This window comes from Pelobates fuscus, chromosome 4 (assembly GCF_036172605.1).
Source record: "Pelobates fuscus isolate aPelFus1 chromosome 4, aPelFus1.pri, whole genome shotgun sequence".
Classification (NCBI taxonomy): Eukaryota; Metazoa; Chordata; class Amphibia; order Anura; family Pelobatidae; genus Pelobates; species Pelobates fuscus.
The window spans coordinates 111488029-111632207 of NC_086320.1; the positions used below are offsets into that span (position 1 = coordinate 111488029).

Here is a 144179-nt window from a genome sequence, read left to right on the forward strand (position 1 = left end):
ATTCTTACGTTTGTTAAATTTTTCGTGTAGCACCTTCAGAAAGAGGGAAATGGGAAGGTGGACTAGGGTATTATACTGGATATAAGGAGCGTGGCCTGTGTGTGAGACATGTACTACCTTTTCTTTTCAATTCTGTTAATGTTCTTTGCTGCTATTGTGGACAGTAAAGAAAGGGATATGCAAATACTCGCCTCCGTGTCACTGTATTAAAATCATGACTTTTCGTCATGCAATAGCAAAATCATGTAATTTTTACTTACCTGAAGCTGTCTCTCGAATGCGCCAGAGTACACTATTGAGGTCTATGGAGACCACGGATCCTACATGCAAGCGCACTGGATCCTCCATAGACAAAGCCAAATTCCTGCAGCCCTCGCTGATGACAGCTGTTGGGATTGACACTGTAGCTTCGCCCAGAGAAGAAAGTCAGGCGGAGGAAACAGTCCCTACTTTGTCTCTGCATATCTTTTTACTGGATTGGAATTTTTTGTGAAATTTCAACACAATCAATACAAGTATTTCATAAATAATTTATCATTACAAAATACTCGTTTTTCAGAGGGAAGTGTGTGACAGTAACACATCAAATGATTTGAATACTTAATATAGTAGGGCACCAGGCATTACTCCTAAAATATCCACTACAATGGGCTTTTGTGGTTATGGTGCATGAGATCTCTCTTAATTTCCCATGCACTACATTCTATTAGTGGAAATAAGTACATAAAAAAATTAGATTCTCTATTTATCAATCTAGGTAAATATAGTATTTGCTACTTTAATGTGTCTAACTATAGGCATTATAGAGCCAAATGCACACATCTGACCTTGTTTCTGTTGGGCGCCTATGGTTTCTTTCACTTCCTCAGAACATTAATTTTTTTGTGCTTGGCACTTTATTTAAATTTAATTGAAAATGTGGACCATTCAGAACATTCATTGAGTGTATTAAATTACATTTAATTACATTTGGTGACAAAGTCCTAGAAGCCCAACTTTCATAGCACTGCTAAGATGAATAATTCTTATGGCTAATAAAATTGCATCATATTGTCCTTTTAAATCTAAACATCGTATTTCAAAGCAATCCTCCCTATGTTAATATACAAATAAAACATGATGGTACTTAAAGAACTCGAAATACCAGTGATAGTTGCAGTAAGCTTTATAACTCCTATTGTTAGCCTGGCAATGAATGAGTCAACCTGCTGACAGAGATAGTTGGAATGAGCTGTAGAACTCATATTGGCAGCCTGGTAATGAATAAGTCAATCTGCTGACAGTTATAGTTGGAATGAGCTGTAGAACTCATATTGTTAGCCTGGCAATGAATGAGTCAACCTGCTGACAGTGATAGTTGGAATGAGCTGTAGAACTCCTATTGGCAGCATGGTAATGAATGAGTCAACCTGCTGACAGACAGTGATAGTTGTAGTGAGCAATAGAACTCCTATTGGCAGCCTGGCAATGAACGAGTCAACCTGCTGACAGTTATAGTTGGAATGAGCTGTAGAACTCCTATTGGCAGCATGGTAATGAATGAGTCAACCTGCTGACAGACAGTGATAGTTGTAGTGAGCAATAGAACTCCTATTGGCAGCCAGGCAATGAACGAGTCAACCTGCTGACAGTTATAGTTGGAATGAGCTGTAGAACTCCTATTGGCAGCCTGGCAATGAATGAGTCAACCTGCTGACAGTGATAGTTGTAGTGAGCTATAGAACTCCTATTCGCAGCCTGGTAATGAATGAGTCAACCTGCTGACAGACAGTGATAGTTGTAGTGAGCTATATAACTCCTATTGGCAGCCTGGCAATGAACGAGTCAACCTGCTGACAGTGATAGTTGTAGTGAGCTATATAACTCCTATTCGCAGCCTGGTAATGAATGAGTCAACCTGCTGACAGTGATAGTTGTAGTGAGCTATATAACTCCTATTCGCAGCCTGGTAATGAATGAGTCAACCTGCTGACAGTTATAGTTGGAGTGAGCTATAGAACTCCTATTCGCAGCCTGGTAATGAATGAGTCAACCTGCTGACAGACAGTGATAGTTGTAGTGAGCTATAGAACTCCTATTGGCAGCCTGGTAATGAATGAGTCAACCTGCTGACAGACAGTGATAGTTGTAGTGAGCTGTAGAACTCCTATTGGCAGCCTGGTAATGAATGAGTCAACCTGCTGACAGTGATAGTTGTAGTGAGCTATAGAACTCCTATTCGCAGCCTGGTAATGAATGAGTCAACCTGCTGACAGACAGTGATAGTTGTAGTGAGCTATATAACTCCTATTGGCAGCCTGGCAATGAACGAGTCAACCTGCTGACAGTGATAGTTGTAGTGAGCTATAGAACTCCTATTCGCAGCCTGGCAATGAACGAGTCAACCTGCTGACAGTGATAGTTGTAGTGAGCTGTAGAACTCCTATTGGCAGCCTGGTAATGAATGAGTCAACCTGCTGACAGTGATAGTTGTAGTGAGCTATAGAACTCCTATTCGCAGCCTGGTAATGAATGAGTCAACCTGCTGACAGACAGTGATAGTTGTAGTGAGCTATATAACTCCTATTGGCAGCCTGGCAATGAACGAGTCAACCTGCTGACAGTGTTAGTTGTAGTGAGCTATAGAACTCCTATTCGCAGCCTGGCAATGAACGAGTCAACCTGCTGACAGTGATAGTTGTAGTGAGCTGTAGAACTCCTATTGGCAGCCTGGTAATGAATGAGTCAACCTGCTGACAGTGATAGTTGTAGTGAGCTATAGAACTCCTATTCGCAGCCTGGTAATGAATGAGTCAACCTGCTGACAGACAGTGATAGTTGTAGTGAGCTATATAACTCCTATTGGCAGCCTTGTAATGAATGAGTCAACCTGCTGACAGTTATAGTTGGAGTGAGCTATAGAACTCCTATTCGCAGCCTGGTAATGAATGAGTCAACCTGCTGACAGACAGTGATAGTTGTAGTGAGCTATATAACTCCTATTGGCAGCCTGGTAATGAATGAGTCAACCTGCTGACAGTGATAGTTGTAGTGAGCTATAGAACTCCTATTGGCAGCCTGGTAATGAATGAGTCAACCTGCTGACAGACAGTGATAGATGTAGTGAGCTATAGAACTCCTATTGGCAGCCTGGCAATGAACGAGTCATCCTGCTGACAGCGATAGTTAGAGTGAGCTATAGAACTCGTATTGGCAGCCTGGCAATGAATGAGTCAACCTGCTGGCTCCAGTGCTGCTGCTGCATTGCTTGCCTTCTCCCAGTATCCGCTGATTGAACAGACAAGCTTGTTCTCTGCAGTTACAGGATTTCAAGAAGAAGAAGAAATCAGTTCTCAGGGAGCAACCTGATACATTTCCCTCTTTCCTTCCTATTCTGGGAAGTGCTGGTGCTGCAGCTGAGATGTGCAAGATGTCTTTCAAGGTAATTGTTGTTTGTTGTTTATCAAGATCCCAGCATACTGCATTAAGGATGTAGCTTTCCATCAGTTCAGTGTTTGTCTCCTGACTCACTGCTAGGCCTTGTTAGGGACAACAGAGTAGATAAAGAATCCCTTTAATTCACAAAGGCCTCTCTTTCATGTTACCTTTAGCATTATCCTTTCAATGTAGCAGGAAGCAAACGGCAGCATTTGAAATGAAATAACTAAGTAACTAACTGCTGCTGGAATTACATTAAATGCCATTGTTTTGAGTTACTTCTGCAGAATTATGTTCAATTTTTTTTTTTTTTTTTTTTTTTTTTGTGAATTAAATTTTATTCAGATTTTCAAGAATAAATTTGCAAATAACAATAAAGGTAAACGTCTCAAGTGTGGTTCAGTGAAACACGCAGGTTTCCAACAACTGACAGACACAGGTAATAAGGCACATTGTTAGCGATTCTGAGGTGTCGGTAAAGTAATGCAGAGAAACGCGCAGGTTTCCAGGTCGGAACATGTGTAGTCGAGCATTTGATGGCATACCTGTGGTCTGCTGTATCCTGGTCCGGCTGCGCGGCCCGCAAGTCCACCCGGGAAGGGGGGGGGGGGGGGGGGAAGGGGGGGAGAGGGGGGGGGGGGGGGGGATAAAAAATGGGGGGGGGGGGGGATCCCTCAGCGTTTGAGAAAGCGTCCTCCCTTCCCTTTAGGTTTATGTGGTCCTTCGTCTCTGTCAGGGTCAGAGTTGTCGAGTTAACGTCTGTCAGTGGTAGCTTTATGTATGTCGTGCGCTGTCTTGTCGGTCCTTCCTTGTCACCCCTACCTACCGTCTCGGGTCATGTCCCTTCTGATGTCTACTCAGTCTGTGATAAGCGTCTGGAAGTCAGGTTTCGTCGTGGTCAGTATCCAGTGTGTCCAGGTCGTCATATACGACTGTTCCCTCCCCTCTGCGTGTGAGGTGAGTTCCTCTAGTGCCCTTAGCTCTTCCATGCGCTTAAACCAGGTCGACACAGGTGGTGGGGTCTTTTGTTTCCAGTATAAGGGAATGAGACTCTTGGCTGTATTTAAGATCCTGATCGTTAGGGATTTTTTGTAAGCTGAGCTACGGGTGGAGGTGTGGTGCAGGAGAAAGGCTGCTGGGTCTAAGTGGGGGGGAGTATCAGAAAATTTGGTGATGATCGTGTGGATCGCTGCCCAGTAGGGTCGTATCAGGGGGCACGTCCACCAGATATGGAAGAGAGTGCCTAGGGCTTTCTCACATCTCCAACAGTTGTTGGTGGCGGTTGGGTCGTAGGAATGGGTGGCCAGTGGCGTGCGGTACCAGCGAGACAGTACCTTATAGGCCGTTTCTTGTATGCCGCTTGATGTTGAACAGTGAAGGGACAGGGTACAGATCTTTTCCCATTGGGCTGGCGAGAGTGTAATTCCCAGGTCGGTTTCCCATTTACTCATGAAGCTCGGTGGGGGAAGTCTCTTTGCGTCCATGAGGAGGCTGTAGAGTGTGGACAGTCCCCTGGCCAGTGGGTTTGGGTCATGGCAGAGCCTTTCAAAGTCTGTGAGCGGCCTGTGGGCATGGATGTCTTTGGTGACTATTGTTAGGTAAGCGGATAGTTGTTTGTATCTAAACTGCAGCATGAACGTTGGTCTCCCCACGGGCAGCAGGGACTCAAGAGTCCGTATCGTGCCATTGGTGGTAGCGTGGCAGAGTCTGGGTAGTGAGTTTCCTAACAGTTGTTGGAACGGGCCTGCGTCTAGTCCAGGTGGGAAGGCGTCATTATGCGTCAGGGGTAAGAGTGGTGAAATGGGCGTGGTGAAGGAGGAGGGTGTCCCCACTTTGTGCCAGACCATTAAGGTTGCTCTAATTAGCGGGTGTGGGTTAGCCAGCTGTCTGCCCTGGTGGTGATCTAGCCACGGTAGGAGCCCTATTGGTCTGGATATTTGGTCTGACTCTATTTCCTTCCATAGCTTATGGACCTCCGATTTGGACCATTCCATCACCCTCTGGAGATGGGTTGCCTTGTAATAAACCTGGAAGTCTGGGAGGGCCAGGCCGCCCTTCCGTTTTGGTAATGTGAGAGTGTCGTGTTTGACCCTTGCCTGTAGGTTGTGCCATGTGAATCTGAGTGCCATGGAGCGCAGTGTTGAGAAGTACGCCTCAGGTATGTGGATTGGCAGTGTCTGGAACAGGTAGAGCAGCCTGGGCAGGATGTTCATTTTCAACACTCCAATGCGTCCAAACCAGGAAAGGCGGACTTTAGTCCATTCCTCCAGGTCTCTACGTATTGTGGTTAGGAGGGGTTGGAAATTAGTGGTGTAAATTTGTGACAGGTCTCTTGGTATGGAGGTGCCTAAATATCTTATAGTAGTGTCAGACCATTGGAATGGGAGCGTGTGCTTCAGGGCTGCAACTCTATTGGGCGGGATCGAGACATTCAGAACCGAAGATTTGGCGAGGTTGACTTTGAAATTCGATAATTGGCCGTAGAGCTGGAACTCTGCCATAATTGCTGGCATTGAAGTTTCAGGCTGAGTGACATAGAACAGCAGGTCATCTGCAAAGGCCGCCACTACGTGTCTCGTCTGCCCTATCTGTATCCCTTTTATGGCTTGGTTGTCCCGGACAGAGTTAAGAAAGGGCTCTAGTGCCAGTACAAACAGCAATGGGGACAAGGGGCATCCCTGTCTTGTGCCGTTCCGGATGGGGAACGGGTTCGTGAACAGTCCGTTCACGCATACCCTTGCTGTGGGTTTGGAGTATAGTGCTCGTATCCAGCTCATCATGTGCGGGCCCAGACCTATCTCTTCCAATACCGCCAGCATGTAGCCCCAATCTATGCGGTCGAAGGCCTTCTCCGCGTCTGTGGAGAGCAAGAGGAGGCCCTCCCGACTGTCTTGTGCCTTGTGGATGAGATCTAGTGTCCTGATGGTGTTGTCTCTTGCTTCTCTCTGGGGCGTGAACCCTGCCTGGTCTCTATGTATGAGACCAGGGAGGTAGGTTTGTAGTCTGCGGGCTAGTATTTTTGTGAAGAGTTTAAGGTCACAATTTAGTAGGGAGATAGGTCTGTAGCTCGCACAGAGTTCCGGGTTCTTACCTTCCTTTGGGATTAGGGAGATGTTGGCCTCTAGAGTCTGTGTGGGTAGGCTGGCTCCGTCACGTAAGGTGTTAAGGGCAGTCAAGAGATGTGGGGATAACACGTCAGCAAATTTTTTATAGTATCTAGTGGGGAGACCGTCAGGGCCCGGGCATTTGCCCAATTTCGACTCTTTTATGGCCCAGGCTAACTCGCGAGGCGTGATCGGTTCGTCAAGGGCATTCGTAGCTTCCCTGGGAAGTCGGTTATGTATGTGTGTGCGTAGGTATTGTCTAGTTTCTGGTAAGGCGTCACCTTGGCGTGGTGGCTCCCTGTCGGGGTGTATGGCATAGAGCTCCGCATAATATTCCCGTATTGCCGCCGCCATGTCTCCCGGGAGATGTTTCAGTCGCCCTTCTTTATCACGAATTTTAGGTATGTAGGATTCTGCTCTCTTTTTAGCGATCATACGGGCCAGCAAGGTCCCGCATTTGTTGGCGTGTGTGTGAAAGAAGGCTTTGGTGCGTAGGTGCGCCCTTTGGTGGTAGGCATTCATGATGGATGCCAGTTCCCTGCGTAGTGTCAGTAGCTTGGCCCCATCGCTCTGGAGCCGTGTAAGTTTGTGCCTGGCTTCCACCACCTGTATCTCCGTGATTATGGTCGCCAGTCTGGCAGCCTTTGCTTTTTTCAGGGCTGCGCTTTTGGCTATGAAGTAGCCTCGTATCACGCATTTGTGGGCCTCCCACACACAGAGGGGTGTCACATCTGGGGTAACATTGTCAGTGAAGTATTGAGTAAGTGTGGTTCGGGATTCCGTGGCTACTGTTAGGTCGTTAAGTAGGGCTTCGTTCAGTCGCCAGTTGCAGCACGTCGGCTTATAGAGGGGAGACGTTAGCGTCATGGTGAGTGGTGCGTGGTCAGACCATGTCGCTGTCCCAATCGTCACAGACTTGACATCAGTCAGGTAGTAGTGTTGTAGGAAAAAGTAGTCAAGTCTGGAGTACGTCTTGTTTGGATTGGAGTAGAAGGTGAAGTCTCTGTCATCAGGGTGTGTCGCTCTCCAACAGTCGGTCAGGCGTTGGTCTCTAAGGGTTTTGTTGATAGTGGTCAACACATGTCTGGGTATCGTCGAGGTGCCCGTAGAGGTGTCTAGGCTCGGTTGTAGGGCCACATTCAGGTCTCCTCCCATGATCAGACAGCCCTCCGTGAAGGCCATGATGGCTTTCAGTGATTTAGTCAGAAAACGGTGTTGCGCAGTGTTAGGAGCATACAGGTTGGCTAGCGTGTACGTACGGTCAGCTATCGTTCCCTTAACACATATATACCTTCCCCAGTCATCTTTCATGGTTGCTGTGGGTGTGAAATGTAGGGATTTATGAAGGAGGATGGCCGTGCCTTTGGATTTCCCTAAGGGGTTGTTGCTGAGATAGCATTGGGCGAACCGTTTGTCAGTTATTCTAGGTGTCAGACCTTCCTTGAAATGTGTCTCCTGTATGAATACTATGTGGGCTCTTTGGCTGTGAAAGTGGCGGAGCGCCTGTGATCGTTTCTCAGGTTGGTTAAGGCCCTTGGCATTAATAGAGACAATGTTGATGTCTGCTCTGGTTACCGGTTTCGGGTTCTGCATAACGGAGTACCTATGGGCTATTCTGGGAGGGGTAGTGCGGGCAGATAAATGGTGGGCCTACGGTTTGCAGTACCACTCAGGTGGTGGGTGGGTTCAGGGGAGGAGCGTGTCAGAGGTACAGGGAAAGGGTGTTACCTGGACGGGTGGTCCTTGATGAGGCCCCTTCCCGAGTCCCCACGCGGACACCGCAGCCGGACTTTGAGCGCCTAGGATTAAATACAGAGACGACACAAAAAAGAAAAGAAAAATAAAATGAACACTATGTAAACAATAAGTAAACAATGAACAATAAAACAACACTATACAAAATAATGGCTCGGGTGTAGGCCGAGGTGGAGTCGTCCCGTCCGTACTAGCGGTTCGGTCGAGTCCCCTTGCCTTTTTACCTGACACCCCGACCAGGTGGGAACGTGGCCTACTGGTTACTAAATGCCTCTCGGATATACCCGGTCTCTCTCCGGGGTCCCGGTTCAGAGAGGGGAGAGGAAAGGATAAAAAGGGAGAAAAACAACGAGGTGTTTCCCCGTGGGGTCACCTACAGCGGTGACAACAAAAAGAAAGAAAAACTCCCACGTGGAAGGCCCCTCTGGCTACCCCCTACCCGCCCCGCCCAAAAAATACTCTAGCCCCTAGGTTATCTGTGATCTTGTGAGTGGGGTATCGTAAAGATTATGCATGTCGTGTGGACCAGGCTTCTAGCCTTGTGAGTCGTGTGTGCGAGCATCATGGCGTGTCTAGTTGGATAGCGTGTCGTGTTGTGGTCCTGAGCTCTGGCGTCAGGCGTGTGTGTGGTGGTTGTGTTTCCCTCCTGCCTATCCTTCCCCATGGTATATACCCATCCATTTCAATAGAGGGGGAGGATGGGCCCTCCGACAAAGACCCTATATCACCATTATTAGTAGTCACAAAATGTGCCGGTGGCACCGAGTCTCCCCGTCTCTGCGGCTCGTGGTTGGTGGTGTGGCAATGTCAGTCCCTCTATGGCAACGCAGCCGGTTAAGAGAATGTTCCCTTTCTGAGTGGCGGTCGAGGCACAGCGTGAGCCGCAGAGTCATCAAATCCCCCGTTTCAGCCCCCCACCCAAAAGTGTAACAAGAGAGGGAGACCGGCAGTTCAGTGTGGTTTGTGAGATACCTTATGGGGAGCTCCCCAGCGGGTTGTTGTTCATAGGCAGGTACCTCAAACTGTGGGTCTCAAAGTCTCTTAGGAGCCGTAGAACTCAGCGGGTGTTGCCGACTGGTCGCGCCGTCTCCTGTCTAGATCTAGTTCTTCTTTGTGGCAGTGGGTCGTCTCGTGTCGGCCTCGGTGGGCCTACATAGAAGTCTAATGGGTCCGGCCAAGGCATGTTGAAAGGTGGTAGCTGGAGCTCAATGGTGAGATCTTGCAGGTCCTGTTGGTTGCGTACCGGCATGGGACCATTAGGGGTGTGAGCAATTAGGCCGGTCGGGAAAGTCCATCGGTATCTCACCTTCTGAGCCGTCAGGGCTCGAGTGAGGGGCTTCAGGGCCCTGCGGTAGCCCAATGTGGCCGGGCAGAGATCAGGAAATATCTGGATCGGGTGGTCCTCGTGGGTAATGGATCCCGCATTACGGGCCGCCTGTAGTATGTCTTCCTTGAGGGAGAAGATAGTTAAGCAGCATATAACATCTCTTGGCGGCGCTCCTTCAGGGCCTCTGGGTCTTAATGCCCTGTGTGCACGGACAAAGTCAATCAGGGTGTCCGTAGGACGGCCTAGAAGGTCGTTGAATAGGGAGGTAAGTGTGTCTGTGAGCCGGGTTGAGGGTTCTTCGCCTTCAGGTAGGCCTCGGATCCGCAGGTTGTTTCTGCGGCCCCTGTTGTCGAGGTCTTCTACATGGCGCGCCATGGCTTGTAAGTGGGCAGTGTGGCTGAGAAGCGTGGACTCCGTGGTTGTGTGGGCCACAGTGAGGTTGTCTTGTTCCTCTTCCAGCCGCGCCATGCGGTCCGCCATACCCTGCATGTCCGCTCTCATCAGTTGGAGGTCGGCTCGGATCGAGGCATGGAGGGCCGATGTGGCTTGGGTCAGATCAGCTCTGGTAGGCAGTGCTCTCAGCAGGGCCATCCAATCTGCCGGCGGGTGTTCAGTGGGTTCTCCGCTTGCGTCGCCGACCTGGGAGTTCGGGCTCATGGATGAGGCCTCCGAGTACAGGAAGGCCTCAGCGGAGGCCTGGGAAGATGGGTCCGGCTGTGTGGTCATGTATTGCCTGACCGATGCCTGGATTGCAGGTGGGCGGGTGGCCGCTGGTTTGGGGGTACCCCCAGCCTTAGTGTGTTTCCCCATATTTGCGTTTGGGGCAGCTTTCTAGCGATTTGCAGGGCGAGTACGGAGGAGCTCAGAGATTAGGCAGCCATTCCGCTCCGCTGCTAGGCCACGCCCCCCTCTATGTTCAATTTTAAATGTAAAGAAATGGCCTTTTTTTCCCCCAGACAAGCATTAAATTGCATTGAACATGAGACATCGACCTTTTACTATTTAATACCCAATTATAAAAAGTCAGGCGTGAAATAAGTATTCCATACTGAAAATGTTTTTGTTGTCAGCTATTTTCTTGTGTTAAAGTCTTGCTGCAATGTGTTACAATGTTGTTTATCTGGAATCATGTGATTATTATTATTATTTATAAAGCGCCAACAAATGCCATAGCACTGTACAATATTTGCACTGACAGACAAGTGTTTGCAACAAGCCGAGATGGACATACAGGAACAGAGGGAGTTGCGGTACAGTACAGTACAGATAATAATAAATTGTTGATATAACATTTCTAAAGTTCTTACATGCTTTGTGTGCCGTGGATCTAATGACAAATACCACAGACAGTCAAATGTCGACTGTTGCCAATAATAGCCAAGCTGCGAATGTGAGTTGAATTTTTTTTTTTTAATTTATTAAATTCATGAATATTCTGAATTTAGTGGAAAAACCCTGTCCAGGTGAGGGTTGGCTATATTTGGCTTGGGGGCATTTAGAAACAGCCTATTCTGAGACCAGACCAGCACATTCTCTCAGCATGCTCCACTCCCTTTCCCTAATACTGCAATAACTACAGTACAATATAAGTAAAAGAATACTGTTACAATATATATTAATATAGTGCTGTTAAACAGTAGACATGTGCGCCAATTAACTTTTTGTTTTGTTTGAATTAATTCCTATTAAAAAAAAAAAAATGAATTCGTCCATTCCGAATTTCGTCCGTAAAACATTTGTTTTTCGGATGAAATTCGTTAAAAAATAATTTGCAGTGCTACCAGCTATCTCCTTGTAATAAATTGTGGCAGAACCTACCACTTATTCATATGTTTTCCCCTTTATTTTGTATGTTTTATCCTTTTTCCGTTCCGGAGTACTTCATATGAACAGTATCCTTTCGTCTTCCGAACGAGGACCACCCCTGTACCCCATTAGAACGTTAACACCAGCAACTTAAGTGCGAAACCGCAAGGGAAGTAATTAATGAATGTTTCCCCCAGGTGCCCGCCATTTCGTATAACCGAACACGTGGCAGACAAAAGAATGGCGGCCATCTTGTCTCCCAAACGTGGGCAGCGGTACTTGGTCGTCAAGTGCCTGGAACTCTTTTCGGCTAGGCACTTGCGCTAACGCCGGTAAAACTTAGACTGCTGACGTTCTATTTTTCGACCACCTATACGATCGAACAGGGCCAGCATTCGTATCCCAAAATGATGGGATTCCCTTGCATGGTGTTCGCACAGGATCCTCATGAACGGAGACCAGCCAGGGCCCCTATTTTCCTGGAAATGTTTTGGGCTAGTGCCTCGTGTCTGGCCGGTCAAAACTTTACCTCTAAGGCATTCCTGTTTCACCGAACTAATTTGAGTGATTCTTGGATATGTTATACACTCAGATCAGGGCTATCGGGTAATTTACTTTTTGTGGGGTTCCTGAGTATCGTGGAGACACTTTTGGGGTACTGTATATTTTGTTGAATTTTCTGTACCTGAGAGATAATTAGATTAGAGAGTTTTTCTCACGCAATTATCTCTCAGGCACACAGGATCCCAGGATTAAAACCCCTGTTTTATTGTACTGTAAACCGCATGTAGGGGACTGGGCAAAAAAACGGGTGAGATCTGAATAAACTGATTTGACTCCCAGAACTATGTGTCGTCTGGTTACTGGGGGAATGGATGTCTGTTGGTGTTAATGGTTCCAGAGTGGCTGAAGGAAGGAATTAGCGGAGGTAACCCCCCCCTGCATTTAAACCTATGAAGGTCACTATGACCCCCTTATTAATAAAAGGGGGTAAAAATAAAAAATCCTCCCGCTTGCCCCTACTTTTTTGACATGCGTTTTTCTGGATAATTTTTTTTAATTCTGTCTCTCACTGTGAAAATACACCTACTATTAATATTATTGTCACGGGTGGCGGTCCGGTGTCCGGAACCCAGACACTATCGGGGCGGCGGTGCAGGACCGGGACCCAGTATGCCTGATGTTCAGAGTAGGAAGTAACAGCGTGGAGGTGGATTAGCAGGGTCTGGTGCAGGGTAACTGCACGCCCCCTGGTGTTGAGCACCAGCGTTTGTGCAGCCACATACCAAGACCCTGAATCAGCTTAAGCGGATACTAGGAACTAGGAGCTTGGAAATTAAGCAGACCTCCCAGGAGCTGAATAGGGAGGCTCTGCAGCAAGATTGTATCCAGTACTAGAAACAAGGCAAGACTAGAGATAGGCACCAAACATGAAAACAAGACAGAACTAATAGAACCCAGAACCAGAGAAGGATAGTAAGCTAAACCCAGAACATATACACAAGACATGAGGAAAACATGAACATAACATGGGCATGACTGGACAGGACTGGACATGGACTGGGTATACAAACTAAAACAAGACAAGATAACATAGGCAAAACAAGATGAGAAATAACTAAGTACTACATATGGAAATCATGGGGATTTAGTCACACTATATGATCATACATTGCATAAGCCTGCCAACAACGCCAATGTACCCCATATCTGGCAGGTCCTACACTGCCTAATGTATGCTAAAACAACCAAAAGACATATATAGCACTTACCTGCAAGAAAGGGCAGAAGCCTTGAGCAGCTGCCTGCAGGAACACTGAAACAGAGTGAATGATGGAAAACAAACGGGTGTGGCAACATAAAACAAACATTTAAATGAAACCTGGAGACTGGGAAATCCAGGGACGAACTATAGGAATGAACCCAGAAATCCCAGCATAAAGAAAACCAGACACAGACTAGAAAGCCAAAAAAACAAGAAAAACTAAGCAAGAACAGCAAAAAGAGTACTGGATACCAGAAGCCAAGGCCAGACATCTCCACAAAACAGAGCAGGACGTGACAATTATAGACTGATCATTTTTTTGTCAGTGGGCAAATGTTGAAAATCAGCAGGGGATCAAATACGGTTTTCCCTCACTGTAACTTGTATGTAGGACTTTAGTTTATGTTATAGTAAATGAATACGAAAAAGTCTAAAAATTCAGATGAAATCATATTTTTCCGATAACGAATGCACGTCTATTAGACAGTAGTCCAGAGTCCACAAAGTTATGCTTTCTTGTGGTCACCTCCAAATGTCCACCTAGAGTGGAGGGGTGGGTTGCTCAACCCAAAAGAAAACTGATCTGGATTTCAAACATCAACAGAAAACAATTGATTTGGGGAGTACCCATAACATGCATTTCTTAGTAGTGGTGCTGCAAAGACTAAAATAAATGCAAAATACAGATACAATAAGTGCTGGTTCCCTCTCACAATCCAGAAATATCGATGAATGTCTGTCAGTTATTCTGTGGCCGAACTCTGTGATATTAATTTGGGGAATATCAATGAATGTTTGTCAAGTATCCCGTAGTAATTCACACTTATGAATCCAAATGCTTATCAGGGCCAGGGTTGGCAAAACACAGTTTAGTAGATAAAATACATTAGGTCCAGGCAATCAGGATTGCTGCAGGAAGGCAGGTTTATTGAGACAAAAAGTGCAACGTTTCAGCCTACACAGCGGCTTATTAAGGGCTCTGTGTAGGCCGAAACGTTGCACTTGATGTTCCAATAAACCTGCCTTCCTACAGCAATCCTGAGTGCCCGGACCTAATTTATTTTGTCAAGTATCCTGTGACATTTATGTGGGATGTCAGATTCGAGCAAGCAGTTGTCCAGAACCACCAACATTCTGAGTTATATTGATGACACCATTACAACACATTTAGATAACCCCTGAGGGCATGACCAACTGTGACTGATGACTGAAATGAAAATTATTAAACTGTATCAAGGAATATCATGGTTATTTAAAAAAGTGAGAATTGTTGGGAATTCACAGTGAATTCAAATTGGATTGCAAGTTTAAAGCCGAAGTAGTTAAACTGGAAGCATAACCGGAGAATGTTTCCAGCTTGGCTACTTTGGCTTTAGATATAGATTTTAAAGGGATACTCAAAGGAACATGACCACATCAGTGATTTTAAGAGGTAATGGTGCCTGAAGTATGTATGTGCAGCATTTAGCTTAGTAATATCCATGAACTGAGTTTAAAACCTCTCCTGCCAAAGGTGTATCTCCACGTCAGGCAGCGTCATCAGGTGTCATTAGCCAGTCTAGTCCTTCCATTGCACAGAATAACATTCATTGGCTGAGAGCGATCAGCTGATACTCTTAGTCAATGAATGTTAATGGCGGGGGCTTCTGGGGCTCTGAAGAAGCCAGGAGCACATCACTGGACCACCAGGGAGCATCTGAGCCTGTCGGGGATCCAGGTAAGGAGCAAACTGTTGCTAGATGGTTTGCCCCATTACCGAGGAACCAGTCCTGGATGCTACTGGCACTACACAGCTGTAGTGGTTATGGTGCTTGGAGTAACCCTTTAGGTTTGAAATTCAGTTTGAATTCCCAAGTATTCCTACTTTAGAAATGACCTGTGAAAGCTGATATAGACAATTGCAGTACACAGCCATTTAGTACTGTTCTAACCCAATCAGCCCTACTATGAGCTGCTGCATACATTGATGTGGTACTGTCTTCAGAAAAATGTTATTTGCACTAACAATTTTAAACCAACCTAAATTTCATGTGGGCACCTTGAGCATTTTAGGTCATCATTCAGGTCAAATAATGCAAGTATTATTCACAAAAGTGCAAAATTGTGGCAATTCAAAGTAAACTGTCCAAGAGATTGACAAGGGCCTAGGAGCATACATTTGCTTGGTCCCATGCACCAACCCTATCTGAAGAATAAAGGGTGAGCCCCAAATCAGTAACCTACTTAGGACACTGTGGGATCTTTATCCTTTTTTGAATAGCTCTCTAAGAGCGGCAGAAATGAATTGAGATTGCAAAATTTACTTTTAGATTTATATATCATTTATATTGACTGTAAAGACTCCTTTTACATGCCAATCACAGGCCCCTTTTGTATTAATAAAGATAATCTTCACCTCAGGAACTGTGACACTTGGCAGTTAAATCATAATAGATGATGTCATGCTGTGATGTCATAGATATAACTGCTGCTGTAACTGCTGGAAAATTCTGTTAGCTGACAGTTATGACTGATGCTCTGATAGAGCTTCACTTATATTCATGGTTCTCAGATCATCTCAATGGCATAGAGATCAATGTCTCACTTGGATGTGCCTGAAGACTTGAAACTTGAAGCTTGACTCCCCTCAATCTGATGTCAACAATGGACGTTCTAAATGGGGGGATTTAGATTACATTGTTGCATAGTTACATAGCTGAAAAGAGACATGCGTCCATCAAGTTCAGCCTTCCTCACATATGTTTTTTGCTGTTGATCCAAAAGAAGGCAAAAAAAAAAACCAGATACTCGTATACCTATTATCAACGATGAGTGCTTCTACAGTGAGAATTTGATGCATTGCACGCTGCGTTGGGTAGATTGCAAATAGGGAAGAGTGCTATTTTCTAGTTTACATGTTTTTAAGAAAGAAATCTCTACAAATCAAACAAGAAATCAAAAATGAAAGAAAACCATTATCAATTAAGATTCAAAAGATCGAAGATCAATATGTAGAAATCGATTTCCAAGTCAATAAATTGAAGAATAGAAATTGAAAATATCGAAAATGTCTACACTAGATCTTAAGATTAATGATTTGGGAGATCGTTTAAGAAGGAAAACAATTGAGATTCCAAAACTTTGAAGAATCTACTAATTAAGAAGAATTAAGAATTATCCATGAGGGCCAGGTTGCAACATTTGAAAAAAATGAAAAGGTGAAAGAATGGCTAAGTAATAAGAAACCAGTCTAAAAATTAAAGATGAAAAACAAATAGAGGAGGGTTATAGGAATAAGGAGGATTATTTAAGTATATATTTTTAACCACTTAGTAGAACATTTAATAGTGAGGGGTAAAATTACAAGACAAAAGGGGAAGGGATGGGGAGGGAAAGAGAAAAGGAAAAGAGAGAATTTTACGATGAAATCCAAATTCACAATAAATAGGATAACTCCTCTTTGAGCTCACTATAAGTAATATGACTGATACAATAGGAGGAAATAGGAGGAGGGAGAGGGAAGAGGGAGGCAAAAGAAAAGAGAAGGAAAATTTGTGATTAAAGAAATTTAAAACTTATCACTTTCACTTATTGCATTTATAGAATACGTATTAAAAACAAAGAACTTGTAGGGAAAATAAATAGGAAGAATTTTAATGAGAAACAAGGGACAAATATATTTATTTATTTTTTTGTTTGTTTTTTGCTCTCTTTTCCTTTTTCTTTTTTTTCTTTTTTTAATTCTTTATTTTTGCGAGTTTTTGCAAAGAATACAACTTTTCATGTGAATAGCAGATAAAAAGTATGTACGTCGGAGCTGGACACACGTCACCTAGCTGAACCTACTCAGTTTTATGGTTATGGGCTAAGACACCCAGATTCACCTATAGGCTGCTATGGAGCGTAGAACTTGGGGAGTGCTAGTGATAGGCTTCATGCGCCTTGTGGCTAAATGTCGCAGCGCCCTGAAACACAGGCTCTAGGAAGATGCTTGTGGTGAGTATATGCAGTTAGGTAGCCTTCTGTGGCTGAGGAGCAGAGCTTAGTACACTGGCGCTAAAACAGGAGGCCGTGGCTGTACGCGGGGCAAGCAGAGGTTGGCTGTAATAGTACATGAGTACCGCTTGCGCACTCTGTGAGATGAGGGAGGGGGGGAACAGGGAAACGCTATCTTATAGCTATATCTGAAGCCTACGGAGCCAGAACAACAGAGACATGGTAGGTAATATCAATTAACATCAAATAAAACGGTTTAAAATAAACTGAACATTATTGAACGTTGTGTGCACGTTAGGGCACAGGTAGATGCAGCCAAAGAGTTCAGGGTGGCAGGTCGGCGGCCGTGGGTGCTCACCTTCTGGGCACAAACGGGGGGAATGTCTGCTACATTCCAGGCTGAGTGACCTGGCGGTGGTGACTTCTCCTCTGGTAGGCCTAGGCATTGCAGGAAGGCTGGTGTTTCATTAGGGTGTGATATGGCATATGTCTTGCCCCCTTTGTCGGCAAGTAGTCAGCGGGGGCCCCATTTGTATGTGATCGAGTTCTCCTGGAGGAGCTGGGTAATTGGTTTAAGAGATCTCCGCCATGTGAAAGTATGCCTTGAGATGTCCCGAAAAAAATGCCAGCTGTGCCCCCTCAAAAGAGACTGTGGGGGTGCCCCTGACTGCCCCCATAATAACACCACGGTCAGAGTCCCGCACTAGTTTCAATAAGACATCCCTGGGTACCTCTTGGGTTGCGTTGGTCGCTTTGTTCAGTCTGAAGCAGGAATCCACCACAAGCTGTTTGGTCTGTTTGGGCATGAGGAGATTGGCAAGGAGTCTCCTGCAATAATGAGGGAGCTCTGCTCCTGAGATCGTTTCCGGCACCCTCCTTATCCTCAGGTTGCGTGCCCTGGCCTTGTCCTCCATGTTGGCTATTTAGGCCTGATGGTCAGCACATTGCTTCTGCAGCGTTGCTATGCATGAACACGAGTTGTGAGGGTGGACACTGCTTCACGGACTGTCGCCATGACTGCCTTAAACATGGCCTGTATCTCTTTCATTGAGGCTTTAATGTCTGCCTTAGTGGAGGGGGCTGAATCTTCCAGTCCTGTGTGTGCCTATGGCCCTGTTCGCCGCCTCGGTAAAGGGGAGAGGTCGGCTGTGCTGCTGTCCTCATCCGAGGACAGTGGTGTATAGGCCTCAGCGGGGGCCATCTTAGCGTGATAAAATAGGTTTCATACAAGAAACACATTGGCAGCTAACTACACCTCAGAAAGGGGGAGGAAATAAGTTCCCGACAATTTTACAAGCATCATTGGAAAAAAAAATAAAAAAAGGTGTAGCTATTATCTTTTCAAGTGAATTAAAAGTAGATATAATTTATCAAGGTGCTGATCCAGAAGCTAGGTATTTAATAATCGTATGTAAGATAGACAATAGTATATTCACTCTAGTAAATGTACCGTATATTTATCAAATACCAATCCCATGTCATTATTCTCCAAGATAATGGAAAGAGTTCAGAAAATATCCAAAGGTATATTAATTATAGCTGGTCATTTTAATTACGTATTGGACTATAAAACGGATAAAATATCTCAAATGCTTTCTAAAATTGATAAAAGGGTTATAAAACAATCTAAGAAACTAAATAGTATATGCAGTAGATTTGAATTGTATGATGCATGAAGAACTATAAATCCATTAAGTATATGCAGTAGATTTGAATTGTATGATGCATGAAGAACTATATATCGATTAAGTAGAGATTATACTCATTTATCTAAAGTACATGGATCCTATTCTAGAATAGACATGTGTTTAGTCAAAGCTAATTCTATTCCACTTAAAAATAAAATTCAAATCAAAGATAATCCCTGGTCAGACCACAGTTTTGTTTTAATTGAATTGGTAAAATCCCCAGTGCGTGGTATTAATACATGGAGATTGGATGACTCTTTAATAAAAAACTAAGAAAATAAGGAAGAATTACTAAAATTGTCAAAATTGTTTTATGAGGAAAATGACTCCCCAGATATCACGCAATGTACAATCTGGTTCACGTACAAGGCTGTTATGAGGGGATATTTAATTAAAATGGGGAAAATAGCTTAAAAAAAATGGCAAGGAATTATTGGACCTATATATATATATATATATATATATATATATCTTTTTATAATCTTTCAAATTCAAATAAACTACAACCTACTAATAAAAAAAAAAAAAAAACAGTTGTTGGAACTTCAAAATTAAATAAATTTAAAAACAGAAGAAAAAACTAAAATGTATTTAAATAATAGAGCTAGTAAGAATTTAACAAAAAAAATTACAAAGACAGAGATCAAGGAATAGGATAGACAGACTAATAGATGAGCATGAAACATACACTACCCATGAGAAAATAGGAATATTTTTTTATGATTTGTATAGTAAACCATACAACCTAGGACTAAACCCAAAAGAGAGTGATATACAAAATTATTTAACAAAAACAAACATCCCAAAGCTACCAAAAATATAGATCTGGAATGATTAAATACACATTTTACCCCTATTGAAGTTGAGAGACAATTAAATAGGTTAGATATGAATAAAACTCAAGGTCCTGATGGATTTAGCAACCTATATTATACATTAATGAAATCAGCATTAATTCAGCCTCTGACTTTTTGTTTAATGAGATAGCAAGGAGATTAAACCCATCAAAGGAACTTCTGCAATCAAATCTTTGCTTCTGCAGCGTTGCTATGCATGAACACGAGTTGTGAGGGTGGACACTGCTTCACGGACTGTCGCCATGACTGCCTTAAACATGGCCTGTATCTCTTTCATTGAGGCTTTAATGTCTGCCTTAGTGGAGGGGGCTGAATCTTCCAGTCCTGTGTGTGCCTATGGCCTTGTTCGCCGCCTCGGTACAGGGGAGAGGTCGGCTGTGCTGCTGTCCTCATCCGAGGACAGTGGTGTATAGGCCTCAGCGGGGGCCATCTTAGCGTGATAAAATAGGTTTCATACAAGAAACACATTGGCAGCTAACTACACCTCAGAAAGGGGGAGGAAATAAGTTCCCGACAATTTTACAAGCATCATTGGAAAAAAAAATAAAAAAAGGTGTAGCTATTATCTTTTCAAGTGAATTAAAAGTAGATATAATTTATCAAGGTGCTGATCCAGAAGCTAGGTATTTAATAATCGTATGTAAGATAGACAATAGTATATTCACTCTAGTAAATGTACCTATATTTATCAAATACCAATCCCATGTCATTATTCTCCAAGATAATGGAAAGAGTTCAGAAAATATCCAAAGGTATATTAATTATAGCTGGTCATTTTAATTGCGTATTGGACTATAAAGCGGATAAAATATCTCAAATGCTTTCTAAAATTGATAAAAGGGTTATAAAACAATCTAAGAAACTAAATAGTATATGCAGTAGATTTGAATTGTATGATGCATGAAGAACTATAAATCCATTAAGTATATGCAGTAGATTTGAATTGTATGATGCATGAAGAACTATATATCGATTAAGTAGAGATTATACTCATTTATCTAAAGTACATGGATCCTATTCTAGAATAGACATGTGTTTAGTCAAAGCTAATTCTATTCCACTTAAAAATAAAATTCAAATCAAAGATAATCCCTGGTCAGACCACAGTTTTGTTTTAATTGAATTGGTAAAATCCCCAGTGCGTGGTATTAATACATGGAGATTGGATGACTCTTTAATTAAAAACTAAGAAAATAAGGAAGAATTACTAAAATTGTCAAAATTGTTTTATGAGGAAAATGACTCCCCAGATATCACACAATGTACAATCTGGTTCACGTACAAGGCTGTTATGAGGGGATATTTAATTAAAATGGGGAAAATAGCTTAAAAAAAATGGCAAGGAATTATTGGACCTATATATATATATATATATATATCTTTTTATAATCTTTCAAATTCAAATAAACTACAACCTACTAATAAAAAAAAAAAAAAAAAACAGTTGTTGGAACTTCAAAATTAAATAAATTTAAAAACAGAAGAAAAAACTAAAATGTATTTAAATAATAGAGCTAGTAAGAATTTAACAAAAAAAATTACAAAGACAGAGATCAAGGAATAGGATAGACAGACTAATAGATGAGCATGAAACATACACTACCCATGAGAAAATAGGAATATTTTTTTATGATTTGTATAGTAAACCATACAACCTAGGACTAAACCCAAAAGAGAGTGATATACAAAATTATTTAACAAAAACAAACATCCCAAAGCTACCAAAAATATAGATCTGGAATGATTAAATACACATTTTACCCCTATTGAAGTTGAGAGACAATTAAATAGGTTAGATATGAATAAAACTCAAGGTCCTGATGGATTTAGCAACCTATATTATACATTAATGAAATCAGCATTAATTCAGCCTCTGACTTTTTGTTTAATGAGATAGCAAGGAGATTAAACCCATCAAAGGAACTTCTGCAATCAAATCTTCTGCCAATACTGAAACCCAACATAAACGGAACTGACGTAAGCAACTATAGACCAATTTCCCTTATAAAAGTAATAATGAAAAAAATAATACACCCAGACCAAATAGGTTTCATTCCAGGGAGGTCAGCAAATAATTGTACAAGAAGAATCTTGGATATGTTGGATCAGTCTGGTAGAAGAAGTGAACCCCTCCTGGCCCTGTCTGTGGATGCTGAAAAAGCATTTGACAGGGTCAGTTGGGATTATCTAGAAAACTTATTAAAACATTTTAGTATTGAAGGTTGCATTTGGGATGCCATAATGGCATTATATTCCGTACCCTCAGAAAGAACGGTAGGAGCTAATATATGTGCAGGATGGTTTGACCTTCACAACGGCACAAGACAGGGGTGTCCCCTGTTCCCTCTCCCGTACGTTCTTTCAGTCGAACCCCTGGAAACAAATATTAGAGACAACAAGAACATTAAGGTTTCTATACTAATAGACAAGAGATTAAAGTCTCACTATATGCTGATGATACATTGTTAGCAATAATTTCATGTCCTCTCTTCCGTGTTTGATGCAGGATTTAAACAAATATAGTAAAATATCAAATTACTAATTAAATATTGCAAAATCTACTGCAATAGTCACGATACCGACTCAGGTGGAGAGGACAATGGAAATAAATGTTATGAATCTATTAAAATACACAAATAAGACTTTAAAAGATTGCAAATCAGTTGAGACGTAAGGGTTTGGTAGGATCAATACCATTAATTCGTATATACTGCCAAAATGGTCATATTTCGTTTTGATGTTACCATTTAAAATGCCTAAAAGTTTGCTGGAAATGATTCAATCTAGTTTCCTATCATACATATGGAAGAGTAAAAAACCTAGGATAAGTTTGGCAATTTTAATACCAGATTATGTAACATGTATCCTGATTATACTTCAAATTGATGGAGATGTGGTAATCAAGTTGGATTTTTGTATCCATATAAGGTGGGCATGCCTTCTGGTGAAATCTATATGAAATTGGTGTAAATATTCTAATATTCAGAAATGAATATTCAGAAAAAAAGAGGGAATAAGACAGAACAGGGTGAATAGCTCTGAAATGGGAAAAAGGGATTCACCAAACCTTAAAAACATAAAAGAAACACACTATAAAATACAGTGTGACTATCCAGGAGCTAGGAACCTAATTGGTATAATAAATAAAATGCAAATAGTTAATTGTACATTCAGAAAATCAATAAAACCTTAAAACGTCCAAGAAAAGATATAAATGTCCAGAAATAATATATATAGCATGAGTATCCCTAACCCTGCTTGCGAAGACCTCACAGGGCTGGTGGTACTAATGACAGATAGTATACTCTTTATAAATATAAAAAATGAGTATAATGTCTACATATGACAAAGCAGATATATATCACAGAAGCGCTTGTAAAAAGTGAAAAACAGCTAGAAATATAGATCAAACTAATACATGTATTAACAATCCAGTCTATAGGAGATGGATTGTGCAAGAAAACATTAAGTCCAGACCCTGGTGGGAGTAGATGGATCCTCTGTATCCTGACAGACGGTGTGTCACAGTGCGTTCCACCTCAGACCTTACATCGAGGTGTAAGCTCTGGTCTTGTGGAATGATGTTCCCAGCAGGTCCGGGGTTGGAGGCAGACAGGAGTGCTTGCAGACGAATCCTTACTGATAGTGGCTATGCTTGACTTGATAGTTGACTTGATAGGCTGTATAAACAAATGTATTTCACTCCTAATTGGCAGAGAATTGTGAGACTGCAGGGGCCTGAACTGTAGACGAAAACGGCTTCATTAAGCCAAAGTTGTCTTGGTGCCTATAGTGTACCTTTAAATATAGGGATAAGTAAACACAATATAACTCATATAACTCATTCTGGGAAGTGCCTGTTCCTCTTTAAGATCTTTACATTTAATCATTTCTACTAAAATGTCAATGTGAATACATTTAAAGTAGGTTAATACAACAGGAGTTAATGCATTAACAAATCCACTTGGATGCCAGATAAACATTAGTTTGTGGTTGTGGTAAGATCATTGTATCCATTTGATCTCATTGCAATATAGTTATAATAGATGCTCTTCAAGCAGGGCTCACAATGTAATTTGTAAACTAGAAAACAAGGGAAATCAATGGCGGTTTTCTTGTCAAGGTCCTTTAAATATTGGTATTCAATTTAATTACTACCGCATAATGTATCAAAATATTTCTTAAATAGGATGCCCAACAATTTAAATATTTGTAGAAGTTAAAAATCAGGATTCCTAGAATAACAAAGGTATCTAAAAAAAGAGAAATGTTACCCTCGCATCACTACTTAGAATATCTCATTATTCTTCCTTTTCCTCGAATCAGATATAGTTCATCCTTTGCTTTCTGTATATTAACATGTTATTTTCTCAGGTCACTAATGAGACATTATTCCTCTTTCCTAGCCCACATGTCCCTTTTCTTTCTTCCCTAAACAGCCATCAAGTTGACCTTTTTAGCTCCCTAAATCATCAGACACCATACCCTTATCAATCCCTTATTTGCTAGTCATCAATTCCCCTTCTGCAACTCTTTAACTCACGGTTATCGTTTTGCTTCATTATAAGAGGTCCAAAATACAGATGTGGCCATCACAAATAAAAATTAATAACATGATAGAGGAGTTTAAAAGTGCTTAATTCACAAACAGTGATATTCACTGAAGTCAGAATGACCCCATAGGGCAAAACCATCCAGCTTCATATGGGTCCATTAGGACTATAGAATCCAGACATTGTTTACGTTATTTACCAATGTCCGGATATTGCAACTAAGGCCCCAAATATGCCTGAATGTGGTCAGGATTTTAAAACCGGGCTCAGATTTAAAAGGAAGTCCAAACTATTTGACCTCTGGCAGCGCTAAGAGCCAGCAGGCAAATAGTTAAAAACGCTCGGCGGCATGAAGGTTAATTATGTAGCAACTGGGCAAAGCTTGCAAGCCAGCGGTAAGAAATAGTCTGTTAATTAGAAACCCTATGGGGCCAATAAGACCCCAAATGTTATTATAAAAAAAGGTTACAACCTTCACTCCCACCTGCCATGCCTACTAAACATATCTACTAAACATGTTAAACTAGCGACTAGCCTTTGCAGCCCAGTCACTAGAAAAGGTGCAGATGGAGCCTGTGAAATAATGTGGGGATATATACCATTGTCCAAACCCCAAATACACATAGTTGAATGTCCCCTTTCCTCTCCAGGTGTCCCCAATTCCATAGCCACCTCCAATTATAAATAAATAACCCTACCTTCCCCCACACCCTAATAATAGTGTGAAGGGGCAATACAATTAATACCTATAAAAGAAAATGCTTACCCTCTGAAGTATTCTTTCTTCTAACTCTTTAATACTTTGCACCTAAAACGGCTCAATTAAAATCCATATTAATCGACGCAACTAATGAAGGTAAAAAAACAAATAAAACCGATTTTCATAAAATTAATGAAAAACATAACATATAATTAATCCAACTTATGAGTTAGAACGCTCTGATTGGTTGGCTTGGAAGCACTCTGACAGCCCAATCTCAAGAGACGTCAAACACTGAAAATTTACCAGACATATTAGAATGAATGAATGTAGCTACAGAATGAGATATTTTTGACTCCAGAAGCTCTGGTGAAAGCAGAAGGCTAGTTTACTTGACCCTGGCATTGCAGCATGATTATCAAGCAGATGGAAGAAGGTGAGTGTGCGAAAGAACATCCATCTTAATCATAAATAAGTTTGTGCCTTTGGTTTCAAACAAATTGCAATTCTTTTAATTTGTCGATCAGTGGGTTGGCAATATCTACTTTTAGTCCACATTTAACGCTTTATCCTGTGGGCTTGGTTGCCTGTTACGTAATATCCTAGGTTTGTTCCCCTAACATTTTCCTTATATCTTATAGATTCTATAGAACTCTTAGATTCCTCAAACAGCCAGCCTTCGACTACCTCAGCTCATGCTCTAAGTCAGGGGTCGGCAACCTTCGGCATTTCAGATGTTGTGGACATCTTCCATAAATATCTCACAGCCACAATGAAGATGTAGTCCACAGTACTCGGGACATCCTGGTACCATAAAAACTTAATTAGAATGAATGAGTTTCCCATGAAATTGATCTCTTAACATCTCTAACCATAAGCATCTTTTTTAGGTGTACTAGTGCCCCTCTACCCATTTAAATCACACTCCCATGTTTTATTATCTTAGATCTCACATTGGCTTCCCTTGCCTTGAGTGATCCACCACCCTGAGACTTTGAGATAGTCACATCTCTGGTAATAGCTGCATTACAAAAACTGTCAAAATACTTCATGCCATTGTGCTTCAGAGTGAAACAAACGAATGGACAGGCAGCCAAAGATAGATAGACAGACGCACTGATTACAGGTATTTTTGTTTAATTTTTGGCTATACAGTAAACGGGGTTTGGAGTGCAGCAAGAGCCTAGAAAGCATTATTTTATGCCAAAGGATCTGTGTCTAACGTGCTCTCAACAAGTATGCTGCACAGGAATCTGTTTGGAGATATATTTCTATAATTGCTTTGTCTGGAAACTATAATCTTTCAATTTAGTCTAATGCATTTCTAGCTACAGCAATTCAAGGATTGGGTGCACAGAGAGGCAAAACTGAATAATATAATCCAAAAGGGTTTATTATGGTGCTTCACAGAGAATAACATTTGTTCTGCAGTCTTTGCAGTAAATTGTCAGTGATTCCACATGTAGATGCCATTAGATTTTCAAGGGTGTGGGCACTAAAGGTTTAACTCACAAGAACATAAAGGGGAACCGTCATCTCTATTAAATTAAAGCAGCACTGTCACTATCTGGGGACTTTGTGGAATTTGCAAAGTCCCCTAATGGTGATATCACCACTGGTGGTCCGGCGACCGCAGGGGACTGTTAAAGGTAGATTTTACGGCTAGATAGGAGAACCCAAAACTCTACTCTGCTATAGAGATAATTACCACATATTACCGGGCCTTAGAATGGCCGGGATTAACTTAAAGAGTAGTCAGAGAGAAAGCCAAGGTCAAGCATAGAAGAAAACAGCATAAACGAGAAACAAGCCAAAGTCAGGAACACAAAGAGCGGAAAGACCAATAAACAAGCCAAATTTGGTACCAAGAAATCAAAAACATAAAGCGCACTCTTGGTTAATCAAGAACCACAACAGGGCAACTTGCTACAGAAAGCCCTTGCTTTATATATCCAGGGCACTATCACTATTGGTTAGCACCACTTTGGAGCACCTATAGATCGATTCGGCACTTATAGAGTCGCGCCAACGTCATACAAATGGACGCACAAGCACAGGTGCAGCGTCTGACCCGCCATTGGATCGAGGAGCTCCAGAACGGGTAAGTATGACTGTAGATTACTTACCTGAACCTGTCCCTCATGATTCTGCCATCTTGCTTGCACTGCTCCTCTAACTTGTGGCCCTTCAGTGCCAGGAGCAAACATCCCTGCTGTGTTACTGCATGAGAGTACAGTATTGAGGACTATGGGGATCCCGCGAGACCACAGGATCCTCAATAGACACAGCCTATTTCTTGCACCTGTCAATGGTAACAGCTGTCAGGATTGATACTTATACTCCGCCTTGAGTCTAAGAAAGTCAGGCGGAGGTGAAATACAAAGACAAGGGACCTCCATCTCTACTTGCATTCAGCCTTTCCTCTGGGAATATGCAAGATGCTGGACGTCCTCATGCTCTGCAATTCATGGACTTAAACTCTGTGAAACTGCAGGAAGTGACGCTTTTGGCTGTTTGGTAGACTAGAGGCAGTCTTAAACGTTGCAGTTTCTATATGATGACTAATAGATGCAAAGTACAGCTCGTATAACAATGATTGACAGAGAGCTCAGAATAAAGTGCCCAATTTCATGATAAAGAGATTTTGATTTCTATATTTAATATTTTTCCTCGTTCACAAATACATATTTGATAAATGTAAGGATAAGCAAACATAATATCAGAAATCCCAGGAAGTGAATTATTCCAAACACCCAAAGATGACTAAGTTTCTGATTTCTCCAATGCCGCAAATGATATCCTAGCTAATGCTGCCACCACCAGGGCTTTGTATAGGAGTGACCTTAGGTTTACTTCAAAAAAGAGATTAAACTCCAAAGGAAAGTCTTATAATAATTAATCTCTATTAGTAATTTTACTTATTTAACGCCAACATATACCACAGGACTCTACAGTCATAGAATGAGGGTAACTGACAACTAGTTGACACACAAAATATAATTAAAGGAACACTATCGTGTTAGGAATACAAAGCTGTATTCCTAACACTTTAGTGTCCACTGACCCTGTACCCTTCTCCCCCCCTCCCTCCCCCCGCAGCACTCAAAGAGTTCTTGCTTTCAAATGTCTACATAATGCTGCTCCCACCTATCTTCCCTTATACACAAGTATGTCCCGTCTAGGCCCTTACAATCTGCTGATGACTTACGCCTATCTTCTGTCCGTACTCCCACCTCTGAGGCTCGCCTTTAAGATTTCTCGAGGGCTACACCGTTCCTGTGGAACTCGCTTCCCTCCTCCGTTAGATGCTCACCCAGTCTCCACTCCTTCAAAAAATCGTTAAAAACACACTTCTTCATAAAAGCGTATCAATTAAACTGTTAATAGCTCCTGACTGATTCCTCTTCTGCAACTGTCACTAGTCTAATACTATCCTTACCTTTTTGTGTCATTTTACCCCACTCACTCTAGCATGTAAGCTCATTGAGCAGGGCCTTCAACCCCTCTGTTCCTGTGTGTCCAACTTGTCTGGTTACAACTACATGTCTGTTCGTCCACCCATTGTAAAGCGCTGCGGAATTTGATGGCGCTATATAAATAACATTATAATAATAATAATAATAATAATAATAATAATAATAACCGATTTAAACACTCACCTGATTCCAGCACCAAGGTCCCTCAGCGCTGCCTCCGTCTCCTCCGGCATCAATGCAAGGGAGAACCTAATGTGCATGCGCAGCGAGTGCCATGCGCGCATTAGGCCTTCCTCTTAGGAAAGCATTGAATCAATGCTTTCTTATGGGGATTTAGATGATGCTGGACTTCCTCATGCAAAGCGTGAAGACATCCAGTGTCATTTCACAAAGTTAAACTCTGTGAAACAGCAGGAAGAGCAGTCTTAACACTAGAGGCAGTCTTAACACTGCAATAAAAACATTGCAGCTTCTCTAGAATTGCAATGATTTCCCTTTCAGGGTTAACGGGACAGGTACACCTGACATAGAATACTTCAATGAGATAAAGTGGTCTGTGTACCTATAGCAGGCCTGCACAATAGGCAAACCCCCAGATGTTTTGAACTACAACTCCCATGATTCTCTGGTTATCTGTTTCACTCAAAGAATCATGGGTGTTGTAGTTCGAAACATCTGGGGGGGGGGGGGGAGAGAGAGGGGGGGCATAGGTTGTACAGGCCTGGTCTATAGTGTCCCTTTAACAGAGACAAGAGGTGAAGAAGGTCTGATTCAATCAAGCTTACAATCTATCTATATACTTGAACATCATTAAATTTAGCAAGAATTCTTAAGACAAAGGAAAGGTAGGAGCAGAGTAAGTTGTATTTATTCTGCAAAGATCAGAATATGAAACAAATGGATCAATATGTGTATGTATACTATAAAAAAAATAAAGGGAGGGGGCGTGGCCGACCGCCGAGAGAACAAGACGCGAGTGTGTGGAGCTCCGCACCAGCGCCCGACAAAGTAAGCTACATACCCGGCGAACGGCTCCCATACACGGCCACAATACACCCCTCACACAGAGACACCAATGGGGCGAAAAAATTAAGAAAAATCGCCACCCAGAGACGCCCAAAACGCCCGATATTCGGCTCTCGTTTATGAGGCCTACCCCACAGGCTGCCGCCAAGATGGCGCCCGCAGTTAGCAGTGAGGAGGAGGAGGAATCCCAAGATGACAGGGACAGCCTTACCTCACCTCCAGCAGAGTCTGAACCCCCATGTCCTGACTCAGAATCAGAAGCTGAATCGTCCCCTGTAACGAAAAAGGACATAAGAGACCTTTTAACAAAAAAAGTAAAGGGACACTATAGTCACAGAACAACTATGTTAATGTATTTGTTCTGGTGAGTAGAATCACTTCCAGTAGCTTTTTTATGTAAACACTGCCTTTTTATAGAAAAGGCAGTGTTTATATTGCTGCCTAGCAACATTTTTAGTAGCTGTCAATCAGACGGCCTCTAGAAGTTCTTTCTTGGACAGTGCTGCACAATATACTCTGCATGGAGGCGCTGAACATTCCTCATAAAGATGCATTGATTCAATGCATCTCTATGAGGAGATGCTGATTGGCGTAGCTCAGCGTTTTTCCGCGCTTGTGCAATAGCCTCCCATTGGATTGGCTAAGATTGTCAATTTTAATGATCTCAGCCAAGGAGACAAAGCGGGGTCAACCCGCGTGTTACTGGAATAAAGGTGAGTTTTTTTTACTTTTTTAAATGAGAGTAAGGGGGAGCTGGCCACCTAACATGGAATTGTACACCTAGTACAGATTTCCTTACACTATAGTACTCCTTTTAGGCAAATGTAAACAGTTTTTACAAGAAAAGCGAATAGGCAGAAAAGGTGTCATAATGGTGTGTCTTCGGGGACTGACATTAGAGTGCTAAAACTTCAGATATTGGGCTCTTTAGACCTCTATCTCTCTGGGTGACCGCATACTAGTGCTTTTTCTTTTTATATAATCAAAGCAGAAAAATGTATAATGAAAAAACACTAGTATTTGTGGTTTGATGGGCTACAAAGGGAGCAGTCTCCACAGGTGACAACTTGGAGGAGATTAGGCTGCACCCCGTTTCCACTTGTCCGCTAGTATGTTGGCAGGATTTGGTAAAGGCTTGCTTTGAATGTTTCCTTCTAAGTCTGCAATGAAGTAAGGGTTTACAAAATATATTAACCGCCTCCAGTGCATGACAACACTGGATGTGTGATTCTACTGTTACATAGTGTTTCTCAGTTTTCAAATAGTTGTTTCAATATATTTACTCTTGTCATTGTTACTAACAGGTATTTATCACACTTGTGAAATAAGATAAATTTTTCGATCATAGTGAATGACAGCGTCCTGAACTATCCATACTATACATATTAAACAAAAACACACACATTATACAGCACTTCGGTAACTGCTCAGGTGCTTTTCAATACAAAGCCGGCAAACGTAAATAAAAAAATATTACTTTTATATACATGACAAAGAAAAGTAGCAATGACTTGTCACGTCTCATGTGAAAAAACACTAATACAACTACAAAAAAAAAAAAAAAAAAAAAATGGAATCTTGATTCACTGTCCAGTAAGTATGTGATGCTTTGATTTATGTTGATGAATATTTTACTATTAAGGTAATGTTATAAGTGGACTAAACCCAAATGCTGCCCAGTGTGTGCCAGAATGTTTTCTGGGTTGTTTTTGCAGATCTGTATTACAAAATGTTTTTCTCCCTCTGTAAGTCTGGATACCATGAAACTAATACCATTTATTTATGCGCAGAAGGAAACGCCTCTTGCCAATGCTGCTTTTTGGGCTGCGCGGAAAGGAAACCTGGCACTGCTTCAACTGCTGCTGAACAGCGGACGAGTCGATGTGGACTGCAAAGACAGTGTATGCCCTTGGTTTGTGCATGCCAAGAATTCCTTCTGTCTCTCTGTTTTAGCAGAACCATGCAGAGGCTTGCAAATCTGATCTCTTATGTTATTTATTTATTTATTTATTGTTTGTGTGTTTATTTCTTTTTTACTGCATTAGAGAGGCACCGAGTTACTAAAATTAGTAAAGTTTTGTATGTAAAGATCAATCAAACCTCATTGGAATTGGATTTTTTTTTTTTTAAATTTATTCTTTATTTTTGTAGTGCATATAAGAGAACAACACGCATGGGGTACCCCGACGGCAATCCACATGCTTTTTCAAAACATTTAGAACAATCAGGAATATGTTAGAGCTTGCACATTTTTTATATTTAGTATGCATTCAATCGAGGTTATTCGCAAGTCAACGTTTGTGGGTCGTAAACGCAACTTAGGTAGGTCAGGCAAAATAGGCAAGTCATTGCTAGTAATAAGATCTCTTTAGGTAGTAGTTAAGATTGAGTAACATGATGAACAGGGCCCAACTGCCATTGCTTGTGTTGTGACTGTTTGGTTACATGTTAAGTCTTGCATAGTCGGCCTTGTTTAAGTATTAGTTAGTTGATTACATGCGAGGTAATCAGGATTATTGTATGGACCCCTGGGGTCGAGCCAACTGCATTTAGGGTAGGTAGATAGTGCTTGCAGGAGGCATTTAAAATAAAGAGGTATACCTTCAGGCAGTCGGTGATAAAATGAAAATATAAGTGATTATAAGTAGGCAGGCTTGTCCAGACTTAGATTAGTGTTGATGCCCATTTATAGAACAAATCATCTGTACTAAAGAGGAACATGAGTAAAAGGAGAGTTGCAAGACTGAACAGTCGTTTTTTCCCCCCTAGGAGGCTTCTATTATAGTGCCAGGACAATCTGTTTCATGTATAGGAGTTGAGTAAGCAAGGCTAAGGCTTAGCTAGTAAACGAAATAATGAGCTGAATTACTAAACAAAATAAGAAGAACAGTATGCAAGGTCCGCAACAACAGAGGAGAAACACCAGTAAGGCTTTAAATCTTACACAATAAATTTGAGAGCCAACTGTGGGTGTTTCAGTATGTGTGGTATGTAGGCTAACATTTAAAAAAAAAAGAAATGCTGTTTAGACGACAGAGCCGTGCAGTTGCTAGGTTATCTAAGGTATACTTCGATGTTGGGCATAGAGGCCCCACCTGAGTAGGAGCTTGGTTAAGTGATATACTTGTGCATGGGTATTAAAGGCCAAGTATGGCGGTGCGTTGGTGCCCGGTACGGAAGTTTAAGTCTAGATGGTGAATTTGTGTGGGCTTCAGGGAGACGTTCCGTGAGATATGTGCGGGGCGGTGCCATACAGGTGTGGTGAGGCACTCAGGGGGATTGCTACTAAGGGGGGTGCTCTACCTTGGGCCAGTATGTACAGAATGGGGGTAATGAGGCTCCCTGTGCTAGCAGCTTAGGTGCTGGTCGGGAATGGCCCTTTACTCGATGTTGGGACCAACATCTGTAGCTGGTGCCAGTGTTACTATGTGCAGGGGGAGTAGGGGTGGCTCAGCCTCTCCGGTGGCCTGGGTGTTCCCATTATTGGGGGGGGTTCCTGTGAGGGTAGATGTTGCTAACCGTCACAGTGTGATCCATGACTTATGAGTGCGGGTGTCTCCGCATCTAGGGAGCAAATCATTATCGTTAATAAAACATGTATGCAAAACATAGCAACAAAACTTTTGAACGGCAGTAAAACAGAATTATGTTTAGTAGGTGCTCCCGTTAGGAGCGTTCAGGTAGGGGCTGCTATCCGTGCAGCGCGGTCTGTTCCTCTTGGGATAAAAGTATCTGCGGTGGCCGGGTTCCATTCGTGGGGTGTGGATGGTATGCGGGGTTGTTGTAGCGAGTCTGGAGGGAGGCCCAAAGGGACGAGATGCGTCTTCGCCTCCTGTAAGGTATGTTTTCCCGCCCTGGATCACCTGGAGCTTGTGTGGGGAGCGCCATTGGCATTTAACATTATGTGCGCGGAGCAGAGTGGTAAAAGGCCTCAGAGTTGCGCGCCAGGCAACAGTCCCCCTGAAGAGATCTGCGTAGAGCGAAAGGGCCATGTCTTCGAAGGGGAGGGGTGTGTTACCTCTGGCGGCGGTCATCACGTTGGATTTTCTTTTTTTTTTTTAAAAAGGGAGACATCCTTCATAAAAAACTACGGAAATCCAGCATTTCTTTGTGAACTTACATCAAACCATGCTTTGCTCTACAGGCAAAAATGATACATTATTACTAAGGAGTTTGGGTCCTGCAGAGTTTTTTCTTTTCTTTCATTTTGAAAAACGACACCATCATGCCCCCAACAGATTTATCAAGGATTAATTTGTACCTCATCCTTTAGCTTGCTATAGCTATGGCGGACATATCATGCAAACTAGAGAGACCCTACCCGGTAAAATTCGACTTCTTTAATTTTATATTGGAAGAATCCAAACAACATATCAATCGATATCAACAAATCAATATGGAAATCTAATTAGAGGCATATGAATGTACAGTATTAAAATATACATTCATGTGATTTCATGGATCATATATGGATGCTAAATATAAATATTTCCTAAAAATATCCAAATATAGTGTGCATGTATGAGTTAAGCTCCAAAGTAGTGATAAAACAAATGCCAGAAAATGAATCAAAGAATAATGTATAAAATTGGAAACACTGGGATTAATGAATTCATTTCATGCGTTAGCGTATGAATCCTCCATACCTCCATAAGTACATTAAAGCCATGCCTGACAGTCAGAACACAAAATTAATACGAGACAAATCTGGAAATAAATGCCCACTGGCTCAATCACAAGGTATAAAAGGTAAAATACAAAATGGAAGTCAAAGACATTCCAGTCAGACAAGGCAGCCAGCGAAGGTCTAGGGTCCAGAAATCCCAGTATGCAGAATTCACAATACATGTAACAGATTTACAGGATATAGCTCTGAAACAACTTACCACTATGCAATCTGTGTTACTGGGATTTATGTTTCTAGTACCAGTGAGATAATTGGCCCACGAGTCCAGGCTGAACAATTTAGATCAAAGTATCTTAAGGAATGTGTATATAATTTAAAATAATTGGAACAGTTATTTGAACGTAGTATTGTTCACAAAAAGCAGATAATGCACTACATGGTAGTGTCATCTGAGTTTAAGGTAAATATGGAGGTCTTATACACGCCTATCATCTTGGGCCAAGACAAGAAAATCATTTTAACTTCTGCTATTTTCCTGGGCAGTGAGGAATGAATAAATTCACTGATTAGAACATTCAATGTGTGAAGCTAATAAAACACACAAACATAGTTCCAAATAAGCAAACTCATAAGCTTCAATATGCTTGAGCCATACTCTAGGTACATAAAGGGAGGTCTCCGGCCATAAGGTAATGATCCAGCAGTAGAATGGAGGGCTTTAAATGTATTTGTACATTAATGCCATATTTGTATTACATGCGCACCTCTGTCCTGAATTAATGCTTTGTCTAAAGACATGATTATAGTACTCTTTAATAATAAAGTTCATTTTTGTATGGGCTTTCCCTAATTCTGGCCTGTACATCTAGAGTAATACATTAAGGAGTTACGGTCTCTTGGCCACTGCTCATTGCATCTGCTCAACTAATGGTAATCCCTGTACTGGCAGCTATACTAGTACGGCTACATTTGCCATATACACCACATTTTCCTGCACACATAACTTGTATATGCTGATTGGAAGTATTTAAACGTGTCCTTCTGCATTTGTAGTATCATATTAATATGTTGCAGCTGATACATTAGCTAAACCAATAGAGTTCATTTGCAATTCCCCCTCTGATTGACTGAGTACACTTTACATGTTTTTTATATGTTAATGATGGCGAATCTGTCTACTCTGGGTAGGGCACCTCTCCTGCAGAATAAATTATTCATAATGTGAGATTTTTTTACATTGTGCTAATGATAGACATGGAGAAGCTTAGTATTTCTATAAAGTCATAACATTTTTGAACCCTGGCAGTTTCATAAAAAAAAAACAGGTCTGAACTATTTACAATTTTTGCTTGAGTAGAATGGAGTAAATTATGCCGTATACTTTTCTGGCTCTATAGATCATTCTTTTATCATACTGAGCTTGCATGTCAGCCTCTGAGTTTTCCACGCTCGTTTCAAGATGAGGAATTTTAAGTATTGGAGCATAACTGGGCATGATTTAAGAAACACCTTTTGGAAAGAAAATGGAGAGAGAATTCTGGCATGGGAAATGTATTGTGAGTCAGACTATTTTTTTCCTGCCATGGAAACGTCTCCCAACCCATCCAAACTCACGTTTTTCTTGTTATCATTTTATGTGTGTTTTTATGAGTACTACTGGTCTGACTTTCTAACCACATGTTTATTAAAGGGGCAGTGCAATCAACCTAACCACCTATGAGCAGTACACAGATTACCAGTGCTTGCCTCACTATATTCTGCTGCTTATCACTATTGTTATCGGGGGTGGGTTGACAGGAGCTGGGGTCCTGTGTGGGTCATATGAAGCCCCAGGTCTAATTTTGGAACCATTTCATTCTTAGCCCCTGGTCCCCTTTAACATGTCATTTGTAACACTTTAATTCGCAATTCTGAAGTTAATCATACAGCACAGTGCCGAGGTCATGCTGCGGTAATGAAGGGTTAATACAGCACAGAATATGGGTAAGCTGTTGCCCCAGTTCAATAAAGGAAAAGTGGTATATTAGGGATATGCATTAGTAATGTGTCGATTTAAAAAACACTTATTTTTGCATGGGCCCACAGAATTTGTCTTGGGTGCTGGGGCCCTTATTCCCAAAATGCACAAAAGGCCATTGCATCAAGTAAAGGGGGGAGGACAAAAAATAAAAACGTAGAGAAACATTGAATGCGATCCAATGACCTTTTATGTTTGTGTTTTGTCTTTGCTGCATTTTTTTGGTAGGGTTTTGCCATATAATATATTTTGTACAATAAACCAGCACAGCAAGGAACACTTCGTATTAAGTGGCCTGTTTGTCTCTTGAGTGCAGTGTTTGAATCGTGTTCTTTGATTTAATACTGCGCAGCTTGGGGAAAACACAGCAATGGTGAGGTTTATAAATGGAAGTCCATTTAATACTTGTAATTGTGTCACAATGTGAATTACAGAACACATTCGGGTGAAAGTTTGGACCCAGATCAATGTATAAGGCTAGTTTTAGAAGGGGCTTAAGTTAGTGTACGTGGGAGGGGCCATAAAATGTACCCTTGGGCTGACACTCCTGATCTTTTTGCTACCAAGCAGGGCCCCTGACTGTTATGCAGAAATTGATACTGCCATTTGTTCACCCCTTCATTTAAAATATGCCGCACGGTTATAGTTCTATTTGTCCAGGAAAACATGGTGGATGTAGTCCATTAGCTCATTATTAGCAGCCATCTTTTTAGATTGTTACATTATGAAGAAGCAAGTCATTTATAAAATTAATTTTTCTAATAACAAAAAAAACAACAACATTTTTACATGTAAAACACTCACTGTCCTATGAACAGTGACTGAGACATGATCAATTCTAATCTGTGTTTTGTTTTTTTGTATTTCGTTAAAGGAACACTCCAAAAGTCTAAAACTCTTCAGCTTGCTGCGTGCCCCTCTTGTTCAAGTTAATAAAAGAACCAATTTCAGGAGAACATTGGAGTGTTCCTTTAATTAAGGAACGGTCATTAATACAGTGACAAATATTCAACATACTTACTATGCTCAAACTCCTTGCACCATAACAAATAACCATTAGAAGTTATAATGTTTAAAAAGTCCCCTTATTAATATTATAAAATATCTTGGGCTACAGCTACTGATAAAGTTAAACCAAGTATTAAAAACAACAATTTTTTTGTACGCACGTAGCACTAGTAATTTATTAATGAAATAGTGAAATGTCAGTAAAGTTCATAAGTACTTAAGACTAACACAAAATAGAAGAATTTGAGCATGTTTATTGTTAACATAAAACAGGGCTGTAATATGTTGTTTTTTTCTTGCAAGTAATATTTTTCTGTTCTCTTATTATCCTTCATGTTAGTACAATTATGTTGGCTGTATAGTCAGATCAATCATTATTGTGACTTTTACAATTCATTTTGCATTTTCCATTAGACTGGAGCCTCAGCTCTAATGGTGGCTTCATATGCTGGACACATGGACTGTGTGCGGGAGCTGGTGTTACAGGGGGCAGATATCAATCTCCAGCGGGAGGTAAGTCAATACAATATGCAGATCCTGAAACACCAATTGCTTATTAACACTTGTACATGACCCCACTCCATACACTCTTTCTCTGTCAGTAGAAGATATAAACTAGGTTTGGTCATAGCTCAAATAATTGAAAGACATGAGACAACAGTAATTGAAATGTGAATATGTGTGGTTATGTATAATAATGCTCTGTTTTGAGAATGGGGCTTGGAATATTTACACCCCAGACACACAATTCACTTTGGCTTGCTGAAGTACTTTATGTGTCTGTAATCTGTCATTTAAATTTTATTTTTTTTATAAACTGCCAATTTCAATAGAAATCGTCACTTTTATAACTGGGTGCAGAAACGCATCTCTTGCTGTATTTTCTTCCGCACGTTTGTTAGCTCCTCAGAACTATATGTGGTTGTATATATACTAAAGAGCAAAAAAGTACTAACAATCTCAGTGGACTTTTCCTTTAACCACAGCGCCCCAAAGGGTAAGATATAATTACAACGCCAAGAGGACTTCTAAAATATGTAAAACTAAAAGATAAAAACAATTATAAGTATGCAACCTTTTGTAAACCGTTTGCTACTTTACACACAAGCAACACTGCTACAGAATTCAATAGAAACATTTCTATAAAGAATCGAGGTTGATTATAAAAATAATATAGAAGGACTGAGCTTCATATAAGGCATAGGTATTTATTCAGAAAATGCCAAAGTCTACCAAAGCTTTGGCTTCAATACTTCAATAGCTAATCTTTGACTCTAGCAGATTTGGAGAATTTTTTTCAATTAGCACTTTTTGCCTATATTTTGTAAGTTAGTTTTCAACTCACTACAATTGACTATTTTATAAATAATCCCCTTTAGAAAAACTCTGTAGAGTCTGTTGAGTTTGGAATATAATAGTATGTATCTGTATATTGTGTATCCCATAGCATGTTATATCAATTTCTTACCTTGTTGACAATATGTTAATGTTTCATTTAGCTGTAATGGTCAAATGGACACAGATTTGGGGTGCATTATCGAATACGTAATTCAAGTGTACGAAAAAGGGGATCCCTGTTAGGTGTAAGAGCCCTAGAAGTAGCAGTGGAAGGTATAGCAAGAAAATTAGAACCAGCAATACATGGAGCAGGAACAGAATGCTGTGAGCAGGTGTAAAAAGAGGTTTAGAATGTCTTTACAAATAAAATAAACAAAGATGACGTAACTGTGTTATAGAGTCTGCTTTAATAAGACACCCACATTTGATTCACCATTGTAACCCTTCTCTAATAAATCATTTACCCAATGGATGCTATTATATCAAAGACTGTTGATTTATTATATTTACATCTGTGCTGTAATGAATCTCTATAGAGCTCACTTAGCATCAAGATAATTGTGGCTCTACCTAGAATTCTAATGTATTTTAGGCGTTTGCTAATTTAATTTACCATGTTCGTATTACAGTCTGGATCTACTGCCCTGTTTTTTGCTGCTCAGCAAGGTCACAATGACATAGTTCGATTCCTCTTTGAATTCGGAGCCTCTACTGAATTCACTACTCAAGTAAGACTCCTTTCTAATTACTTTCTTTTCTGATTACTCATTTTAGGTGAAAAGTATTTCTGCTAGTATTTGTGGTTTGACACATTCCTTTACACTAATTCAGTCTTTTGTTGTGGAGTTAATATAATCCTTTAAGCCAAGCATGTCCAACTCAAAGGCTAGCAAGGGCCAAATAAACAAGGTTTAAGTTTATGGGGCCACAAAAAAACAAAAATGTAAATTTTAATAGAAACGTAGGTTTATTTGGAAAAGTACAGTATTAAAAAAAAATAAAAAAATACAGCGACCCCCTCTACTAAACCCCAGCCCCCTCCTCATCTACTAAATCCCAGTCATCCCCTTGTCTACTAAAACTTAGTCCCCCCCTTGTTTACTAAATCCCAGTCCCCCAAGTCTACTAAACCCCTGCCCCTGTTCTCACTCACACTCACTGAGACACACTCACTGACAGACATACACACACACTGACATACACAAAGATTCACTCCAACACACACATGCACTCACTGTTTGTCAGTTAGTGTGTGTCTGTCAGTAAATGCATGACACACATTCACTGACAGACACACACTAACTGACAAACAGGCTCCCTCACATACACACACACACACACACACAGACAGACACACTGACATACACACATAAACTGACAGAGAGACACACACACAGATAGCCACACACACACACACACAGCCATACACACACACACACAGCCATACACACAAACAGGCATATACAAACACACAGAGACAGCCATACACAGAGACAGCCATACACACACACACAGCCACACACAGAGCCATATACACACACACAGCCATACACACACACAGCCATACACACAGACAGCCATATACACACATACACATAGACAGCCATGAGCCATGCACACAGACAGCCATACACATAGACAGCCATACCCATAGACGGCCATATAACACACACAAACAGCCATACACACTGAAAGCCATGCATGCCCACAGACACAGACAGCCATACACCACACACACAGACAGCCAACCATACACACACACACACACACACACACAGACAGCAATACACACACACAGCCATACACACACACACACACAGCCAGCCATACACACAAACACACCTTTCCCCCCCAACACTTTTTATTTTATTTTAATATTTTAATTTAAATCCACCCAGCCTCCCTACCTTTGGGAGAGCTGGGTGGATTTCTTACCTGTGTGAGGATTTCTTACCTGTGTCTAGTGGGGCTGCTGGGCAGGTGTACATTCAGGCAGGCAGGGGGCTGACAGGCAGCAAGAGAGCATTGATTTTGAGCTCTCCCTGCTCAGCTCCCTCGCGCACCTTAGAGTAATGCCGGGAGCCGGAGTGATGTCATATTCTGAGCTGAGCAGGGAGAGCTTACACTCAGCGCTCCCTCACGGCCCGCAAACATATTGGTTGTAGGCCGCATGCGCCCGAGGACTGCGAGTTTGAAATCTATGCTTTAAACTATTATGTTTACCTATAAGGAAAGATGAACATGATACATGAAAGATAAATTATGTGTATAATATAACAAATTCCTGTATTCATGTGAATACTAGAACTAATACATGTGAAGTTGCGATGTTCCTGCATCCCTAGACTGACAATGTTGTACGCTACTAGGGGGGATTTGGATTGGAACTCAACTGCAGCTTGTAAACTCCCTAATTACAATAGTGAAGAAATGGAGAATCCTTAAGTATCAATACTGTAGCTTTAAGAAAAGAGAGAATCACTGGTAACTTGATTCAACCGAAGTTTTAATAAGTGTTAAACTTAAATGAAGTGCATTTAGGCAATAATCCAATAAGAAGAAGTGCAAGTAATCAACAACACAAAGTTAATTATTAAGTATTTCTTCAGAGATGCATTAAGTAACATTCTTTAAGTTCATGAGAATAATCTTCAATAGGAACAATAATCAAGTAGCTAAGAATATTTGCAAAGCAAGAACAGTTCATAGTGAATAAGCATGATGGGAGTTGTCCTTCATGAGATTAGTAACTTGTATCAATGAAGGTTTGAGTAAGCAAGTATTAGTTCATTAATAAATGATATTGTAGACAAATAGCTGAAATATATACTTAAGGTTAATATGTGTAGTCCTCCAATAGTTCAGAGATATGGTCCACTTGTAAAGTAGCAAAGTATCCGTTCTCCAGTAATCCTTTATGGCATGCAGCAGTCCTTGCATTTGTTCAAAGGCTGGAACGGCTTGTCTCAGCTTGTGAAGAGGTAAGTCTGGTGGAAGTAGCTCCCAGTAGCTGAGCCTGTGGAGTCCGCGGTCTCGCGGAGGCAGCTCACACGTTAGCTCACACAATCAATCACCAAGCACCCTCTCTCTGGCCCAGTCTCCCTAAATACCGTCAGAGCTGTGTCAGAGGGGGGCGGGGTCCGGCTCCTCACAGCTGAGTGCCGAACCCGGAAGTGTTACTCCATGACACAATGTTAGGCCCCAGATTAAAATCACAGTGAGCAAACTTTTTTTGCACTTCAGATTTGCCTACCTATATACTAAATTACATTGAAACATAGCACCTATCAGTGACTGAAGGTGAGATGGCAAACAAGTTGTCAAAATCCACTTGACAGTAAATTATTGTGACAGACCTCTCTGTCTTTAAACTACTTTATTTCTCCTTGGTTCGTCTGTTTGTTCGGCTATTTTCTTGTCCGTACAGCCCTTACGTTTATTCCTCATTTTACCGAATGAACTGCCGAACGGCCGGCCACCCAGCAGGGAAGTGTGCTGCTGGTTAACCTCTTGGCCTCATTAGAATGTTGTGGTTAACCACAGACACCTCTTAATTGTCAAATGTAGGCTGGGTGGTCATCGTTTGTATAACAAACACGAGGCGGCGGCCATCTTGGACATACGAATGCCCAGCGGTGTTCGTCGACGATTTCATGAAACTTAAAACGGACACTATTTTGCTTCTTCTATTTCTCTATCATATGAACGCCGGCCTGTTTGGTACTTTTCTTCACGAATGGACTTACCCCCGATAGCCTTCCCATGGAGCCCATTCGTATAACAAAAGACTATGTGAAAGACTTTGGCTCCATGGCGATTGAACTGTATGTATGTGATCTGAGCGCCATTCTGTAATAATGTGCGCTCAGATCTAAGCTATCTGGGGATACGTTAATTGTACCTAGTGCTTTCAGTAGTTTTCATATTGTATATTTTTGTGTGTTTTTATTGCCATGTATAAAATGGAGTTTTGCCTCTATCCTCTGAGATAATTAAGTTACTTCCCAATTATCTCCAAGATAGAGAGGAGGTCCCTTACAGCTAAAGGGGAGTGATTATGTCTGTAACACTGTGATTGGCTACTGTACTGTTTTTGTCACAGTTTTCAACCAGGTCCCCTAGGGGAGTGTCCACCTGGTGGAAGACCTGCATAAATACCGGGCAGGTAGCCCCATTAAATCAGTTCACTGCTTGACCCTCAATACTGAGCCTTGTCTCGTACTTGGAGGGGATTTATATGTATGTTTTTTTCTATTCGGCTGTTTGGAGTATTCGTATGGTTTGGAGTATTCGTATTGTGTGGAGTATTCGTATGGTTCCTGTTCGGCTGATTGGAGTGTTTGTTAGCTGCCTTGGCATTCGGAAAGGGAACATCCTAAATGGCCTTAACCCTTTGTATACCTGGGGGTGCCGTTACAATTATATTCAAACTTGGCTGTTTTAAAATTGTCCAAGTTAGTTGTATACCTATACCTATACACTACATTCCATAAGCACACACATTAGATCCTCTACCATAACACATCCCCTACACACTCCATTTCTTGTGAGCAAACATATAGGTGGACTTATGGGTGGACCTTATGGGCATACTCACCGTCAGGCCCTGGGGCCCAGACCTTGAGCTGTGTAAGAGGTCCCAAAAAATGGAGCTGCTTCCCGTTCTCCCAGAACATTGAATTTTGTGACCACAGTTACAAACAGCCTCCAGAGATCCTGTTCTACACCAGACCAGTGGAGCCAGACTGCAGCCAGAGCCCATCACCATCCTCATCTGGTTGTAAGTAGGCAATCTAGTATATTATTAGTGACACTAATCTCTAATTTACCTCACATTAAGGGGACACTTTAGTCCCCAGAACCACTGCAGCTTAATGAAGTGGTTCTGGTGTCTATAGTTTGTCCCTGCAGGCTTTTTAATGTAAACACACACTGTGTGCAGCACTGGCGTTAGTTCATATGGCAGATCATATGGGTAGGGCATTGTGATGTCACGGGGGGGGGGGGAAGGGGGGCGGAAAATCTTTCTTTTGCCTAGGGCGGCAAAAGTCCTTGCACCGGCCCTGGCTGGTATCGCCTTTCCGCCCAAACACATGTCTAGACTGAATGCTGGGAGTAGATCTGTTTAATTGCAGGCAAGCACTCACAATTTATACACACAGTAAACTCCTCCCCTATGCCTGAGAGATAATTGAGTCAGGAACTGTACAAACTCTATTATCTCCAGGTACAGAAAAATACAAAAATTTTACAACACCCCAAAAGTACCCCCAAAATCCATGGAAACCCCTCAAGAGTCACATCTCGGATAGCCCTGATCTGAGTGCCTATCATATCTAAAAAGCACTCGGATCGGTTTGGTGGTTTGGATTTTCCATGGAAGTAAACTTTTGACCGACCGAATGCATGGCTTCTGCCCAAAATAGTTCCATAAGAAAAGTGGCAGCGGTTGGTCACTTTCGGGTGTCCAAAACTGAATGAAATACCGAACTCATCCTCTGGCTCCTAGGTAGCGATTGTTCGCCTACTTCATGCGAACAATCCTACCGAACGGTGCTCTCCTGACATGTATACAAAAGAAGCAGACATTTGTTAAAGTTCAGTGCTGTTCGCGACGACCAAACACCGTTGGCTGCATTCGTTAAAGTTCAGTGGTGTTCGCGATGACCAAACACCGTTGGCTGCGTTCATGCGAAAAAGATGGCCACCAACTCAGTTGGTATACGAACGGCGGCCACCCAGCCGAACACTTAGAATGTTGAGGTGTCAGGAGAGGTCAATATGTGTTAACGAGCCCAGAGGTGATCTGCAATTCGTGTGGTTGTTCGGTATCCCGAAACAAAAAGGGAATCCACACAAACCAAGTCACTTAATAGTCTGTTACATGGCCCATAGTCCTTGGGCAGGAGGCTAGCCAGCAGGCTCCTCCAGGAGCTCGTGGCAGAGGCATCTTTGCCACGGTCAGGAACACAAAATATGTATTCCTGACCCTATAATGTTAATAACACCTTCCTGGCCTCCCCATGCCCCCCTAAATATAGTAAAATCTTTATTTATTCCAGTCTCCTGCTGACTCTGCCCCTCAGCTGTCTACTTAGCTGACATCAGAAGTGACTTTGAAAGCCAATTCCCATAGGAGCCGTCTATAAGCCATCTGAGGAGTGGCCAATGGAGGTATCCCTAGGATGTAATGTAAACACTGCATTTTCTCTGAAAAGACAGTGTTTACTGCAAAAAGCCTAAAGTAAATTATTCTACTCACCAATACAATAAGCTGCTGTGACTATAGTGTCCCTTCTCTTCAATTAAGTCTGGTCTGTTACAATAGCTGCTGAATTTTCAAGCAATCTGGCTTATGGAAAAAAAAAACATTGAAGATTCTCTGACTAAATACATATAACATGAACAGCTTACCATATAATATACATTATATTGAGTTGCTATTCCTGTTTTAGCAATGTGAAGAAAATACATATCATTTGCTCCAATCATGCCCTGTTATGATACACCAAAACTTATTTTAAAAAATTGCCCTTTTGTAAATGTCATGATTTTGCGAATTAAACAAAATTCCTTAATCGAGGAAAAAGTATGGGTGTATCTTAAATACTTTCTATTCTACCAATTATTTTATAATATTCTTTCAGTTCTTTTAATCCATAAAAAATCTGTAATGTAATTCTTCTATGCAGTTAGCAGAAATAGAATGCCAACTCCTACCATCCTGTCACAGCAGAATTACCACATCCTGCTTCTATTCTCTCATTCTCTTGCTCCATTTATCCTGCACTTCACACTGCCATGGTTCGGCATAGTAAAACTATATCAATCCCTCCTTGATTGCAACTTTCATTACCCCGTAAACACTATGGCCTTCGTTTAATATTTTTGTATAATCTTTTCAAATTATTACAATCTATTGGAAACCACTTTTTAGATGATTTATCTAGAGAAGAATTTTTAGATTGCTATAATTTAATAAGCGTATCCAAAAATATTAAATTGAGGCTGAAATTAGCCAACCGACTAATACTATATGTTAAAAGTAATTACAATTGTACATTTACCGGTACTGACACTCCACAAAAAATACGTTAGCATTTATAAATAAGAATGTGTGTGTGCTCATTTATTGGGGTGATAAGAACAGGGGATCATATTTAGCCCTAATTAGTAATGTAGGACAAACGATTTATAACTCTGAAACATGAAGCTGCGTACTACAGAGATATTGAAAATATCTGACAATATTGCTGCTTGATATGTTATGAGTAGAAGCAAATAGACAAATTAAAAGAACCTTCACATAAAGACAGGTGTGTTAGTGGTGTGCATTCTGTCTGGTAGTGTAGCACGCCTTATGTGATAACATGCACGGTTCTGAATAAGCATATGAAGCATTCCTTATGTATCCTGTAATACTAAAACTGTATAGTAAGTGTCAATTCGAAGGACACATCATTATTTGCAGAAGAGAAAAGAACATATGTCCTTAGGGGAAAATGAAGGCAACAAAATGTAGCTATTAGCTAAGTAGTTTTATTTATTATGAATGAGTAGATGCCAAATGACAGCTGCAATGGTAGCAGAAATGGAACGAGGTAATAAAAAGTATGTTTTGTGTAACCTTTAGTACATCATTGTTAATAGCTGGCAAATTTGAGGCTAAAATAGCTGATTTAAAATAATTATCCAGATCAGCATTATTCAGATTTTTGCCATTCAGATTGAATTTGCTATTTTAGTGAATAACACTATATATTGTAATACCCACCGTCCCTCTCTGCTGCTGTTTATTTTCTCTAAATATTGTTGTATTGATGTCAAACAGTGACAGTTCAGAGTTAATTCTAAATCTTTCTAATGGGTGCGATTATTCCTCAAATCCTTCCTAAATATACATGAATGGATTTAGTTAAAAGAGATTTTAGAAAGTGAGAAATGTCCTTTTTCTTTAGAAGTTAGAAATTCCCTCTTATGGCAGGAAGAAATCCCTGGAGCATATTTGCTAATGGAACATACACAGGATCCCATGGCATTAACATACACAATTTAGTCTACTAAATAATTCTCCAGATAAAGGTCTTCACTTCCAGCCACTTTCTGATTATTTGGCACACTACGATCCTTTAAAGGCAATCACCAAATCCTACTTCAGATCCTGCTGAAATATCGCCCAAGATTTTTTAAATTTATTTATTACTGCCGTTTATAAAGCGCCAACATATTCCGCATCGGGATGCACAAATGCACAGCATATTGTAATGACTGTCAGTTCTGAGATGATTGCAGTTCTGAGATGTCTCTCATGCAGGGTTATTAGCTATGCTCTGAATCTTAGCAACTTAAAAATGAAACTGAGGCGATAAGAGCCAAGTTGTGACTATGACTGAATTGGGGATATATTTCAAATTGGCTATAATTTCCTCAGTTTCTCAATTGGATTTAGTTTGCACAAAATAAACATATCTCCACATGATTAAAGCTCTTAAAGGGACACTGTAGGCACCCAGACCACTTCAGCCCATTAAAGTGGTCTGGGTGCCAAGTCCCATCACCCTTAACCCTGCAAGTGTAACTATTGCAGTTTTTATAATCTACCAGACAGCCACTAGAGGGACTTCCGGGTTCTTAGGTAACTTTTGGTCATGTAAACCAGTGCTCCCCAACCTTTTTATTGCCGCGGACCGGTAAACGTTTGATAATTTTTCCGTGGCCCGCTTGTTTTGATTTAATAAGACAAAAAAAAAAAAACAGTCACATATATTAAAAAAACACGCAGACACATACATAGTCAGAAAATCACAAACACAGTCACATAAAGACATAGACTCAAAATTGTGTGTATGTGTGTGTATGTGTGTGTGAGCGCTGCAGTGTGTATGTGAGGGTGGCAGTGTGTGTGAGAGTTGCAGTGTGTGTGTGTTTGGGGCAGTGTGTATGGGGGGCAGTGTTTGTGGGGCAGTGTGTGTAGTGTGTGTATGGGGCAGTGTTTGTGGGGCAGTGTGTGCAGTGTGTCTATGGGGGCAGTGTTTGCGGGGCAGTGTGTGTAGTGTGTGTATGGGGCAGTGTTTGTGGGGCAGTGTGTGTAGTGTGTGTATGGGGCAGTGTTTGTGGGGCAGTGTGTGTAGTGTGTGTATGGGGCAGTGTTTGTGGGGCAGTGTGTGTAGTGTGTGTATGGGGCAATGTGTGTAGTGTGTGTATGGGGCAGTGTTTGTGGGGCAGTGTGTGTAGTGTGTGTATGGGGCAGTGTTTGTGGGGCAGTGTGTGTAGTGTGTGTATGGGGCAGTGTTTGTGGGGCAGTGTGTGTAGTGTGTGTATGGGGAAATGTGTGTAGTGTGTGTATGGGGCAGTGTTTGTGGGGCAGTGTGTGTAGTGTGTGTATGGGGCAGTGTTTGTGGGGCAGTGTGTGTATGGGGGGTAAGGAGGGTAGGGAGGCTTTTTTTTAATTTATTTAATTGAACTTAATATATTCATGTCCCCCCTCCCTCCTCTCCCCCCTCTTACCTTTACTGGGAGGAGGGGGGACATTTCTTAGTCCCTGGTGGTCCGGTGGGGAATCCCTGGTGGTCCGGTAGTGGTGAGATGAACTCTAGCCCAGTTACAGGGCTAGAGTTCACTCTCGCGAGATTTGGAGCATTGCCGTGGTTACCGTGGCAACGCTCCAAATCTCACGAGAGGAGGACCCGGAGGAGCTGCAGGTAAGAGCTCCCGGGTCCTCTCTCACTCCCTCCCCTGCCGGCTGTCAGCACAGTGCCTGCGGACCGGGGAGGGAGATCTCTGATCTCCCCTCCGGTCCGCAGGCACATTGCAGGGCTGGCACTTGGGCAATGCCAGCCCTGCATTAGCCAGCAGGCTCGCACACACCTGGGCGGCCCGGTACCGTTTGATCCACGGACCGGTACCGGTCCGCGGCCCGGGGGTTGGGGAACACTGATGTAAACGACACTGGACATCCTCACGCTATGCATGAGGACCTCGAGCGTCGCCGGAATCCCCAAAAGAAAGCATTGAATAAGGCTTTCCTATGGGGAGGTCTATTGCGCATGTGGGCAGAGTCTAACCCAGCACAGAGGGACATCAGCGCTGGATTCAAGTATGTGACTGAAGGGGATTATCCCCTTCAGTGACGTGGGATGGGGGGCACTCCAGGTTTCTACAGTGCCAGGAAAAAAGGTTTGTGGGGGTGGAGGATATGGCCATGCCATTATTTGAGGGGGGTTGCATGTCCAGCCCCCTCTTATTTATTTAATAAGAGCCCCCACTAGCTGCCCATGGGAGAAAAAAAGCAAGTGAATAATAATCTGTAAAGATGCATTGTACCGTATGTATTTGCTTCATGTTCAGTTTAAAATCGTGCTTTGTAAATCTTCTGAATCCTATACAATGTGCAAAAAGCACCAACTTTAGTCTGCAACCGAATGCATCTGAATGATTGCTGCGAATTCTCTCTGGCTGGCCGAATTCTGACTGCATTCGGCTTTAGTAAATAGGAAAATTGCCACTGAGGTCAGAATTCCCCCAGACAAAACCCTGTGTTTAGCGAATAACCCTACTTGTTTATCTTTGATAAAGAAACGTAAAAGAAAAAAAATATTCAACATTGATTTCCGGTAACTCAGACTCAGTAAAGTCATATGAGTGCTTTCAACTCCCTTGGTGTGAAGCTTGTGGTTAGGCTGCAACCCATGACTGTCCTGGCCACCCACACTCCTCAAAGTCAAACACTGGAAATGGAGCAGTGACTTTACAAGTTACTACTCCCCAGCAGCATGACATCTTGGCTTCCATCTGGGATCCTCTGCCTGCAGACCTCTCCACCACGGCAGAGCCATGAGCTACCCCAGGGGGCATAGGCTGAAAGGGGACTGTGATGTTTGCTACCATACACACCTCTGTCCAGATACCCACATTTTGCCTGATGAGTTCTAAATTTATGTTCTTATTTTAAGTCTACTACTTTTACTAAGTTTTAGTATTTTTAAATCTTCTACTTCTTAACTACTTCTAATAATATGTGGTTCTGATCTCTATTAGGGGCCTTGCTTTCTAACAACCTACTGTAGGGGCCTTGGGGGGGTGTACTAACACTCTATTCACTTTGTCAGTTAGTATAATCTGATTTCTCTGCTTTTCTACCAATTCTCTACTGACATATTCATCAGCGTGTTAACAAAGCATGTTCTTACTTAAAAGCTGACAAGTATACTTAGCCTGTTTATCTGTTACTACCAAAAAAAAAAAGAGGCTTATCTATGTAGGTGTATATCTCTGTGCCATCTTATGCTGTGTTTTCTTGTTATACTACCTTTATCATATGCTGTACCGGATAAATCACATGCCTCACTAAAAGAAAGAATTATAAAATATATGAGTAAAATAAATGACTGTTTTCTTACTGGTATGTAACCACTGTCTTCTTAAAGGGACACCCGTTCACCTAATGTACTTGCTATCTAGAAGCATGCATTTCTGAGATTTTCACTGGAAATTGCTGAACCAACCCGAATTCAATAATGCAGCTTTGTAATAATCAATAGTTTAGAGAAAAAAAAAATGTTTCCCCGATTGTGTGATTATTCAAGCACATATTGTGTAATAGTTGAAAATATAATGTACAAACAACCTTGGAGGTGTGTGTGTCCTTTTCACACTTTCAGGTTACTTTAGAAACCGATCAGCACTGTGGGAGAGGTATTTCTATATAAAGCCTTGCAAACAAACTCATTTATTGAGCTATCTGGTAACTCATTTATTGAACAACCTTTAGCATATTTACACCGGAGAAGTAAAATGCCACCACCCTTATTCACGGTTATGCTGCACGTTTCCTTACAATAGATTGTAATCCATTTCTCTTAAAAAAAATAATACTAATTTTATTTCCCCTTACCCCATTTTACAATCCAATGGGTGATAGAAAGAAACTCATGTTACAGTATATTGGAGATTGTCATTACACAGTTTAGACTGCTCATAAAGCAAAAACGGCATTACTGCCTATTATCTGCATACTAAATGCATGATTTTGTTGATTAAGAATGCTTTCTTGTATAGTTACCAAGATAATTCAACATTATCATACTTTTTGTCCATTAAAAAAAAATGCAACATAGAGGAACTCTTTAATCACAATAACCATAACACTGTCAACCCCCATGTAAGTCATTTTACCATTTTCTAATGGTTTGGCAGTTTACCCGGGTCTTCTGGGCACTAGTCACATCCTTCATTGAATGCCGGAAGATCCTGTGAATAGCTTCTTGGAGATCCAATGAGCTAAAACCTTCTGTGCAGGGCTAGTTCATTGAGAGCATCAGCTAATCACTCATTTTTAAAGCAAGTTAAACCGTTTTTTTTTCATGCAGGCTGTGTGAGTCACAGCCAGGGGAGGTGGTCTAGGTCTGCATAAATAGAAACAAAAGTAATTTAATTTTTAAATGGCAGTGAATTGAGCAGCAAAACTTCAGAGGCATGATCTATCCACTAAAACTGATTCATTAAGCTAAAGTTGTTTTGGTGACTATAGTGTCCCTTTAAATGTAGTACAAATAAATCAGGTATTTCATTAATTTAATTGTCTGCAGAAGATATGCCGTGCTTGCTAAATCGATATACAGGTAGAACACAAAAATAACCAAAGATTAGAAATACAAAGTTACACACTTTCTTTGATTCTGGAACCAGCTGTAACATTACAGCACGTAGTGCCAGAAACTGTTAATAGCATGTAGATAATGTACACATGAACATGGGTCAGAGAACCCATTGAAGTTTGTTCATGTGGAAACTTCAGACTCATACATAAAGAGAAGATACTGGACATTGCAGTAAACAGTCATTTCAGCTTTATTTCTGCTCTGGAGGATCTCTGTAAATATTAGAGTGTGCTGGAAGTGGACATAAAGGAAATGAAAACCCCAGTTAAAATAATCTGAAGTGCAACAAACGGTCTGAAAGATGGATATTCCAATTAATAAAAATAAACAATGATCAGAGAGAAAGGCCGATAGATAATAACTGCAATCAAAGCCTTCTGTAAGGACTGAGTGGCTGAAACTAAAAAGGTCACTTACTAAAGTCTGAATGTAGCCAGGATTGACTGCTTCCAGTTAAAACCAAATGTGCAATTCTTTTATTTACTAAAGGCCCATTTGGTTGACATTCAGAGCATCTCATATTATACCATCTAGTATGTATTTTAAAATCTGTAATATAGAATTTGCATATTTCAAACACATTCCCTGTGAGCAAATCTGATGGCAGGCAAATTTACAACATACAGTAAGTAGATGACCCTACAAAAATCTGCGATATTTGTCCACTGGCAGATTAAACAGCCAACGGGCAAATCATTAAAATAATATTACATTAAGAAGATCATATGGACTTAATAAGCAATATAAATAATTTAATAATATATGTGGACTAACCTAAATAAATTAATGATAAATATTATATATTGAATCCTTCTACGGAGTTAACATTTTCTACCTTGCAGTTAGCTATCAAACTGGTGTTGAAGATATCTTTTTGTAGTGATAACTTCTGATAGAATTAGCAATTTGAATTAGAATTTGTGGAAATTTGGTTGCCCTGAAATTGCAAGCAGACAGCTGCCTATTCTGATATAATTATATCGTTATTTTTTGGATACAGTTGTATATTTCAGTTGTATTTCCATTGTCCAATGCATCTGCAAGGCTTAATTCCAGTCAGTATTACAAATCCATATACTGATAAGCTATCATCCTCTAAATGCCTCCATATGCTACCTTATTATATTTAATAATCTAGCACTTCTTTGAAGTTTAGGTAGGAAGCTTGGAAAACCAAAACCAGAGTCTCTCCTTTTTGGTCGCAAGTGAGTACTGTGTAGAGGAAAAAGGGAGGGAAGCAGCGCCTTAGGGTTGTCCTTCAGCCCAGATTAGGATGGGAGGATATATAAAAAAAAAAGAGGACAGGATATGGAATATGGTGTAATATATTTGTGGTATTGGTGAGATAAATAAAAGAATTGCACTTACAATTTTTTAGAGCTGATAATTAGCTCCAAATATGTGCACCCAGGCAGTACAATTCCCACCTATGGATTTACTCAATATCTTAATTTAGTGGAAGGGCTCCAGATAGTATAGAACAAGAACAGAAAACAACAATAATATAGTGTAGTAAATTAGGTACACCAAATGGGAGTGACTTCTAAATATGTAAATGTACACTCACAATTTTTTGAGCCTGGTAATGGCTCTCAGTGACAGCCATATATAGGAGCAGTCCAAGCCCTTGGGTACTCAGGAGTTCTCACTCTTTGATGCACAGGAGTATAGCAGCAAATTCTCGCCGAAATGGTACAGGGATAAAATAGAAATAAAAATATACAGTGCTCACTGTTTAAAAAGAATAAAAGTAATAAAAGGAGATGTACTCACTGGTGGAAAGCAAAGTAGTTTTTTTTCTCCAATATGTACGGCAGACAATGTAATATAGCAGCAGGAAATGCTAGCAGAATGCTTGGTGTAACGGAATCATCCGCACATAGAAATGTTTATGATGGTACTTACCGGCCTAACAGGAATAGTTATGCCCATCTGTAACCATGCACCCGGATACCTGATAAACCCAGCATGTCTAGGGACGCCGGCCGCTGCGGATCTATGCCACTTTATTGCCCCATGGCCACCCACGTTGATGACGACGTCAGCATGCGTGTGACGTTTTGGGGTCAAAGGCCGGTTAAAGCCAATCTGATAAACAGGAGGGTTATTTAAACTTACATTCTCTCATTGCCCTGTCATGGTTTCTGCCTGATGGTAATCCGAGAGTGCGTTCCTGATCTTGATATTTTGGTATTTGACTTTGGCTTCGTTCTGACTTCCCTGATTTCTGGTATCCTTGACTTTTGGCTTTTTCTCATTGTTGTGTCTGATTCTGTATTCCTGACCTCGGCAAGTATTCTGACTATTCTTGGATACGTTAAGTCCGGCAATCTTAAGGTCCGGTTAGATGTTATCCTTAGTCCTAGGTGTGATACAATTCTGCGTGCTAGATCAATTAGTAATCCTGACACTTGGCTGTATTCGGAGAGGTATTAGCTGTAGGTATATGGGTGATACCATGGGTGGTATGTGCCCCACTAAGGAAATTGATGTAGCAATCTTCTGGATTAAATTAGAAAGGTCTAGTGTAGATAAACATTGGTTTAATTGAAAATAAAGTATAACAGCAAAAAAGGATAACACACTGACACTTTTCACCTAATTAACAGGCTTTCTCAACATGTTATAGGATGGGGGCCTATCCTGTTTGCATATTGGAGTACACAATTCAAAAATAATGGTCATGTGGTCAATCATGTAATTATCTCAAGAACAAATAAAAACACAGTTTTGAGACAATATATAATAATACAAATAATGAAATAGCTGTGGGCTCTTTGCCCAGTTTATAATATGAAAACAAGCTGTTACATCTACTGCATTACATATACACCTATATATTTAAACTACAGCATTAAATAAAGAATTTTATTTAACAATCAGATGGATGGCTGTGTGCAAGTGCGTCATTTACCTGGGGAAGGGATGGCAGCAGGATGTACTATGGGAAAAAGGTAGGCTGTGTTATGTTCTGGGCAATGTTATTCTGGGAACCTTGGGTCCTGGCATTCATTTGGATGTTACTTTGACATGTACCACCAACCTAGAGATTGTAGCAGACCACGTACACCCCTTCATTGCAATGGTGAACCCTGATGGCAGTGACCTCTTTCAGCATGATTATGAACCCTGCCACACTGCATAAATTGTTCAGGAATGGGTTGAGGAACATGACAAAGAGTTCAAGATGTTCCCCTGTCCCTTTGTTCCTGTGCGTCCAACTCGTCTGGTTACAAATACGTGTCTGTTAGTCCACCAATTGTACAGCATTGCAAAATTTGTTGGCACTTTATAAATAATAATAATGTATATATATATTCAGTTTTAGTCTGCCTCAATGGGGAAACTGTATATGTTTTGTACTTGGATGGTACATAATGTGTCTTATTAGCCCATTTCATGCTGCCTACACTATAATATTATAATGCGCTATGACCATTTATCCCCCCATAAAAGTGCAACAACTATCTGCATCATTGATCTTAAACTAGTTAGTAAAGTATGAGGCATAAATACTTTAGTAGAGGATCAGCATGTTCTAGGCTATGAATGGAGAGGGTGTACATGCAATGTTCTGTATATGTGTTCAGTGAAGGCCTGGCATCCATTCAGACAACAAAAATCTGACTTGGCTTGTTTTCCCTCTTACAGTTTAATGAATCCATTTGTTTCCAGCCAGTAAGGGCAACTGAGGATGCATTACAAGTGCTAACTTGAAGTTATTTACTTCTTTATTTTTTTTTTTTTTTTTTTTTTTTTTTTAATTCTTTATTTTTGCAGTGCATATGAGGGTAACATACAGGCATGTGGTACCCCAAAGGCAATCCACATGCACATTTCAAGACAAAGATTACATAACATGGAGAGCAATGGGGTATGGTAGTAAATGCACTAGTTTTTTATTTAGAACAAGCTTAAGTCAGGCTAGTGAGGCAGGTTATATATTGAGATTCTATCGTCGTTAATTATAATAGGCTAGCATTGGTAAGCAACTCGGTTGCTATAGCATAGATATGACCTGGAGCCTATACATCTGTAATGCAAGTTGTTATAGTTAGTGTTTCTAGCTCTATCAGGCGCCATAGCACTTGACATTCAGAATATCATGCTGGTATTTAGAGACAGTGAGTTGGTAGATGTGTAAAGTCGCAAGCTGGGTAAGTTACAAGTTGCTAAGGCAAGGCTGATCTCTGTGCTGATTGTGGCGTACAGGGTGATACCTGGCCTATCTCTACATTAGTGGAATCAGTGCTTTAAGGTTATCACCCCAGGCCACCAGAGACCAGAGACAAGAGCCCCCTGTGAGTGCATTGCAATGAGTGGTCAAGATTAGTGTTGTGTCGTGTGCCTATGTAGGACCTCGTGTAGGCATTTTAGTGCTAGCGTGTGTCCCCCAGTTATATGCATGTGAGAAGACATGTTTGTTACATGTGAGTATGGCATAGGTTGTCAGAAGCCAGCGATATTAATTCTCAAATGCTCCATAACCCGAACCCAGCACGGGAGACATAAACACTGTAGCGATGAAAGTGCGGATAGTGTCTCTTAGCCAGCCCATGACCGCTGGTGTTGGTAGATATGGCCTCAGGGTCTCGGTCGGGCATGAGGAAGTCCTGAAGATTGGGCCGGTATGCTGCCATAACATGGGTATGCTTCGAGTAGTTGGTATGCAGGTGGTTTGTAGTGCTCTGTTGTTCCATCTTGCAGTGGCAGTTGTTTATGTAAATGGGGCAAGCCTGCCCATCATCCGCTGGAGCTGCATCTCGTTGTGCTTCTCACTATCTTGCTGTTTATTCCACTGTGTGGCATGTGGCTGGTCTTGGGTTGCTGCTGGGCAGGAGGTATTAGTTGGCAGGGTGTTTAAATGGTTGGGGGGAGGGACGTTTTGTCTAAGGCTCAGGCCCCAAGGCTGTGACAAGCAGGTTTGGTAGCTTGGCGCATGGTGCCGGTATTTATAGTGCTTCAATTCGCTATGAATCTCCTCCACCCCCTTCCTCCCGTCTGCCTCTTAAATTAAATGTCTCTTGAGGGAAACTCACTGCTAGGTGCTTGGCATGTCTGTCCGTCGGGGCTCAGCGGTCTGTGTCGGGCTCCGTAAGTTGACGCCTTCCCACGCGGCCGCCGCCATTTTAGATGCAGGCTTCGGGCCTTCTGGGTACAGCGTGGTCATCTCTGAGTGCGGCCTTTGGGTGAGGACCGGGATCACCCCCCCGGCCCACGGGGGGGGGCACCGAGGCCGGGTCCGCGCTAGTGCAGCGTGTCTGTCGGGCATCGGAAAGCGGGATAGCGGAGCGGCGGCCGTCCGCTCCACTCACCGCCAAGAAAGTTCCCGCCAGTTATAGCTGAGATCTCCCCACCGGGGGACTAAAACTCAGGGAGCAAGCCTCTCCCCGGTTCCGAAAGCCTTCTTCCATCGAGGGTCGCAGTGATGGGTAAGTTAAGTGGTTAAAATGTGGTTTGGCAGGCTTATAGGGTCTTTGGTTACGGGAGCTGATCTTCCCTGCGACCGCTCTGCTCGGCGGCCCGGCCCCGCCCCCTACTTCTTTATTTTGATCTGCATTTTTATCTTGGAAAGTGTAATAAATAATAAATTGACGTATTTATCAATTATAGAGAGATTCAGATTAAGATTCAGATTAATTACATCTTGTTTGATGTTTCCTATTCCATTGTTTAACTCTTCCACCATTTGTTCTCCTGTAACTGGCTGCCTGGGGTGAAGTGCTGAGAAGATATGTTATATGTTGTATGTCGGGGTAGTGAGAACTGGATTTGCCCAGAAAGCTGTTCAAACCTATGTCTTTTAGACATTCTTTTGTTTCTTTTCTTTTTATTTTTTTTATTCTTTATTTTACTTGTGCATAAAAATAACAAGCATAGACAATGTGCCACAATAGCACGCATTCAGGTAACATCAGTGGATCGTATTGGGCATTGAGTGGGCTGCACAATTTTTTTATTTTTTTTTACAGAAAAGTGAAAACAGAAAACATCTGTCAAACTGACATTTCTACCTAGTCTTCAACTTGGTGTTAACTCTTTATGTTTTTGTGCGGAGAGAAGAAGCATCGGCAGACAGTGTCATTGGTAGATTTCTCATTGCGGGTGTATGGACAAATCAGTGTGACCTGTAGCTCTACAGCACAGTTTAAGTAATTGTGGTGTACTCATGGGTCACAATTGGCTTGCATCCAGTGGGGGTTTAAAAAGACCAGCGGTCGTCATGTGTGTGGTGGAGTGCCCCTCTGGGTAGGGGGGGGGAGAGGGTTGTCTTTGTCCAGTCTATGTTTAGTTGGGGCTCTGGGCGTGTGCTGTGAGTCTATGGAGGTAGCCGGTGGGTAAGAATATGTGCTTTGCATATGAAAGTGAAAGTAGGGCTACTTCAGAGGTTCTCGTCAGGGCCCGCAGCCGTGGGGGTTAAACGGTGTCGGTCAGTATAAAGTGTGGTTGGCCTCTAGATGGTGATGTCTCATCCCTATTCTGCCCCCCAGGCTCCCGAGGGGAGCATGGCATCTCCAGGCCCGACCTGGAACAGAGCGTTGTGCCAGAGTTGCGTGACCAGTGTCTATGTATGGGAAGCCATGAGTCTACCTGTAGGTACACGGGGAAGAGGGGTGTGGTCATTGGTCTCAGTCTCTCGTTCGTTTTTGCTGTCTACGTTAATGTTACTTCTAGGCCTTTCCGATGAGAGAGACCTTGCATAGAATTCAAATTAACATCAGAGTAGAGAGGTGAAAATAGAGAAAAACAAAACCGAGTGTAAAAACATAAAGTGACCTATGAAAGGATAATTAGAGTATTTAAATGTTAGTTGTTGGAGTGGTCACCAGTCCTAGTGGGTTGGTATCAGCTGGTCTCTGCCGGGTGTCCGTGGCCATTCAAGTGGTTACCACCACATAGGCATCTGGCCTTGTCTCCCGAGGTACAAAAGGGAGTACTGTGTCATGATTCCATGTGTGGGTCGCCGGGACCGTGGTGAGCGGTTTAGCTGATTTCAAAGCGTCCTTAGACAGTCCCAAGGCTGGCAACAGGTCTCTCGCTTCCTGTAAGTCCTGGATAGGGTGTGTTGCAGTGTGTCAGGGTCTTACCTGAGTTGGGAGTCTGTAGCGCAGATATGTCGCTCACCCTTGCAGATAGCCACAGGCCGAGGTGGTCAGGTAAGAATTCACCTGGCCTGTGGGTCTGTGCACGGGGGCTGTGCAGGATGCAGTACCAAATTCGCAGGACAGGCAAGGACAGAACCAGCAGGATAGTCGAGGGATAGCCGAGGTCAAAGGATGCCAGAGGTCAGAATAAACGTAGTCACAAGCCGAGGTCAAATATACGAAGCAGAATAAACAGGAACACTGGTACGACACAGGGACACTAGATCAAAGACTTGACAATGAGTACAGGGCGAGGCTGGGTTTAAATACCCTGCTGATGAAGATCAGAGTCAGGTGAGATACAGACAAGTCAAGGTGCAGCCCCCGGTGTAGTAGCCAAGCCAGGATGAACAAGACCGGAATCAGTAGTCTCTGGTAAAGCTGCTGTGGCTCAGAGGCAGAGAGCAGGACTAGGATAGATAAGTACCCCGGTTCAAGTCCCCTGTTGGGAATTCCAGGAGCGACCACGTCTGGCCGTCTGTCTCACAGGTGAGTACCCTGACAGTACCTCCCCCTTCAAAAACGACCTCTGGGCGTAAGTAGGCTCCTCATTGAAATAATCCGTCTCTCCAGAGTCACTCTCAGAATCCATCGAGTCCCCATAGTGAAAGTCCTCAGTATGGAATCCCTGATTAGCTCGGGATTTCCCAGTACCAGCTTCTGGTACGGCTGACGATCGGTCTAGGTTCCGGGTAGGGGTGACAAAAACTTCCACAACTTCGGGAGGGACAGTGCTCGTAGCTAGCAGTGCTTTTTCGAACACTTCCAGGTCTTTTTTACAGACCGTAGTGCCATTAGAAGCAATGACACAATCCTTAGGTAAATCCTTTTCAAGTGAGCAGGAAGTAGTGGTGGTACTACAGGAAGCAACTTTGGTAGTAGATGCAGACGACTCTGGAGCAGGAGGTATAGCATTCTCCATGGAAGCCAAGCCTGGACAGGAATAACGGCTCTCTTGTAGCTCTTTAGGCTGATAAGCGGTGTACACTGGACGAAGAATATTATTACCCAGTCGGAGAGCTGGAGGTCTAGGAGGGCGAACAGGACAAAGCGTGATGAAGTGTCCTCCTTCTCCACAGTAAAAACACAGACCATGGCTTCTCCTTCGGTCCCTCTCCCCAGGTGTGACTTTGCAGTGGACACGTCCAATTTGCATAGGTTCCTCAGGATCAAGTGGAACACAGGATACCTCTGGAGTTTTCCTGGGAACTGGATCATAAGAGGGTATCACTGGGGTGTGGTGATAGTACTCGGTTCCTTGGTGACGTAGACTCCGCGATTTTTTAGTAGGTGGAGCTGGCTTGGGCTTAGTGGTCCTGCACTGTGAGTCCAAAGCAATAATAAAGGATTCCCAGCTGACAAGGACAGGACTCTTCCTCTGCAACATTTGGTAAGACCAAACTTTAATGCGTCCAGACAACAGGTTGATAGCCGCTCTGACCCTGATGAAATCCGTGGCGTAAGTTCGAGGCTTTAAAGAGAACAATACCTCGCAATCCATCCTGAATGACTGGAAGGACGTGTAGTTACCATCAAATCTGTCGGGCATGATGACAAAGGGTTCCGGAGCTGGATGTACTGCGCCTTTAAGAGAAAAAAGTTCCTGCTGCAACTCCGAAACAGTCTGGGCCAGGCTGGACACTTGCTGGAGTGAGGGTGAGCACATTTCTGCGGACTCCATATTGGTCAAGTCTTTTGTCAGGGTCTTACCTGAGTTGGGAGTCTGTAGCGCAGATATGTCGCTCACCCTTGCAGATAGCCACAGGCCGAGGTGGTCAGGTAAGAATTCACCTGGCCTGTGGGTCTGTGCACGGGGGCTGTGCAGGATGCAGTACCAAATTCGCAGGACAGGCAAGGACAGAACCAGCAGGATAGTCGAGGGATAGCCGAGGTCAAAGGATGCCAGAGGTCAGAATAAACGTAGTCACAAGCCGAGGTCAAATATACGAAGCAGAATAAACAGGAACACTGGTACGACACAGGGACACTAGATCAAAGACTTGACAATGAGTACAGGGCGAGGCTGGGTTTAAATACCCTGCTGATGAAGATCAGAGTCAGGTGAGATACAGACAAGTCAAGGTGCAGCCCCCGGTGTAGTAGCCAAGCCAGGATGAACAAGACCGGAATCAGTAGTCTCTGGTAAAGCTGCTGTGGCTCAGAGGCAGAGAGCAGGACTAGGATAGATAAGTACCCCGGTTCAAGTCCCCTGTTGGGAATTCCAGGAGCGACCACGTCTGGCCGTCTGTCTCACAGGTGAGTACCCTGACACAGTGCCATGTTGGACCTCTAAAGTGTGTTGTAATCTCCAGCGATACAAGATGCCTTTGGCTCGGAGCAGGGTTGTGAAGGCCTGTAGCGATCTTCTCCAAGACATGGTGTATCCTGATAGAACGAGAGCTGCATTCCTTCAAAGGCGTAGGGTGAGTGATTCCGGACAGCTCCCATAACCGCTGATCTATCTTTGCTGCTCTGAAATTTCACCAGTAGGTCTCTTGGTGCTGAGCTCGGTGCTTTCGTAGATTTTTGCAGGTGGAACATCCCCTCCAGGCCCACCTGTTTTGCCTGCCTGAGTGGCAGTAGTGCTGCGAGGAGGCGCCGCAGCAGATGTGGTGTCTCATCCTCCGGAGTCTCCTCCGATATACCTCTTATCTTGAGGTTTAGGCTGCGCCTTTGGTCCTCTGCCACCGCCATCTTCTGATCTGTTTTGGCTTGTTGTGCCTGCAGGTCCAGTACAGCCCTCTGGAGTTGGGTTGTTTGTTGGGTAATTTTGCGGGCATCGCTTTCTAGGACTTCCATGCGGTTCGTTAGGCCCCGAACCTCTTTTCGGATTTGGGCCATATCGGCCTGTAGGTTCCGTCTGAGTTCTGCAAGGACCCCACTCATGATAGTCGTCGTCACCGGGGCAGAGTCCGGTGGAGAGGTGGAGGGTATGGTGGTTTGCGGCTCCACTGTATTCCCCTCTGACAGTCCCATGCAGTAATCCTCCGATATTTCTGTGTCTGCATCTGAGCAGTCAGCCATCTTGGGCCCCGCTCCACTCCGGGCCTGGCGCCACAGGTCGCCAATATTCATGCCTATATGCGTTTTTTCGGATTTTTGGTTTTTGTTTTTCTTTCCCATGGCTTGTGGGTCATGGCTTGGGGTGATTTGCCGGCGGTTTGGGGTGTTGTAGACTCGATTTTGCGGCTATAAAGGCGTTCGTCGGCTCGGAGCTTCAGTAACATGCGCCCGCTCTGTGTTTTGTTTCTTTCAAGGTGCAATGATCCAAGTTTTAGGAATCATATGAGCCTCTAATTTGACATAGAAATTCCCCCCACCCCCAAAATAAAAGGGGGACAAAGGGTGTAGATATTTATTGGCAGTTAGAGTTGTGCAAGGCAAAATTTTTGGATCTTCTGGAACACTTCAGACTTTTTTGTTGTTGTAATCTTCTGGTCGACAGAATTTAGTTGAGTTGGCTGTTCGTTTCAGCTGGATTTCAGTACTGGAAAATATGACCTAACTAGCACCGCTGAAAGGGGCGGACATACCCAGAAAGGGGTCAATCATGCAGGCTGACCAACTAAGGGCGTATTATGCTGTATTATTACAGCTTAGTGTAAATGTGTCTAATGGCGCGCTTGATAGACACGTACTTGGGACAGTCCCCTAGCACTCACTTGTTCACTCTTTTTCTTCCCGTATTTCTTGTAGTCTGGGACAGATAAAATGTGGATGTAGTGAGTGTAGAAGGAAGGGAACATGCCACAGTGTTAGAGAGATGAAAGCAGCAAGAGCATTTGCATAGTGCACAAAGTCAGCGTTACTTTAACTCATTTCATTGTCAGCCAGCCAGGGATATAAGGGAAGTACAAATGCTCTTCCCTTATATCCCTCTTAAGTTTACATACTTAATTCTCACCTTCACAAAGCAAGTGAAAAGTAGTACAAACAACAATATATGTATTTATGAACTTTTTTTTTTATCAACAGGCCTATTCCATATGCACACGCTTCAGCTCCATAAGTCCCTATGTTTAAGGGGATCACAATTAAATAAAATGTAACTGCCCGGGAAGTCAGAAAGCATCATTGAGCTTAAACCAGGCCTCACTCATAGTTTAATGGTTAATCAGCTAATGTTAACATAAAAACTGTGCTTTTTCACTAATGTGACAAGTTGAAGGTTACAGACGGCCAAGAGCATTGATTCTGCTAATAGGTGAGACAGGTGTGTAATGTAACCCATTATGTTCTGTATGGACACTGCTTTGTATTCATGTTTCTTTACAGTAATCAAAAGTAGATACACCAAGACAAGTGAAGGGCAGCGTTCAAGAGAAGCGTATTAAAATGGCTCTGACACTTTGCAGGTTTTGGTTTTAAATTATTTCTTTTTTTGTCTCTCTGGTTTGGCGTATTTTGATTTATTTTTTTATTCATCCTAGGTATTTAGATTTGCGTAAGATAAAGTAGGGACCACTTTTTTTAAGAGGAGCCTGATCTTTATTGCTTAATTTGCAAGGTTATAATGGAATGTTATCAATGTTTAATCCTCTCACTTTGAAGGATCAACTGATGTAAAAACAGTGCTCTTGAAAAATAATCTATAGTGCAAGTAAATCAGAAGTAAAATAAAAAGATCATTCCTTTTATGACAACTACCGAATAAATGGTTTCTTTCAGTCTCTGTACATGCTTTTATGGAGGTTGGTATTTAGTAATATAAATTAATCTAACAGTGAAAACCAAACACACAAATAATACAAAATTTTGGAAACCACTCAAAGGAATTGATAGTGACACAATTTTACGATAGGCACATTGAGGCTAAACAAATGTCACAGTAGATACTATACTCACACTTGGAGTGGACACATAGAGTTGGCCAGCGCTGCTACCATGAAACTACCCTCTTCAGGACTGCCATCAGGGGAGTACAGCCAGTATAGCTGTATGGGGCTTGGGCCGCCCAGGGGGCCAGATGAGCCTGTGTCCTGTGCCCAAAACGTGTATATATATATGCACTTGCGGGCCCCTTCTGGCACAGCTCCAATAGGCTCCATCCCAGCTCCATCAGGCTCTCACCCAGTCTCCATTCCTTCAAAAAAATCATAGAAAACTAACTTTTTCAGGAAGGCATATCAATTAAGCGTGTTCTCTCCATGATACTATTGTTTAAATGCTACACCTGCTTATATTATTGTCTATTAAACTATTGGACATTTCACTAATTGCTAAATAAGACATGTTTCTGTTTTCAGGATGGAGGATCAGCTTTGCTTGCAGCTAGTCAATATGGTCATTACCGGGCAGTGGAAACACTTCTGAAGAATGGAGCCAACATTCATGACCAGCTTTGTGTACGTACTAGATTTGAAAAAGATATAAGGGTCATTACAAACAAATGATGAAAAAATTCTGTTTTCTGAAGTCGGAATTAGAGTACAAGATAAAAGCCAAGATCTATGACAATTATTGCTTTAGGGATGAAGTAATAAGTACAAAGGAACTCCATACAGCTGCACCTTGCACAATAAAATAATCAGGCCAGGTTCTTCACTGCTATATAACCATGGCTTGGGGAGCGGAAGAGGTGCTTAAAGAAATGTTGATAACTGTAATTCAAATAATTGGTAGAGGGCAGTGGCTCTAATTACTCTTCCCTGTGGACACCCATGCTAACAGCAACAGTTTCTGAATTGGATATGCCTTTTCTCTAGCCAAGTGTAAACTAAGATGATTAGATTTTCATATTTTGTCTAAGGACAGGCATTAAAACTGTGAGACCTAGGTTCAAATTCCAGTCGTCAGACCACCTTACCAGTAATTGTCCTTGGGGAAGACACTTAACAATATGTATCAATCGACCTCAAATCTGCGTAGAGCTCTGTGATCAACATAATTGTATATATTGTTTTGAATATTTTTATTGTTTTCACAATATAATTTCACGCATCAAACTGATTTGTTATAAAGCAAGTGATTCCCCACTCAGGGGCCTAAGCATTGCTATAAAACAGTACATACATTTGGTTGCCTGCGCAGAGGCATATTTGTGTTAGCCTGTTTAGCTTAACTTTTTTTTTTTTTTTTCACCGTTGGTTGCTTTGTGCTTTATACTCATATGTACTGTGTTGCCCTTTTAGTTCGGTTAGAGCGTTAAGTAAGTGTTTTATGTTAACTGGTGTGTGCGAGTGCTGTGTGGTTGCTGGTTAGTAAATGCAAAGTGTCGCCTGTGCAGAGGCGGATTAATCAACCTGCAGAATAAATGCAGACATTAAGCAATAATCAAAAATACAAAAACTTTTCCAACTTTTAACCTAAGGAGCATATTTGTTTTTAGGCTGCTTGTGCATTACTATATAATGAAGCTATCTGGCTATCAGGTATGCAGTGTGTTAGGCGACTTTACAGGCTATCATGCAACAGTCAGCTATTAAGCATGCAACAGCAGACAGCATCAATCGTTGGCCCCTATGGGCGTTATAGTATGACCTGTATATTCCTTTGGCATTTTAAGCAGACATAGTAATTTTAAGCTGCTGTGCAATAATACTTTATGAAGCTGTTTGGATATCAGGTCTACAGTAATAAGCGACTGTACAGTTTATCATGTAGCAGTCAGCTATTAAATATGCAACAGTGGACAGTATCAACCTTTGGCCCCTATGGGCATTATGGCATAAACTGTATATTCCTATGACATTTTAAAACTGATTTGGTAGAGGAGAGCCAGCATCATAGAACCAAAATAGGTAAAAACTTAAAAAAGAAATGCAACTTTTAAAATACAAATGCGAGCTATCAATCGACAATGTCACTCTGTCAGACCCCATGTCCGTCTGGGGGAGTCTCTCATGGTGCCGCCTCCACACTGTCCCTGGGGTGCCAGGCCTCCTTCCCTCACCCCCACGCCAATCTCCGCTCACCGGTCAGGTCCCCCACAGTTCCGTGGGCACTCGGGAGCTCAAACTGTCCGTTGGGCCCCACCACAAAAGTCCTCCAGCCGTCCGCTCCTTGCACCTCCCCAGCTACGCGTGGGTCCCTTGAGGAGTGTGTTACTGTGTCTCACCCGACGCCGGTGTCTTCCGCACCGGAGTGTGCTGCCGCTATGCGGCCTGGGTTACCCCCCCAGGCTGGGTGGGGGGGAAGGAGGGGGGAGCGGAGCCGGGCCGCCCCTTGCCTCGGAGCATTCGTTCAGGCAGCTGTTGTGGCCGGTGTATGATTGCCTCCCGTCTGCCTGTCAGTTCGTGTCGGCGGGGGTCGCCATCTTTCATGCGCGTGATGGTGCAAAGGCCTGCTTGTTTGTTTGCAGTGTTCCTGGCTTGAAATCTGCCTCTATTTGGGATCCCCAGGAAGCTTGGGCGCTGCTTGTTAAATGTAGATCAGTTAATTCCATTTCAGGGTATTGTGGGTGCTTATTTTTGCGTTTTTTTCCGGGCTCAGGCCGGGAGGCTCAGTGTTTTGCTGCCTCTCAGTTCGGCGGCCCGGCCCCACCCCCCATAATTGTATATATTGGATATCTAACGGGTGGTAAATCTTGCGCACAACTTTATGAAAGTGCATTAATTTACATTGCTTCACTAAAGTAAAAATACAATATCACTTGATTCTAGATAGTTAAAATAATAAGACTTTGATTAACACAGTCCTTAGATTTTTATCATAAAGATATTTAGGTAAAGATCCTTCGTTTCAACTCTCTGATTAGCATTCTGGTTCTGTCAGGATCGTCTAATACCTAACATGGAGAACTTAAGATAACAGATATAAAATGAATCAGAAACCTGAAAACGTATTACTAGACCTTAGAATGACTGTAGAAAAGTACAGGACAAGCCGAGGTCATGGAAACAGAAGGTACGTAAAGCCAAAGGTCAAGGGATACAGAAGTCAGAATAGTCAACAAACAAGCCAAAGTGAAAATTCACAAGAATTACTAGAAATACCGGGCTCTCGGATAACCAAACTGGAAACCACAACAGGACACTGAAAATAAATCAGTATGAGTTTAAACACCCTAATAACTATTCTGATTGGTTACTGGTGGTCACGTGACATTGGGATGCTCGTGCACCACATCAGTGTGACGTCTCACACACGTCCACGGGACAATTATGGGCAAGACCTTGAGCAGCCCTTAACCCCTTAAGGACCAAACTTCTGGAATAAAAGGGAATCGTGACATGTCACACATGTCATGTGTCCTTAAGGGGTTAAAGGCTCTAGAGAGAAGTGGCCGGGTTCACTACTGCTTCCAGACACGGCAGCTGTGGAGGTACGACCAGACACACTCGGCGTCATTCCCATGAACCTTGTGAGACAGGCTGCTAATGAGTTTATCCCATTGGTATAAGCACTCATAAGGATTTCAGTTTTTTGCACCTGTTGGTATTAGTTTTGCAGTTTTCATTGGGTCTCATATGAAAATAGTCAGATTTAAATAACCATAATTTATTTATGTAACAGCACAAACAGCACAATCCTACTATTGTACTGCTCATGTCAGGATGTGGGTACAGTAATGTCTCTGCAGTACACTCATATATATAAATATATATATAAATATATATATTCAAGGAGAGAAATGCATACTGTGGCTCTTATTTTGCTACTAGATTTGTTATCCGAAAGAGTACTAAACTCTTGACATGCGCATTGTCGTCTCTTTGGCCTATTCCAGTTATAACCAATTAACCTCCAATAAACACAGACACAAGGATTATTTGGCAGAAATATTCCACGGCTTTATTAATTACATAAATATATAAAATTAAAATATAAAATTTAAGAGGTCATTGTCACCAGCATTTGAAAAGACATTCCCCCAATTAACATAACTAAATACCCAGACAATGACCTCAAACATATTTACATAATACCATATAACAATGTAACATATCATAAATAACATAAACAATTAACACAGCCACCCAGGGCAACCATTTCCAATTGTAGGGGCATACCGAGACACCCCTACACCATTATCATAGCCACCAAGGGCATCCCATTTCACAGTAGGGGCATACCAAGACACCCCTACACCATCACATAGCCACCAAGGGCATCCCTTTCCACTGTAGGGGCATACCAAGACACCCCTACACCATTGTCCCAGCCCACCAAGGGCATCCATTTCCAGTGTAGGGGCATACCGAGACACCCCTACACCCCCAGGTTCGTAGCTACCGCCGAGCTCGAACCTACCACCAAATCTAAAGGTAAGTATTCCTCTTGACCTATCCCACTTACCAAAAACCGACCTACCCCCAATTAAACTAAACCATCCCCCGCCGCCGTGACAAAACGGGAGAGTCATAAATCTTAACCCTTAACCCACTAAACTAGGGAGGGTGGGCGGGACAGCTAACAACAGGTAAAGATTTCAAATTAAAATGGAACCCAATTTTAAAATGGCGAATATTTATATGACTAAGCCACTCCCCTATTATCAATTGACCAATCAAGTAACACTCCTCCATAGGCCTGCCTCCCAGCTCTGTCAAGGCCCATTCCACCTAGCTTTGCTTATTCCATGGGCTTCATTATGATAACAAATACATAGTAACCTGAGCCTTATTTTACTGTAGTCCATTATTTTGATGAAGAAGTGACAAGTTTTGGTTATGCTACAAGTCATTCTATACATAAACATATTACAGCATGTATTTATTGACATCATTAACACTCTTCTATTTATTGGTGGAGACGGAGAACCAGATATGACAGCTTTGCAGTTAATTTAAATATTCATTGTTTAAGAATGTCAAAATAAATTATTGAAAAAATATTTGAGCAAGTTGAAACTTGTGAATCAGATCCTCAAAAGGAACACACTTTCAAAATTATAAATCACCAGAGACATCTACAGAAAAATATAGAAATAGCCATAAGACTCTTCTGTAGAATATCTTCAGCAAACATAGTGCTTGCTGCCCTACAAAACCATGGAACCTTGACATCCGCTATAGCTCTCACAAAGAATTGTGGTTGTATAGAACTATAAGAAATGTATTTGGTTACCAAATATTATAGTATCTACTTTCAGTAACATCTTTTACATCTTTAGCTTAGGTAACATACAGTTGCAAGAAAAAGTATGTGAACCCTTTGGAATGATATGGATTTCTGCACAAATTGTTCATAAAATGTGATCTGATCATCATCTAAGTCACAACAATAGACGATCACAGTCTGCTTAAACTAATAACACACAAATCATGTTTTTATTGAACACACCATGTAAACATTCACAGTGCAGGTGGGAAAAGTATGTGAACCCTTGGATTTAATGACTGGTTGAACCTCCTTTGGCAGCAATAACTTCAACCAAACGTTTCCTGTAGTTACAGATCAGACGTGCACAACGGTCAGGAGTAATTCTTGACCATTCCTCTTTACAGAACTGTTTCAGTTCAGCAATATTCTTGGGATGTCTGGTGTGAATCGCTTTCTTGAGGTCATGCCACAGCATCTCAATCGGGTTGAGGTCAGGACCCCTTAGTGACCAGGCCATTTTTCTATGTTATTACCGTTAAGGACCAGGGCTCATTTTACATTTCTGCAGTGGTTGTGTTTAGATGTAATTTGCCTCTTACACATTTACTGTACCCATACATATTATATACCTTTTTTCTCGCTATTAAATGTTCATTCTAAAGATACCATTATTTTCATCATATCATAATTTACTAGAATAAAAAAAGTAAAATATGATGAAAAATAAAACACAGCTGGCCATCATGCACCCATGTCCCAGTTGGAACATGTCGGAAGCCGGCCAATGTAATTCACCTCCGTCAAACCGTATGTTTTTGAAAAGTACACACCCTAGGGCATTTCACATGGTGGCATTTCAACACTTTACATGCACTAATTCTACCACCAGTCTCTGTCAAACTTTTTGTGGTGTTATTTTTCACTCATCACACATTCTACTTTGGGCATAGATTCTAAGCTCCTGTTAGGTGTTACTGCCAAAGAACACCCCAATATGTACTCGGCATCATCTCCCGAGTACAGCGACACCACCCATGCATACGTTTGTCGGGTTCACTGGGGGGTGCAAAGCAAAATGTCTGATATGCGTCTTTCAAATTTGACATATCTTGTTTGCATATCTTCCTTTTGGGGGCCTTATCAGATATCCCAATGTATATTCTTGCCATGAGCGTGCATATATTTGAAAAGTTCACACCCCACAGTAGTTGAAGAACGTGTGTGGAGGTAACTGTTCAATCCTCATTTTTACACACGCACACCGCTTTTTGACTGTGATTTAGGAGAGCCCGTTGTTGGTTATTGCAAGAAAACACCCAGGGTTGTTTTCTGCAAGGCCTCCTTAGGACACCCATACACAGGGCCGGATTAAGAGCACTCTGGGCCTGGTGCTGACAATTATGATGGGCCTAATTACGGAATCTTATTGACCAAAAACACTAAAACAGTCATACCTCCCAAGCGTCATGTATCTGATGGAGATGGTGCTGTAGGGAAACTCATAGGATGCAGCTATAAGAAAACACATACTCTATGCTAATCTCTCTCTAATTTATGCTTTCATCTTTCAAGTAAATCCATAACCCCTAACAGCAGTGTCCAGTGAAGCAGGAAGTCAATGGGCGGGGTAAAAGGGTGGGCCACTGGTGCGAATCACGTGGCCAGACTTGCCAAAAGGGGAGAACATGCCCGAAAAGGGGGCATGTCTGTCCAAAGAATTTGAAGGACTGCCTGGCATGAATGCATGTCAGGCTGCCCGCCAATCCTGCAGGCTGTCAAACTAAGGGCATACTATGCAGGCAGCACCCTGAGCTTGACATAAATCTGTCTAATGATGCGCTCACTCCATGCTTTCTCCATGTCCACTTGTCTCCTTACCTTCTTACTAGCAGGCAGAAGTTCCTGGTATATAGTCTGAAACAGAGAAAAGGTGTATGTAGTGAGTGTAGAAGAAAGTGGACATGCCACAGTGTTAGAGAGACCAGCGTCTGCATTACCTAAACTAATTTTATTGTCAGCCAGTCCACACAAGTTTTGTTCCCATACATCCCTCTTAAGCTTCCAAACTTAAAGGGACACTATAGTCACCATAACAACTACAGCTTATTGTATTTGTTCTTGTAAGTAGAATCATTCCATTCAGGCCTTTTACAGTAAACACTGTCTTTTCAGAGAAAATAACTCTACTGGCCACTCCTTAGATGGCTGCTAGAGGTGCTTCCTGGGGCAGTACTGTCTAGTGTGGAGCACTGCCATTCAGTGTCTCCACCCTCTGCATGCAGACACTGAACTTTCCTCATACAGATGCATTGATTCAATTTATCTTTGAGGAGATGCTGATTGGCCAGGGCTATGTTGGACTTGTGCTGGCTCTGCCCCATATCTGCCTAGTTGACAGTCTCAGCCAATCCTATGGGGAAGTATTGTAATTTGCTCAGAACACCACTTCTGATGATGTCAGCAGACAGTCAGTTCAGATGCAGAGCCAGCAGTTGCAGACTTGAATACAAGTTATATTTTACTATACTTAGGGAGGCAAGAAGGGGCCAGGGTGGTGGTGGTTTTAACATAATAGAGTCAGAAATACATGATTGTGTTCCTGACCCTATAGTGCTCCTTTAAGAAAGAGTATGTGAAGAGTAGTTAGGGTTGCCACCGTTCTTGGGAAAAAAATACCAGCCTTAATCATTTGTATAATCACAAGGAGTGACATCAGAGAAAATTCTGTAAAATCACCAACAAACTACTCACAGTTTGATTCTGCTGTATAGATGGATTGCTCCCAGTGTCTCATTCTCGCAAGTCACCCAGTGTCCCTATGAATCACAGTGTCAGTGTCCCCATGTCGCGCAGTCCCCTAGTCTCCCAGTGTCTCCATTTCTCCCAGTGTCCCAATGTCTCAGTGTGTCCCCATGTCACTAGGATACTGGAGACACAGAGAGACATGGGGACGACACTTGGAGACATGGGGACAACACTTGGAGACATGGGGACACATGGGGACACTGGTACACATGGGGACACTGAATCATTTAGGGAAACTGGGAGAAATGGGGACACTGAGACACTAGGGACACAGACACTGGGAGACATGGGGACACTGAAACATTTAGGGACACTAAGACACTAGGGACACAGACATGGGAACACGGACACTGGGAGACCTGGGGACACTGGCTGGGAGACAGACACTTGGGGACACTGGGAGACATGGGGACAGTTGTGGACATAGACATGGGGACACTGGGACATATAAGGACACTGGGACACATGGGGACACTAGGCACACTGAGAGACATGGGACACAGACACTGGGAGACTTGGGGACACTAGCGACACTGGATGGGGACATGGGGACACTGGGAGAAATGGGGACATAGTGTCTCCGTGTCCCAATGTCTCCCAATGTCCCTATGTCTCACAGCATCCCCATGTGTCTCAGTCTCCCCATGTTTTCCAGTGTTCCCAAGTGTCTGTGTTTCCAGGTCTCCCAGTGTCTGTGTCCCCTAGTGTCTGTGTCCCCATTGGTCCCCTAGTGTCTGTGTCCCCTAGTGTCTCAGTGTCCCCATATGTCCCCTAGTGTCTCAGTGTCCCCATGTGTCCCTGCTGCCTTTCCCCCAATCCCTCTCTTACCTGAGCTGTAGAGCTGCTGTCTGGACTCTGTGCTGTGTTGCTGCTCCCCCACGGATCAGCAAGTAGTAGAGAGAGGCAGGGATATGCTGTAACTTCCTATCCCTGCCTCTCTCCACACACAGTGATCCCTACTGGCCGGTGCTGGTATTGCAGAGTAATCTGCATTTATTCTGAGAAAAATACCTGCATTTGTATTGCCGGTATTACTGCAATACTGGCACGGCCAGGCAGCCTCAAATACCAGTCAGGTGGCAAACCTAAGAGTAGTGTGTTAAAAAAAAAAAAAAAAAAACTTTTTTTTTTTTTTTTTAAATGGGCCTATTCCATGGGCCTGGGCGTGTAGCTGCAGCTCCACCAGCCCCTATGTTAATCCGGCCCTGCCCATACACCCCCTCCCCCCCATGCATAGGTTTGCCAGGATTTTGGGAAGGTACGGTTACAATTGTATGATTTGCAATTTGAGTTGAAATTGAGAGTATTTCTTCTGATGGGCCTATCTTTAGCTTGGGGCTTATCACATACCCCAGTTTTATATATCGCCACGAAAGGGCACATACTTGAAACGTAGACACCCCGAGGTATTGCATGTGGAGTGCTTTGATGCAACTTTTTTTTAGCCAGACAAAAAATAAAAAAGTTGAAGAACGTGTGTGGAGGTAACTGTTCAATCTTTAATTTTACACAAGCACACCGCTTTTTGACTGTGATTTAGGACAGCCCGTTGTTGGTTATTGCAAGAAAACACCCCGGGTTGTTTTCTGCAAGGCCTCCTTATGACACCCATACCCCCTCCATGCATAGGTTTGCCAGGATTTTGGGAAGGTACGGTTACTACAATTGTATGACTTGCAATTTGAGTTGAAATTGAGAGTATTTCTTCTGATAGGCCTATCTTTAGCTTAGGGCTTATCACATACCCCAGTTTTATATATCGCCACGAAAGGGTACATACTTGAAACGTAGACACCCCGAGGTATTGCATGTGGAGTGCTTTGATGCAACTTTTTTTTAGCCAGACAAAAAATAAAAAAGTTGAAGAACGTGTGTGGAGGTAACTGTTCAATCTTTAATTTTACACAAGCACACCGCTTTTTGACTGTGATTTAGGAGAGCCCGTTGTTGATTATTGCAAGAAAACACCCCGGGTTGTTTTCTGCAAGGCCTCCTTAGGACGCCCATACCCCCCCATGCATAGGTTTGCCAGGATTTTGGGAAGGTACGGTTACAATTGTATGACTTGCAATTTGAGTTGAAATTGAGAGTATTTCTTCTGATAGGCCTATCTTTAGCTTAGGGCTTATCACCAGTGGCGTACACACAACCCATGGGGCCCCGGTGCGAAAACTGATCCAGGCCCCCCCCTCCCCCCGCGCGAGCGCTTACTCTGCGCAGGCTGGGGCCGCAACACATGGCGGCGGGCACCTGGTCGCAGGGCTGCGACCCGTGCGACCGCGGTATGTATGCCAGTGCATGCATAAACACATACACTTAAAGGACCACTACAGACACCCAGATCACATCAGCTCAATTAAGTGGTCTGGGTGCCAGGTCTCTCTAGTTTTAACCCTGCAGCTGAAAACATAGCAGTTTCAGAGAAACTGAGGGTTAATCCAGCCTCTAGTGGCTGTCTCATTGACAGCCGCTAGAGGATTTTCTGCGATTCTCACTGTGAAAATCACAGTGAGAAGACGCTGAACGTCCATAGGAAAGCATTGAGTAATGCTTTCCTATGGGCGGTTTGAATGCGCGCGTGGCTCTTGCCACGCATGTGCATTCGGAGCTGAGAGGCGGATGGGGACGGAGAGATCCCCAGCGTTAAGGGAGTCCGGCGCTGGAGAAAGGTAAGTGCTTAAGACACACACACACTCTCATGAACAGATGCACACATTTACTGACAGACACACACTCAGTGACAGACGCACACAAACATACTCAGTAACAGACACACACACTAACACACACACTCTAACACACACACTAACACACACACACACATTCTAACACACACACTCACTAACACTAACACACTCAAACACTAACACACACACTCAAACACTAACACACACACTCACTAACACTAACACACTCTAACACTAACACACACACTCACTAACACTAACACACTCACTAACACACACACTCACTAACACTCACTAACACTAACACACTCACTAACACACACACTAACACTAACACACACACTCACTAACACACTCACTAACACACACACTCACTAACACTAACACACACACTCACTAACACTAACACACTCACTAACACTAACACACACTCTAACACTAACACACACACTCACTAACACACACACTCTAACACTAACACACACACTCACTAACACTAACACACACTCACTAACACTAACACACACTCACTAACACTAACACACTCACTAACACTAACACTCACTAACACTAACACACTCACTAACACTAACACACTCACTAACACTAACACACTCACTCACTAACACAAACACTCACTAACACACTCACTAACACTAACACACTCACTAACACTAACACTAACACACTCACTAACACACACACACACACACTCACTAACACACACACACACACTCACTAACACACACACTCACTAACACTAACACACTCACTAACACACACACACACTCACTAACACTAACACACTCAAACGTTTTTTGTTTTTTTTTAATCCCCCCAGCCTCCTTACCTGTGGGAGAGCTGGGGGGATTCCCTGGGGTCCAGTGGTGTTGCTGGCCCTGCTGTCACCCTGCTGGCGGGCGCACGAGGGAGCACTGTCCCCTGAGTGCTCCCTCTTCAGCTCCCTCGCGCGCCGCGTACTGATGCCGGAGCCGGAAGATGACGTCATCTTCCGGCTCCGGTTTCAGTGCGGTGCGCGAGGGAGCTGAAGAGGGAGCACCCAGGGGACAGTGCTCCCTCGCGCGCCCGCCAGCCAGCCGGGTGACAGCAGGGCCAGCCTCGGGGGGCCCGGAGGTGGCCGGCTCCTGGGCCCCCCAGCAGAAGAGGCTGGCCCAGTGACCTACATACCTGGGTCGCAGGGCGGCCGGGCCCCCTGGTGGGCCGGGCCCGGTCGCAGCCGCGACCCCTGCGACCCTGGTATGTACGCCACTGCTTATCACATACCCCAGTTTTATATATCGCCACGAAAGGGTACATACTTGAAACGTAGACACCCCGAGGTATTGCATGTGGAGTGCTTTGATGCAACTTTTTTTTCAGCCAGACAAAAAATAAAAAAGTTGAAGAACGTGTGTGGAGGTAACTGTTCAATCCTCATTTTTACACACGCACACCGCTTTTTCACTGTGATTTAGGAGAGCCCGTTGTTGGTTATTGCAAGAAAACACTAGGCTGTCCAGGGCAATCAGTACAGTAATATACACTATCTTTTCTCTGCCCCCTCTTAGAACAGACCCTGCATCTTTTTGGGGGATTCTGCTTTGCCGCAGTAGGGGGAATTTTAAAAATAAAATGTGTAGCCCCAACTCTGCTATCTCCCATCACCGCCCGGGGAGCAGGTGCCTCACGGTACAAAATCCCCGAAATGATCTGGAGCTAAAACTGTAAAAATCGCAGTTGCGTCCCGGGGTTTGCTTTTTTGAACAACAAGAAAGCATTGTGGGTTGCAATCTGCATTAGGTAGATTGCAACCTTTTTGTACCAGGCCCTTGTCTTTCGTATAATTAGGTAGGGCTGCAGCAGCTGATCTGCCAGATCAACCCCACCCATATGCCGGTTATAGGCCTTGATGCACACTGGCTTCCTTGTTCTCTCAGCTCTGCCACGTACAGGGACCTCCACAGTCCCCTCAGTGTGCATGGTGGTAAGAAGGTACACATCCTTCTTGTCTCTGTACTTAACTGCCAACAGCTCCTCTTGGCGCAGAGCTGAGGTCTCCCCCTTCGTAGCCGGGTGTGTGCAAGTGGTCCTGGGAAACCTGTGCTGTTCTTTTTAATTGTGCCGCAAGCTACTGTATCAAAACAGTACAGTAGCTTGAACAAAGGGACACGTGTATAAAAATTGTCAGTATACAAGTGGTACCCTTTGTTCATCAGGGGGAATATCAGGTCCCAGACAATCTTGCCACTGGTTCCCATATGTTCTGGGCAACCTGGAGGGTCAAGGTGGCTATCCTTTCCCTCGTACACCCGGAAGGCCTGAGTATACCCAGTCTCGCTATCACAGAGCTTATACACCATACCTAGAGCGCTTGGAAGGAACATACTGCTTGAACCCCAGCCTTCCCTTTACTTCATCAGGGATTCATCCATGCATATATTCCTTCCAGGTGTATAAGCCTCTGTAAACCTGGCAGCAAAGTGGGTAATCAAGGGGCGGATTTTATACAGCCTGTCAAACTGGGGATGCTCCCTAGGGGGACACAGGCTGTTGTCGCTGAAGTGCATGAAATGCAGAATAATTTCATACCTCTTCCTCGACATACATTGGGAGTAAATGGGGGTAGAGCAGATGGGGCTACTGCTCCAGTAGGAGCGGATGGAGGGCTTCTTTATGAAGCCCATCAGCATAGTCAATGCCCAGAATCTTTTAAATTCTGGCACATCGATGGGGGCCCATTGCTGCTTTGCCAAAAAAGAGTCAGGATTTGTAGCTCGGAATTGATGGATAAATATAAATTAGTTTGGGTGACAATGTTCCCCAATACATCATCGCCCAGAAACACCTCCATAAACTGCTGAGGGCTAAATCCTGTGACATCCACATTAATGCCAGGATTTGCAGTAAAGGATGGGATGTCTGGCCTCTGGCGATGAGGCACTACCTACTCCTCAGCAGTTCTGCCAGCTGGAGCAGCACGTCTCCTTCTGGCAGGGGGACTAGCAGGCACAGATACAACATCACTAGATACATCACTAGCAGCAGATACTGTATCTAGTGATGATGTATCTGAGCACCTGGCAGGGTGAAAATCAGGGTCAGAGTCTGACATAGACGCGTCAGACTCTAGCGCAAGGGTGGCATATGACTGCTCAGCACTGGTTGACTTCCGTAACCCATGTGACATGATCACAATCACTTTACTTAGTGACCTGTCACAAAAAAAAAAGAAAAAAAGAAAAAAAAATGAACCCCTGGAAAAATGAACAGACAGCAAAATAAGTGCTGCTGTGCAAGAGCCTGTGATCTGTATAGTGATCACTGGCAGGACAGGGGTTAATCGTTCTGAAAAGAACTTTTGGGTCTCAAACAAGAAAAAAAATCACAAAAAAATGAACCCCTAAAAAAAACGGCACAAATAGCAGAAAAGTGCTGCTGTGCAAGAGCCAGTGATTATAGTGATCACTGTCAAGACAGGGGTTAATGGCTCTGAAAAGAGCCTTTGGGTCTCAAGATTTTACAAATCCCTACCTATAAATACCTAAATCTCTCTAGCTAAACCACAGATCTCTCTCCCTCTCTCACTAAAACACAAGTGAAGAGAGGGAGGCAGATCCACACTAATCAGAAAAATGGGGAACACACTTGGGATGAAATTGCTAATGGGGCAAGCTGTGATTGGATGACCCCAGCCTGCCCCTTATGATGCGGCATGCTAGGGACACCCCCAGAAGCCCCATGATTCACTGCCTTTAGAAAAGGGGGGGGGAGGTGTTAATATTGATCATTTTATTTATTTTATATTTATTTTTTTATATATATTATTATATATGCACTGAGTGCCAGGACCCCTCAAGGCACTCAGCACATGCAGAGCATCACTGCAATACTATCAGAGCTTCCAGAGCTCAAAATAGCTGCGGACGTACCAGGTACGTCCAAGGTCATTATGGACCGTTTTCTGCCAGATGTACCTGATACGTCCACGGTCGGAAAAGGGTTAATTGTCCTGTTGCAACACCCATCTTCTGCTGGCCTTAAGTTCTCCTGCAAAATGTCTTGATAAACTTGGGAATTCATTTTTCCTTTGATGATAGCAATCCGTCCAGGCCCTGACGCAGCAAGTCAGCCCCAAACCATGATGCCCCCACCACCATACTTCACAGTTAAGATGAGGTTTTGATGTTGGTGTGCTTTGCCTCTTTTTCGCCACACATAGTGTTGCGTGTTTCTTCCAAACAACTCAACTTTGGTTTCATCTGTCCACAGAATATTTTGCCAGTACTGCTGTGGAACATCCAGGTGCTCTTGTGCAAACTGTAAACGTGCAGCAATGTTTTGTTTGGACAGCAGTGGCTTCCTCTGTGGTATCCTCTCACGAAATCCATTCTTGTTTAGTGTTTTACATATTGTAGATTCGCTAACAGGGATGTTAGCATTTGCCAGTGACTTTTGTAAGTCTTTAGCTGACACTCTAGGATTCTTCTTCACCTCATTGAGCAGTCTGCACTGTGCTCTTGCAGTCATCTTTACAGGACGGCTACTCCTAGGGAGAGTAGCAGCAGTGCTGAACTTTCTCCATTTATAGACAATTTGTCTTACCGTGGACTGAAGAACAGCAAGGCTTTTGTAGATACTTTTATAACCCTTTCCAGCTTTATGCAAGTCAACAATTCTTAATCGTAGGTCTTCTGAGAGCTCTTTTGTGCGAGGCATCATTCACATCAGGCAATGCTTCTTGTGAAAAGCAAACCCAGAACTGGTGTGTGTGTTTTATAGGGCAACTGTAACCAACACCTCCAATCTCATCTTATTGATTGGACTCCAGTTGGCTGACATCTCCCTCCAATTAGCTCTTGGAGATGTCATTAGTCTAGGGGTTCACATACTTTTTCCATCTGCACTGTGAATGTTTACATGGTGTGTTCAATAAAAACATGGCAACATTTCATTTTTTGTGTGTTATTAGTTTAAGCAGACTGTGATTGTCTATTGTTGTGACTTAGATGATGATCAGATCACATTTTATGACCAATTTGTGCAGAAATCCATATAATTCCAAAGGGTTCACATACTTTTTCTTGCAACTGTATTTGCATTAGCCTTTAATATACCTCTCTAGTGTCCCCATTTAGGAGGGACAGTATTTTTTGACAAAATCTCTCTGTCCCTCTTTTCTATCCTTGTGTCCCTCTTTCTATGTGCTCCATGTTGTTTGTGTTTCTGAGTGTAAAACAGAGCTCACAGAAATAATACTCAAAGTAATGTATCTTTAAACTGTAATTAATGCATTTCGAAACTGGTCTGTGTAAATAAGATACATTGATCATGTTTTAAATCACATTCTAGCTGTATACATTGCTATTAGTAAGTCACCTAAAATGTCTCAGAACAGCCCTTCCGCTGGCCCAGTGGCGTACACACAACTCATGGGGCCCCGGTGCGAAAACTGATCCGTGGGCCCCCCCGCGCGCTTACTCTGTGCGGGCTGGGGCCGCAACACATGGCGGCGGGCACCGGGTCGCAGGGCTGCGACCTGTGTGACCGCGGTATGTACGCAAGTGCATGCATAAACACATACACTTAAAGGACCACTACAGACACCCAGATCACATCAGCTCAATGAAGTGGTCTGGGTGCCAGGTCTCTAGTTTTAACCCTGCAGCTGAAAACATAGCCGTTTCAGAGAAACGGCTATGTTTCACTGAGGGTTAATCCAGCCTCTAGCGGCTGTCTCATTGACAGCCGCTAGAGGATTTTCTGCGATTCTCACTGTGAAAATCACAGTGAGAAGACTCTGAACGTCCATAGGAAAGCATTGAATAATGCTTTCCTATGGGCGGTTTGAATGCGTGCGTGGCTCTTGCCACGCATGCGCATTCGGAGCTGAGAGGCGGATCGGGGCGGAGAGATTCCCAGCGCCAAGGGAGTCCGGCGCTGGAGAAAGGTAAGTGCTTAAGACACACACACTCTCATGAACAGACGCACACATTTACTGACAGACACACACTCAGTGACAGACATACATACACACTCACTCACTAACAGATGCACACAAACATACTCAGTAACAGACACACACACTAACACACTCTAACACACACACACATTAACATACACTCACACACACACTCTAAGACTAACACACTAACACACACACTAACACACACAATCTAACACTAACACACACTCACACTCACAAACACACACTAACATACACTCACACACTAACATACACTCACACACTAACACACTCTAACACACTCACACACACTAACATACACTCACACACACTAACACTCACAAACACACACTAACATACAAACACACACTAACATACAAACACACACTAACATACAAACACACACTAACATACACTCACACACACTCACAAACATACACTCACACTCACAAACACACACTAACATACACTCACACTCACAAACACACACTAACATACACTCACACACACTAACACACTCACTAACACACACTCACACACACTAACATACACTCACACACACTAACATACACTCACACTCACAAACACACACTCACACTCACAAACACACACACTCACAAACACACACTAACATACACTCACACACACTAACACACTCACTAACACACACTAACATACACTCACACACACTAACATACACTCACACACTAACATACACTCACACTCACAAACACACACTAACATACACACACACTCACTAACACTAACATACACTAACACTCACAAACACATTTTTTTTAAATCCCCCCAGCCTCCTTACCTGTGGGAGAGCTGAGGGGATTCCCTGGGGTCCAGTGGTGCTGCTGGGCTCCTGGGGGGCCGGTCACCCGGCGGGCAGTCAGGCTGGCCGGTCCTGCGGGCGCGCGAGGGAGCACTGTCTCCTGTGTGCTTCCTCTTCAGCTCCCTTGCGCGCCGCACTGATACCGGAGCCGGAAGATGACGTCATCTTCCGGCTCCGGTATCAGTGCGGTGCGCGAGGGAGCTGAAGAGGAAGCACCTAGGAGACAGTGCTCCCTCGCGCGCCTGCAGGACCGGCCAGCCGGGTGACAGCAGGGCCAGCCTCGGGGGGCCCTGAGGTGGCCGGCTCTTGGGCCCCCCAGGAGAAGAGGCTGGCCCAGTGACATACATACCGGGGTCGCAGGGCGGCCGGGCCCCCTGGTGGGCCGGGCCCGGTCGCAGCCGCGACCCCTGCGACCCCGGTATGTACGCCACTGCGCTGGCCTCACCCCTGCTCACACCCCTAAAATTAAAGTGTCCCTCTTTGTCCATGTGAAAAGTTGTGAGGAATGCTTTAATGTTCTGACAGTTGTGGGATCATGTGACTTAAGCCTCCATTTAATGATATCAGCCATAAACATAATTCTAGACTTGTTTTGGCCATTATTTATCACATTTTAGCTTGATTTAACACAAGACGAATTTCAAGCAGCCAAATCTTATATACGAATCGGTTGCTCGGGAATTAACTGCCAATACATGTGCTTCAGAAGAACATTTATTGTTCTTTTTTAATGACTAACTCCATTAGTCAGTAAAACATTTTTTATTTTATTTTTATATAAAAGCATAGGGGCCTAATATAAACCCATATTGGTATAAGTGAGGTTTTACACCTCCCACACGCAACATGCTTGGGTGTGGGCATGTGGCTAAACATCAAGCAGCCAGTGGCTGCTCGCTACAATAATAAATGAGTGCCTGGCCAACTATTGCTGCCCAATTGCTATTATACAGGGGGGACCTGGAACCATGGGTATCAGTGGGGGCTTTAAATTAAATTATGATGCAAGGGCGGACAGCAGTTGAGCACTATTACATTAAAAAGATGGGGGATCATCCTAGTGGGGAGGGGGGGCAATTAATTACATAATAAATTGAGAGACTTATTGACCCTCCCAACCACACACATAAGTGGCAGGTAGGAAGCCTAATAAATATTATAACCTTGGCCTAATAATTGTTATAACCTAATTCCACCCCAGCCCCTACCTTTTAGTGGTGGCTGGGGGATCTAATTAAATACAGAAGGGGGTGAACATGTCATTATCTACCCCCTCCCTCCCACCCAATTATGTCCATGTTCTCCACTCTTGGTGGGTAGGGATCCCCAAAAACTTAGCCAACCTGCTTATTAAAAAAAACAGAAAACTGTCTACTCCTCTCACCATAGTAATAGTGAGGGGTGCCCAAAAAATTTAGTACCTGTCATAAAATGTTTATACTCATCATCAGATTTTTTTCTTTCTTTTTCTCTGTCCAAAATAAAGGCCCCAAAAAAATCATTAGGGGGTAGGGCCTGACCACCATACTGAACAGTGGCACTCAGAGTGGGCTCTGAGCAAAATCCTGAAACTATACAAATATATTGACTTGCCACTCGAGAAAACGCCCTGATCTTGTTGGAGACAATCTGCATTTCCATGAGACACATTCTGTGGTGTTTCGTAGCTCGACCAGTGGTATAAACCCAAAGCCCCTCTGAGGCCTACCTGTGGGTGCAGTCGGAGGAAACGGCCGATCTCCCGGCTGCTCAGCCTACTGTACTGAAACAGAGCCAGCAGATGGTGAGGAGACGGAGAAATAGCTCACTGCAAAACCCAGCTTCAGACACCTCCCGATCCATGTCTGGCTTGACCAAGCGGCTGACCCTCAAACTACCAAGCATGAAACAGCGGAGAAGACGCGCCCGACACCCTGATGCCACCATGTATGTCACGAGGACCGGCGCTCGCTACCACAGACCCAGGCTGAGAGCCGTAAGGGGGCATACCCCGGTGCATACACTGCACCCCCAGAGGAAGCATCATCAACGCCAGGAGACTCCTGAACCCTACCGGGACATTGGTCACGGAGCCATGAGCAACCAGACCAGTGGGAACCACATGTGGGCTCTCATAGGGACCTAGGGTTGGTGGAGTAGATGGTTCTGGATCACTGGGACTTTATCTTCCCTTGGGGGTCAAAGGCCAAGCATGGGTATTAGGTGAAACGTCTGCATTACTACCGATATATGTGTTGTGGGAGTAAGTTGAATTCTTAGAGGACCACTGTAGTGCCAGGAAAACAAACTTGTTTTCCTGGCACTATAGGGTCTTTTGGTCCCCCCCACCCTCAGGGCCCCACTCCAGCTGGGCTGAAGGGCGCTGAAGGGGTTTCTGCAGTGCCAGGCTCCCTCAGCGCTGGGGAACTCTCCTCCTTCTGCCAATGTCAGCAACGAATGCGCATTCGCGGCAAGAGCCGTGCGCGCATTCAAATCGCCCATAGTCTCAATGCTTTCCTATGGGCAGCCAGCGTCTTCTCACTGTGATTTTCAGTGAGACAGCCACTAGAGGCTGGATTAACCCTATTGTAAACTGCTATGTTTACAGCTGCAGGGTTAACACTAGAGGGACCTGGCACACAGAGCACTTCATTGAGCTGAAGTGGTCTGGGTGCCTATAGTGGTCCTTTAAGTTTATACTTTACCTTTACATCTATCCCAGTCTGCCTGGGCTAATAGCCTACCCATTAGTGATTTTCCATATAGAAACAGCAATGTTTATTATTACATGTTCTTAAAGTTAGCAAATGAGCACAATCTTTTCTGTCTACCGATATCTCTCATATTCAGGAAATTATAGTAACATATCTTTACGTACCTCCTGTTTTGTTCCCTCGTTGTTGATTCTTGTGATCGAGATGTTGACCTACGTATATTTACAAAAAAGTGCAGTCATTTACTCTTAAGCCTACTACTAAATTGTTATAGTCAGTACTTGCCTGTGTATAAACAAAATGCTTTGTATTCTACTCATGACGATCACTTATACCTCTGCGCAGGTTAATCTGTGTCTTACCCATGTTATTGTAATATCTTACTGCACGTCAAAATAAAAAATAAAAAAATAAAAAATTCATAAAGTCCCGACATCACTATCAAAATAATAAGAAACATAAAAAGAAGAACCAGATAACAAAAAAGCAAAATGCAATAAAAATAATCCAAGTATGCCAAGTTCACTATATGGTGCAGACCCACAATGAACCTCGACATTCAGATAGATAACCAAAATAATAGGTTTAACTCCAGAGATGGATAATGGGACTCCTCATCCTTTAACAACCCGGAACTCAACTATGTCCCCACTGAATAGTGCTATTAGTAAGCATAGTATGTTTATGGGATAAATATATTTACATATATGTTTAAAGCGATAGTCCAGGAGTTTCACATATCTAGTTTGGAAACTCCTAGAACATGACTATAGTTTAATAAAATACATGTTTTGATTTTTGTAAAGCAGTATTTGCCTTTAGTTACAATATATCTCATAAATAATTTTTGTAGTGTATTGTATAGTATTTCAAATAATTTATATACTAATAAATGTGCAGGTGTTTTCTGTCTAATAATTACATAGTATTTGTGTAATTCAGCGGTAATTGCACAGCAATACACAGTAATAATGTTCACCATAATTTACTAATAGGATAATTAGTAAGGGTTTTTGTTGAAGTATTTCATTTTCACTATTTATTGTACTTTTTATTATAAACCTGTCCTTTACTGTGTGTGATATTTATTTACAGTGTGTGATGACCTGATTTAACCTGGCATTATTAATGTGGACCTGTAAGGGGAATGAAACAGGGTGAGGTGCAGTAAGACTGCCAACACAACTAAAAACTCTATTACAATTGCACATATCGCTATTTTTATCACAAACACATAAATGTATGCCCAATTAAATCCTGTACCAACTTGAAAATGTGTTTCACTCCAAGACACAGCTCTGTTGGAAAAAAGGTGTAGTACTGCAGGAATGGGCAAAGTATTGCTCTCTCTGGCCATTGCTAAACAGCAAGTTACATCATCCTCAGCCGGGACTAGATTGGTGCATTTGATCAGTCCAGGCACAGGATGTAATGTACCACTCTAGTCCTGAATGAGGGGCTCCCTATATTTGCCTCAGTGGCCGCTTGATGGCTGCTATGTGTGGGAGCTATAGAGGCACGTGCTGCTTTCTGCACGAGACTCTGCTAATTAAGTTCCAATGCGAAAAGTCCTGTGCAGGAAAAAACATAGGCCTCTCTAGTCCCACACATTGATGCCAACAAGACTCTGCAGGGAGAACACAAGGATTCTGTGGATGATTTGGGAGCAGGCCAGCCTATTAACAGAGCTGTTTGGAAATACAGATTCTCTCTCTCTAACTGGCGCCAGGGCGTAGGAACGGGGGGGATGGGGGGGACGCATCCCCCCCCAGCAAATCATGCGGGGGGGACAGGTAATGGGGAAATCCCCCCCAGCTCCGCCGGCCCCCCTTCTGCTGCAGCCGCCCGAGCGCTCTGCAGAGAGCCTCAGGCGGCTGCAGCTCTGCCCGGGCTGGTGCGTCCATGAGGGCGCACCGCCCGGGCGCAGCCAGAGGAGAGGGGCTGACAGGAGGGAAGCGCTCAGCGCTCCCTCCTGTCACTCCCTCAATGTAGCGTGGCCGAGCGCGGTATAGTCTGCCGGTACAGGGAGTATCTGTCTCCTGTACCCGGCCGGACTAAAAGGAAGTGAACACTAAGTGTGCACTTCCTGTTAGTCCGCCGGATACAGGAAACAAAAGCTCCCTGCACCCGCGGACAGTACACAGCTCGGCCACGCTACAACACAGGTAGGGGAGGGGGGAAGAAAGAAACAAGGAGGGGGGGGGAGAAAGAAACAGGGAGGGGGGGGGAGAAAGAAACAGGGAGGGGGGAGAAAGAAACAGGGAGGGAGAGGGGGGAGAAAGAAACAGGGAGGGAGAGGGGGGAGAAAGAAACAGGGAGGGAGAGGGGGGAGAAAGAAACAGGGAGGGAGGGGGGGAGAAAGAAAGAGGGAGGGAGTAGGGGGAGCAAGAAACAGGGAGGGAGTAGGGGGGAGAAAGAAACAGGGAGGGGGGAGACAGAAACAGGGAGGGAGCAGGGGGGAGAAAGAAACAGGGAGGGAGGGGGGGAGAAAGAAACAGGGAGGAAGGGGGGGAGAAAGAAACAGGGAGGGGGGGAGAAAGAAACAGGGAGGGGGGAGAAAGAAACAGGGAGGGAGGGGGGACAGGGAGGGAGGGGGGGAAACAGGGGGGGAGAAAGAAAGAAACGGGGGAGAAAGTGAGTGACAAGGGGGGGACGGAGGGAGAGAGGGGGAGAAAGAGTGACAAGGGAGGGGGAGAGAGAGTGACAAGGGAGGGGGAGAGAGAGTGACAAGGGAGGGGGAGAGAGAGTGACAAGGGAGGGAGGGGAAGAAAGAGAGTGACGAGGGAGAAAGATTGACATCCATCACACACACACACAATCATGCCACCCTTACACACACAGAAACACACAATTCATCCTTACACACACTCAATGCACCCCGTGCACACACACACAATCATGCAATCCTTACACACACAGAAACAGACAATGCATTCCTTACACACACTCAATGCACCCCTTACAGACGCACACACTGCATCCCGTACATACACAGAATCACACCTTGCAGCCCTTACACATACAAACACAGATTCACACAATGCATTCCTTACACACATATCAGGACATCCCCTACACACTCCACCCCCTGTGAACAAACTCATTGGTGGAACGTGAAGGTGGACCCTGGGACCCAGACCTTGAGCTGTGTAAAGGGCCCCCAAAAAATGGAGCTGATTCCCGTTCTCACAGAACATTGATTTTTGGGACCACAGTTACAAACAGCCTCCAGAGAGCCTGTTCTACACCAGACCAGTGGAGCCAGACTGCAGCTAGAGCCCATCATCATCCTCATCTGGTTGTAAGTAGGAAATCTAGCATATTATTCGTGGCACTAATCTCTAATTTACCTCACATTAAAGAAACACTATAGTCCCCAGAAGCACTGCAGCTTAATGTAGTGGTTCTGGTGTCTATAGCCTGTCCCTGCAGGCCTTTTAATGTAAACACGGCGGCACTCCAGCACTGGCGTTAGTTAACATGGCAGAAAAATAATAGGAAAGGGTTAGGGGGGCTACTAATAAGGATAGGGGGAGAGGGGTAGGTAGAAAAATAATTGGAAGGGTTTAGGGGGGGCTACTAATATGGATGGGAGGAGGGGGGGTAGAAAAATTATTGGAAGGGGTTAGGGGAGTACTAATATGAATGGAAGAGGTCGGGTGGGTTATAATATGCATGGAAGGGGTTAGGGGGTACTAATATGCATGGAAGTGGTTAGGGGGGTACTAATATGCATGGAAGGGGTAGGGGGTTAAAATGCGTGAAAGGGGTAGGTGGCGTTCTTTTGTGCATGGAAGGGGTATGGGTGGTTCTAATATTCATGGGAAGGGTAGGGGTGGTTCTAATCAGGAGGATCCCGGCGCTGTATACGGGTAAGTAAAACCCCTTCCTTGTAGTGACCCTTTAATGTTATTATTTAATCATTTATATAGCGACTGCAAATTCCGTAGCGATGTACAATGGGATAAACAACTCCTAGTTTACGGAATAAGAATATACCCGGCGAGTAAAAATGCTATCCCCCCCAGATTTTTTTGGGTTCCTACGCCCATGAACTGGCCCTTGTCATGGCCCCCTGAGCATATGCCTTGTGTGTGCAACGGCCTGCTCTCTGCTTATTTTAGAAACCTCTAACATCATCCTGACTGAATAGTTTGGTATAGTACTGAATTAGTGATAATAGTGTATTTCCATCCTATAGGGCAGTGATGGCGAACCTTTTTGAGCCTGAGTGCCCAAACCGCAATACATGCCAACTTTTTTTTCCTTAAAGTGCCAACACGGCAATTAAACCCAAATACACAGAGAGTTCAATGATACAAATTTTAAATAATGATATAAATAGATAAAATTAAGCTTATATTTATTAGTATCTCCAACAAATGCAATACATACACACACAGACTGCTGAATACATACACACAGTCTGCTGAATACACACACACGACTGCTGAATACAGAGACTGATGAATACACACACACACAGTCTGCTGAATACACATACAGACAGACTGCTGAGTACACACACACAGACTGCTGAGTACACACACACAGTCCGCTGAATACACACACACACACAGACTGCTGAATACACGCACACACACACAGACTGCTGAATACACACACATACTGCATTGAGGTGTGAGGTGATGTGTGTGTGTGGGGGGGGTGCTGTGTGTGTGGTGGGTGCGTGTGTGGGGGGGTGCGTGTGGGGGGTGTCTGTGTATGTGGGGGGGTGTGGGTGTTGTATGTGAGGGGTGCTGTGTGTGTGTATGAGGGGTGCTGTTTATGAGGAGTGCTGTGTAAGTATGTGAGGGGTGCTGTGTGTGTGTGGGGGGGGTGCTGTGTGTGTGTGCGTGGGGTGCTGTGTGTGGGGGGGGTGCTGTGTGTGTGTGTGTGTGTGGGGTGCTGTGTGTGTGGGGGGGGTGCTGTGTGTGGTTGGGTGCTGTGTGTGGGGGGGGTGCTGTGCGTGGGGGGTGAGAGAGGGGTGCTGTATGTGTGTGTGTGTGTTTGTGTGTATGAGGGGTAATGTGTGCGTGAGAGGGGTGCTGTGCTGTGTGGGGGGGTAGGGGTGCTGGGCGGGGGTAAGGGTGATGTGGGGGGTAGGGGTACTGCTGGGGGGATAGGGGTACTGCTGGGGGGATAGGGGTACTGCTGGGCATAGGGGTACTGCTGTGGGGGGTAGGGGTGCTGTGGGGGGTAGGGGTACTGCTGGGGGGTAGGGGTACTGTGTGTGGGGGGTAGGGGTACTGCTGGGGGGTAGAGGTGCTGTGGGGGGTAGGGGTACTGCTGGGGGGTAGGGGTACTGCTAGGGGTGGTAGGGGTACTGTTGGGGGGTAGGGGTACTGCTGGGGGGTAGGGGTACTGCTGGGGGGTAGGGGTACTGCTGGGGGTGGTAGGGGTACTTCTGGGGGGGTAGGGGTACTGCTGAGGGGATAGGGGTACTGTTGTGGGGGGTAGAGGTACTGCTGTGGGGGGATAGGGGTACTGCTGGGGGGATAGGGGTACTGCTGGGGGGGTAGGGGTACTTCTGGGGGGGTAGGGGTGCTGTGTGTCAGTATGAAGTATGGGGGGGGGCAGCCATCCCTGGTGGTTCGGTGGTGGTAAGCACTGCAGGGGGAGGGATCTGTGAAGCAGCTCCCCTGTCCTCCTGCGCGATGCTGTGTGGAGTGTTGCCATGGTAACGCTCGGCAACGCTGCACACAGCATCGTGCTGGAGGACAGGACATCGTGCTCCCGACCCGGAAGCAGAATAGGCGGCTGCCGTTTCGCGCAGGCAGGTGCCTACTCTGCATTGATGGCGAACCTGTGGCCGCGTGCCCACGGAGAGGGCCCGGCGTGCCACCTGTGGCACGCGTGCCATAGGTTCGCCATCACTGCTGTAGGGTAATGCCATTTCCATTACCAACTCGCTAGAAGACTATAAAAAGTACCCAATACCCTACTAGTGACATAGGATAATTCACTATTAAATATGACCTCGGTCACAATGTATCATTTGATTATTATGTTAATGGCTGACAATAAACCATTAACACTGATGACAAGATCACATCACATTATTGCCAATGACAGTTTTCAACAAATGAATGAACCCCCCCCCCCAAGTGATCAAAATGTATAATGCATGCGCAAAACAAACACTGTATATATTGATGATATAAACTTTTACAAATACATCCTTAATTAATACACATAATGTCCAAACAAGCATAAACAAACTGATAACACAATAAATACAGAAAATGTCCGCATTGATCATCGTTAAAGGAACACGCACATACATCAGTATCAGCTTGAAACAGAACAGGTTAATAGCACACATGTCACCTATTACTATCATTACGACTGTGCTGTAATAGCAGATTCTGCAAGATCACTTTTTAACATGTGTCCCTTTTACTATTTGATATTAAGTCCCACTTGTGTTTTGGGGGGTTTCGGACATAAGGACACATTTACATCATTTCTCAGAACCATATATTGACATTTATACAATGAAAAATACCCTGACTTATTGATCCCATTCTTGTAAAAAAAATAATGACTTTGTATATAAACACAGATTTGGCTTGCCCTGGAAATATTAAATAAAGAAGAGTATACCTAGAAGTGGAAAAAATTAGGAAACGTTGATGAGAGTGAGTGTGGATATAGACACTAGTTTTGCTAAGAGAGTGGAATACTCCACACACGTTAAGTATTTCAGCTTTCTGAAGAGCTTTATATGTCTGGAGTTGTCATTTTCTTGTCAGTTTATAAAAGTGCCGATCTAAATAGAAATCTTTTCTAATTGGGGGTAAAAACACCTCCTTGTTTGTCACACAGCTAGGAAGGTTTTCCTTTACTTCCTTTAACTACACAGAGCTAACAGAGAAGTCAGACACGCTGTACTAACGTGTGTCTGCTGCCTTCCACCTTTTTCATTGAGCTGACTGTGAGCTTAATGGGAAACATAGAAAAGCCGTGATCTAGAGTGCGTGTACACATTTTCAGCACCAGCATCGCGGATTCTCTATTAGAAGCTTCTGATTGGAGTATTACCTGGTACAGACTTAGATCTTGCATATAAACATTCAGAAACACATAAAAACATATTTTCTTTGGGGGTATATGTAATAAAATGTCGTTAAAAAAATCAATGGAATATTTCATTTTGGCGTATAGTAAATAAACTGCAGAAATCCTGGCACTGGACCTGCTTGCAGGGAGGTGTGGCTAGGGCTGCACAAACAAAGTGATGTAACTCCTAAATTGTCTAGATTTGAGCAGTGAGACTGCAGGGGCATGGTATATACACCAAAACTGCTTCATAAAGCTAAAATTGTTTTGGTGACTATAGTGTCCCTTTAAATGTAATAAACTTTTTAAAAAACAAGAAGTGAAAATTTGATGACAAATTCTTTAATTTCCAAATTGCTCAGGAGTAAACAACCGTAGTTTGTTCACTGAACTGTATTTTGTGATGAACAGAAAACACCATTCGATAAATTTATAAATAAATAAGTTTTGTATTTTCAGGAAATTCAGTTTTCCTTTTAGGAGAACGCATAGTTTACTTAACAAAACACATTGACAGTTGGGAGGATGGACATTGAATTAAGCTCTAATCCTCCATTCAGAGAATTCAGCAAGCTAGCATTGCTTTGTTTTAATTGGGGTAGAACGAGTGGTTACTGGGTTGTTTAGTGTATACTGTAGTGATTGCTATTCTATGGCATTCCAGCTCCCGTGGACAATTCAGGGATGAGCATTGTGAGAAATGATTTGCCAGAGCTTCTTTGTAAATGGTTAGCAATCAGTCGCAATAAGTGGCATGGGCCCCCCTTAAATATGTGTATAATAGATATCTGGCCAGTTGGTGCTGAACATTGGGGATTTCTATTTTACAGAAAGAGCTGTAGATGCATGGAATAACGTTTCAGCAGTGATGGCAGAGACTATAACAGTGGAGGAGTTCAGAAATGCATGGGATAAAAACACTGCTGAGCCACACCTGGTGCTCAAGTTCAGAGTAACACCAGAGAAATTAACCACTTCTGTCAGCCTTGTTTATATATGATAAACTGAATAAATAAAGATTGTTTAAAAAAACAACAACAAAAAAACAAACAGTTCTGTCAGAATATTTTCCAGAACACTTGTCCCATCAGATTTGGGAAGGTTAACAGGAATGGATTAGGTTAATAACTGCTGTTTAAATAAATGCATGAGAAAAAGAGAATTATTCAAAATTGTTCCATGGAAGGGAGCATGTACGGGCAGTAAACCTGGCAGAACATTGTTGTAATGGAACCTTTGTGACAATGCGTGTACTTTTCAGTTGTGATAATGTATGTCATTTTTTGATTGTGACAATATATGTATCTTTCTGCAGTGCTGTACATGTACATGTCTGCTGGGATAATGTATGTGTTTTTTTTTTTTTTTTTATTGTGAAGATATATGTATCTTTCTGCTGTGCTAAAACATATACTGTACATGTCTGCTGGGATAATGTATGTCCCTCTCTGTTCTGATAATGCAGTAGTGAAGCATGTACCGTTCTTTAGTAATGAATTTATGGCAATACATGCATGTTTAGCTTGTGATAATGTGTGCGGCTTTTTTTTTTGTTTTTTTAGGATGGAGCCACTTCATTGTTTCTTGCAGCACAAGGGGGCTATGTTGATGTAGTTCGCTTGTTACTCACATCCGGGGCAAGAGCAAATCAACCAAGACAGGTAGCATGAAAAGTCGATTTTATTATTTAGCCAGAAAACAGTCTAACGTGCGTATTGTAGGAGCAAAACCTTCAGTAATATATTTTCACAAGCATAGCTGAAGGTTTTTATATAGAGAGAGCTTTCATTAAAAGCCAAAGGGCCTGGCATGTGAACCTCTGGATAGCACATGGATTCAATTAACAAACTAAATACTAAACGTGTCTCTTTATTATGCTGCAAACATCAGATTTAAGTAACATAAAATGAATGTTTCTAATTATCACTCATAAGGAGCCACCTAAAGGCATGTTTGACAATTGCAGATACCTGCATTGTGTACAGGGGGTATTTGAATACTTTGGAGGGCTGTTGATTCTTTTCCTGGTGTCAGAGGTACCTTTTATTTAACAGAGAAGCAGCATTACTTACTAAATGAATGGTTGTATGGAATTGACCAGGACATGCATATATTATGCTAAATTAGTTTAGTTGGAAAAATAGCTAATTTTTTTTCCACTCAATCTACTATTTGAAGTTTGCTGGTCTATTCCTGACAATTTGCAGTTTAGTGAGAACGTACATGGTATTTTAGGGCAATATGGAAAGAACGAGATATAACAAATATTTTTTGAAAATATTCAAATATAAAAATATATAGAATAAATATAAAATATACTAATATATTTTTCAAATATTAATTAATTGTGAAAGTTTATCCAAAATTAATCTAGGCCTTAGTGAACTGTTAAAATGTCCTGTTAGCCCCCCCAAAATGTCAAAGTAGTTGTTTGGATTGTATTAACAACTGTCACAGAGCTCCCTCTACTGGCCATACCTACAAAAAGAATTAAATTAGGTTTGGCACAGAAAAAAATAGTATCCTTATTCCTCCAGTGTGTACTTTAGACATTATAATTATGAATGAACAGAATAGGGCATACACTGCCTCTATTGGTTCATCTCGGTACACTTTAATTTGATACAGGAGTTAAAAACTCCCTCAATATATGTCAGTCTGTGTGTGAAGGAGCCAATCAGATCTCTCTTAATATACACTGAGGTTTTACAGACCCCCACCAAATATTATTTCAAACTTTTTTTTACTATCACTTTCAATAGCACATTACTCTAAAAGTGTATTGTTTACATGCTTGGGTTTCAGCGTTTATTTTTTATTTTAATTTGTCATATTTACAGCTAACAGCAAACAATTGTCACAGCTTGCAACAATAATCAGTTACACCAATTTATTTTCCGAGTGTTAGAGGAGTTATACTTAGAAATCAGCTTAAAATCTGTCAATATCACAGACCTTTTTACTCACTCAGCGCAACTGATTTCATCAGCTACTGCAGAGTCACCACCAGCTAGTAAATCCAGTTGAAAAATTTATTCACCAATGCAGCTGATAACTTAATTATAGTAAATAAATGATGTAGCACTCTCAAAACCAGGCCTATAAATTAGAAGACTGAAAGAAGAACCAAAACTAAAAATGAAAATCATTTCATGAAATTTGCATATTTATTTTGCATGCCCTCGGGAAAAGGAGATATGTGATTTGGAGGAGAAGAATAACATTTGCAGGGCCAGATTAACATTACAAGAATCTGTAGGCACAGAATTCGCAAGCATCTCCCAATCCCCCGTACAAACTAATAAGGAAACAGTTTACATAAGGAGTGTGTATGTGTGTATCCATGTGTTGTAATATAAATGAGTAAGTGTATGTCTGTGTGCATATATATGTCTGTGTGTTTGTGCGTCAGTGTGTGTGTACAGTAGTGTGTGTTTCCTACAGTGTGGTTAGCGGCATGTGTAGTGTACAGTGTGGTTATGTAATGATATTGATGTTACAAAGTTTTGGAGTCCAGTAGCCAGATCAGCAATGTTTTCTGCCAGAGGTAGCCACTCGTTACCCAGGTGGTTGAGCCCCTGAGCCTTGAGTGGCCTTCTGGTCTTAAGCAGAGATGGGAGACTGGAACAGAGAGATGATAATCGTAGTGAGGCAAGCCGAGGTCAGTGGGAAGGAGAAGCAGCAAAGTCAAAACGGTCCAAAATCAGCAACAGGTAGGAGAAACAGGAACAAGCTTGATTAGAGAGTACAGGAACCACAATAATCTGGCAAAGGTACAGAGACAGGAAGTGGCTTTTATAGGCCAAGAACCAGACACATGACCAGACACAGCTGAAGAGACTTGTCACTGATACCAATGCTTATAGAGTCAAGGATACCAGATCTCAGGTACATTTGCAAAAGGCAGGGTGGTGTAGTGGTAAGGAAGAGGTTTAGCAGCATGTAAACCTGGGTTCGAAACCCAGCAGAGTCAGTTCCTCACAGGTTAGCAGTATTTGTGTGTGTAAGAGTGTGGTTTGCGGCATGTGTAGTGTACAGTGTGGTTAGCAGTATTTGTGTGGATAGCAGTACGAGTAGTAGTTTGTGTAGCAAAGTGTGTGTAACATTGTGTTTAGTAGTGTCTGTTTGTTGTCAGTGTGGGATTTGTGTAACAATATGAGTAGATGTATGTATGTATGTATGTATGTATGTATGTATGTATGTATGTATGTATGTATGTATGTATGTATGTATGTATGTATGTATGTATGTATGTATGTATGTATGTGTAGAAAGCAGTGTGTACAGTGTGTGTGGCATTTCTGAATTGGCCATTCTGACCCCAGTCCTGTTTTTCTCCTCCATCACTGTGTTCAGTCTGAGGGGTCAGACAATGGACAGGTCAGGCTCCTCAGATTAGCACAGCAGTCGCAAAGTCCTGCAGCGCTCTGTTCCGGTCGGGACAGGAGGTGAGAAAGGGACTTTCAACAGATGTAGATGTACCCATCTTACTGCCCGTGCTTACTCTGTCCAATGGGAAATGTGGCACCTCTTCTTCAGAATGAGGAAAATAAGAGGTATTACCCAACTTGTGAACCCAAGTTTAAAGAGGCACTCTGTGCACCATCATAATTACTTTAATAATAACTTTGATTGTGCAAAAAGTACCCTGTACCAACTCTCAGCTACAAAAATAGCTGTAGATCTAACCCAGTCTCTCAGAGCTGTCAATCAGACAGCAGAGTGATGCTGCTGTGAATGATTTCAAACAAGGTGAAAAACTACTTTTCTCACAAATCCGCTTATGGGATTAGATTAGATTCCACAAACTAAAATTACATCTGGATCTTCTGTTTTAAGGAAGGCTGTCTCTTTAGTTATAGCCAAACCATTAAACAGTTTATCTGCAGAAGACTTTATATGTACCTAACATGTATTTATTGTTTAAAAGCAATATCTATATAATGCTGTAAATAGAATGGATGGTCAAGTTTCTCTTTTATTAATTATTCTTTCCTCTTAAGGATGGAACCACACCTCTGTGGATTGCTGCACAGGTGGGGCACAGTGAAGTGGTCAGAGTTCTGCTACTCAGAGGAGCGGATCGAGATGCTGCCCGCATTGTAAGTAGCCAATGCCATGTGCTGGGCAGAAAGTGCTTGATGGTTAATGCAGTGTGCAGACTAGACGGTGCTGGATATCTAATGCAGTGTGCTGGATAGACAGTGCTGGATGGTTAATGCAGTGTGCGGAGTAGATAGTGCTGGATAGTGAATGCAGTGTGCTGGGTAGACAGTGCTGGATAGTGAATGCAGTGTGCTGGGTAGACAGTGCTGGATAGTGAATGCAGTGTGCTGGATAGACAGTTCTGGATGGTTAATGCAGTGTGCTGGGTAGACCGTGCTGGATGGTTAATGCAGTGTGCTGGGTAGACAGTGTTGGATGGTTAATGCAGTGTGCGGGGTAGACAGTGCTGGATGGTTAATGCAGTGTGCTGGTTAGACAGTGCTGGATGGTTAATGCAGTGTGCTGGATAGACAGTTCTGGATGGTTAATGCAGTGTGCTGGATAGACAGTGCTGGATGGTTAATGCAGTGTGCTGGTTAGACAGTGTTGGATGGTTAATGCAGTGTGCTGGGTAGACAGTGCTGGATGGTTAATGCAGTGTGCTGGATAGACAGTGCTGGATGGTTAATGCAGTGTGCTGGTTAGACAGTGCTGGATGGTTAATGCAGTGTGCTGGTTAGACCATGCTGGATGGTTAATGCAGTGTGCTGGGTAGACAGTGCTGAATGGTTAATGCAGTGTGCTGGTTAGACAGTGCTGGATGGTTAATGCAGTGTGCTGGGTAGACAGTGCTGGATGGTTAATGCAGTGTGCTGGGTAGACCATGCTGGATGGTAAATGCAGTGTGCTGGGTAGACAGTGTTGGATGGTTAATGCAGTGTGCTGGATAGACAGTGCTGGATGGTTAATGCAGTGTGCTGGATAGACAGTGCTGGATGGTTAATGCAGTGTGCTGGTTAGGCAGTGCTGGATGGTTAATGCAGTGTGCTGTTTAGACCATGCTGGATGGTTAATGCAGTGTGCTGGGTAGACCATGCTGGATGGTTAATGCAGTGTGCTGGTTAGACAGTGCTGGATGGTTAATGCAGTGTGCTGGTTAGACAGTGCTGGATGGTTAATGCAGTGTGCTGGGTAGACAGTGCTGGATGGTTAATGCAGTGTGCTGGGTAGACCATGCTGGATGGTAAATGCAGTGTGCTGGGTAGACAGTGTTGGATGGTTAATGCAGTGTGCTGGGTAGACAGTGCTGGATGGTTAATGCAGTGTGCTGGGTAGACAGTGCTGGATGGTTAATGCAGTGTGCTGGATAGACAGTGCTGGATGGTTAATGCAGTGTGCTGGTTAGACAGTGCTGGATGGTTAATGCAGTGTGCTGTTTAGACCATGCTGGATGGTTAATGCAGTGTGCTGGGTAGACCATGCTGGATGGTTAATGCAGTGTGCTGGTTAGACAGTGCTGGATGGTTAATGCAGTGTGCTGGTTAGACAGTGCTGGATGGTTAATGCAGTGTGCTGGGTAGACAGTGCTGGATGGTTAATGCAGTGTGCTGGGTAGACCATGCTGGATGGTAAATGCAGTGTGCTGGGTAGACAGTGTTGGATGGTTAATGCAGTGTGCTGGGTAGACAGTGCTGGATGGTTAATGCAGTGTGCTGGGTAGACAGTGCTGGATGGTTAATGCAGTGTGCTGGGTAGACAGTGCTGGGTGGTTAATGCAGTGTGCTGGTTAGACAGTGCTGGGTGGTTAATGCAGTATGCTGGATAGACAGTGCTCGATAGTTAATGCAGTGTGCTGAGTAGACAGTGCTGGATGGTTAATGCAGTGTGCTGGATAGACAGTGCTGGATGGTTAATGCAGTGTGCTGGATAGACAGTGCTGGGTGGTTAATGCAGTGTGCTGGATAGACAGTGCTGGGTGGTTAATGCAGTGTGCTGGGTAGACTGTGCTGGATAGTTAATACAGTGGGCTGGACAGACAGTGATGGATAGTTAATGCAGTGTGCTGGGTAGTTTATGCATTCAGAGACAGATTATTCATAAGGTAGCCTTATGGAGCTACTGCCCTGGCTGTGAGGTGGATACTAAGTGTAAAGTGATTAGCAGTCAGTGCAAAATCACTCCAGTTATGTCATGGAGCTTTCCATCCAGCACCAGGTTATGAAGCATTGTTTTATGTATTTCTGGTCCTTGCTTTCAATATTTCCGAGAGGCAGCAGGAATGTCAACAAACTAATATGCATCTTTTAGGAATATCACAGATTCACAGATGTCATCTTGTGTTACATTACATTCTTGTATCTGTGAAAATTCTATACACATCTGAGCCTATATCAGCCAAAATACTAACAGAGAGAACATGTGTGTCTCTAAGAGTCTTTTCTTTTTAGGATGGCACGACTGCATTGTTTAAAGCAGCTACTAAGGGATTCAGTGAAGTTATAGAAGAATTGCTGAAATTCTCTCCCTCACTCAACATTTTAAAGGTATGAAATCCACAAATCTTCCATATTATATGAAACTGATTTTAAATGCACAATGACACCTAATAACTGTATTTGGACTTACAGTTGACATTGATTTGATTCCATGGGTTTACTGTGACTACAGGACTGCTATGCTATTATATGCTACTGTCATAGAGTGAATACAATTAATATAATAATAATTATTAATAAGAGAGCACAATACTCTCAGTTGAGTTAAGTGGTTTTTATTCCTATTGATATAGTCTATTGGAAATTGCTAAACTATTCTTACAAATTGATATAAAAAAAAATTGTTTATGGTGTATGTATATATATATATATATATATATATATATATATATTCCAATATTGTAATAAGGTGCACTCACAGGACTTTTTCAATAACTTACTTTTATTCTGAGAAGTGAATTACATGTGAAGAAAATATCGTAAATCGACGTTTCGACCCCTATAGGGTCTTTTTCAAGATCAATCTTACAGTGTACAACAATGCATATATATAGGTAACTGCTAATAGTCACTTACCTAAACGGTGTGTGAGAAAAAAGCTGCCGCTCGAAAATCCGAAACCCGGAAGTGATTCAGTGTGACCACGTGACTACGCGTGATGACGCGTGTGCGTGCGTCGTTGCCAAGCAACGAACCTAAAACAAAACATAACCTCCGATGGAATGTATATTCCGCAAGCTGCAAACAGCTCTAGGGGGATCAGAAGTGATCATAAGTGCCCAGTGACTAGGTGATAAGCGCCAATAATAATTGGCAAAACCAATCCCTATTACCCCATGGAGGAATAAGAATCAGGTATATTATAGAATTGAAGTATGGCTTAATTGTGTCTATGATTATATATTCAGCAGGCACACAATAGAATTGAATTATGGCTTAATATTGTTTATGATTATGTACTCTGCAGTACGATATGTTGATATTTATTTCATAAAGTTGTATGGGTAATATCATATGTTTTAGTTATTTACTATCTGTAAAAATACGTGTATTAAGTTGGTATTATATATTGGCACGTAATATAGGCTCCATTATTACTAGGTTATTTACTAGTAAACGAAAAAACATGGGTAAGAAAGTTGCATTATATATGCACATAGCAACACATAGTATAGAAAAGGCACTAGAGTATTCTTAGAGTTAGATTTAGTATAACTGTCCGAGGAGGATCCGGTAGGACTTTTTATTATTTTTTTTATTTGTGAATGTTTTCATCAGCACTTTCACTTTAATAATTTTTCACGGGTGACATCACTAGGTTCAGTTTTTATAGTCCTCTTTCTCCTCTCCGACAGTCTAGATTACGATTTTTCTTATTCCTCCATGGGGTAATAGGGATTGGTTTTGCCAATTATTATTGGCGCTTATCACCTAGTCACTGGGCACTTATGATCACTTCTGATCCCCCTAGAGCTGTTTGCAGCTTGCGGAATATACATTCCATCGGAGGTTATGTTTTGTTTTAGGTTCGTTGCTTGGCAACGACGCACGCACACGCGTAGTCACGTGGTCACACTGAATCACTTCCGGGTTTCGGATTTTCGAGCGGCAGCTTTTTTCTCACACACCGTTTAGGTAAGTGACTATTAGCAGTTACCTATATATATGCATTGTTGTACACTGTAAGATTGATCTTGAAAAATACCCTATAGGGGTCGAAACGTCGATTTACGATATTTTCTTAACATGTAATTCACTTCTCAGAATAAAAGTAAGTTATTGAAAAAGTCCTGTGAGTGCACCTTATTACAATATTGGAATATTCATACCTACGCTGAGGTCTGCACCCAGGCAAGAACATTGCTAAGATTTTTTTGAAAAGGGTGAGTGCCAAGTTTATCTCTTTATATATATATATATATATATATATATATATATATATATATATATATACAGGGAGTGCAGAATTATTAGGCAAGTTGTATTTTTGAGGATTAATTTTATTATTGAACAACAACTGATGTAGATTAATTTAGAAATAAACAAATATGTTTAAATGTCTATCTGTTCCTGTCCAAATCTGAGATGATTAAATTGCGTATACGCAGAAGTAAGCTCACACTGACACATGGAGTTCAGGTTAAAAGCACTTCAGAAATTTTAATGCCATCTGGTTGGAAAACAGTTATGCAGGCCTTTTTAAATGCAAAATGACATCATCATTGGTTATCAGATAATAACAAATAAACATCATTAATTGGATTAAATGTTATGTGACTATATCAGTGTCCACCCATCAATATTATTAATTGGCTCAGGGGTTTGAGTGACTAGCTGGGTGTCCTCCCACCGGGAGGTGGTATTGTTCTGGACAAGGGTGTGGACAGAAGGCTCAGGCGCCATTTTTCTCAGCATGAGTTTTACTCGGTGGAAAGGGGGGCTTGAGCGTCATTTTACACAGTCAGCGATGTCAATCTTGTGGTCAGGTGCAAAGTTCTTTTATGAATAGAACATTTCATTAGTACAGTGTTCTCATGGCCTTGGCTCTGGCCTTGGTTATACTTTGTTGCATGTTACAGGAGATTCAATAATTCCGGAGTCAGCTATGTCTTTATAGAAAATACAGTCTCTGTTCATTGTATTGAATGTTGCTGGGAAATTCTGTCATGTAATGTAGTTTAAGATGGAGAATCTGTCAGGTAATGAGGACAAAATGGAGGGTTTGTTACAGTGTGAGGTTAAAATGGAGTTAGTACAATAATTCAGTACAAGTTCAATAAAGATTTTTAATAATTCTACATCAGTCCCCCCTATGAAATGTTAATATTCTAAAAGATAAACTTTATTGGTTAGTTCCAGAAGACAGGTTAGCCCAAAGGCACAAAACCCTATGAAGTAACGATTCTTAAAGTCTTCTTAGTTCTTCAGAGGGACATCATGAATAGACAAGCTTACATTACCATATGGACCTGTGTTATCTGGAATATAGGCACAACAAGTCATGGTGACAGGTAAACATTGTTGGTTGCAATAGATATAATAAATGCAAATCAAAATATTATTATTATTATTAGGTACCCCCCTTGGCACACCTATGGCATCAATATATATATATGTGTGTCAAACTTTCCCTTTAGAGGGGTGCTCCTCTTTATGTTCTGAAGCATGAATGTGGTGTGTCAAGAATACCTTGTCATGTATTATGTGTATGGACATAATAACCTTGGCTAGGGCGCATTTGCTTATGCATTGTAGTATTAAACCTGTCCCACGCTACATCAGCGTAGGTGGACTCGGATCATTTAGTCAATATTAATATCACCACAAACTCAGGATGGACAAATAATCCTGAGGGAGCTTGGCGTTTGGATCTCTTTAGCTTCACGAGGTCTCCTTTTGGGGTCCTCGGCTTTCCATCGATGGCAGGTGGTCAGGCATTATTATGGCCATCAAACACCTACTTGCTGGTATCATTTTTTCTTTAGAGTCAAAAGTGTGTCAAAATCAACAAAAGTCACTTCTCATGTTGCAGAGAGAGAGAGAGTCTTGAATCTGGAACAATGAATCCACTGAGTGATCTCTGCAACTTTCACAATGCACTACTGGGTATATGGTCTTGGTTGTCACATTGATGACCGGCTAGGCTTCTGGCCATTCTGACAAAATGTCTATTATAACTAGTGCATATTTGACCCAGTAGCTCTTTGTCACCTGGATTCTTGAAAGGGATATTGAGAGTTAGCTAGGTGCTTAGGAGTATTTAGAGATCAAAGAGTTCATGAGGGTCTTGGATAGGTATAAAGTTCCATGGGCTCACTGCCCAGTACATGTTTTTGGGTAAACAGAGCTTGAGAGTGTTGGAGTACAGCCCGTCTTCAAGGGTTGCCCCTTTCTGTTTTTCCAGCTTTGTATTTCTTCAGGGTCAGCAGCTGCTTGTCATTCTTTCAGAAGTTTGAAATCTGTGGGTAGGATCTACATGGTGAGTATAGAAGTTTCTTTAGCGGACACCCTTCTGTCCACTTCCCTTGGTGCACTTGTGGCTTGGTTGGCAGCTTTTGGTCAGCTGAGTGGTGCTTCTTATCTTCCAGATTGATCCAAAATAATGTGCTGCACCCAGGGCATATCTTGAGTCAGTGTAGGTATTGGCATGTCTTCCTTCAGGCATTTTGTATGCCACTGAGAAGGCTGTCAATCAGCGTCTTGAGCAGATGTGAGTGAGGAATGTGAAGATGCTTGACGTACCTGATCTTCTGTAGCAACAGCAAATCCAGTATGGTGCCTTTCCTCATTATCCGCAAACAGAGTGGAGTCAGGATCTGGTAAAGCTACTGCATGCTCTGTTGAAAGGTGTCTTGTTTCTTCTTTCATCTGTTCAAAGCAACCATGAGGAGCAGTAGGAGAGGTTTCCTCACCTATTTCTGTGTGAGATTGGGGGGTATTTGTCTTTCTATTTACAGTTCTCTTGCTGACCCCCCTCTGTAGAGAGTTGTGAATTGATTGTTCATGTTTTGTTCTAATGAGTCAGGTTCCTTTCATGAGATTTCTGGGGACTTAGTGAAGAAAAAAAACATGAGGGACAGCCACCTCCCTTACAGGTGTCTTACTTCCATGGGAATCTGGGTCAGGACCGCACTATTTCCTTGAGAGTGCCCAAAACAGTTCTTTCATGTATGAATAATTATTCGTTAGTGTGGTATTCCCCCCTGGGAAGTGGCGGAAGAGTGGCCAGAGCAACTTTCCTTCAAAATATAATGTTGTCAGGTAGAGGCAGAGTTGTCTATGGGTGGAGGAAATTGGTAAGGAATAAGAAGGGAGGAAGCATATAAAGGATATAGATATGGTGGTGGGGAGATGGAAGAATGAGTAGTGGATAGAGTGAGAGGGGAGAAGGTGGAGTAGGAGGAGGAGAAGGCGGAGTAGAGGGAGGAGTAGGAGGAGGAGAAGGAGGAATAGAGGAGAAGTAGGAGGAGAGAGGAGAAGGTGGAGTAGAAGGAGAAAGTGGAGTAGAGGGAGGAGTAGGAGGAGGAGAAATAGAGGGAGGAGTAGGAAGAGGAGGGAGGAGTAAGAGCAGGAGGAAGGGGTAGGGGGGGTAGAGGAGAAGGAGGAGGAAAGAGGAGAAGGTGGAGTAGAGGAAGGAGTAGGAGGAGAAAGTGGAGTAGAGGGAGGAGTAGGAAGAGGAGGGAGGAGTAAGAGCAGGAAGAAGGAGTAGGAGGAGGAGAAGGTGGAGTAGAGGAAGGAGTAGGAGGAGAAAGTGGAGTAGAGGGAGGAGTAGGAAGAGGAGGGAGGAGTAAGAGCAGGAAGAAGGAGTAGGAGGAGGAGAAGGTGGAGTAGAGGGAGGGGCAGTAGGGGAAAGTGGGGGACTGTAGATGAAGGGGAGGGATCGGTGGGAGGAATAAGCGGGGGTGGGCAGGTAAGGGAGCAGACAGGTGATGTAGCAATGGAGGATACATAAGAAATCAAGACTAGGTAGAAATGCAATGGAGGCTGCAAATAGCCCATGTACAACAACTATTAACTGGCCCTATGCTTTCCCTAGAGAAAAATAATAAAAGGCTAACATGCTCATCTTGTCTCCACAAGCCTCGAACGTTTCACTCCCATGGGTGGCCCATGATGGCTTGCCCACCACTTCTCCACACGGGGTCTTGTGCCCGCGGAGACAGACGCTATCCCTGACTCTCGTTCTTAATTTAATAATTTATATCTAACATCTCAAAATGTAATTCCTACTTATATCACAAATATACATTATCACAATTTTATGTCTCGTAAATGGGATAAAATTTATTCTACTCTTCACTGATAATGTATTTTTAAAACATACAAAATAGACAAATAACATTGCCTTCTGCAAAATAAATGGAAAAGATAATGGAGATTTTGTTAAGCTTATAAATGGCTATACATTAATTCACATTTCTTGTTCTCCAGTTTCTGGCTGTTGATGACAATGTACAATGTAATAGAGCAGCGGAAAATGCTAGCAGAATGCTTGGTTGCATAGGGAGAGGTATTAGCAGTAGGAAGAGGGAAATGCTCATGCCATTGTACAGAACACTGGTGGGACCTCACTTAGAGCACTGGATACAGTACTGGAGACCATATCTTCAGAAGGATATGGATACCTTAGAGAGAGTTCAAAGAAGGGCTATTAAACTGGTTCATGGATTGCAGGATAAAATTCACCAGGAAAGGTTAAAGGATCTTAACAGGTATAGCTAGGTGAAAGGACGAGACAGGGGAAATATGATAAAAGCATTTTAAATACATAAAGGGGAAACAACACAGTAAAAGTGGAGACTATATTTAAAAGAAGGAAAACTACCATAACAAGAGGACATAGTCTCAAAAATAGAGGGACGAAGGTTTAAAAATAATATCAGGAAGTATTACATTACTGAGAGGGTAGTGGATGCATGGAATAGCCTTCCAACTGGAGTGGTAGAGGTTAACTCAGTAGAAGTGTTTTAAGCATGCGTGGGATAGGCACTTGCTGCTAGTAACAGATCTAGAATTAATATACTATAATGCCCAAAGTCTCAATTCCTATGCATATGCAATAATAAAATATCTGGGCTTACAACAAAAATTATGTTAGTCAGTCTTTAAACTTGGCTTATTCATTTGTTCAAGAAATCTTGGTTTATTAGAACTTTCTTTTAGTAAATGTTCTTTAAGATAACCCTTCTTTCAGCATGTTATCAATCTTTGTACACAAAGCTAAAACACACTTGTTACTTATACGTGAAACGATAGACATATATATTCTATCTACATATTAACCATTACTTGTCACAGACACTTTCCTGATATAGGGAAACTAATAGTAGGATAATTTTAGTAATTGTAACTTTTTTGTTCATAATATATGGGAATTAAGGAAGACAGCATGTCTTTAAGATAGGATGAGCATGACACAATACACGGGCGGATATGACCTCACTGATATGGTAAGGGCAGAGTGAGGGCAGGAGGAGGCGTGGGTACTAAGGACAACCTTCTTTTGTTCTAGGGGCCATTTTCTTTTAGGGCATTTCAGCTGACAAATGAAAGCATTATACATTTAACAGCCCGTGAAGCTTTGAAATAACATGGTGCAAAAAATAAACTCACGGGATGCAACCAACCTCCCCCATCATTCACCAGCTATTAATCACTCAACACGTCCAAATACATATACAACGCCACGGAACCTGCTGGCGTCGCACAAATGGCAGCAGCAACAACACACAAACCCTAGAAACCTCACTCCTATGTAAGTAGCAAAATACACAATTAGAATATTTTCTAGAGTCTTAACAGTAGCTTCTGAACAACTCTACGTAACACTGAAGAGACAGACCTGAATCGCAAGCATGCCACCCCCCTCCCTCCTCCCCCCCGAACCTCCGCACACAGAGACCAGAAGCAAGAGAGGGAGGGAGGAGGGGGGGGGAGAGAGGGAGGGGGAGACTACAGGCACAAGATTTAACCATGTCAGCACTGGAAGGACAGTTACGTTACAGTTATTGCAAAAGCAAATAGACACAAAAAAAAAAAAAACACAACATTTAGACAATACACCTAGGGTACCCATACTTATAGCAGTAATTGAAATAATCCCTGATCCAGTCAGGTCAATCACAATATAGTAATACTCTCAGTGAAACTCAATACAAAACCCCCACCCTCTACCAGGGTAATGGCTAACACAAAATACAAAAACAATTATTATAATATACATATATTCTTAACCCTTTGTGATCTAGTTCTTCCTCAGCCCAACCTTCCTGCTGAATAGCATTGCTACTCTGTACCAGTAAGCTTGCTTTCTTCTCTGTCAGTAATCTACCACATGAAGGCACAGCAATTTTACATACTTTTGCAATCTTTGCAACACCTTTAACCATCTCTGTCTTCAACTAAACCACCTCACCCTCTCTGTCTTCAACTAAATCACATGCTAGCCAGCCCTTACTGGGCTTAGTTAAATCCTGCCCCATAATCCCTTTTCCCCTACACCAGCGTCCTAGATATAGGGAAAGACAAGGAAAATTGAACAGGAACGTCTACAATGCCTACTGCCACCTGAGAATTGTGGGCCCTTCTCAAGTGCATCTTCCCAAAACATAGACTAGTCACTGAATCCGCCTACCCGGGGTGGTAGACACGGATTGGAGCGAGGTGAGAAGTGTGTGACCAATCACTTCTCTATTAAGAGGAATGGGAGTGGATAGTATAATAGTACAGGAAGTGTAGAAAAGGTAAAGAGTAAGGAAAAATCCTTAGGGACAGACACAGGAGTTTAAATGACTCCACATTAAACAAACAAGACAACAGTACAGTTGAAATACAGTGCATGCATCACAGTTCAAATGAAATCAACAGTAATTCCTTTCCTTTACTCGTGTGCTTACTCCAAAGTCACCTCCCTCAATCTCGTAGTGTCCCCGCTCGGAAGAACGACTTTCGTAAGTCTCACTACCAGCGGCCAAGGATAACAGCTAACACCGGTCCGAAATCCTTTCTAGCCTCCCTCGTTACAGCAGTCCACTTAAAGTGGCCGCGCCACCCTCACTCCCGTAGTGCCCCTATAAAACCCACTTTATAAGTCTCACTACCACGTGATGCGGAAAACAAGCAATGCCTGCCTGAATCCCCCCAGGAAACTGAGTCCCCTGCCACAAGGCTAAGTCTCCTACCACAATTAAATAATCAGTGGACCTTCAACTCAACTAGAGCCGAAGGGTCCGGGTCAGGACGTCCCCAACTCAACTAGAGCTGGATGGTCCGGGTCAGGACGTCCCCAACTCAACTAGAGCTGGATGGTCCGGGTCAGGACGTCCCCAACTCAACTAGAGCTGGATGGTCCGAAAGCGCACAGTGAAGCTAGCTAGGCTATCAAAGTGACACAAAATTGGATCACAGGAAACTATGATTCTACACAGATCCCACAGTTCCACAAACTTCTTTTTCCATACAGCCACAACCACGAGGCTCCTAAAAGAAGTAAACAGGCAAAGAAGACCCCCAGGAACACATCCACAGGTCAACCCCCCTTTTTCCCTACAACCACAGCACCGTGGTTCCTAAAAGGAGTAAAACAGGCAACAGAAGACCCAGGCAAATCCCCTCAGGTCCACCCCCCTTATCCCAAAAGGGGTAAAATACAAACAGATAGACAGACAAACTGAAGACCCAGGCAAATCCCCCGCAGGTCCACCCCCCTTTATCTCAAAAAGGGGAAAACAAGCAAACAGACACTCAACCCGGGCACTTAAGCTAAAATAGGCCAATACAAACACACCCAGGCAACAGATAGACTAAAATGCAGGTAAACAAGTGAGTAACGAGACACCGGGCAAGATATTACCTGTCTTTGATGTCCTCCCGGGAAGCAGTCACAGACACGTGGACGGGTCAATCAAAGGGGCCGGAACATACCGGTGGCTCTGCAGAAGTCTCTACCGTGTACCTGGAGGTGATCAATCTCCTTTCCTACCCCCAGGATTCCCCCGTCCAACAGCATCTTCCTTAGGACGGCTCACCGGCCAGAGGCCATAGCCCGATGCCCCACGTTGGAAAGCGCCAAATTGATGTAGATTAATTTAGAAATAAACAAATATGTTTAAATGTCTATCTGTTCCTGTCCAAATCTGAGATGATTAAATTGCGTATACGCAGAAGTAAGCTCACACTGACACATGGAGTTCAGGTTAAAAGCACTTCAGAAATTTTAATGCCATCTGGTTGGAAAACAGTTATGCAGGCCTTTTTAAATGCAAAATGACATCATCATTGGTTATCAGATAATAACAAATAAACATCATTAATTGGATTAAATGTTATGTGACTATATCAGTGTCCACCCATCAATATTATTAATTGGCTCAGGGGTTTGAGTGACTAGCTGGGTGTCCTCCCACCGGGAGGTGGTATTGTTCTGGACAAGGGTGTGGACAGAAGGCTCAGGCGCCATTTTTCCCAGCATGAGTTTTACTCGGTGGAAAGGGGGGCTTGAGCGTCATTTTACACAGTCAGCGATGTCAATCTTGTGGTCAGGTGCAAAGTTCTTTTATGAATAGAACATTTCATTAGTACAGTGTTCTCATGGCCTTGGCTCTGGCCTTGGTTATACTTTGTTGCATGTTACAGGAGATTCAATAATTCCGGAGTCAGCTATGTCTTTATAGAAAATACAGTCTCTGTTCATTGTATTGAATGTTGCTGGGAAATTCTGTCATGTAATGTAGTTTAAGATGGAGAATCTGTCAGGTAATGAGGACAAAATGGAGGGTTTGTTACAGTGTGAGGTTAAAATGGAGTTAGTACAATAATTCAGTACAAGTTCAATAAAGATTTTTAATAATTCTACATCACAACCATGTTCTCAATGAACCCAAAAAACTCATTAATATCAAAGCTGAATATTTTCGGAAGTAGTTTTTAGTTTGTTTTTAGTTTTAGCTATTTTAGGGGGATATCTGTGTGTTCAGGTGACTATTACTGTGCATAATTATTAGGCAACTTAACAAAAAACAAATATATACCCATTTCAATTATTTATTTTTACCAGTGAAACCAATATAACATCTCAACATTCACAAATATACATTTCTGACATTCAAAAACAAAACAAAAACAAATCAGTGACCAATATAGCCACCTTTCTTTGCAAGGAGACTCAAAAGCCTGCCATCCATGGATTCTGTCAGTGTTTTGATCTGTTCACCATCAACATTGCGTGCAGAAGCAACCACAGCCTCCCAGACACTGTTCAGAGAGGTGTACTGTTTTCCCTCCTTGTAAATCTCACATTTGATGATGGACCACAGGTTCTCAATGGGGTTCAGATCAGGTGAACAAGGAGGCCATGTCATTAGATTTTCTTCTTTTATACCCTTTCTTGCCAGCCACGCTGTGGAGTACTTGGATGCGTGTGATGGAGCATTGTCCTGCATGAAAATCATGTTTTTCTTGAAGGATGCAGACTTCTTCCTGTACCACTGCTTGAAGAAGGTGTCTTCCAGAAACTGGCAGTAGGACTGGGAGTTGAGCTTGACTCCATCCTCAACCCGAAAAGGCCCCACAAGCTCATCTTTGATGATACCAGCCCAAACCAGTACTCCACCTCCACCTTGCTGGCGTCTGAGTCGGACTGGAGCTCTCTGCCCTTTACCAATCCAGCCAGGGGCCCATCCATCTGGCCCATCAAGACTCACTCTCATTTCATCAGTCCATAAAACCTTAGAAAAATCAGTCTTGAGATATTTCTTGGCCCAGTCTTGACGTTTCAGCTTGTGTGTCTTGTTCAGTGGTGGTCGTCTTTCAGCCTTTCTTACCTTGGCCATGTCTCTGAGTATTGCACACCTTGTGCTTTTGGGCACTCCAGTGATGTTGCTCTGAAATATGGCCAAACTGGTGGCAAGTGGCATCTTGGCAGCTGCACGCTTGACTTTTCTCAGTTCATGGGCAGTTATTTTGCGCCTTGGTTTTTCCACACGCTTCTTGCGACCCTGTTGACTATTTTGAATGAAACGCTTGATTGTTCGATGATCACGCTTCAGAAGCTTTGCAATTTTAAGAGTGCTGCATCCCTCTGCAAGATATCTCACTATTTTTGACTTTTCTGAGCCTGTCCAAGTCCTTCTTTTGACCCATTTTGCCAAAGGAAAGGAAGTTGCCTAATAATTATGCACACCTGATATAGGGTGTTGATGTCATTAGACCACACCCCTTCTCATTACAGAGATGCACATCACCTAATATGCTTAATTGGTAGTAGGCTTTCGAGCCTATACAGCTTGGAGTAAGACAACATGCATAAAGAGGATGATGTGGTCAAAATACTCATTTGCCTAATAATTCTGCACTCCCTGTATATATATATATATATATATGTGTGTCTCATGGAGTGAGTACACTGTTAAAATGTTTTATGTAGGTACTGTGCTCACACATAATAATAACGTGCTTATAACTTCTTAAAAGGATCAGGGTAGTTTCTCCCCCATTATGTAATGCTAGCATTCTGGAGACATACTAGGGAGGTTGCCATCGTGACATGAGACACAGCAAAATACATTCCATGTCTTTCTTCAGCCTGATAGAATATGCAGCTGTCCAATGTCCCTTTGTATACAGTCATTTTTTTCAGCCCATGTAAAATGGTCATGGTAGTTAAGTCAGGGCTCGACAAATCCCAGACTAGAAATTTCGCCCTGGCGCCAGGGATTTGCCAGCTATTTAGTTAATGTAGCAGCCAGAGCTTTGAAGGCAGCCGTCGCTGGGAATATTGGAGCCGGGCTGCCCTGAGGAGCATGGAGGTGGCCAGCTGAGGCAGCATTGAGCCGGCCGCCCTAAAGAGGATGGAGGCAGACAGCTGAGGTGGCATGGAGCCGGCTGCCCGCGAGAGCATTGTAGGTAACGTGCGAGGGAGCAGTACTGTGCCTGCAGCTCCTCTCTGCTCCTTCTCACTGTCTAATTATGCCGGGAGCCTGAATATGATGTCAATTCGGTCTCGGCATCATTACAGAGAGCGCGAGAGAGCAGAGAGGAGCAACAGGCAAAGTACTGCTCCCTCATACACAGGAAGAGAGCAGCCCCTCTGGACCCCAGGGAAAGACCCACCCAGCTCTCCCAAAGGTAGGGAGTGGGTTTCAATTAAAACAAAAATGTAAGTGTGTAAGAGCCTGTCAGAGTCTGTGTGTGCCTTTCAGTGCGTGAGCCTGTCAGTGAGTGTGTGTGCATGAGCCTGTCAGTGAGTGTGTGTGTGTGTGTGTGTGTAAGCCTGTCAGAGAGTGTGTGCGTGCCTGTCAGGGTGTATGTATGTGCGTGCCTGTCAGTATGTGCGAGACCGTCAGAGTTTGTGTGTGAGCCTGACACCTTTTTCCCCACGCTGTTTCAAGCGGTTGGTCCCACCTCCATGGCTGAGATTATCAATCTTTATGATCTCAGCTACACCAACGCTTTCCCTTAAGGAAAGCATGGGGGGATTTTGTGCATGCGCATCAAATGTGCCAATCCGCATCTTCTCATAGAGATGCATTAAATTAATGAATCTCTATGAGGAACATTCAGCCCCTCCATGCAGAGCGTGACCCAGGACTCTCTAGTGGCCATCTGAGTGACTTTCACTAGAGGTGTTTCTAAGCAGCAATGTAAACACTGTCTTCACTGCCTTTTCGCTGAAAAGGTAGTGTTTACACTGAAAAGCCTGCAGGGACAGGCTATAAACATCAGAACAACTACATCAAGGTGTAGTGGTTCTGGTGACTTATGGTGTCCCTTTAAGAATTGCATTTTCTTGTTGAAAATGACAGGCTCCTAACATTTTTAGCTGGCTCCTAGATTCCAAACAAATGTTTCAAGCCCTGAGTTAAGGGAAGTGTGTAATGAATCATTGTGTGTATGTTGAGGCTGCAAGGTCACTCATATTGCCGGTGGTATTGCTACATATGTCCTTTGTGGATCTTAATATATTTAGCCCATAGAGTGCTCATAGTAACACCCTGTACAGATCGGTGCACGGATTTAGGCAAAGATGCATTTTTCCAACACCCCATCAACAGGGCCGGTGCAAGGATTTTTGCCGCCCCAGGCAAACAAAAATTTTTGCCGCCCCCATGTGATATCACAATGCCTCACCCATATGATCTGACATATGAGCCAATGCCAGTGCTGTACACATTGTCTTTTCTCTGAAAAGGCAGTGTGTTTACATTACAAAGCCTCAGGGACAGTCTATAGACATCAGAACCACTACATTAAGCTGTAGTGGTCCTGGTGACTATAGTGTCCCTTTAATGTGAGGTAAATTAGAGATTAGTGCTACTAATAATATGCTGGATTGCCTATTTACCACCAGATGAGAACAAGAGCTGTAGTCTGGCTCCAATGGTCTGGTGTTTAAACAGGCTCTCTGGAGGCAGCGCTCACAAAAATAAACGAACAGGAAGCAGCTCCATTTTTTTGGGTCCCTTACACAGATCACGGTCTGGGTCCCCAGGGCATGACCATGAGTATGCCTACAAGGCCCGCCCATAAGCCTTATGCCTACAAGACCCACCCATGAGTTTGCTCACAGGGAGTTAAGTGTATGTGTGTAGGGGATGTGTTATGTGTTATTGTAGTGGATGTAATGTGTGTGTGTGTGTGTGTTCTAATGAAATGTAGTGTATAGGGATACCAGTTTGTGTAAGGGATGTAGTGTGTGTGTGTGTGTAGTGTGTGTTTATAGGGATGCAGTGTGTGTGTCTAAGGGATGCATTGTGTGAATCTGTGTTTGTATGTGTAAGGGATTCAAGGTGTGTTAATGTGTATGTAATGTAATGCAGTGTGTGTGTCTGTAATGGGTGCATTTAGTGTGTGTAAAAGAAGCAGTGTGTGCTCCTGTGTATGTGTGCAAGGGCCTCATTGTGTGTGTGTGTGTGTATGTGTTTGTGAGGTATGCATTGTGTGTGTGTGTGTGTGTAATGGATGCATGGTGTGTTTCTGTGTGAATGTAGGATGCATTGTATGTTTCTTGTGTCTGTATATGATTAGGGATGCCTTGTATGTTTCTGTGTATGTGTAAGGATGCATTGTGTATGTGTGTAGTGTCTTAGTGCTCTCCCATCCCCTCCTTCCCCTTAATGCTCTCCCATCCCCTTCTCTCCCTTAGTGATCTCCCCTGCCCCCCCCGTCCCTTAGTGCTCTCCACTTCCCTCCTGTCCCTTAGTGATCTCCCCTCCTGTCCCTCAGTGCTCACCCCTGCCCACCTGTCCCTGGGTGCTGTCCCCTGCCCCCTTCCTTAATGCTTTCCCCTGATCCTTAGTACTCTCCCCTGTCCCCTCCCCATATCCATAGTGCTCTCTCTTCCCCCTGTCCCTTAGAGTTCTCCTCCCTCTTGGCCTCTCCAGCCCCCACATCTTTCCCTTGGTGGTCTCTCCTCCCCCCATCTTTCCCTTAGTGGTCACTCCTCCCCACCCCATCTTTCTCTTAGTGTTCTGTTCCCCCCTCCTCCCATCTTTCCCTTAGTGGTCTCTCCCCCCCCTCCCATTAGTGGTCTCTCCCATCTGTCTCTTTGTGCCATCTCCCCTCCCTTCCCTGTTGTGCCATCTACTTCAGTGTAGCATTGTCGGGCGGCGCCGACCGCAGTACAGAAGCTTGTGTTTCCTGTACCCGGCCGGATTGACAGGAAGTGCTCACTGAGAGAGCATTTCCTTTCAGTTCGGCCGGGTGCAAGAAATACAAGCTCCTGTATCGCAGTCCACGCCGCCCGTACACGCTACACAGAGTGACTGGCAGGAGAGTTGGCTGTGCGCTTTCCTTCTGCCGGGTCACTCGAAACTTGCGCCCCCTTGGCCGGTGTGCCCTAGGCAACTGCCTAAGTCGCCTGTAGGACGCGCTGGTCCTGCCCACCAATGTGTCTTTGCCTAAGTAGGCATGTTTGTCCCCCTTTTGTGTATCTTACCACCTTTTGGGTCTCATTTCCCTATTTTTTTATTTCTTACCCCATCAATCATCTTTCATTCCCCATTTTGAATGTATTACCGCTTAGTGTATCCTATTCCCACTATTGAATGTCTCGCCCTCTTTAGTGTATCTTATCTCCATTTTGTGTCCCTTACCCCTTGTGTCTGACCCCCATGATCCTTTCCGCTCTTTGTTTCCCCTTTTTCTTCACTTAGCCCCTGTATCTTGTAGTCTCCTTTGTCTCTGAGTTCCCTGTGTCTTCTACCCCCCTTTGTCTCTTGCCCACATATCTCTTAGTCTCTAAGCGTTTCTCATGCTTATTAGCCACCATGTCTCTTCCCCTCCTCTGTATCTGTTGCCTTATTTGTTTATTCTTTTGTATCTTCCTTCTCAGTTGTGTTGCCTGTCACCCAGACATCCTGCTGGTGTAACATGATTATTTTGATAAATTTCATACTTTTGTGTCTTAAAGTAAAACAAACAACGTAGTGCCAAGGTACTAAACATGTTTTATTATTTTTTTCATATCAGAATGGGTCTTCAGTTCTTCATGCCGCAGTTCTTAGTGGAAATTTAAGGTCAGTGAGACTTCTCTTAGAAGCAGGAGCAGACCCAATGCTTAAAAATAAGGTGAGTCTGTAAATAATACCTCAGAAACAGTACCTATAAATAAGGGCTCATCCACCTTACTGGTTTCCTATAAATGGGCAACCAATTAATCTATTGGCAAAATGTGCCCAGACCAGACATGCCATGTCAGGATAGGCTGTATGTAAAGTATGTGCTTTAGAAGACCTCTTGCAGAACGTTTCCAACACTTAAGCATGAAAACACAGCAAGGTTTAATTTCCAAACAGTGTATTGATGTTTAGAATGCAAAGATTAATAGTCCTCCATTAGTTCTGACAATGCAACTGTATGCACTCTAAAGTAACTATTATTTTTTTTTTCAGGTCAATGAACTACCAGCAGATCTAACAAAAAATGAGCGTATATTACGGCTTCTGCGGAACAAAGACAAACTGGGGCTGTTGTGATTATTTTTAGTTTTCCTACAGAAAATGCACTGCTCCCTGTTATATTGCTGCGAGCCAGGTACTTCAGTGGCTCAACATGATTTAAAGAAAGCCTCTCCTATACTGATTTAAAGTGGTCGAAGTCACAAATATGCAAACAAATTATTATGCGACAAATTACTAACTAATGAGCCATGTAAATATCGCTGTGTCTTTAATAGTTATGCCAGCATATGAAGGCACCTTTCAATGTAACGTGGGTAGGAATTAATATTTTTTTGAGGGGTCATAATATCAGGGAGATATTAAACCAGTTATGCTATTTTCAGGTCAAATCAGGGAGTCTGCCTCCTCTATCTCGGAGGATATGTTCATTATTCTAATCAGCCTTAAAGTACTGATCCAACTCGCTGGGTGGTAACATTTACCTGATCTCTTGAAATCTACCAGCATTGGCCTTGGACAAACTAACTAATATTCTATACTTTGTTTCTAGAGATGGAACACTCATATAGAATAGAATTAGTAGGCATGTTGATTTAAAAAAAAAAAAAAAAAAATGACACCTACAAGGAAATCATAAAGGTATGTTGCTGCTGGACTGATCTCAGGTTTGGACCTTGAGTCATCGATGGGGAACAGTGTCAACTTCACAGACCCATGTGGGCGTCTAAAGGATTTAAATGATGATGGGAATCAATGGGTCTATAATGTACATATTAGGGGGATGAAAGCTTTAAAATAACTATATGTAGTTACAGGGGTGCGAGTGGTTGAAGGTTAATCCACTGGCCTGATGACTCAGCCACCATAATATAAGGACACATAAATAATGCTTTTCTTTCCATAGAAAGTAAACATTTTGTCTTTAAACCTACTTACATCTAAATGGGAGCTACTCTGTCAATGTAACTTCTAATATACTGTCATAAAATTAATATATGCAGAAATGTAATGGCATTAGACATCACTGTGGTTGTTTTTTGGGGGGGGGGGTTTGGTGCTGGTTAATTATGTTCTTACACATTTTAGCTGCTGAGTGTACAAATTAAGGATGCACTTTATCCAGCCCCTCTTCAGCTGAGCTATTAGTAAGACATGCCTGGCCATCAATATGCACCCTTACTATTCCTGTACAGTCCATGTCCTTATCGAAATGGGAAATGCCTAAATCTTAGCTATGACACAACTAAAGATACTAAAGAGCAACTGTCTTCAGTGATGTCATGGAAGGTCGCTCCACCGTCATTGTCACATCCTTAAAGAGGAACTATAACTATTACATTTTGTAATAATGGTTTTCTGAAAAATGAAATTAAATGTAGAAATCCACACATCTATATTGAAGCAGGGCATGTCCAACAATATAAATGTTGTCCTTTTCTGCCATTAAACATAGTCAGTGGCAGAGAGAAAAAAACAGAAACAATATTTGTTCCTCTCATGCATTTTGTGTATTGGGTGATCCTGGGCTGAAATGAATGATAATATTTGCTAAATATCAAAAATCTTGCTACATTTTTAACAAACATTTTGAAAGAACATTGAGCATAACCAATAAAAAGAGGCAGTTGGCAGAGTTGGCAGTTCTACTATAAGAACCCTGTGCCAGCATGGACTCACCTGCTTTAAAAAAAATGGTATTATACCAAAAAGGACAAGTGCTTTTTCACATCTAAGATTTTGTGTTAATATTCCTCTCCATGATCTCTGTTTATCATCCACCTTTTTGCCTGTGCAGCAGACACCCACAGGGTTATTCACTAAAGTAAGGATTCAAAGTGAATTTGAAATTTAAAATCAAATACAGAACTTTCTCTAATTCAGCTATGCTTTCACTTTTAGCCTAAAGTCATGAAGTTATTAAGACATGAAGACGAATATTATGCTTTACCTTTTCATCATCCCCTCAGGAGCAAACAGAGAGAAAAAACATTTGAAACTTCAAATGGCATCATATAACATTAATATTAAACATAGGCAATGTCACAGCCAATCAAAAAATCCCACAGTATCTACCATTCATATATAAATGTATTTATTTATAAAATATTTTACCAGGAAAGATACATTGAGATTTCTCTCGTTTTCAAGTATGTCCTGGGTCCACAAAACATTGCATTGATACTATTGGGTACAATAAAATACAAAAACAATTTTAATACACAATATATACAAAATTTAACATAGAACAGGTAGGAAATATATAATCAAACGCGACAGGTGCATTCTGTTTCGAGGTATGTAGAGAGGGATCCCTTAAAGGACTTTAGGCTTGGGGAAGATTTGAAAGTGTGCGAGAGGTCATTCCATAATTGCGGTGCTCTGTAGGAAAAGGAGGACCGGGCTGCTTTCTTTTTGTATTGAGGCAGACTAAATAAAGTGCTGGTACTGGATAGGAGGTTATAGGAGGTGGGAAAAGCCGGGAAGAGCATTCTACTCAGGTAGGGTGGGAGCTATCCAGAAAAGCTCTTAAACACAAGGCTGGAAAGATGAAGGGTGCGTCTGGATTCCAGCAACAGCCAGTTTAGTTCTTTTAGCATGTCACAATGGTGGGTCCTGTAATTACATTGTAGCACAAATCGGCAGAACGAGTTATACAATGTATTGAGTTTATTAATGTGGGATTGCGGTGCAGGTGCATATACTACATCCCCATAATCAATGATTGGCTTCAGCATTTGCTGTACAATCTTTTCCCTTACTGTAGGGCTTAGGCAGGATTTGTTTCTGTACAGGGCACCTAGTTTTGGATAAAGTTTAGATGGAAGTTTTTCTATGTCTAGGCAGGGCCGGATTAACATAGGGGCTGATGGAGCTGCAGCTCCAGGCCCATAGGCCCATCTTTAAAAAAAAAAAATAAATAAAAAAAAGAGTTTATTTTTTGCACTTTTTATTTATTTAATTTTTTTACACACTATTCTTAGGTTTGCCACCTGACTGGTATTACACCGGCACAGCTGGTATTTGAGGCTGCCTGGCCGGTGCCGGTATTGCAGTTATACCAGCAATACAAATGCAGATATTTTTCTCAGTATAAAGGGGAGATTACTCTGCAATACCAGCACCAACCAGAAGGGGTCACTGTGTGTGGAGAGAGGTAGGGATAAGAAGTTACAGCATATCCCTCCCTGCCTCTCTCTACTCACTGATCCAAGAGGGAGCAGCTACACAGCACAGACAGCATAAAGCTCAGGTAAGTGAAGGATGGGGGGAAAGGCAGCAGGGAGACATGGGGACACTGAGACACTAGGGGGCACTGGTAGACCTGGGGACACTGAGACACTTGGGGACGCTGTGAGACATAGGGACATTGGGACACAGAGACACTAGGGACACAGTGTCTCCATGGCTCCCAGTGTCCCCTAGTCTCCCAGTGTCCCCATGTCTCCCAGTGTTCCAAATGTCTGTGTCCCAATGTCTCCCAGTGTCCATATGTCTCTCAGTGTCCCCAAATGTCTCTGTCCCCATGTCTCCCAGTGTCCCCATGTCTATATCCACAACTCCCCCCATGTCTCCCAGTGTCCCCCAGTGTCTCAATGTTTGTGTCCCTAGTGTCTGTGTCCCCATTTATCCAAGTGTCCCCAAATGTCTCAGTGTCTCCTAGTATCCCCATGTCTGTATCCACAAGTGCCCCCATGTCTCCCAGTGTCCCCAAGTGTCTCAGTGTCCCCGGGTCTCTCAGTGTCAGTGTCCCCATGTCTCACTGTGTCCCCATGTCTTTCAGTGTCCCCTAGTATCCTAGTGACACGGAACATACAGAGACATGGGGACACTGGGAGACTTGGGGACTAGGCGACATGGGGACACTGACACTGTGATACATAGTGACACTGATGCCAAGCTAGCCTTCCAATTCTTTGGACAGACATGCCCCCTTTTTGGGCATGTTTGCCCCTTTTGGCAGTTGTGGTCACGTGATTTGCATCATTGACCCACCCTTTTACCTCGCCCATTGACTTCCTGCTTCACTGGACACTGCTGTTAGGGGGTATGGATTTACTTGAAAGATAAAAGCATAAATTTGAAAGAGATTAGCATAGAGTATGTATTTTCTTATAGCTGCATCCTTTGAGTTTCCCTCCAACACCAACTCCATCAGATACATGACGCTTGAGAGGTATGACTGTTTTAATGTTTTTGGTCAATAAGGTTCTGCACTTAGGCCCCATCATAATTGTCAGCACCAGGCCCACGGGGCTCTTAATCTGGCCCTGTGTGGAGGCCAAAATATAGACCCCAGTCTAACAACATACCCAAGTATTTGAAAGAGTGGACTGCAGTCAGTGTGCTATATCAATTAGTTTTGATGGACAGGTGGGAATTGTGTAATTTGTGTAATGTAGGTACTGTTCCAAAGATCATTGTGACAGTTTTGTCAGTGTTTAGGAAGAGTTTGTTTTTTTTCGATCCACTTTTCTACCTCTGTAAACTGGTCTTGGAGCACAGCCTCAAGCTGCAGTAGATCGGATTTGCTTGCACAGATTACTGTGTCGTCTGCGTACATTTGAGGATTTGCAGACATTAGGCAGTTCATTTATAAATAATGTAAATAGTAGGGGGCAGAGAATGGAACCTTGGGGAACACCACACGTGACTGGGAGAGGGAGGGAGTCTTTGCCAGAAATGGAGACATATTGTGAGCGATCCGATACATATGATCGAAACCAGGTTAGCGGACAATCACCAATACCTGAGTTTTTGAGTTTGTGCAGTAGAATGTTTTGGTCTACTGTGTCAAAGGCCTTTGGAAAATAGCCCCAGTTAGGTTCCATGCAGGTTGAATGTCATTGCAAACTTTTTAGAGGGCAGTTGTAGTGGAGTGATTCGGGCAAAAACACGATTGATCAGGGGTCAGATAGATGGGCTATGTCAGATAGGGTAAGCACTGGGGAGCTAGGTGGGTGGTAGATTCCTGCAACAATGATTGATTTGCTGCACGGGATCTCAATTGTGCCAGAAAGGAAATCAAAGTTGTCAGGAGGGCTAAAGTTTTGTAAGGGTGTAAACTTTATGGAATTGTCAACATAAAGAAGAATGCCTCCTCCTTCTCTCTTTGCTCTGTCATTTCTAAAACATGAATAACCCTGTGTTGCAATGGCAGAGTCTGGTATTTTAGTTGTTAACCATGATATTGAGAGCACAATGATTTTTGGTTTGTAATGGGAACACCATGCTTGCAGTGCATCCAGTTTAGGGAGTAAGCTACGGATGTTGCAGTGCACAAAAGAGAGGCCTTTTTCAGTGGGGAGATTAGGGTAATAATTAGCTGGGGGACCAGGGTTAGACTCCACATCATCTGCGAGGGCAAGTAACATAAGGAATAGGAATTTGGACATCATTTTTGGCCATATAGTAAATGGGATACTTTATAATTTTGTGAGGTGGGGGTAGGAGGGCTGGTTTTTATAACTCTCCACGAGCACTCAGCAGATAAGTTACAGCAACAGAGCAGGCCATGGTGTATGATCATTTGTTTTTCAGTTTATATAGATGAATGCAATCCAAAACTCCTCCTCTTTTTTGATGATGCATACACCGAAAGATCTATTCCAAAAAAATGTCTGAACAATCTAACTTAGAATAAACATACCATAAAAAAGAGAATATAATCCGTAGGCACAGGTGGAAGGAAACATGTCCACCATATTAAACATCTGAGAGGAGGCAGCTTAACACTAAGAGAAAAAGTATACAGTAATATCGACACTTAATAAAGTGGCAAATTCTTACATGTCATATTCAAGAAGTATCATAAGTATCTAAAACACTATTATATATAAAAAATGATAAAATGTCAATAAAACATTGGAAAAAAACAAACATAGAAACATGTGCATATAAAGAACATAATCTCTTATTTACCCAATAGATAAAGAAAGGGTTGGAAAGAAACAAAAAGGTAGCTATAGAAGAAACAAGAAGGGTGTGGATAATATTCACCTACATGAATTGACACGGAGGCTCATATTATGCTCGTTTAAAGCTGCGCAATAACTATGGTAGCAAACTGTATAGTAGGTCGACACAGAATTCAACTAAAGTAAACTCCCGTGACCAATCCGTAGCTTTAAGGAGATCCTCCAGGCGACAACCTCAAGAAGCTCCTTCAGAAGTCATAGCTTCCCTAGGAGAGGATCTAGAGGTATCTATCCCTGCAGATTTCAGAATCCACCGTGTTGGGCAAACCAGGCATATTATCAGCTTGAAATGTGAGGTTGCAAGCTAGGCAGAACTGTCAAAACTTCTTTGCCAGGTTCATCAGAAGTCATGATCTGGTGCCCGCTAGTTGTATTTATATATTGTACCGCTGACACATTGCGCAGACATAGTAGTATAGAACAATTTGCCAATTTGTTTGTGAGACTTCGAAGGGGGAATAAGCTGGCTAAAAGTTATCGGCAATTGATGTGCAGGTCCCTCTACTCTTGTGACCATTTGCCGCTTGTGGAGATATTTTTACATAACACACTGTGAGGATATTTATGGGGTTATAAATATTAAAAAAAATATATTTTCATAAAAATTATCAAAAAAATGTATTTGATAATTTTTATTATATCAACATTTTGATATATTGGCACTGTTTCCCCAATTAATTATTTAAAGCTGAGAATTACCCACTATTTTTAATTTTCATAGGTCCTAGAGTACGTTTTATTAGAGGAGTTTTATTTCACACATTAATCACAAACTAATTATAAAAATATAATTTAGTGTGGCAATAATTCATAATAATAATATGTAACATGCGTGACAATAATCAGTGAATATTTAGGTATAACATATGTACACAATATGGCAGTGGTTTAACACAGTTTACAGACAGCTAAATAGCAACAGTTATATCCACATGTATGCAGTTTTCAACAAGATTTACGACAGGACACTTCACTTTGAAATCAGCTTGCTAAACATTCCTTAACACAGAACACAGCATCTCACAGTAGCACAGGGTAAAGCAATAAAAACTTTGGCTGACAGTCAAATCAAGCTGAATTAACTCATTGCTGCTACAATTCTCATAGGCAAGATATCCTTTTATATTGCAATTTTACAAATACAATATTTCTCATACTAGATCATTTGACCATTCCTATGTCCATCCAATAAGCATAACTCTAACCAGATTTAACATTTGCAGAATTTTTACTTCCCTAGTTAAGTATGACTATCCTTAATCCAGATAAATCAATATCTCTGGGTAAAGTTCAGTATTCTAAATTTTGGCAAATTACCAGCGAATATATTGTTTAATTATTTCACCTGTAGGAATGGAATTTTTATAACCATATATTCCTTAGCTAATTATGATTTCTAATAATTGTATTCTGACAAACCTTTATTCAGATATATATATTCCTACTATTGGTAAAAAATTATTAATTTAATTAAATAAAATGAAACCAGCATAATTAACAGTTCTTGGTAGAATTTCTCTTTTTCAAGCTTGGAGATGTATCCCAAAAATGGTGAATGCAGGTATGAGTAAAGAGAATTGTGTGAAAATAGAAAAGTTTTCAGAGTTCTGAAATGTATAGAATTTCAAAGTTAAGTGTTAGTTGGAAAAGATACAAATAATTAGGTGTGCCCAGCTTTGGCTCCAGATGTCAGATCTTAGATGTAAGCCCTCAGATGTTAGGTGTGAGTCCATCCTCAGAGAGTGTCTTTCTACCCTTTGTCCTTAATTTTTGAAGGACAAGTTCTCTATATGTCACTAGTTAATTGTGACCAATAGAGTAAGGTGGGCGTGTCTTCCCTACAAACTATTATCTAGATTTTGGTCTGTAGATGGGTCCATTTACCTTTTTGTATAATGGGTTAACTGAATTTTGTGATGCGTTTGACGTCACAAATCCTATTCTTTATGATGCCCGTCTATCAAAGAGTTTTGGTTGGAATCAACCAGACTTGTGTCTGCAATTTTGTCTATACGTTAGATTTCTGACACATCCTAAACTCTTCTTCACCTCTCCATACAATGAAACTTTGTATCAGATCCTTAATATTTAAAAATTAAAATTAATCACTTAGTGTTATCTGTCATTGGTAATCCTATGTCTGTTTTTCTTGTGTGAAACTGTGTATAGCACATAGTAATGTTACACATGTGATTTATACATGTCTATTACACATATTCCACTAACATTAGTAAATAATATGACATTTCTTCATTGATATTATATTCATAAATATTCTATATTATTAACTTAGTACTATTTATATATGATTAATATAATTATAGTTAGTTATATGTGGATAGTGTGTGTATATATATATATATATATATATATATATATATTTGTCTCTGGTTGTTGTGTTCAACCTCCCTTGCTGCATACATCATGTCTTATCTATGCCAATGTTTACATTAGTCGCATTCCTTAGCTCAGGCTTGAGTGACTAGAGTACAGAGAGAAAAAAATGTGTCTGTCTTTTTGTATTCTGTTACAAAATGGAGTCACTTCTGTACTGATGGTGACTTACAGTATACACTTTTTAATTTCTGTCTTAACACAAAATGTCTGCCAGTATAAATGTACAGACAGCACCCCAGCTGAGTGCGCTCGCGTCCAAATAAATGAATAAGTCCCAAGCTGCTCCAAAAATTGCTTTTCCAACCCAGGTGTCGATATGTAGGAACCACCAGGAGAGTTCTTCTGCAGCCTCACAGTTGATCGGAATGATATGATCGGAAGTGAATCCTTGATGCAGATAGCAGACTGATCATCTTTGCTATGTGACATATCGTGATCATAATTCGAGTCAGAACCTTTCTGATATCTTTCTTGATGGTTTTCATATTGGAGGATGGTAGATGCAGAGAGCTTTGAACAGTATCCATGGTAAACCCAAGGAATTCCATTTGTTGCAATGTGGTGAGGATTGACTTTTCCCAGTTGAGGAGAAATCCTAGTCACGGAGCTCCTGGCGTTACCGGCCTCAACGACCAAAAACCTCGACAATATCACCCCCCAAAGCAGACCGGCTGACCACACACGAAGCAGCAATGGGCAGGAAAAATAAAAAACCCAAGCAAGACCTGCCCCGGCTGGGCACCAGCATCGGAGACCTGTGGAGGCGAGCACATGGCGCGCCGGAGTCTGACATGGCCGCCTACATGGATGACTTTGAGGACTCCGACGAACTGCTCTCTGAGCCAGAAGAGATATGTTCACCAACAGTGCGGGCACCGGAGAAGCCTAACACAAAGCCTAACACACAGCCAGACACAGCCCCGGTCACGAAGGCTGAAATGAGGGAGCTGCTGGCGGAACTCCACTGGAATATCCAGGAGGAAGTGGCAGATATGCGAAAAGATATCAAGGGCCTTACGGACCGCATGGAAACCATGGAGCAAAACTCCCACACGCATATACAAGGCAAGTGGCCTCGCTCCAGCAGGAGATGAAAATGCTGCAACAGCAGCACTTGAAGGTGGAACAGGCCATGGCAGCAATGGAAGACTCACGGCGTGCCCAGAACATTAAGATCAGAGGCATAGCAGAGTCAGTCCCAGAATCTGAACTTCCCCACCTTATGAAGCGCCTGGTGAGTAAAATACTTCCACCAAAGCAAGCCAAGGGAGTAGGCCTCGACGGCGTATTCAGAATCCCTAAACCACCAACGGCCCCATCAGTGGCAACCAGGGACTTAATTGTCAAATTCCAGAAGCGACAGGACAAAGAAGCAGTAATGGCAGCCATTAGAGGCAGCACGCTGCTCATCTTTGAGGACATGACCCTCTCATTCTACACAGACTTATCTAGAGGGACTATGGCCTGGCACTCAACCCTTAGGCCTTTCACCACCCTACTCCGCGAGCGCGACATTAGATACCGATGGCGCTCACCCCACAAGCTTCAAGTGCTCCAGGAAGAAACCACATGCCTCATAGCGGATTTGCAGGAGGCGGAGGCCCACCTTTCCACCCTGGGCCTTCCGGCGGACTCCATACAGCGACCCCGCACAACTTCCAAGCCCCACAAGTGGAATCCGGCTACCTCCAAGACTTTTGTTCCAGGTGGACCTACCCGCGCTGCACAGACTGTAGCCACTACCTGAGCGCTTTTGAAGGGGACGGCTAAGCCTCACCAGCCGCTCACACCCTCGCTTTTTCACCGCTCTAAGTTAGCTTTTAAACTTGTATATTTTGGTTTGACTGTATGTTTTGGGGACGCAATCTCTTTTTACACTCGCCATAGAGGTTCCCGCTCACTAGGGGTCGCACTGAGGCCGCTAGGCAACTCTTAACCACTCTTAACCTCTGCTGCTACCATGACCTCCCAGGCCGTTTAGACGGCGGAGCCACACACACCACCCGACCACAACGACACCGGTTCCGACCATAGGGGCCCAACCGGACATACGGTACGTCCTCACACATATGCAGCAATCGGGCTGCAGGCACAGGGGGTCGCCCCGCGCCACACAACCACGCACAGCCAGAACACCCACTCGTTTGTACCACATACACAGAGTGGAGACTCCCACATGCTTGCTACATCCCTCACGCTATATGCCCGACACCCATACACACTCCCTGTGGGGGCCACCCCAACCTTAATGCTACACTGGGGACCACGATACTGCCTAGAGGCGCATGGCAATATGCGATTTTATTAACCCACTCGGGACCTTGAAAGCGGCTTACTCTGGTTTATATGCAGGGCATCTCTATGCTTAGAGAGAATGGAAACGTGACTACACAACGTAGGCTAACTCTAGCAATGTTATATGCTGTTTGATGTATCTTAGTTTAAATACACATAGTTTAATTTTATATATATTATCTCATTTGGCTACTGCTAAACTGCAACCCGTGCATACATAGTATGACTACGATAGCGTATCGGAATTAGCATTGATAACTAAACGTCAGTGCATGTCATTATCTGCTGGCTAATCTTACTCCATCATTATGTCCAGTTACGCATGTTTATAAAACATAAAATTGTGTGAATTTTCATGCCACAGTCACAATGTTATGTATCTTGAATTACGCTGTTGTCACGACCGTTGAAATAATGTACCTACCTGCACAACAACAAAAAAAGAATAAAAAAAAAAAAAAAAATCCTAGTCGCTGTAAAAGAGACATTGTCCATGAAAGATGTACTTTTATGGTCATTATGTTCTGAGACATAGTTAACAAGTCTTCTAAATAAATCATGAGACGAACATCTTTTCTTTGCAGGGAGCCAACATCAGGTATTAAGGGCTTGGTGAACCACCACAGAGCCGAGGAGAGGCCGAAGGGTAGACAGGTGAATCACGATTTCTTTTGATCCCAGATAAATTGTAATAATCTTGATGATCTTCCTCTATAGGAATTGTGAGGTAGGCATCTTTCAGATCGAACTTGACCATGCTGTCCCTGGTAAGAAGTAAGTTCTGTAGACAAAAATGCCTTCCACTTTAAAATTTTGATATACCACAAAGGCATTCAGAGGTCAAAGGCAGATCTCCAGGCGCATCATGCCCTCTTTCTTGGGTACCAGAAAGAGGTTTCTGAGGAAGTCCGGTGATTTTAGAAGAATAAGTCTGATCGCTCCTTTGTTGGCTAAGGTGCAGACTTCTTGAGAAACTAGATGTTTGTCTTGTTTGTAGAATTACATTGTATATGTGGCAGACACCTGGACTAGGGTTGTTAGGAACTCTATGCAATATCTCATCATGGTTTGGAAGATCCATGCATTCATGGTCAAGGACCTCTATGCACTTTGAAAAAGCATTAATCTGCCCCTTACTTTTGCATGGGAAGAAGATAGAATTAACAATTGATTAGGTCAGCTTTGAGGATTGCCTATGGTGCCTTGATTCTGCCAAGGGCGATAACTCTCTGGGGAAGAAAATAGATGAGGATGGTTTTGTTTCTTGGAATGTCCAGATCCTTGGGTTCTACAAAATACACCTCTAATAGATCAGATGCCCCTGTGTTCTACCGACTCTTCCTAAAACCTTATTATAAGTTAAACACCTGTGCATGTTAGATTCTGCCTTATCTAGGGTCATAAAGGTGCTTACAAAGGGGCCCAACTCTTTGACAAAGATCTCTCCGAACAGGAGTCAATCACCTGGGGTCCAGGTTCAGAGGTGGCAAGGTTAACGAGCTTAGGCTCTATCTGTGGTAAAATAGCCTTGCATTGTTGGTGGCAATAAGGCAAGCAATGCGTTGGATCTACCCTGTAATAATTAGAAGGTCTACTGAAGTGCCCTCAGAGAGAGCAGACTCAACCATTTCAAATATTTTATTTCTTGGGCCAAGAATATCCAAGACTTGTATCAATTGCATAGGGAGAAATATAAATCCCTTCTGGCTTTTCAGACATTTTTTTTTCAGGAATTGGGCAAACTTGGGGTCTATCTCAGGGGTAGTGCAGACTTAGTAAGGTACAGTGGGTCTTGGAGATTCAGCACTGAGTTTGTTTCTGGTGGCCTTGTCGAGTGGTTTGCATACTCGTAGGGCCAAATATTTGGTCACATGTTCCGTGGGGAGCCAATCTGCTGACCGTGGATGGTGTAAATTAGGGCTGTCCAACCTAAGGTAATGTGAGAGCTACATTACAAAAGTGCTTCATGTAAAGTTATAAATTCATTACACACTTTATAGTATTTATTAATAAAGAGCATTACATTTTTTATGAATAAATATTTTTTAATGCAATAGAAAAAAATAACTGGTGACACATTTCAGCATGTTTTGTGTGCTTGAATGTATGTATTTGTGTGTAGTGTTCGCATTCGAATGCAGTTTGTATGTACTGTTGCTATTTTAAAGCACTGGTGTACTTGTGTTTAGTGTTTGTGTGTGAATTTGTTTGAATGTAGAGTTGGCATTTGATTGCTGGGATCTATGCACATACAATGCCCTGCAAATAGACACTGAAACACACACAAATACATACACTGACACACACAGATACAAATGCAGAAAGATAAGTCCTGCGCTCACTCCAATTAATGGGCGGCTGCAAATGACTACAGTACACATCAGCCCCAATATATAGTAAAAACCAAAGAAAAACACACAGATACACACTGACTGAGTTCGGTTCTTGAAAACCAGGTAACTCTGTGTCCCTTGATATGGGTTGTGCACTGGAACAGGTTCCAGATAAAGGGCATTGTTTTTCAGCCCCAGCCTGCATACTGAGCATAAGATTTGATGAGCTGGCAGTGGCAAGTGGTATGGAAGTACCACTTAGATATGGAGTAAGGCGAAGCTATAAATATTATACCCTCAACAACGAGTGAGGCAGGGGCAGGTTATATGTCACAAGAGTAGAAGGGAAAAAAAAACTACAATACCGTTTACTCACCAGAGATTCCTCAGAAATGCCTCATGGAATCTCTGGAAGCAGCCTAGCATACTGTGCAACCAATTGGAGCTCTGTGCATATATTGCAAGACTAAAGAAAAGGCTTACTTAAGCTCCCACTATTGAAATGGCTGTTGCGCATCGCAGCCCAAAATAGCACATGCCCGATGGTCAGTTTGACATTTCCACATTTGCAGATTGTGGTCTAAAGACAATTAAAGAATCAAAAAGGCAAGGGATCAATGGCAGGGTACACAACTGACTCGAGTGAGGAAACCATGTGGGGGAGAAAGGGTAATGAGTGGGTAACTAGTGCCCATAGAAAATGTGGTGAAAGGAGTGACTCATAAAAAAGGTACCAATGGAAGTAAAAGAGAACAGGCACGGAGAGGGGAACAGACAATGACAGATCATAGTAGCAATGTCATCACATAAGCTAATAAAATGCCAAAGATAAGACAAATGAACCAAAGGTTTACTTATCTAACCGAAGCAGCATGAATGAAAGAGAAGGTGTCTTGGATTATATATATATTTGGATCTATGTATGGATGGGAGATATTGCGGGATGTTCTGATTGGCTGGGACATTGCGTATGTTTAATATTAATGTCATCCGATGTCATTTGAAGTTTCAAATGTTTTTTCTCTCTCTGTTGCTGAGGGTATAAAGAAAGAGTTAAGCATTACATGAGCCTCCTTGTCTTTATAAAATTCATACTTACCTGGGGATCAATTCCTTTTCCATGTTGGTCAATATAATGAACAGTATGGCTGCTTTTCCTCCAAACGATGTTTGTTGTACCCCAATTTGTTCAATACATTAAGCAACGTAGTCTTTTTACATCACTGATAAGAGCCTGGGTAAAAGCTATATACGGGAACAATAATTTCAGAATAATCTTATGTCTGTGGATCTTGCTAACAATTTCTGTACTTTAACTTTTTTTTATGAATTTCTTTCAAATACACAAGGAATAAGTTTTGCATTCCACTGAGAATTCTGATTTTTATTAAGCTTGGTAACAATCAGATATATGTAGTAGTCCACAACAACTTGAATACCAAAGCCTAGTCCTCACTGCGTGAAGTCACCTGTGTCTGGACCTTCAGTGACTCCAATAAATCTACACATATGAGACACCCATGCCTTAGACTGCAAGCTCCTAGGAGCAGGATTGTTATATGGCTTTTTTATTCTGTACCATCTACTCAGTATATGTTTATTCTCATTTCAAATACTCAAAAACATATATATCTATGTAATCTTTCCAATGGAATAAAGAAATATGAACAATATAATTCTAATTGGTATGACTCTTTTGTTTATATTTTAAAATGTATCTCATAACTGCATATACCATGATTCTCTTTAGAAAAACATGGTATACACCCTTTGGTAATCATGTGTGTGTATATATATATATATATACATAAATATATATATATATATATATATATATATATATATTTGTGGTCGGGCAATATTGCCTTAATGGTTAGATAACATATAATTAGTAGTAACATATAAATAGTAATCATAACATAGTTTACAAACAGCAATCGGTTGTGGTGTGCCGGAACCAAGAATGCAGTAGGCATGTAAAAAAGAGGGCCCACCTATAGATGGTGATGTGAAAAGAGGGAGTGGTGGGAGGTTCACTCGCCAGACCAATAACAGTATGTGAGAGAGGATTGGAGGCCTTTATAAAGGGGACTCCAAGCCCCTCCCACAACTACAGGCCCTGCCTTAAATTTGTGGTTGGGGCAATATTGCCGTAATGGTTAGGTAACATATAATTAGCAGTAATGTATGAATAGTAATAATAACATAGTTTACCAACACCAGTCGGTTGTGGTGTGCCGGAACCGAGAATGCAGTAGGCATGTAAAAAAGAAGGCAAAAGGAAGTGTACTATACAAGATTTTATTTGTTCTAAGATACATCAATTATTTAGACAAGTCTGGAAAGGCCTGACGAATCTCTTTAACTGGTTGATATAAAGTGTATGTGGATGATTTCCAGTGTCCCATGGCTTTAATTATATGTTCTGGGATGTTATTGGAGGAGGCGATGAGGCTGCCCCTATATGAAAAGAGTGGCCTGAATAGATAATTGAAGGGCCAGAGCTGAGCAAGGGGACAGGGGCTGAGGAAGGGGGGCAAAGGCTGAGCAAGGGGACAGGGACTGAGCAAGGGGACAGGGACTGAGGAGGGGAAAGGGACTGAGTAAGTGGATAGGGCTGAGGAAAGAGCCAGGGCTGAGCAAGGGGACATGGGCTGAACAAGTAGATAGGGCTGAGGAAGGGGACAGGGGCTGAGGAAGGGGACAGGGGTTGAGGAGGGGATAAAAAAAACTAAAGTCTTACCCCCCCCCCCCCCCAGTCTTACCTTAGGGCAGCAGCCAGCAGGAGCAGCAACCAGCATACAGCAGCCTGCAGTAAGTGAAGTCAGCCTCTCCTGATGATGTCAGGAGGAGGGGGCGTTACTTCCTCTGCACTTCTCCCAGACTCCCCAGCGCCCCACTCCTGACATCATCAGGAGAGGCCTGCCACTCCACTGACTGCAGGCTGCAGGGATAGTGAGGTAAATTGAAAAATCCGAGGCTCCAGCCAGAGGCCGGGCCAGAGCCAGAGGCAGGGGATTCGGATTTTTCCATTTGTTGCTTGATGCAGGAGGCCTTTGGTTTATGGCGGCCTGGGGGGCAATTGCTTCCCATCCCAGCCCGCCCCTGTAGTTGAGTTACTTATACCCGCAGTTTTATGATAACCAGCTATTAGTTTAGTTAGTGATATATTCTAGTAATGAAAATTTGTGTAAAAAAGATGCACCGATGATATAACTGACTGTTAAATGTGAAATCATAATGTACTTAGGAACATTTATCAAGTAATAACTCCTGTGCTGTTGTAGCACAGTACTAGACAAAACCATTAATTAGATGGCCATAAGGTGGCGATATCATTATGAACAACCTGTAAATCACACATACGAAAGGTTCAAATCAGCCGAAATGAGGAGCATGAAAGCGAAAGCCCTTACCCTTAATTAAAAGACAGCTTGGAAAGAGCCGAAATGAATGAGCCCAACGCGGCACGATATAGCGAGATACATTCAAGCAGTATAACCCGTACGTTAGGGGAAGGCAGCCAAACTGCCGAACAACTCGTTCGGCGAAGCGAAAGCCGACGCGTGGCAAGTTCATATGAAAAAAACATCTGCACGTGGCTACCCCAGCATGCATGCAGGCGGGGGGGGGCAAGGTCTGCAATTGATAGCATGGTGCTGGGGGAACCCGGTGAGTCGGAAGGGACACAAGCTACCGGCCCAGACAGCCTGCTGAGAGGCACTCATCAGGCAAACTCACTGTTTAGCGATCAGACCTCATGGAACAGACAGGCGCCCAGTAGCAGCAGGATCTCCACTATGCAATGGTACAGGTAAACAGGTGAAGTTCAGCGGTCGGCAAACATGAAGAAACTGGACAGCAACCCGGGAGACCAGACCACGAGGATACAGGTAAGTTCAACTCGCCAGACCAATAGAGAGCAGGGCCTGCTGGGGACGCCCACCGGGATATTTCCTGGTGGGCTGCCCCTGACTTGGGCCGCAGCACTGGGCGAATGGCTCTTGAGCCGCCCCCAGCACCGGAGCGATCCTCAAGATGCCCTAAAGTGGGGGCACCCAGAGGAGCCCTGTCACAGGGGGCCCAGGAGGTGGCCATCTGGCCACCTCACGGTGCCCCTGATGCTGTCCTTCTTAAATATGGCAGAGCAGGCACCTACTTACCTTGATGGCAGGTGCCTGCTCTGCCAAGAAATGCCGGAGGAGAGGGGGACAGGAGGCAGGCTGCTGTATTGTGGGCGGCGAGGGAGGCTGTTCAGCTTCTCACTCCTGCCTTGCGCACCCTCTGTGATGCCGGGAACCGGAATATGACGTCATTTCAACCCCGGCATACTAAACAGCCAAATGTGCCCCTTCAATGTCCACATATACCTGGCAAAGGTACATATAGGGGTATTGCTGTACTCAGCCGAGATAGCTGAGCAACATATGAAGTATTATACAGTCGTAGCACACCTAAGGTTTGCAAAATATAGTGTGCTTTGTGTGTGAAAAAGGCAGAAAAAATGCTTATTACTACCACACTTGGTACAAGCTAGCGGAAAAATTATCCCACGCTAAGGTTCAAAATATGCCTTTTAATATACCCTGGGATGTCTTCTTTAAGAAATGGTATGCCTTTATTGTGTAGCTGGAATATGTAGCTTCTCAAGTGCTCCAAAGTGGGACACGGACACATCAAAACCCTCCATGAAAATTCACACTTAAAAACCTGAACTTGTCACGTCTCTTTCACAGCACTGTAACTGCACTGCTTTATCAAATTAAAGCCTTTTGTGGGATTATTTGAACAGTCACACTGCTATAATACCCTAAAAGGAGACTTAGGCCCGTCAAATCCATCTACGAAAATTCTAACTATAGAAACTGAAATAGCTTTGTCTATTATATAGCATTGTAGCTTCACAGAACAGTGCCAAAGGCGTACCATGGGGGTGTCGTTATACTCAGCAGATGTAGCTGAACACAATATGGGGTTCTGTGCAGGAATAGCACACACCAGCTTTACAAAATACATAAAAACCTTGTTATATGTGTATATGCCAAAATATAGAAAAAACACAATTTTATAACATGACAGGAGGCTTCGTATTTGCTTTAGTCTCTCTTTACTAAAACTCCACAGCAGCACAGAAAACAACCAATCAGAAAAAAAGTTAGGTACTATAAAACCCCCTTCCCATTGCATCATTTCCTCTTTCTTTGCTGCTCCGCATCAGTACAGGTCAGAGTACCACTGCCTCCTGCTTCTAGTGGGTGGCTTTGGGATTCAGTGTGATTTATTTATGATTGTTATGAACTATGCTTGGTTGAGAGATTTATGTGCCTTTCTGGCTCTTTTATTTTCTTTGGGGAATGTTTCCTTTACATTACATAGAAACATAGAAACATAGAATGTGACGGCAGATAAGAACCATTCGGCCCATCTAGTCTGCCCAGTTTTCTAAATACTTTCATTAGTCCCTGGCATTATCTTATAGTTAGGATAGCCTTATGCCTATCCCACGCATGCTTAAACTCCTTTACTGTGTTAACCTCTACCACTTCAGCTGGAAGGCTATTCCATGCATCCACTACCCTCTCAGTAAAGTAATACTTCCTGATATTATTTTTAAACCTTTGTCCCTCTAATTTAAGACTATGTCCTCTGGTTGTGGTAGTTTTTCTTCTTTTAAATATAGTCTCCTCCTTTACTGTGTTGATTCCCTTTATGTATTTAAATGTTTCTATCATATCCCCCCTGTCTCGTCTTTCCTCCAAGCTATACATGTTAAGATCCTTTAACCTTTCCTGGTAAGTTTTATCCTGCAATCCATGAACCAGTTTAGTAGCCCTTCTTTGAACTCTCTCTAAGGTATCAATATCCTTCTGAAGATATGGTCTCCAGTACTGTGTACAGTACTCCAAGTGAGGTCTCACCAGTGTTCTGTACAATGGCATGAGCACTTCCCTCTTTCTACTGCTAATACCTCTCCCTATACAACCAAGCATTCTGCTAGCATTTCCTGCTGCTCTATTACATTGTCTGCCTACCTTTAAGTCCTCAGAAATAATCACCCCTAAATCCCTTTCCTCAGATGTTGAGGTTAGGACTCTATCAAATATTCTGTACTCTGCCCTTGGGTTTTTACGTCCAAGATGCATTATCTTGCACTTATCCACATTAAATGTCAGTTGCCACAACTCTGACCATTTTTCTAGTTTACCTAAATCATTAGCCATTTGGCTTATCCCTCCTGGAACATCAACCCTGTTACATATCTTAGTATCATCCGCAAAAAGACACACCTTACCATCAAGACCTTCTGCAATATCACTAATAAAAATATTAAAGAGAATGGGTCCAAGTACAGATCCCTGAGGTACCCCACTGGTGACAAGCCCAAGTGTAATGCTCAATTGTTGATAAGATGGAAACAACTGCAGATTTCTGAGTTTGATAATGTTTATTGCTTTAAATAAAAAAGATAATCAAATTGAACTGTCTCTTTAATTCCTGGCAGGTTATAAACAGCAGCGGTGTTGAAGTTGTTTTAAGATAAGGTAAATTTAACACAACCAGCGAGAAGTTCCAAATTAGGATGCAGATAATTAATAAGTAGGTGTTGAAAACAAGGTTAGGAGTTGATGTGGAGCAGATAGCGAACCACTTAGAATTAGGATGGTTATATATTAAGCTTGAGCCAATCTGGTTTACTTAACTTATGAAGGAGCGATAATCCAAATTGGTGATAGAGATTCCACAGAGAATCGAGGTTGCAGCAGGCAAGAGAATATCCAAAAACAGTCCGAGGTCGTAGGAGAGGAGAAGGAGGGTAAACGATTAAACAGTCCGGGTCCGATACACAGTAGAAGTAAATATTCAGTTTGAAGTTCGCGGGAGCTTTCGAGTTGATCCAGCACTGTGGTGTTGACGCGGTCTCTCTATGAACCCTGGGAACGACCACGTCATAGGAGGGGGAGTGGCCGCGCTCCGAGAACCCGGAAGTCCACGGTTAGCGAATGCCGGAAGGTCTGACAGAACCCCCCTCATAAGAAGCAGCCACCGGATGCTGTCAACGAGGTCTGGATGGGTAGCGAGCATGGTACGCATTGATAAGTCGACGAGCATGCACCGCGGAGGACGACACCCATGAATCTTCGTCAACTCCGTAGCCCTTCCACCGGACAAGATATTGTAAGGAACCACGATGGATTCGTGAATCGAGAATCCTCTGGACCTCGTATTCCTCTTCACCTTGTACCAGAATGGGATCAGGAGTGGTAAGAACATCCCTCATGAAAGGGTCGGAGTGGTGTGGTTTAAGCAATGACACATGGAAGACTGGATGTAGTTTCATGGTAGGTGGAAGTTTCAATCTAACCACGTTTTCGTTGATAAGCGACAATATACGAAAAGGGCCAAGGAAGAGTGAACTCAGTTTCTTTGAGGGACGGTTGGTGACAATGTTTTTTGAAGAGAGCCATACTAGATCACCAACCTTGTAGGTAGGGGAAGGTCGTCTACCAGTATCGAAAAACTTTTTCTGAACAGATGATGCATTTTTAAGGTTGTCACGTAACCTGAGGAAGAGGGCAGACATGAACGAGTTATGGTTGGAGACGTATGGATTAGAAGAAGGAAGTCCTTGATCGGGGAATGAAGAAGGATGGAATCCAAAATTTGAGAAGAATGGAGTCATTTTGCTACTAGCGTGTACCGAGTTGTTGTATGAGAACTCTGCCATTGGTAACCACGTGATCCAATCATCTTGTAAATGAGAGCAATAACACCGCAAGTATTGTTCAACACATTGATTAACTCTCTCTGTTTGTCCGTTGGTTTGGGGATGATAGGCTGAAGATAATTTACGTTGAATGTTGAGGGAGGAACACATCTCATTCCAGAATTGTGTTCCTCTGTCTGATATGATTTCTTCAGGAAGACCATGGAGTTTCACGATGTTGTTGATGAATATTTTTGCAAGTTCAGATGAAGAGGGTAATTTCTTTAAAGGAATAAAATGGGACATCTTGGTGAAACGGTCTACCACTACCAGAATGGTGGTATGATGTTGCGAAGGAGGGAGTTCTACCAAGAAATCCATTGAGATGGACTGCCAAGGTCTTTCTGGAACAGGTAGGCTCAGTAATTGACCGAATGGTGGATGATGGTCAGATTTTGATCTCAGACAGGTTGGGCAGTTTTTTACATAAGATTCTATGGTTCTGTCCTGGCGAGGCCACCAGTAATATCTTTTAGACAGCTCCAGTGTTTTCCTTGTACCAGGATGACCAGCCAGAGGGGAATCATGAATCAAGGAGAGTATTTTATTCCTAAGCAAGGGAGGAATGTATAACCTGTCTTTGAAGTAGTACATACCGTCCTTTTTTGATAGATTGCCTTGTTTGGGAAGTTCAAGATCTTCTTCTTTAAGATGTTTAATATCATCAATTAACGACGAAATAATACCTATGATTTTAGGAGGTTGAGTTTCGGTTACAGGAAGATCTTGGTGAATTCTGGACAGGGCATCTGCCTTTTTGTTTCTGGATCCAGGTCTGTAGATGATTTGAAAATTGAAACGGGAAAAGAAAAGATTCCAGCGTACTTGTCTGGCAGAGAGTGTTTTGTTGGAATGAAGATATTCAAGGTTCCTGTGGTCGGTATAAACAATTACAGGAGTGCGTGTGTCTTCAAGTATGTGACGCCAGTTTTCGAATGCAGCTTTAATACTTAATAATTCTTTTTCTCCTACAGGATAATTTCGTTCAGCAGGAGACAAAGATCGTGAAAAAAAAGCTACTGGATGGAGAGGATCTTGAGGCGTTTGGTGTTGAGAGAGGACAGCCCCGATAGCTGTGTCAGAAGCATCCGTTTCCATGACGTAGAGAAAAGCAGGATTAGGTAGTTGAAGAATGGGAGCACTTGTGAATCTCCGTTTTAATTCATCAAAGGCTGCTTGAGCCTCTTCGTTCCAAGCAAAGGACCGTTTACTGCTATTGAGCAGGTTGAGGGGATGAGCAACCTTGGAGTAATTTTTAATGAACTTCCTATAGAAGTTGGCAAATCCCAGAAAACGTTGTAAGTCTTTAGTATTAGTAGGAGTAGACCAGTTGACAATGCAATCTATTTTGGAGGTATCCATACTTATTGAATGAGGGGAGATAACATATCCCAAAAAAGTGATTTCATTGACTTCAAATATACATTTTTCTGGTTTTGCGTATAATTTGTGTGTTCTTAATCTGGATAATACCCATCTCACGTGTTTTCTGTGTTCTTCAAGGTTGTTGGAGTAGATGAGAATATCATCTAAGTAAATGATGACACAAACGTCTAGGAGATCTCGGAAGATATCGTTAATGAAATGCTGAAAGGTTGCAGGGGCGTTACATAGCCCGAAGGGCATGACAAGATATTCGTAAAGACCATATCGGGTCCTGAACGCCGTTTTCCATTCATCATTGGCCTTGATTCTAACAAGGTTATATGCCCCACGAAGGTCAAGTTTAGTGTAGATGGTAGCTGTTCTTAATCTTTCAATCAACTCATTGATCAGGGGAAGAGGGTAACGATTCTTGATAGTTATTTTATTTAAAGACCTGTAATCGATGATTGGCCGTATAGTCTGGTCCTTGTTTCTTACAAAAAACATGCTGGAAGCGGCTGGTGAACAGGAAGGTCTAATGAACCCCTTACGGAGGTTTTCATCTAGGTATTCCTTGAGGGTTTTTAACTCTGATTCAGAGAGAGGATAAATATGTCCAAAAGGGATAGGAGCACCAGGAACAAGGTCAATCGGACAATCATAGGGTCGATGAGGAGGAAGTGTCTCTGCTTCCTTTTTACTGAACACATCAGCGAACTCTGAATAGCTGGAAGGTATAGTGGATTCCCCAGTAACATGCAAAATGGGGATGTGTTGTAGACATGTTCCCTGGCAATATGCAGAGTTAAACGTGAGAGAGAAAGGAGCCCATGTAATAAGTGGGTTGTGAGTCCGTAACCAGTCTATCCCTAATATTATTGGATAAAGAGGAGAATTTATGACATCAAAAACAAGAAATTCAGAATGGACATAATTAGTAGTAGTCCTTAAAGGGACAGTTTCAAGGCGAATGGGCCCCGAGGAGATTAAGGAGCCATCAATAACTCTGACAGAGACGGAATTACGTTTTTGAACACAAGGAATTTTATTTTTTGTAACAAAGGATGAGTCCAGGAACACCCCATTAGCACCGGAATCAATAATGGCCTTAGTCGTAATTCTTTCTTTGTCCCACTGTAATATGAGAGAGACAGAGGAGAAATGAGAGGTTGGTTTAGAAGGAAGTACACTCATTACAGTCGTGGTAGAACCATGCTTACCGCCTCTTGGACGTTTCAATAGGGGACAGTCTGGGACCACATGTTCTTGCGAAGCACAGTACATGCAGAGGTTCATTTGTCTTCTTCTGGTTCTCTCTTCTGGAGTAAGAGGACTTCTCACAACCCCTATTTCCATAGGTTCAGCGGGAGTTATAGGTTTCTCCGGTGCCTTTGAAGAGGTGAAGGGTTTTTTCCATAGAGAGCTAGTGAGTGATTTCTCAGCTTTTCTTTCCCTAAGTCTTCTGTCGATACTGATTGACAGTTGAATAAGTGTATTTAGTGTAGTAGGTAGTTCAGTTCTGGAGAGCTCATCTTTGACAGCTTCAGATAACCCAATACGGAACTGGTTACGTAGAGTTATGTCATTCCACTGAGTTTCTGGTGCCCATCGTTTGAATTCAGCAATGTAATCTTCGACAGGCCGGTTTCTTTGCTGCAGTGTTCTAATGGTTAAATCTGCAGTCGCTTGTTTGTTTGGGTCTTCGTAAAGAAGAGACATGGCTTCAAAGAATTCATCCAGAGAATCCAATATGGGATCATCATTCTCAAGAAAGGAATGAGCCCAGGCCATGGGTTCACCTCTCAAAAATGAAATAACAGAACAAACTTTAGATCTTTCAGTGGGATATGATCGGGGTTTTAATGCAATCAACAACTTGCAAGAATTGATGAACTCTCGGTATTGGGACCTGTCTCCAGAGAATTTTTCGGGGTTGGAGACAGCAGGGTCACTAGCCGAGTGTGTAACTGTGTGAGGAGTATGGGTTTGCAAGTCCCTTACATAAGTAAGGATTCTTTCATTGGTGATCTGTAGATCTTGCATGCCTTGAGTAAGAGTATCCACTCTTTGGTTTAATCTGGTGATTTCAGAAGTGAGATCTGCTGTATCCATTAATTAGGCTGGATCAATCTGTAATGCTCAATTGTTGATAAGATGGAAACAACTGCAGATTTCTGAGTTTGATAATGTTTATTGCTTTAAATAAAAAAGATAATCAAATTGAACTGTCTCTTTAATTCCTGGCAGGTTATAAACAGCAGCGGTGTTGAAGTTGTTTTAAGATAAGGTAAATTTAACACAACCAGCGAGAAGTTCCAAATTAGGATGCAGATAATTAATAAGTAGGTGTTGAAAACAAGGTTAGGAGTTGATGTGGAGCAGATAGCGAACCACTTAGAATTAGGATGGTTATATATTAAGCTTGAGCCAATCTGGTTTACTTAACTTATGAAGGAGCGATAATCCAAATTGGTGATAGAGATTCCACAGAGAATCGAGGTTGCAGCAGGCAAGAGAATATCCAAAAACAGTCCGAGGTCGTAGGAGAGGAGAAGGAGGGTAAACGATTAAACAGTCCGGGTCCGATACACAGTAGAAGTAAATATTCAGTTTGAAGTTCGCGGGAGCTTTCGAGTTGATCCAGCACTGTGGTGTTGACGCGGTCTCTCTATGAACCCTGGGAACGACCACGTCATAGGAGGGGGAGTGGCCGCGCTCCGAGAACCCGGAAGTCCACGGTTAGCGAATGCCGGAAGGTCTGACACCAAGCTTTGAATATACTCCATTGACTACAACCCTCTGTTGCCTGTCACTCAGCCACTGCCTTACCCATTCAACAATATTGGAATCCAAACTCAAAGATTGTAGTTTATTGATAAGCCTTCTATGTGCAACAGTGTCAAAAGCCTTACTGAAATCTAGGTAAGCAATGTCTACTGCACCACCCTGATCTATAATTTTAGTTACCCAATCAAAAAAATCACTAAGATTAGTTTGGCATGATCTCCCTGAAGTAAACCCATGTTGTCTCTGATCTTGAAATCCATGTGTTTTTAGATGTTCAACAATCCTATCCTTTAACATGGTTTCCATCACTTTCCCCACTACTGAAGTAAGGCTTACTGGCCTATAGTTGCCCGACTCCTCCTTATTACCTTTCTTGTGAATGGGCACAACATTCGCTAACTTCCAATCTTCTGGGACTACTCCTGTTAACAATGATTGGTTAAATAAATCTGTTAATGGTTTTGCTAGTACACCACTAAGCTCTTTTAATAGCTTTGGGTGTATTCCATCAGGTCCCATTGACTTATTTGTCTTTACTTTTGACAGTTGAAATAGAACCTCTTCCTCTGTAAACTCACATGTAATAAATGACTCATTTATCCTTTTTTTAACAGAGGTCCCTTTCCTTCATTTTCAGCTGTAAATACCGAACAAAAATATTCATTGAGGCAGTCAGCTAGACCTTTATCCTCATCTACATACCTTCCTTCTTTTGTTTTTAATCTAACTAATCCTTGTTTTACTTTTCTTTTCTCATTTATGCATCTAAAAAAAGTTTTGTCCCCCTTTTTTACTGACTGTGCTATTTTCTCTTCTGTGTGTGATTTGGAAGCTCTTATAACTTGCTTAGCCTCTTTCTGCCTAATCTTATAGGTCATTCTGTCTTCCTCACTCTGGTTTTTTTTATAATTACTAAATGCTAACTTTTTGTTTTTTACTATTTTGGCCACATCTGCGGAGTACCACAGTGGTTTCTTGAATTTTTTGCTTTTACTAACAAGCCTAATGCAATTTTCTGTTGCCTTCAGTAGTGCAGCTTTTAAATAATCCCATTTATTTTGGACTCCATTTAAGTTGCTCCAGTCTGATAATGACTCCTTTACACATATTCTAATTTTAGAAAAGTCTGTTTTTCTAAAGTCTAAAACTTTTGTTTTTGTGTGGTGTGACTCAGTCACTGTTCTTATATTAAACCACACTGACTGATGATCACTGGATCCTAAACTTTCACCTACAGTAATATCTGATACCAAATCTCCATTTGTTAACACTAAATCTAGTATGGCCTCTTTACGAGTTGGCTCCTCAACGACTTGTTTTAGAGACAATCCCAGTAGGGAGTTTAGAATATGTGTGCTTCTGGCACAAGTAGCTATTTTTGTTTTCCAATTCACATCAGGAAGATTAAAGTCACCCATGGTGATAACTTCCCCCTTCATTGTTATTTTAGCTATTTCTTCAACTAGTAGATTATCTAACTCTTCAATTTGTCCTGGGGGCCTATAAATCACACCTACACGAACTACTGTGTGATTACCAAATTCTAACGTAACCCAAATGGACTCTATGTTCGTCTCACTAACCTTTATTAGGCTAGATTTTATGCTATCCTTCACATACAGGGCCACCCCTCCCCCTTTCTTGCCTTCCCTGTCTTTTCTATATAAAGAGTACCCTGGTATTGCTATGTCCCAGTCATTTTTTTCATTATACCATGTCTCAGTAACAGCGACTAAATATACACTATCAGTTGCCATTATTGCCACAAGTTCATGGATCTTATTCCCTAAACTGCGAGCATTTGTAGACATGACTCTAAGCTTATCATTTTTTAACACACTTGCTACAGGCACCTTCTGTCCTTGTTTTGGGGGACAATTGGATTGATGTTTTATCACCCTTTTGCCCCCCCTCCTAGTTTAAATACATCTTAGCAAAACCTCTGAACTGCTCACTGAGAACATTTGTTCCCTTTTGAGAAAGATGCAAACCATCTTTTTTGTACAGTTTATTTCCATTCCAAACAGAGTTACCATGAGCAATAAAGCCAAATCCTTGCTCCCGACACCATTCACCAAGCCACAAGTTAAAGTCCCTAATACGCATCCGCCTGTCATTCTGAGTGTTATGCACAGGCAGAACTTCAGAGAATGACAGTGTGGAAGCAACCTGCCGTATATCATTGGCAAAAACACTAAAAACTTCCTTAACCTCTGAAACCTCATTGCAAGCCAAGTCATTTGTCCCTAAATGGACAAGTACATCCAATTCCCCTTCCTGCTTTGCTTGCTTAACAATATTACAGATACGTCTCCTGTCTCTGTGAGCAGTAGCTCCGGGAAGACAACTCACAAGACCACCATTGTCCATCTCCACACCTCTTATGATGGAATCCCCCAACAACAACTGCTTTCTATTAGGCCTCATCATAGTCTTCAAGCCTCTCTGCACAACACCACTGGCCTTAATGCCTCTCTCCACAACAGCACTAGCCTCAGTGCCTCTCTCCACAACACCTCTAGCCTCAGTGCCTCTCTCCACAACACCTCTAGCCTCAGTGCCTCTCTGCACAACACCACTAGCCTCAGTGCCTCTCTGCACAACACCACTAGCCTCAGTGCCTCTCTGCACAACACCACTAGCCTCAGTGCCTCAGTGATAGTTTGTCATGTGTTTATTTATACAGATTACTGGTAGTTTGCTATGTGTTTATTTATACAGATTACTGACAGTTTGCCATGTGTTTATTTATACAGATTACTGGTAGTTTACCATGTGTTAATTTATACAGATTACTGGTAGTTTGCCATGTGTTTAGTTATACAGATTACTGGTAGTTTGCCATGTGTTTAGTTATACAGATTACTGGTAGTTTACCATGTGTTTATTTATACAGATTACTGATAGTTTGCCATGTGTTTATTTACACAGATTACTGGTAGTTTGCTATGTGTTTATTTATACAGATTACTGGTAGTTTTCCATGTGTTTATTTACACAGATTACTGGTAGTTTTCCATGTGTTTATTTGTAGTTTTCTGTTAGCTTTCCATGTGTAAATGTCACAGATTTCTGTGAGTTTCAGGTATATATATCACAGATTACTGTGAGTTTCCATATGTATATTTATATCACAGACTACTGTGGGTTCTATGGCTATGTATATGTATACATCACTGATTACTGTGAGTTCTCAGATTCCTGTGAGTTCTAGGCCAGTGTATATATATATCACGGATTGCTGTGAGTTTCACTGACGGTAGATGTCAGTCCTGTCTATGCCGATACTATTCTATCTTATCAGGCTTCTTGGGAAGATTCATTGAGTTGAAGAGACCTCCTGAAGAGACCATGAGTACTATACCCTTCAGGCGGTACGATGATGATGATGACCTACAATAAAGATAAGATATACCATACAGATCTGTATGTACATGTGCATTACAATTTGCACTTTAAAGAAGGTATTGCTCAGCAGAGCTTGATTTTATGGACACTATATCACTGGAACATATCCAGCTTAAACCCAATATAACGGGTTTTACATCTATGTTGCCTGCTGGGCACTTAGGGACCGCCAGTCCCGGTTACGGTTTATTCACACAGTAGTACGCTGTCTAAGATTAGTGTCTAAGGGTCCTAGGTTACAGGATACCCGAAGGATTTACAGACATTTAGGGGACTATGCCAAACTCAGAGGTCCCCATTACTCATTTAATATGAAACCCAGGATTGGCCTGCTATTTCTGTGCCCCATTGATTGGCCTGCTATGTCTGTGCCCCATTGATTGGCCTGCTATGTCTGTGCCCCATTGATTGGCCTGCTATGTCTGTGCCCATTAGAACGGCCTGCTATGTCTGTGCCCATTAGAACGGCCTGCTATGTCTGTGCCCATTAGAACGGCCTGCTATGTCTGTGCCCATTAAAACGCCCTGATATGTCTGTGCCCATTAAAACGGTCTGCTATGTCTGTGCCCCATTTATTGGCTTACTATGTCAGTGTCTATTTGAAGGGCCTGCTATGTCCGTCCCTATTTGCTTGGCCAACTATTCTGTGTCCATTCATTTGGCCTGCTGGGCCTGTGCCCTTCTGACGGGCCTGCTCTATTGGAGCCGAACCCCTTTTGGCCGCAGGCCTGGGGGAATATCACTGAGGAAAAACCAGTGCCCACCAGTGACATGGAAATAGGCAGGTGTCCAGACAAGTACCATTGCCATACTATCCAAAAGGACACCAATGTACGGCCATCTGAATATGGTGGGAAGGGTGAAGGCCCTAAACCTCATGCCTGAAGGGCAGGGTTTTGTATGAAGACTCCGGACACATCCACGGTTTACTCCAAACCGGCGACGGCACATCTCCAAGGAGAACTTCGCACAGGCAAGGACCGGTACTCAGACACCTACAGGAGAAAGCGGTGTTTTTCCTTGTCTTTAACATCTACTGCGTATCTGCCTCCCGGAATCCTTATAGGTGTCGGTAGTTTTTTCCCGCGTTAGGTTAGCTCCTGGCCCTGTCCAGTGGGGCTTACTTTTATTACCTTCCGGCCTGCTATTTGCCTTCTATCTGAGATAGAATTGGTGTATTTACTCTTATCTACGTTAATTGTTGCTTTGTTGTTCTTTCATGACTTCCTTTTCCTTTTCGCTCGGGTCGTCGAGAGGCCTGACTTGACCTCCTCCGACCTCCCGGGCACTCGTGGATTGCGGAGAACGTCTCCAGCTTTCCTCAGACTACCAACGGTCTTCCTGGACCCCGCGCGCGCGCATGGGATCCGGATAGTCGGTTGATAGTTTTCCATCGTTGTTTACGAAGATTGCCCTCAGCCTTATGCTGACATTAATAAGTGGTATGCCCTGCAGTTGGTCACCCTGAGTCTCTAGGGACTCTAGTTTGGATCACAGGAGGGTGCGGCCCTCCATCACCTCGATCCGAGTATATTTATTTTCAGAAACAGAGGGCGAACCCCTCTCATATACAGAACCGGATACTGATTTGTTATTAGAGGGCGCAGCCCCTCCCTCGACCTCAACCAGATACTGGGCTGGATACAGAGGACCGGTTTGGAGGACACATTCTCATAGAGAGAACCGGTCACGGATGTA

At 42.7% G+C, this 144179-nt stretch overlaps 1 protein-coding gene across 1 annotated transcript; it reads left to right on the top strand.

Annotated features, from left to right (window-relative positions):
- Nucleotides 1–3283: 3283 nt before the first annotated feature.
- On the top strand, nt 3284–114935 carry ANKRD29 (ankyrin repeat domain 29). The gene is made up of 10 exons (XM_063451479.1): nt 3284–3421; nt 31240–31350; nt 37516–37614; nt 39069–39167; nt 63490–63588; nt 91840–91938; nt 95281–95379; nt 97711–97806; nt 113725–113823; nt 114147–114935. Exons 1-10 carry the CDS (start codon nt 3401–3403, stop codon nt 114228–114230), a joined length of 906 nt encoding a protein of 301 aa, XP_063307549.1. The 5' UTR covers nt 3284–3400; the 3' UTR covers nt 114231–114935.
- The last annotated feature ends 29244 nt before the right edge of the window (nt 114936–144179 follow it).

What these genes read in the sequence shown, in the direction of transcription:
- ANKRD29 (XM_063451479.1), top strand. Translation starts at nt 3,401, where the DNA reads ATGTGCAAGATGTCTTTCAAG. An exon ending in ATATCAATCTCCAGCGGGAG is followed by an intron (nt 37,615 to 39,068) that starts GTAAGTCAATAC and finishes TTCGTATTACAG; the next exon opens with TCTGGATCTACTGCCCTGTT. An exon ending in ATCGAGATGCTGCCCGCATT is followed by an intron (nt 95,380 to 97,710) that starts GTAAGTAGCCAA and finishes TTTTCTTTTTAG; the next exon opens with GATGGCACGACTGCATTGTT.